The 118,264-nt window shown below is 40.8% G+C and overlaps 1 protein-coding gene and 1 long non-coding RNA gene across 5 annotated transcripts; both read left to right on the plus strand.

Moving 5' to 3' along the window:
- Positions 1-16,185: 16,185 nt before the first annotated feature.
- LOC120715997 lies at positions 16,186-17,446 on the plus strand. The gene is made up of 2 exons (XR_005691786.1): positions 16,186-16,881; positions 17,049-17,446. It is a non-coding gene; the product is annotated as an uncharacterized LOC120715997 (long non-coding RNA).
- A 27,155-nt stretch (positions 17,447-44,601) lies between these two features.
- On the plus strand, positions 44,602-104,204 carry klhdc8a (kelch domain containing 8A). 4 transcript variants are annotated; one of them, XM_040003164.1, is made up of 10 exons: positions 44,602-45,424; positions 50,749-50,799; positions 80,024-80,054; positions 80,150-80,348; positions 80,634-80,844; positions 84,866-85,030; positions 85,109-85,327; positions 97,821-97,922; positions 98,532-98,680; positions 101,985-104,204. In XM_040003164.1, the coding sequence occupies exons 1-10, from the start codon at positions 45,145-45,147 to the stop codon at positions 102,036-102,038; spliced, it is 1,461 nt and encodes a 486-aa protein (XP_039859098.1). In that variant the 5' UTR covers positions 44,602-45,144; the 3' UTR covers positions 102,039-104,204. The 4 variants fall into 4 exon arrangements, with proteins under 4 accessions (XP_039859098.1, XP_039859099.1, XP_039859102.1 ...); XM_040003165.1 differs by lacking the exon at positions 50,749-50,799; XM_040003166.1 differs by lacking the exons at positions 44,602-45,424; positions 50,749-50,799 and adding an exon at positions 66,997-69,835.
- Positions 104,205-118,264: the final 14,060 nt, after the last annotated feature.

Genomic DNA, 118,264 nt, shown 5'->3' on the forward strand with positions numbered 1-118,264 from the left:
ACACAAACCCCATAATTGTCCTTTTGTGCTGCATGATTTGCCTTAAACATAAACCAACAGCCCGATTTTTTTGTACTAACTTTTTTAGTTTGTTGATTGTAAGCTGGAGTAAAATCCTCAAGGTCCGCTTGCTATATTTTGCAAGTACAAATACAGCATCAAAGCATCAGGAAAATGAACTCTTTGGACTCTTCTCCCTTGTGTATCTCCTCAGCCTTCACCGCTAACTGGAGAAATGAAAAAATATCTTCAAGCGGAGGCTTTCGGTGTATTTACTCTTCCTCACAAATTAGCAAGATACTCCGCCACTTCAGTTGCCTTATTTTTCGACCGGGTGGGGGTGAGGGTGGCGGGAGGCTCCGTTTATTGGAACATTTGCTGCTAACGCTGGAGATGTGAGATTATTTTGTATATTTCACTGCACCAGGAGCTTCACTGGGGAGCTCACTTTGCAGAATATAACCTGGTTCACTGGCACAATTTAGGCTTCGGAGCAGTTTAGCTTAATGGTCTTTAAGTGTCAGAATTTAGTAAGGGTAATGAGAAATTTTCTTTAAAGAGCAGCCTCAGCAGCAGCCCTGCCAACAAAATATCAAATTGATGTCTATTTGAGATGCTGGAAACACCCCAGGGCCTTCAGTTTTAGTGGGCTGAAGGTTAAAGGAGATGCACAGCGAGATGGTCGCTTTTTCCCACCATCACCTTTAACGGACTCTTCCATAAGTCTCCACAACTGATTCAGTCGCTTCAGGCTGTCTGCTCTCTTACATGCGCCATTTTCCACACGTCCCCTGTTTTATACTTTTGTGTTATTGAGCTGTGTTTTCAAGCGTACAGAGGAAAACTTTTCTAATTGGCAGGCGGAGGAGGTGGGGGGGCTGTAAATAAGGTCAGGCATCCCACATATCTGATGCCAAATCACCATCATCAATGGGAGATAAATCAATCCCTCGCTGCTTTTTCCTCTTCATCCCGCCCCGCCTCCCATTCTCTCTCAAACTCCCTCTCTCCTTCGCGCACATAAGCACTCCCACCGAGGCCGATCGATACCGGAGCGGGTATTGAGCAGTGGCTGTGGTCCAAATGAGAGTTTGATTTCTCGTGGGGGGTGTTAGCCCCTGTAACCATGGTGTTGAGTCCCCATCGGGGACCTCTTCGCCAAACGCTCGTTGATGAAGTGCGTGTGAGAGCAGCGAGTGTGCGCTTTAAACACCTTTTGATTTAGCTGCGCTCGAGAACAATACTTTTCATTAGTGGCTGATAGCATTCATTAAGAGCAATTCAGCATGGCCGCTAATGAGCTGATCTGCTCTTGAACACTTCATCCTCCTTGAAAAACAATCAAGCGCGAGAGAAACTTGCCCTGACTGGAAAACCAGAGTTCATCACAGCTCCAAATCAGTGACGAATAGCCGGTTGATTCTTTGCTTGGGAAGCTCTAGCTTTGAGCTCCTGACTGCAAATCCACCCGTTGGAGCCTATTCATTTACTAATCTGGCGATACAGTTTGTCTAAACTGACACAAAGCCTGTGCCTTCAGTCCAGTACGCGGCCAGAGCAATTGCAGAATCCGTCCGTCAGCCGCTTCTTTGCCCGCGGGAGCCTCAGTTGTCTTTGACAGGAATTCGTTTGTAGCACCTTACAAATTCTTTCACCCCCGTCAGATTTCTTTGCCCTCTGTCTCCTAACAACACGCGGAGCAGCCTGTTTGTCTGAGGGTGAGCAATGCTATCTGCTTCTTTCTTATATTATTCATATCCCAGTGCCTTTGCAGCGGAAAAACAAGCAAGGCAGAGAGAGGAGAGAAAAGATGGAGAAGGGACCTTTGACAGAGCAGCTCTGATGAAGAGCGCGACATAGTGAGATACATAAACATGAGGTCAGAGAGTGCTGCGGCGAGAGACGGAGGAGGGAGGAAAAAAGCCGAGAGAACGAACGAGTACAAGGGAAAAGCAGCTGAGAGGCAGCGCACAGCTTCAGAAAGGTTGTCCGTCATTGACGGAAATCCACCAATCAATGCTTTGGCACAACACACACATTAACCTGTGATGAAGGGTGTGTGTGTGTGTGTGTGTGTGTGATGGAGGAGAGAGTGTGCTACTGGTTTGAAATGCAGAACACGTCAAGAGTCCTAGGGAGCTCCTTTTGCAGCAAAGCCTCATTAAAGAGACACTTGCCTTAAAGCAAGGATATACTGCCAGACCACCCACACACACACACACGCAGGCAGACTCACTCAGGCTAACAGAAAGGGACACACACGCAGGAGCAGCTCCGGACAAAATCGAACCCCAGTGCAGAGGTAAATGTAGACGGGTAAATGCGGCGCTCTAATCCCTTTCCACATTTCCTCTCCTTGTTCTCCATTTGAATAAAGTTTCATTTAACACCCCCCCCCACCCAACAATCTCACACTAATATTATATTCATGTATATTTGATTGTGTCAACTCTGTGGAGATTGGCTACGCTGTATCTTGTGTGCCTTTTTAAAAATGCATCGATGAATAAATAATGTCTGTATTCGCTGATTGAAAAAGCCATATTGCCAGGAAGCCATGATGAAATGATAATGTAATATCTGTCCCTGTGCCGAATAAAGTCAAGCCATCCCTGCACCCCCTCTTTTTTTCTTAATTCTCTCAGTAAATGAAACCTGAAGCTCTGCAACTGCACCTTACACTGCCTGATGACATTCTGCTGTATGGTTTGCACTGCTGCACTAAGTGTGTTTTAATAAAGACGAAGCTTCTTTCTGTACGTCTGAATGCTGTGTGCTTGTTTCCAGATATTAATAAAGAGAAGCCTGCCATTTGCAGTCCACCCCACCCCCACCCCTCTGAGCGTCTCCCCCTGCTAATTGACAGTGATAGCAGAGACTCGTCTCCTGGGCTGATGTTGGGAGCCTAATAAAGATGCATTACCCACCTCCCATCTTCACATCCTCCCCCACCTCCTCCTCCTCCTGCTATCCCCACGCAAGCTGATTAAACTGATAAACTGTGCCAAAAAAGAGCCAGAGATGGGGATGTAAATAATGAAACAGCAGCGAGTAAAAGGAAGAGTCAGTAGGGGAGGTGAGAGCAGAGACGAGCCAGAGAGAGCAACCCCATTAGGAGCAGCTCCATGTCTAATGAATAAAATGCAAAGTTTGATATTGCCTGCTTAATTTCACAAATTCTTAATTGGTATGACATTTCCAGTTAAAGGCTCTGGCCTCTCAGCGACCTCTGAGGTGTCAGACTGTAAATAAACCACACACACGCACAAACTCTCTCACGTAAACTCGACAGGCAGCCGCTGCTGCTTGTGGCTTTGATATTCTCTCATTAGCATAGCAACAGCAAGATGACCATCCGCAAGGGATACAGTAACCCAGGCAACCAGAGCTGGCCGGTCCAACTATGGGAACCAGAGGCACGAACAGAGCTCTCCTCCCAGTCCTCACAGTAATGCTTCAGTACTCACGGCTCTGAGCAAACGAATTTGCACCCTAAGGGTGTAGCAATGGTTTGCAGTTTTTACCATAAGTGAGAAATACATTAACGTGTACTCGTAGTCATTTTTTGTTTCCTGAATCACATGGGTGACTTTGGTGAATTTTGAATAACGTTAAGTGTCTGCAGCCTCTTCTCAAGGAAACAGAAAGTTATAAATTTGCATGTGATTAAAGAGGAAAAGGTGAAAAAACACAGCGCTGTGTAGATGCTCTTCACTTTTTTTTCAGTAATGAAACTCAGTAGCGCTTTTAATGCCAGCCAAAATGTATCCGACATCAACTGCCAGCCATCGAAAGTTTGCACATAACCCTTTGTCCTTAAAAGCCACAAAAATGTCTTATGCTAATGCAACCTTATCACCATATTGCACAATTCTGCAAAACCCTGAATTTCCATCAGCCTCCTTTCTCACGACCCGTGCCAATCTTTTTTTGAGTTCCTGTTTTCTCTTAAGCTTGCTGAGCCCCAAGTGACTAAGAGCACATGAAGACTGCGGTTATGGTTAATAAAACACAATTTTTAATTGTGGCATGGAGTGAATGATACTTCTTCACCACCCCGACACCTACAGTGTCTACCAAGGTACATGCTGGCATGAACTGTATGTAAAAGACAGAGCGCTGTGACATCACCTGTTAGACCGTGGTGTCCCAGAGGGTGGCAGATCTGACTGAGAAAGTGAGGGACACCGCATGCTCACAAGGTAAGTAATAAAGATTTTAACCATCACATGCAGCCAGGGCATCTTCAGTCACCCCTGACATTAATTCTCCAAGTCTCTGCAACACTACAGGACAAACCTTCTTCTTGAAGATATATATTTTTCTTGTTTTGATGATGGCAGTTGTATAGAGCACCGTCAAACACATCATTCCAAAAACCTTCCATGTGTTTAACTTGGATGAGAGCACATGGTGGCTTGTAAGAAACGGTTCTTCTGAAAGATACCAGTGACATCAGGCTAGAAATAACGCTTTCCTGTTTTAAAGGCTAAAACCCTTGTTAGAAGCTAAAACAATAAAATCACATTGAAACACATTAAAAACAATCATTCAGAACAACTTAATGGATGGCGTCCAGGCTTAATGGTTTGGGATGTTGATTTTTTGCAAGTCAACCCAAAAGATATCCTGGTATCTTAAAAAAACAACAACCCAAAAACCAAAACCCAATTCAACCCACAAATTTTGAGAATTTTAGTAGAGAGAAACCAAAGAGCAAAATGCTAACTCGTTTGTAATTTCAGGTCTAGTTCCTGCCACACTCTGTTGCTGCTTTATCAGGATTTGCTTATTGTATCTGTCTTTCTTACAGTTAGAAATGTTGCATTTAAATTACTTGACACATAAAAAAAACGTTACTCCCTTTAGGTTAGCTCCTCTTCTCAGACACTAGCTAAATGCTAAAGTATCACAACCACAACTTAGGGACAAAAATGCCATTCCGCTTCACTCCAGCCCCTGTGTATAGGACAGGTGTGCTTTAAAAATATAAGGATTAGAACATACATATATATTCATGTTAAAATATAGTAAAAAGTTGTCAGAAAAATAAATACTCAAATGAAGTATTGACACCTGAAAAATCTCCTTAAAGCACAGTAATAATGTATTTTTATTAAGCAGTTTTGTGGTAGTTGTGCGGTGTTTTTTGGCGACTAGGCTCGGCTAGCATTGTTTATGCTAGGCTAAGCTAAACTGGTTTCTTTCTGGCAGTAGCACCGAACATGAACACACTGACAGAAAATAGAAAGGCAGTCTGGTTTTACTCCTTGCACAAATATGAATGAGCCAACTATTCATTCAAAGTCCTCGGCAGTGCACAATTTTTTTTTTAAAGTGGCTTTTTTAAAAAAAAAATGTTTCTATTTGGGATGAGCTACTTCTCTCTAACAAACATTTGACTCATGTGCTATTTTTACTCTGTTCTCAGAAGACATTTCAGCCAAACAGCTCTTCACATTGAGTGAGACATTGTAACAAGCTCTCCACCCCTGTTCGTACCTTTCCCACCTCAATTGTAGACCGTGCTGCCAGGTGGAACTGTGTCAATCTCTCACTATCATTTGGCATGAAAACCTTGCAGAGTGTTTTTTTTAAATGCATATGGTGGAACCTGCACAGACGGATACCTCACGCTGGCAATTTCATTCCACCTGTCAGTGTCTATCCCTTATGCCTGACATGTACAGGCGCACAGTCACGCACACACATGTGGGAGAACAGCGGAGGTGGTAGCGCTGTAGTTAATTAGAATGTAACGTATCAAACTGCATTTTCTCAGTACCTCCGTGTGTGTGGGGGGGTTAATTGTGTGGGCAGAGTGACTAGCTGCATAGCTGTTTGTGTTAATTCAACACAGAAACACAGGCTATGTATGGGAGTATCTAATAATAGAGACATGGACAGATTGGAAAATCCTCTGCCCAGGAAGAAGAAAAGTGCTTTAACTACATCTCAGAGTAAGCAAAGAGGCAGCGGGGGGAGAGCAGGAGGAGGAGGAGGGAAAAGTTGAGAAAAACGAAGACGAGGGAGAAAAAGGGTTTGTTTTCCACTCTCTGTTCGTTCTTTGTGATCATGAAAAAGCAATGCTGTTCAGTTTCTGGATGCCGCTGTGGTGGTATACAAGACTTTTCAGCACCACATTTGCCTCCTTGCTCTTTGTGTGCAGACCCTTCGCAGGCCTCCCAAAGACACAACTCTTTAATGAGCATATTGATCAGTGTTTCTCACACCTTCATTTTCCCCACAGAGAAAGGAAGGAGGAGAAAAGGATACAAGGGGAGGGGGGAGGAGAAAGCGATGAAGAGACGAAAGCTTTAGAAAAGCTTTAGACTCACAAAGTGGGTTTTTTTTTCTAAAGACCGCAGGGGAGTCAGCTTTGTGCCTGTAAAATTCAATTTACCTTTTCACAGATGGGCTGTACTGCAGCTGGTATTGAGGTGCACAACTCGTAAACTGCTCTGAATGTGTGTGTGTGTGTGTATGCTCCTCGTATTGCATGTGCATTAGTGAATATCCATGTGTGTGTGTGTGTGTGTGCACATGTGCAGGTGTTTGTGTGTTCATGTGTGTGAGCAAAGCAGCAGTGTAAGCCACCCTGGTGTGAACCTGGGCTTTCTCTCGGAGCGCCGTCTCGCTCCGGTCGCTTCTCTGCATCACATTACTTCTCCACCTCCACCCACCCAGCAGCACAGAGAGAACGGGAGGGAAAGAAAAACATTACAAACAAAAACAAGACGAAAAAAAACATCAAAGACAGCCTGTGAGAGCAACTTAAATTGCTGGGATATGAGTTCTTTGTTGACTCGAGGGAGAACAGTCAATACTGTGCAGTTTGGGGGAGGTGGCTCTGTTGTTAACATCCATCCCTGTGTCTCCTGGGTGTGGGGCTGCACTTTAACAAACACTATGTAAGTGATAATAATATGCTATGTCAGCGGAACATCCGGTTCCACTTTGTATGCGACCCGAGTTCTTTCAAGTGACGCTCTGCAGTGACATTTCCTCACAAAATCAATTCCTCTCAGCCAGCCAGACAGCTTGCTTGGCTGCAGAAAACATCTGAAGATTACATGCTTGTTTGCACTGGTAACTCTGCTAGTAAAACTAGTGACAAGATAGGACAAGGAACACTTGTAGATAATGTTTTATTAGATATTGAGTGCATATGCTCTGTAGCGCTGATGTTACAGAGCATATGCACAACCCTAAAATGCTACAGAGCTGGTTAACTGACAATGTTGGAAAAGCCATAGAAAGTAATTTTTCACATTATCTACACAGAAAAAAACAAACATGCATGTTCAACTGCAGTGCTTATTTTTATTGTGTTTATGTGATGTTTGTATTTTGTGCCACATCTTTGTACACAGCAAATTCAAAAGTGTTAAATGTTTTGGTGTTAGTAGTCTTAGAGTTAATTTTACTCTAAGTAGAGTCACATTCTTTTAATGTAACTCTGAGGTGTAAAATGATAGTAGTTAAAATCGAGTGTTAAAAATGAGTGTTTCTCTGTCAAATCTGGAGGTGTTACAATGGAAACATTAACTCTTGACCTCTTAACTCTGAATTCCTACAGGGGCTATGACACTAATAGAGTAAATTCACAGAGCACCATAGGCTCCAATCGAAGCTGAAGTGAAGCTGTTTCAGAACATTTTGCTCTACATATTTGAGTTGTTTGCCATGCTTGGTAAGTCATTTTTTCAAAGATTGTTTCAATTATTATTATTAGCTTTTACTTCTGTGGCTCTTTGGAGTTGAGACAAAGCTGTGTGAAAGGCATTAGCCATGTTGCTCGCTGATAGCATAATATTCTGTTTTAGCTAGCTGAAAGGTATTGTCTGCGGGCAAATACCACAGCCTTGAAGCTTGCATGTGAATTTTCAGTCAAATTTTTGGTCAAATACACCTAAAACAATGTCTAGAATGTGAAATGTTGGTATAATGGTGCTACTTGAAGCCTGAAAACGATCTCCCATGAAAACAAAAACGAGCAAACAGCAGTAGCAGACGTCCTGACTGGGTTCTACGTTAGCATAGATCCCTCCAGAGTTTTGTGCACACGGTTTAGGTAAAAATTAAAAAGGTTGAGGTTTTACATTTAGTTCAGTATTACCTGTTGCCTGTGTCCTTGTCTTTTGGGAAAATACTTTACACAAGTAATGGCTCAAAGAGGATTCCTTTTTTTTTTACTGTGCTGCAATTGTTTACTGGATTATTTGTGCCATTAATTAGTGTCAACTAATTTTTATTCAATCTCCACATAGGATATGCTTGTGAAGATGGAATATGGGGGAGAGCAGAAGTGCGTTGAAGTTCCACAAAGTGATGAATGAAGGACAAGCATATTGTATTGAAGAAATAAGTGATGAGAACGCTGTTATTTGCATTTACCAGCTCACCTATGTCAGACCTTTTGATAAACAAAATTCTAATGAAAGTGAGAACATGTACACTGTTACATCTTTCAGAAAATGTTTTGAAATTGTGGTGCACAGTTCAGAATAAATGTTTTTCAAAAACCATTGCATCTTTTTAGTAAATGTTTATTTCCAAAAGAAATTTCTAGAAGTTCAGAACAGGAAAATTCCCACTTTTTAGAATGAATTAGAAGATAACTCTTACGTAGTTAAACTAAAATACTCTTTGAGAGTTAATATATAAACTCTTAACACCTAGTTAGCATTAGTAAGTGTTAAATGATCAACTCCAGACAGATTTGGTGTTTAACACTAAATCAAAGTTAATGTACCAACTCTCCAAAAAGAGTTAAATTAACACTCTCTGGTGTGGACCCATATAGACACTTTAATAGTGTTGAAATCAAATCTGACAGTGTTAATTTGGATATGCTGGATTTGCTGTGTACCGGCCAAAAACAGCCCTCTTTCTTCCAGTGTGGAATGTGTCTCCTTACCCACACCGGCAGCATGCAGGTCCACTGTTCTGAGTTTGCAAGGTCCACAGCTTTCCACAGGAATTGCATGTTGGCTTTTAGAGACGATGACGACGATGGCCATATGACAGACATACTTTAGCAATAACCATAATGTTGTTGCACTGGCCCACACAGCAATTATTACTGCCCTCTATTTAAGCCTGAACTTGCAGGGTAACTCCATTATTCTGTGTTATTTTGCTGTGTTCAGAAAAACAACCAGATAACGCGCAATGAAGAAGTTATCCACTATCTCCACCACCTTCCAGAGATTCTGGGAGGCACGCAAAACAGCATATGCCTAATGTGTGTGGATGAATAAGGTTTTCTTTACATGTCATGTGCAACTATCTCATCACGAGATTTAGATTTGGTTCTTTGTGAGTCATGTGAGTCACCAGACTCAATCAGCACCACTAATAGAAAAAAAAAAAGTAGAAATAAGACTCAATGATGCTGGTTATTACTAAAATTACTACAACAACTCTTTTCAATTAGCTTGTGAATGTTTGTTATATTGTCCAGGGGACAGGTATCATTCTGCACATCCACCTTTGATCTATGTGCTCTACTTTATTTCATCCTTCAATCAACTTCATCATTTTACAGTTGAGTATGAAGCTGCAGATGACGAGAATAAGAACTTCCAAATACGAGGCCCAAGTTCTTGGGCGCAAAAGGCTTCTATGCCCACTCCGGGTTGGGAATGGGTTGTTGGCTCAAGTGGAGGAGTTCAACAATCTTGGGCTGTGAGGAGATTGTGAGGATAAACGAAGGGAGGTGTTGGCTACAGTGAGGAATATAAAGGGTTCCTACCCTCACCACAAGCTGTGGGTAGTGACCAAAAAAATTACACTGCAGATACAAGTGGCAGAAATTAGCTTCCCCAGAAAAGGAGTTGGGGTTCACCCTTAGAGATAGGGTAAAGAACTCTACTCTATCAGAGTAGAGCTGCTGTTCTTCCACATCAGAAGAAGCGTGTTGAAGTTACTCAGGCATTTGTCCTAGATGCCTCTTGGACATGTCCCAGGTGAGGTGTTTCAGGCATGTTCAACTGGATTACTTGGGGATGTCCTGGTGTCCAGAAGGAGCTACAAGAGGGAAGCAGAGTCCTGGGCATCTCTCCTTACACTGCTGCCCCTTAAACCCAGAGTGGACAAACAGCAGAAAATGGATGGATGGGTGTCCACTACTGTAACAGAATGTATGTGACAGAAAAAAATAAGGAAAAGCATGAAATAAGTAACAAAATAACTGCTTGCATTGTATAAGTATTTGCATTACTTGTTACAACAATAAAGTAACATTATTCTAATGAGTTTCTTTGTAGAGATTTAGCCAAAAAAACATGACTGTAGTTTCTTTGTTTCTGAATGAAAACTGAAAACCTTTCAATAATTTCTTTTTTTTTGTCCAGTTTACTCAAAGAAAAAAAAAACATGGAGAAAACGGAATAAGTAAATTAAACTAAACAGGAAAAGTGCAGGAAAGAAGCAAGAGGAGAGAGTGGAGTAGAAGAAATGTGAGGACGTAGGTGTGAAGAAGATGAAGCAGCGATGAGAGAGAGAGCGAGAGAGAGAGCTTGTATGTGACTGTGATGGCTCTGTCAGGTTTTGTTAGCGTGATTGAACCTTCAGTGTAGCTCCTGGTTTATGTTTGTGTGTTCATGTGAGTCCATATCTGTGTGTTTACGTGCACCTGCCACACTCCACACTTCATACAGAGTTTTTAATGAGGAGGAAAATTCTCTCCTCGGCAACCCGAAGTCTCTGCAAAGTCAGGGATGAAAAGTGAGAGAGAAACGGTTGTCTTCATAGAACAATTACAGTGACACTCCCCCTCTTTCTCCAGTAGTAAAGACACTGTGCAGCTCTGCACCAGCCACAGCAAATGCTTTGACATTTCAGAAGCCCGAAAATGGAGCAACAAAAAAAGTAGCTTTTTTTGTCAACAGAGCAAACGTCAGAGTTGAAAGGGAGATACAAGAGCGGTGGGGAATTTATTCCCTCTTTGTCTGTCAGTCTGCGTCTCTGTCTGTAAGTCTACATGTCTGTCGCACACATATTATCTCTATTTGTATGCTTTGCTGTTGTATGCATGCAGTAACTCCCCATATTTATATTTATTGCCTAAGGTTTAACCATATTAAATAATTCACACATATTCAGGTAAACACATTTGAATAATGCATCTATGACAATCATTTTTATTGTATGTGAAGGTAAAAGCTTAACGTTATGTTTATGTATTTCAGTTTGGGTTGGGGTTTTTTTTACATCAGTGATGTACATATTATGCCCAACACCATGAGCCATGAACACAGCAGCAGAAGACACTCGTGGTGTCAGCAAAGAACAGGAAACTGAGGCTACAGCTCACACAGGCTCAATAAAGTGGAAAAAAGTGGCCTGTTCTGATTAGTGTTGATTTCTGCAGTAACACTTTATAATACGGCCCATGACTAAGTGCATAAATTGCAATGCGTTATATTTAAAATTATAATGTAATTATCTTTACAGATAAATACTTAAGTTAAATTTAATATATTTAATATTAAATAAAGATGTTAAAAGTCAAGTTTAAGCTACTTGATAATAAGGCCCTGAAAAGTACAGAACTTTTAGGATGTAAAATATGGAAATATTCTTTGTTTTCCTGTAAAAATTACTGTAATATTACTCAATACTTAACTGTACTTACAGTTTAATTATTCCTTTGTTTCCTGTAAAAACCTTGTTACCCTGTAATTCTGGTGTACCTATCTTTAAGTACTTGTAAGTATAATTACATTATAATTTCAAATAAAAAAACATTGAAATTCCATTTAATTAGAGGGTATTATGCCCTTAGTCATGGGTCATATTATAAAGTGTTACCCATTATTCAGATGATACGGTCAGAATTTGCTGTAAACAACATGAAACACAGCATTCTCATTCCTAACACGTAACATGGCAACAATTTGCCATGTCCCGAGGCATCTCATAGTAACGCGAAAGATAACCTTCCGTGTCCCTATGATACGCTTCGGATTGTGAAAGGAATCCAATAGAATAACGCTCTATGACACATACATATAGGGCCTTGAGGGTGGGCACGTTAACGGCATCCAGTGGACGGTCTGTGTATTCAACCCCACCTCTGGCGCCGGTGCCCACCTCTCAATTTTAAATCCATGTAGACACTGAGGGTTCTCGGGAGGGGCCGTGCTAACACCTGCTGCTCTCTGGCAGCGGCACCATGCTCTCCCGTGTTTTAAATGCACCTTAGAACAACACGCAGCAACACTACACGAGCGAGAGGAGGGCGGTTTGGGGTCTTCACACACCCATGTTCTCTGCTGGCCATCGGGGCGGGGGGGCTGGAAGGAGGTGTTGGCCGTCCGATTGGGATCTGGGATGCGGGGCCTCCCTGCTGCTGCGGAGCCTGGGGCGGTCTGCTTGCCTCCACCCCGGGGGAAAGGGTAACATCTCCTGGGTCTAGGTGCCGTTTCCCCCTCTGGGGGCGAGGGTACCTGGACCCGGGGTATAGAGTATGTTTGGGGAGTGTGATTGTGTGTACAGTGTCCATTTATGTCTATCCCTACATTGGGTGAGTGCTGAGTATTTGTATATGTGTGCATGAGGGTGGGAATGCATGTTTGTGTCTGTGTGTGCCTGTTTGTCTGTGTCTATATGTCAGGTCGGGTATTAGACTCCACCTCCCTGGGAACTCCCAGGCCCTCCAAAGGCCTATCTCCCCTCACCACACTCCCTGCCGGTAACTGATGCCCTCAGGGGTGCCTTGGTGGCTCTTGGTGTCCGGGGCTGGGCGCTCAGGTATGTACCAGCTCACCCACGGTGACTACTTGGCGGGGCCTAGCGCCTGTTGCTCGGTCAGGCCTCTTCTGGGGCGTAGGGGGCCCTCGGGCCTCCGGACTCTGGGCCTGCGGCTCGGTTCACTCTGGCACAGCTGGCTGCCGGCAGAGCCAGTGGCCACACCACTGCAGCCCCCTCTGGCTTCTGCTCCGTGGCTTCTGGGTGACCCCTCATCTGGGGCTCTCCTCAGCTCTCCCCAGGGGGGTGGCACGGATGCCCCTCCGGTGGTCCTCCTTGGGGTCTCGCACTCTGGGGCCTCTGGATGTCTGGGTCCTGGATCTCCTCCATGCCTGCTTCATAAACTACACCTCTATTGGCTGCTATTTCCAAGCACATTGTGCGCTGTCGGTCCTGCGTGCTACACAACAACATTCAATATTTAGTATTTACTGCTGTTTACACTTAGCTAGATTAACGTGATGGTGTTGTGTTCAGTATGTTGCTCTGGTTTTTTTGCCTGTTTTCTCTTCTTTTTCTCTCAACAGGTGATCCAGGAGATTTTTTTTCTCTCTCTTTCTCTTTTTAAGTGCCCTTTCTCACTGTTTCTCTTCCCTTCTGTTTTTCTTTTCCTTCATCTTTCTTTCTCCCTTTTCTATCCCTCAGTCATGTCTGTCCCATCTGTAACAACTGAAAATAAAATAAAATAAATAATAACAACAAAGGTCGATCAAATGGACCAATACGGCAAGGCCACGATGATCCATTTGGCAAAGTAAATCCATTGGGTATCCTTGTTGGTCCTCAGACAACAATTCTGACGGCTAAAGAACCAAATGGGACAGGCAAAAAAAAAAGAAAAAAGAATGACGCTCCAGGCGGTAACACACACTCCAGCCGTGTATTCCAGCCCTAACCATTCAAATAGTTCCAATGTTTCCAAAGGCGTAACATACAGACGGGTTGGGTGGCCGAAAGCATAACATACCAATGATTTGTCACATAGCGTCGGTACGTTACGTTCTGGGATGAGAACGGGTTGCATGAAAGTGTCGATCCATCCTGACTTGTATCAACTCTTTAGACTGGTGTTGTCGGTGTAATAATGTGGGGTTTTTTGTTGTTGGTACACTTGTTAGTTCCAGCTACGCATCATTTAAATGCCACGGCCGACCTGAGTATTGTTGCTGACCAGGTCCATTTGGTACACATACCATCTGATGGCTGCGTTCAGCAGGGTAATGGATCATTGTTTGTTTTCCATTTTCCAGTATTAGTTAACTCTCTTGTGGTTACCTTCTGAGATGACTTGCCTATCTCGTCCTCACTGTTTCCACCTCAGTGTACATCGAGTCCTGTCTCATCTCTGTCTTAGTTGGATTTCCTGCATTGTGTTTCTGACCTTTTTCTCGAATGCCTACCTCTCTGCACCTTTTTGTTGTATCACTCTTTTGGAATGTATTGAATGGCTTTTTAAATTAAGTTTACTTTTTGATCATTTATTGTGATTTTGCTCTACTTTTGTATGAAGTCCTGTATAAACCTCAGTATATCCCTTTTATATTTTACAGAATTGCTTTTAAAACATATCAAGTCAATCAGAAACTATGACTCACTATAGAGGAGAAAATGATCAATAAGAAATGGTCAATTATTCTCCCCCGTGTTCTTCTTTGGTATAGATGCTCTATCCTTATATAGGGCGACCATGGTTCAGGGGGTTGGGAAGTGGGGCTGAGTATCGTCACTGATTTCTAGAATCGTTTCGAATCCGATTCACAAGGTCCCGAATCGAATCTATTTGATTCGATTTGAATCGGGGAAATTTTGCCTCAGTCAGAAATATTATAATTCTGATCACGTATCAGTACATTTCCATATTTTTGTATCTATAAAAAAGAAAGCTGACACTTGCGAGACTTTATCAAAGGTGTAAGCACAACAGCAGATGCCTTTGTGTCAAAGTAGCTGAGGATAAAACACAGAAAAACATGAAGGTGATTTTCCTGGCCTGGGATTTTATAGCAGATAACCTTAAAAATATTCTGCAGTAGATCAAAAATGAAAGAAAGTCATTAATCAACATATGAATATTGCCTGATGCTGCTGAAGTGAAGCAGAGCAAAGTTACAGGGGTTTTATTACAGACACAACTAAGCGTTTTGCAATTTTGCATAATTTTAAAAAGTTTACATTTGTTCAGAAGCCTATTGAACAGCAGAAATGAGGCTTTCTTTTCAGAAGTAAGTAAAAGAAAAACACAGCGGCCAACAGCGCTGTAAACAAGGAAACTGTTCTTGAAGTACACTGAGAAAGAGAGAGAGAGAGAGAGAGAGCTGTGCATGAAGTGTGATTTTATCGTGGTGGAAGCAAAACAGCAAAACTAAGAGTGAACTCATGACGATGTTTACGTGAAGCGAAATGTGAAGCGTAGTTTGGATCTTCTTTTGCTGCTGGTTCAGTCAATATTGTTTAGAGAGAGATAAAACCTGCAGCTTCAGAATCAGCGCAAAAAGGGCGTAAACACAAAGCACGGACCCGCCCACGGATCAGAATCAGTGACCTGTCGGCTTTAAGCCCCGACCGTGTCCGTGCCATCGGGTGAGAAAGCCACATCTCACTGATTCTGATCCGCGGGTCCGCGCTTTGTGTTTACGTCTTTGTGCAGAAGCCGTGTTCCTGTTCTCATTTACTGTTTTAGCTGTTTGATGGTTGTTGAAATTTTGTGAGGTTTAATTTGAGATTCTGGGTTAATCGATTCAGGATTTTAATGAATCGATTTTACGTTATCCAAGCTAGAATCGATTTTAATTGATAAATCGATAATCAATACCCACCCCTATTGGGAAGCTCATCTTGTAACCGGAAGGTTGCCGGTTCGATCCCCTGCTCTGTCTGTCTTGGTCGTTGTGTCTTTGGGCAAGACACTTCACCTGCCGCCTACTGGTGACGGCCAGAGGGGCCGATGGCGCGATATGGCAGCCTCGCTTCTGTCAGTCTGCCCCAGGGCAGCTGTGGCTACAACTGTAGCTGCCTCCACCAGTGTGTGAATGTGAGAGTGAATGAATAGTGGAATTGTAAAGTGCTTTGAGGGCCTCGAAATGCGCTATATGAATGCAATCCATTATTATTATTATTACTTTGCAGGCCCAGCTGTTTCAGTGCTGATGTTGTGACACTTAGCACTCTCGGACCACTCGGGTGTAATAAAACAAAATGACCAAATAAATGATGCTGTACAAGTTACATAACTTAAATGGCATTAGTCACCAAAGAGAATAATGGCCACAGATGTGTATGCAGTAACTTCCTCCAATCAATGCATGAACCAAATAGATATGTTGTAGATCAATCAGCCTTTCCCACTGGGGTTCCTTTGTTTCAGACAACTGCTCTTTTACTTTCAGTCTTCTCACCTTCTCCAGTAATTTACTGACACCTTATTGTAACCCTGGAGAGTTACTAAGGGGTTTTAGTGTGTTATGAGTGATGTTAGTATTTTGAGTTCACTGTTAAGTTTTATTAAGTTAAATTATTTTGTTGAGAATTAATAAAATAGAAGATGTCTATAATGTCCTGATGGTCCTTGAAGTATACAGGGGGAAGTACCGCCTCCTGCCGTTCACTGCATAGCAGCTACGGATATCAGGAGAGAGGGAGAGGAAGAGGAAGAAAAGTCTGTTTTTTCCAAGTGGAAAGCGTGGTTGTTTTTATCCAGTCGGACTGTACGGTAGAAATAAGCTATCTAGAAATTGTTGTTAACCAGAAAGGAGTTTGTTACTACTCGGATTCTTCTGGGTGAGTTAATTTGTTGTGAACAAGAATATTGTGAGTTTAAGCCACTAACGATGACATGCTAGCGGCTATCGCGGCTATTGCTATTAGCCATGTGGCTGTACATGTGTGATTGTGAGGATTAAACTGTATGTTAGAGTTTGTTAGCTTCCTATGACGATGCATGTAAAGATTGTAAGTCATATGTATGCTGTAGATGTTGATATGTCCCTATATCAATCCTTAATTGCGTTCATTGTGAGGTGAATACAGTTTAAAGAAAATGGGGTTATGTTTCTTTGTAGTTGTGCTACAACGCTTCACCATCGCCATTTTGAAGCTCCAGGAGAGCCCATTTTATTGGTTACTTTGGTAAGAAGTTATCATTGTCTATGTTTTGGAATATTCTGTCGTTCTTTCTGTATACTGGAAAGGTAAAATGCAAATTTGTTAGTATGTATGAACGAAACATAAGAAAGGATATATGTATAAATGACTAAATATAGATTTTTGAATGTTATTCTGACTGTGTTATACAGGTCAGGTTTTTTTTCTTGGGAGTACAGTTCAGTGATGATCCAGTCCAAAGATGGCGAGCCACCCCTCCAGGACCCTTGAGATGATTGCTTTAAGAAGAGAACTAAATTCTTTGGACGAACTGTGAACTGTACAAACTCTACTTAAGTGGTAGGACAGATTTGCACGTCATTCCTCCTTTGCACATCCTGCAAAGAGAATCCTCATTGCTGGACTCACACTTAAGGGTGTCGGCTGACACGAGAGAGAGAGAGAGACTGAGTCAAATCCCCCGGGGTTGTGTGTGTTTTGTTTATTATTTTCCGTGACTTGGGCCCAATTTTTCCTTTCATGTACTGTTATTGTTTTCATTGTATGTATGTAAGATTCTTTAATTGTGAATACAAATTGATCAAACCAAGTTCTCAGAGCGTTTCATTAGTCATCCACTCTGCTCCAGTAGTCGAACCTCAGCTATTGGCCCAACACACAGGTAACCATTTAAATCTGTATCCCAAGTGTTGAAAGGGGTGTTACATTATATTGCCATCACACTGGGGAAATCAGTGATGGGTCCTGGCATGATCAAGGATTTTGTGTCTGTGTGCAGTAACCTTGCAACCTTACAGTGGTTAAAATAGTTGCTCTAAAGATGTGGACCAGGTCTGCAACCACTCGCAGTCAGTTGTTGTCAAAGTGACTTTTGTGCATCAAGATGAGTTGATTCCCTGCGATAAAGAGATGTGTCTAAGAAAAGATGCGTTGATCAGCACAGATTGATCTGATTGCAGTGTGTTTTTGCAACACTGGTGGACGTGGAGGGCGTTGCACGCTCAACCTCTGGCTAATCAGCTGCTCACTGCAACTACTTGCAGTCAGTCTCTACCAGCTAAAAAAGTTCAGTGCTATCACTGGGCAACCACGTATTTCTGTTAATTACAAGGAGGTTGATGTCCTAATGTGACTGGTTCATTAGTAGGAGCACTATTAGATATTTGTCTTAATGCCACCACCTCCTAATAATCATGGAACACTATGACATGATAACATAATACAACATGTACCACAGAAAAAATATCGTACAGAATAGTGATGTTGTTAGCTCTTCAGGTATCATCACCTCCTACAAATCTGAGTGATTTGTCAGTTAAACAGAACACAGAGCTAGTCCACGTATAAGTAGTCAGACACCGTAGGTGCAGCAATGCCCCCCCCCCCCCCAACACACACACACACACACACACACACACACACACACACACACACTTTAATTTAAAATCGCATCCTGATAGTAAATGCTGTAGCCAACAGGTCCATTTCTGAGTACAGATCAAGGACTGGATTGTGTTTTAGTAAAACTAAACTTTACACAAGCTGCTAGAGACAACTATGAAGCTTTAGGAGATCTCTGGAGCTGCTTATGACCAAATCTGTTCTCTTTTCCATTTGTCTTCTCTCACTTTCGAAATAACTAACAAATAGAGTTCATGAACTGCAGAGATATTTTTAACCCAAATATACGTGAATCTGCCACAAGTTGCACACAGAACTTACACACTGGGGTGCTACAAAATTCTTCCTCTAAATCACTTTAAGGCAACATGAGAATCACAAATGAGGACTGCATAGAGGATAATGAAGTAAATATTGGAGTTATGGACCCACAGCGCAGTCATTTGGCGTGTGGAGTGTTTGGCTTCAAAGTATTTGGGTATTTTATTCACCAACTGCCTTTAATGGACCTCCATAAGGAACCTGATGACGTCTGCTGCTTAACAGAATGTGGAACTGACAGTGCTCACTTATAGATGATATCTTTGTTCTTTTTTTATGACTGTCCTCACAAGAAAAACAGCAGGTTTGGGAACTTTTACAAATGTGAAAGAATCTGCAATATAGTGCAGGAATTTACAGTAGCAGGTGGTTGAATAACTGACACTGGTGAAAACATGAAGTACGGTGCAGTGAGAGGCTTTGGTTTTTGTTTTTTGGGTTGTTTTTTTTTTTAATGTTTACAGTTTTAATGGGGCAGAAGCAAAGAGTGAGGAAAAAGTTTTCCTCACTCTGGTTATTTATTTTGACCACACAGGTCGGTGGTCAAAAGTACAAAAGAAAAAGTCACTGGGAACTGAAAAGTAACTGAAAGATGGGTTGTTGTCTTCTGGACTCTAGACACGTTGATGTTCAGTTTGGTGAATTAGCAAAGGGGAGGCTGTGGCTGCCGTGTTGGCACAGTTGTCATTTTACACATCCATATTCCTAACTTCTAACCTTGGATAAGTTTGGAAAGGTAGGGTAGTTAAGGTAAGTTGTGTTTCCCTTCTACAGTCTTTTGTTTGTTGTTTGGCTGTGCCCACTCTGGTGTTTTCTACCTCTAAAGAGAAATAAACTATTCTGTATGGAACTGAAAACCTGAAGCTTGGAGCAGGGGAGTCACTTTTGTGTCACGCTTTAGTTTCCCCTAGGCTGTGAAACCAGCATGCACATGAATGAGTTTTTACTTTTATTTGATGGACAGTAAAGATTTTTTAGACAGGAAAGTGATGGAAGACACACAGCAAAGGCCCCTGGGTTTGAATCAAACCCAGGTTGCTATATTAAGCCTTGCAGCATATGATTGCCTCCTCAACCAGGTCAGCTAAATTTATGCCCGGAAACATTTTTTTTTTTAATCCAGTGGATTATAACTGCTGTTTATTTGGGTATTTTGACATGAGCATCTGAGAGAACTGACTCACATGTACGGCCAGCCTCAAGTGGCCATTAGAGGAACTGCAGATCATTAACGTTTCTGTGTTTTCTTCATCTTGTAGCCCTGCAATGTGGTAGTCAATGAACTCCATAGATGTGTTTCAGTCACCACTAACCTTAAAGAAAATATTCAGCACCTTAGCTGCTACATCCTCCAGTACCAGCCCAGCCGGTAGCTACCTATACCCTGGTTGGCGGTCGTTGGTTGGCAAAGGGCATGATGTTTTTCAATAAAAGCTGGAGCATCTTTCGAGAGAGCACTGTGCATGAACCAAGACACTGATGTAGGGCAAAGAAAGTGGAGCAGTTAGCTGTAAGATGCTTAAAGAACTGCCATACACTCATGTAACAGTTCTATGTAGCTTTTGCTATGACATGCAACATCTTTCACTTAAAGTAACCACATCTACTAACATATATCATCATCCTAGCAATAGATAAGCCAAGTAAGATGAATGCAGAAGTACAAAAACACATACAGTAGGTTGCAAAAGTGTTTGGGGCTTATAGAGAAATGAATTAAGGACCAATCAGGAGCCTTGAAGATAGGAAAGCATGCTACTTTGTCAGAAGGGCTACATTTGATTTGGCAAGTTTTTTGCAGCAGATACCCTTCCTGACACGACCACCAAGGGATTTACGTCTCCTCCTATGATCAAACTGGGGATCTTTTGCTTTTTACACTTTTGCACCTGACTAGACTCAAACAGAGAAAAGAAGAATAAATCAAAGCAAGTGCTGCTCGTTGTAAATTGGACTTGCAGTCCATTCACCTGTTCCTCAGGCGTATTAGGACCGGGGAGTAGAAAACTTCAGCAGCACTGACATTCTGATGGTGTTACTGGTGGAGCAGAGACACCCAATGGCAGCTTGGAGTACTGCGACTGCCTCAGACATCAGATCATCACTTTGACACAGATCCGCTGGGTTGAAGTTGAAGTTGTGGTGACTCAGGTAAACAAATACGAAAATAACCATGTCTCTTCTGTATTGATGTAATTAACTTGCTTTTATCCAGCCTCTGATCACCTGTACGTGTTTGTGTGTGTCTATCAAATCCCGAGGCTCTTTGACCGTTATCAGAATTTGGATTCCAGTCCCGCCGTCTCAGTTCTCCGCAGGCTTTGTCAGCCACTTGGGATTTGGAGCAGACAGTGTTGCTACGTAGATATCCAGACATCAGGACAGAGGGTGTTTCCCCTGGGAGATAAGGGAGCTTGATGGGTGACTGTATCACAGCATGGCAGGGGCCCGTTTCCAGCCGAGGATAAGACATTGGACTGCAAATCGTTCTTCATCTGTGAAGCTGAAGGTCAAAAACTAAAGTTGTCTGGAGTCATGGAGGGAGATTTAATCAAAACGTGACTGAAATGCACAAATTGAAGGCTGTTGGTGCGTACTGCTCCACACCCTCTTCTTTGACAAAACAAAGACACACTGATTGTATTTGTGTTCATGTTATATCTTAACATATATAGCACATACTGTATATATTTACATAGATATTTATTAGAATACCACCTCATTGAGGCGACTGTTGTGATTTGGCGCTATATAAAGAAAATTGAACTGAATTGAATTGAATTAGCACAGCATAAAATGACTTGGTGATTGCTTTTCTCATTTGCATGATGCAAAGTTTTGAATGTGAGGAGTAATATGAGCTTCATAAAGCAGAGAATTAATTGGAAAACGTTGCACTTAATTCCATCTATTTCCAGCAGGACCAGCATTGCCAGCTGGTGATCCAGACTAAAATACTTTAGCTGCAACTGAACACGATTTAGCCGACACTCCTGGTGCTTAGACAAAGTCAGGGTGTCATCAGAGTCAGGATCTCCTGTCTCCTGTTGCTTTCAGAATTCATAAAATTGGTGAACACTTTTTATCTAGCACAATTACCAAACTTGAACTTTATAAGCCTCTATAACCAAATACAGTCGACATAAATAATGATGCAGGACACTTCTTGGAAGAACTGAACATAACTTATTAACACACAGAATAGAGCTGAACTGTTTGGTGATTAGACTCCGATAACCAATCATGGCAGAACAGAATCTCAACAGTGACGGGATTTGGGATGGAACCCCTGGGAGACTAGAGGCTGGTGCTGGTGCTGATGAAGATGGAGGCTTGGATGGAGCTCCAAGTGACCAGGGTGTAGCAGAGATGTTGAGGAGGGGGGTTGCATGAATGCGAGTCTGAAAGGCAGAATGAGAGAAGACCAGTGAGATTTAAAGTACACAGGATTGAGGCTGATTGGCTCAAAGAAGATAAGCAAGATGATGATTGGAGCAGAGCAATGATGTCAGCACTGAGGTCGACAGCGTGGGAAAGTGGAAGTGATTGCAAGGAACAGACTAACAGCTGAACAACCAGGAAAGGGGGCTGAGGAGTTATAGATCCTCCTTATTGAACTTAGTCAGAAGCTTCATTATACTAGTGCTGTTTAACAGGGCATTGAACACTAAGCTAAAATGGGGAAGCAGGAAACTAACCTACTAAAGACTAGCATTTTAGGGCTCTATTTAAATCTGCACACAGCTTTAAGAAGCTTCTGCAATGGTGTCACATTCAGAACTGAAAATAATAGCAGTTTTGCATTGAAAATGGCATTCATTGTTCCGCTTTGTTGCAAGCCCAAACTCTGATTCTTTAAAGACACATTCTTTTTTGAATACACGTACATGTGTGCAGAAATCCGATCGTGATTGCCTTTTCTAAACACCAAAACCTCCCTAAGCCCTCAGCCCGGGGACAAAGCTGATATTTGGATTTTATTGTGCTGATTCTCTCAGCTCTGTGCCTACTAGATTTATTGGGATGTTTCACCACTCGTTACACTGTGGATTCACACTTCCAAGGACATAAAAAGACAGAGTTGGTAATGATACATCCCTTGTATTGCAGCAAGCTGACAAGAAGGAGATTTCACCCTCTTTCCAGTTCTGATGCAATGCCTTATTCATTACAAGCCTATTGCAGCTGTCAGATGGTCTCTCATTCCTTTTTATTTCTTAGTCCCCTCAGGGTAATGTACATCTGATATCAAGTTAAATTAATTTTTTTTTCTCATAGGCCGACTTTTTGGCGTGTTGTGGCGATGCCTTTTATGCGTTAAAATGGTAAAGCTCCCTCTGGAAGTAGGTGGGTGCCGATAGAAACTACTCCCCAGCGTTTCCCTCATGCCTGGTGTTGACTTTGGCTCGTTTTTCACTCTTTCATCCTCCCTCTCTGGTACATGGCGTGTCCCCCATTCTTCCACCCTCATCTCTGTTTGTTCTGATAACGAGCATCGAGGCGCACACGGCCTGCCCACAGAGAGAGCGGTGGAGAGAGTGGAGCTGAGAGAGAACGCTCTGTTTTTCATAGGAGACTCCTTGTGTTCCACTTTTGCCGTAATGGCCTATTTGTGTACGGCAATCTCACTCCAACACCTCGCCTCTGATGCCTGGTTTATTTTAAACAATGCAGCGTATGTTTCCCCAGACGTAATTATGCAGGCATGTGGGCTTGCGTATGTGCATTTGTCTTAATGCCTTCATGTGCATGTTTGTGTGTCTTTTTCCAACTATGTGGGAGGCCCACTCCCGCGCCTCTCATCTGTCAGCTCAGCAGGGTTGCTATGGAAACGACAGAGGGCCGACAAAAGTAATGATGATGCTCCGATTTGTTGCGAGGTGACCTTGAAAAAGCAGCCTCGTATGCAGGTGAGACACACCAGAGGCTTTATTTAAAAAAGGGTGAAGTTATGGCTCTGAGCCACCCCCACCCATTTCTGCAACGCTCTGTGACAAGAATCTCTCACGGTCGTCCTTTCAGCCGTTTTACATCTCTGAACTTGTTGAATCTCTCAATGGCCCATCTAGGGTTAGGGGTATGGTTTTTAATTTAACAAACTGTAAACCAAAACCCATCCCTAACACTTGACAGGTTTCTGTTGAATGAACGGGTGAGCCATCTATCCATCAATCCACCCATCGGTTTGGATGGAGGGCAGCAGGTGGCAGCATCACTTGTACCCCAATGCTTCCTTTTGAATGAACACGTGATCCATCCATCCATCCAGCCATCCATTTGAATGGAGGGCAGCAAGTGGCAGCATCACTTTATTTTGAAAGTAATATCTTCAATATTTACTTAGCATGTAGCCAAATCCTAAACCTAGCCCATGACAGGTTGCTGATCAGTGGCCAAGAACAATGAATCAGAGTTTCTTGCTCACTTGTTTTCATCCAACCATTCATCCATTTGGATGTAGGCCTGCATTACTTGTACCCCAACCATAACTGTAGATGGTTGCCAGGAGTCTGGTGTTAAAAAGCTGCTGCAATGAGGCAAACCTTCTGTTTCAGATGCTTCTTCAAATATTCAGAGTTTTACACACGAGAGCTGCAGATCACCAAAGCGCTGGTGTTGACGCTCAGCTTTTAATCAGACGCTGATGGAGTGGCATGGAAGCCAGGTGGAGACTCTTTCTAGGAAATTAGTGCCATTAACTGATCAAGTAAAGTAGCCAAAATGCACTGCAGTAGCATCTGTATTCCCTAATGGAGAGAAACTGCTAATAACTGTGCGTGCGTGTAGGTGTGCTCAAGTTGGGTGTCTGGAAAACAGCAAGAGTAACAAATGCTCATCTGTGTGCAGTCAGGTCGGTGCTCATGCATGTGTGTGCCGGCTGGGGAAATGAAAAATTGAGGTCACAGGAGGTGCAGACCTACTTTGAGAGATTCCGGTTTGTTTGTTAGTGTCAAGCAACCGCCATTTAACGCTGATCCCACCTCCTCATTGTCTGGTTCACATTGACCTCTATCACCTCCTTGTGTACGTGTGTTTGTGCGTGCGTGCGTGCACTCATTATGACCACACCAATCAACCAAGGACCCACTATTGATTGCGCTGCTCTCTGTTCACCTTTCCACTTGTTTACTTGTTTTAGTGATTAGCCTGACCCTCAACAAGCTAAAGCTTATCACGGCTACTTTCCAATGGAAATGGGGAGGAAGAAGCACTCTGGGTAGGAAGGTCGGGGGAGTCGTGAATAGAGAGAGGGGGTGAGTGAAGGAGAAGGTGAGGAAATGAGGAGCTGAGGGAAGGAGGCGTGAAATCCCATGATGGGCTCTGCTCAGCATCCTGAGGATTACAGCAGCATCCACCAGTGCAGGGTAAGGCAGCATTCCTGATCTACACAACGGATATTTCAAAATGAAATATCCAGCAGTGGAAAGAAAACAGAAGTTCTTTTTATAAGATGATTATGGCACGAAAGTAAACAAAGGTTATGTTGGATTTATTTCACAACAGAGATCAAATGAAAAAATATATAAGAGTGAAAAATGGTACCAAAATGATAGAAAACAGCATAATCATTGGATATTTTATGCTGGGTTTAGACATCCCATTACTTTTGTCTGTTGTGATAGTCACTGTGTCTTGCCTTTTCATGATTTAGAGACATGACAAATTCTCTGATCAGTCATATTTGCAGCTTTTTCAAGACAAGGGTGAGCACGATTTAGCGATTTTGACAAAAAGACATTTAACAGTCAGTGCGTATTTCATATATAATTAATATTCATTTTGCTCCCTCAGTTATATGAAGCCGAGCAGTCAGTAAAGTGACCTGTCCTCACATCGGTCAACTTCACAGAAGGGTGTTAAGTAGAATTCCCTCCAAAAATCGAACATTTGAGTTTTTCTGTCGAGATATGTTGAGGCATTGGTTGGTTTTAAATTAAAAGTTGTGAACATGGATGCCCTCATTCTTATTGTAAAACCTAAAAGTCTCAAAATGATTTCTTCCATCAAGAAGCCAATATTGAAGCACTTTTATATCCAACTAAAGAAATCTGCTAGTTAAAACCTCACTCTAGATGTTTAACATCTGTTTTGCGAAAAACTGCCATTTTTAATGTAATTTGGATTCTCACAGCTTGTGTAGTAAAATCCAATAAAACAGTGTCAAATTCTGTCATGAGAAACACAAACATTAACAGTGGATTAAAAAAAATCTTAGAAAGTCTGTCAATTTTGCCATGTTGCGGACATAAGAACACATTATACCAGTTTTTGTTTTGTTTTTTTGCTTTATTGTTGATTAACGATGCAAATGAACACTGATATAAAATTTTGCCAGCCTTTAAGTTGTAATGGTATTGGGTTGAACCTACTCATTGTTGTCTACAGAGACAACCAGAAAGGTCGATAAACCCCGGGTGATGCCAATCTTTAATGCATTCTGCTCTCAACAATTTAAAGCCTCTGAGCAATAAATTAGGATACATCTTCTCTGTAGAATCCTTTTTGTTTCCACACTTCCACATCAAAGCAGTCTGAATGCTTAAGTAGAGTAGGAAAGCTACCATCCATCCATTTACAATTTTAACTCAACAGTGCATGAACACAACAGAGTTGAAAGACTGACTTCAAATTTCTTAAAGGGGACAATCTGAGACGCACTTCAAAACACAGTCAAGGTTAGCTGTTGTTAAAACTCTAACCACCTTCTATAGCTTCAGTCACTTCTGTTTTTGCATCAAGTTTGAAAGAATGAAGCCGCCATGGCAGCATGGGTGTTATACTGACAGCTTCTTCTCCTGATTTACAGGTCATGGCTAATGTCGTATTCAGACACATCCACCAGAACAAAACAAATAATTAAAACATTATGGTAGGCAATATGCACTGACTCGATGCCCCTAAAGAAAACCTCTAAAAAGAAATAGTCCAGTCATAGCTTAGCGCCAAACTACCTTCATTTGGAACTTTAACCAGCATTTCTTTCAGTTACATGACAACCTTTTTCGTGGTGTTTCTATAGGTTTAGATGAATTAATCATTGTCCTGCTCAGTAATTGATTCATGAAGGTTTACACTCCATTGACATGGCTGATTCTGTTGTGGTACACTTCTGCTTTTGAACACATGCCATTGATTATGTATTGGTTTGTCAGGTATGTCACTGGGTCTGGGGCGTGGCTGTGGAGGTAGAGCAGGTCATCTGCTAAACAGGAAGGTTGGTGGTTCAATCATTGGTGTGCCAAAAATCCTTCAGCGAGATAGTAACCCCAAGCTGCTCTCCAAAGCATCTGTTCATCCCGATTATGGACGTGTGTGAATGATAGATGGCATGCCATTTCTTGTTTTTTCATTTAATGTATTTTTTTGTATCCATGACCCTATAATAATAATAATAATAATGGATTGGATTTATATAGCGCTTTTCAAGGCACCCAAAGCGCTTTACAATGCCACTATTCATTCACTCTCACATTCATACACTGGTGAAGGCAAACTACAGTTGTAGCCACAGCTGCCCTGGGGCAGACTGACAGAAGCGAGGCTGCCATATTGCGCCATCGGCCCCTCTGGCCAACACCAGTAGGCGGTAGGTGAAGTGTCTATGTATCTTTGTTGATCAACAAATGTATTGGCAAGCAGTCCACCTCATTACAACTACTCTAACATTGCAAACTAACAAGAGAAAAGATAATCCTTTATTAGCTCCACAGGGGAGGAGATTTCAAAAGAAATACAAAAAAGTACCAAGCAAGGTCATCAGTTGTTTCACTCATGCCTTTATAGATACATGTAGCCTGGCTAAAGTAAGTTAAAGTAGGATTTGGGAAGTGGGGGATCTCAAGATCATATATAATGTTAAAAAAAGGGCAAAGGACTCACTCAGAAATAAATCCAGCAGACTTTTCTAAACAAACTATAATCCTCTGGCTTATGTCAGAGCTCTGCTCTGAGATTCACTGATATTTGTGGACCGAATCAACTGAATTCAACAAGATATAAGCACATGTTACATGACTTATTCAGCTAATTTCTAATCTAACACTCAGTGAGTGAATGTAATCAGCATCCAATATCTAATTTGAAGGTAAAATAAACATTTCCAGTTCAGAAGATTTCACTTTCCACGAAGTTCTTACCTTTGAAAATAATATCTCATCTTCCTCTCCTGTAATCTCTACATCTTTCTCCATCTCCAATGGTATCACACTCTAACAGCTTTTGTGTCTCTGAGAAACACAGCAGCTGTACATTTAGCTGCTAAGACACAAACCACAGTAACTCTTTGTGTTTGGTGATATTTGATGAGCTGATTGAAAAGTTGCATTTGAACTTACGGCCCACGTCTCTGTTTTACACTGTTTATGCTTGCTCCTCTTTAGTATTGCTAGCTCAATGAATGCAACACATGAACCATGAATGGATCAAGAAATGAGAAGACAAAAATAAATGAGTTGAGCATGTGAGTGAGGTATGGGATGTAATTTTTTTATTTCAGATGAGGTATCTCCATGCTATCGCTAGAAGTGATGTCAGGTTGCAGCTCATGGAGGATTTACTCACGCCCTATTATGGAATAATCTGTCAGTCAGTTTTAAATACTCATTAACTGAAGGTTACAATCACTTTAACCCATTCAGACGTCTCTTCTTCCTCATGTTAAGCAGATTAATTGTTTTTTTTTTCCTAATTATAAAGATCATGGTTAAATCTGAGAAGGGCCCGCATTTGGTTAGCTTCCTCATGGCCTCAGTTGGTTTTTGCTCAATCATCTGGCTGTTTTAACAAAGGCTAGCTTGCAGTCTTTGATGTGTCTCAGGGATAAGGTGTTTCAAAAGAATGTTAGTAATCAAATGAAAGGACCAGGGCAGTTTTATATTGACATTTATGTTACAATCATGCTAGGAAAAATGTAGCTTGAAGACCATGGCACAACCAAAATCATTGGAACCTCATACAACATGCAGTCACTGTCTTAGAAACAGTTGTTTCAAAGACAGTTGGAGAAATGTGGAGATTTTTATTTTGCATACCCAAGAGGACACAGAAGAACAATGTCAAACTCAAGGCGAGTATTTATTGCTGAGATGTCCAGGAATATTAGGGAATGCAAATATCAAGAGAAGACTAGGAATACATGTCCAGGAATCACAGGGAAAACAGAACTAGGGAACAGAAGACTGACACAATATATCTGCATATGAGTTGATGAGAGAGAAGAAACGGTTGGGGGACTACACGCAGCTAAAAACAATCTAGATAAGGAGCAGGGGGAAGTCAAGATACAGAACAAACAAACAAAATATAACAGGAAATACGAAGGAATAAACAAGATTGGCTTAACCCGGGGAGGACAGAGGTCGGCAAAGACGAGAGATAAACACAGAGACGAGACTGAAGGAATAAAATGAAAATGCAAAGGGAACTAATGAGATAAAACCTCAAAGTCATCAGAAAACTACGGACTGGATAAGAATCAATACAGAAGGAAATCTGACAAACAAAACTAGAAAATAAATCATAACAAAATAAACAAAGTTTCTGTACTTTTAAATTAAAGCAACAACTCCCACCAATAGAAAACTAAGGACTAACTCAATACAAAAGATACCTAAAAAGCAAAGCACAAGTGGCAAACTTTCAGTTCAGTTCATTTTTATTTCAAACATTTCAAACATGTGCCTTCACAATCATTACAAAATATCTTTCCATTATTTGTTTGAAAAGGAGAAGGCAGAAGTATATACTTATTTGTCCCTACCCCCTCAGTCAACTTAAATATATACAAGGGCCACTGAAGAGGTAACAAAGAATATTAGCAGGACTATATTACTAAGGAAAAACTCCATGACAGAAATGAAGGACTGCCTGGAGATCCTTTATAGTTGTGTTCAAAGCAACTTTGGTGCATCTACACAGAGGTAAAAAGGCAATAGGACAGATTCAGTCTGCTATCAGACTATGATTAATGGGGTCAGGTTGGCAATTAAATGCAATCTGCTAGTGATAATGCAACAATCAACTGTGGCAACGTAGTGAAAATTGCAAACATGTTGCCATCTGTTGTTTGTTACACAGAAATTCATATTAAGTATTTACGTTCACAATTCAACCAGAATCTCATGACTCTGAAACAGATACATGTTGTTTCATGCAGTTATGAATTCCTCCACAATAGTGATGTAGTTGCTGCATGTCAGCAATTTAATTGCAAAATGACATTGGCGCTTGGCAGCCAACTTGCAAACCTTCACCAGTCTGTCTGAGAGAGATTACAGTCAGTGCAAGTCAGACCGTAACTGTGTGGGGGACAGGTTACCTCCAAATAGCTTAGACAACTTCTGCAATCGCCTTGCACGATTGTTCCATGCTCAACTTCTGGGTAATCAGTTAGACCTTAACTATTTGCAGTTGTTTGCTGAATGCAAAAAAATACAATGCCTACACCTGATGACCAGTGATCTTTTTCTTTACTGCAAGGTCACTGTCACTGCCTATTTTTGTTCTAGTAACTGAGCCGTGAAGCAAAGCTTCTTGCACTACCCTGTCAATAAACGTGGATCATAATCAGGCAAGAAATTACTTTATCCTCAGGTTAGTATTAGAGCATGTTGAAGGATTTCTACTCTGCCAACCTACCCCTAGTTTTATTAAATGCATATGCGGAAGAACGGAGAGCGTAGCAGAACAAATTCATACTGAAACAACAGAAATACAGTCTGACAGCATAATCCTGACTCAAGTTCCACTCAATAGAACTTGTCACAGCAGGAAAGGCTCAGGTGTAATGGATCACCTTAACAGTGACTGGCTTCCATTAAGTGTCCCATTAATCTGTGTCAGTCACCGAGCATGCACAATATACAACAGAAGACTGGAAAGGGCTCATCTAACTGGAATGCTGCCTTCAATATTGACATCAGTAATGATGGCTGTGCCTTTAATGCCACCTCATGTGAAACTATTTGATGTGAAAAAGGTCTATTATACTTCAGGCTATGGGACAACTGTGTTTATTTTTTGTTGGTATTCAATACAACGAATCATTTATTCTTATTTAATTTCACCGTTTTTCAGAAATGTTACAAAAGGTCTGATCTTGGTAGAATTGAGACAAAGCACCTAACTTTCAGCATACTTCACTTCAGAGCTCTTGCCACAAAAACATGTCAGTTAAAAAAATGTTTTCAGGCTAGAAAATGTTGACAAGCTGTACACCGTGTCCAGTCTGCAGAGCACTCACTGATACTTCACTGTTCACTTTCTATTTTGCGATTTACTTGTGATTCATCGCTTCTTGTGGGCAGATAGGGGACCTAAAATTTGAATTGGGCAACCACAGTGAATTTATAGCATCTCATTCAGCTGCAGTGAGGCACTCTTCTCTGCTGGAGGACCTCTTTCAGAAGCGGGCCAATATATTTTACATAATTATCCTGTCTTTCCCAGCATTAGCAGAGAATGTGATTACACCATGCATATTAAATGAAACCATGAAATGTAGAATATTGACTACCACTGTCAATTTCTAGGAAACAGAGACCAGGACACAACAAGAGATGCTAAGCAATCATCAGCACAACACATCATCAAGCTATTTCAGTGTGGAGTGTACTTACAGATGGCTGCAGGGCTGATTAGGATGCTTGATGAAGCATCTTGGTTATTTTACGGTACCCTTGATCATTTCTGCATGCTGGGAACGTATGTGAGCTTTTCAGAGATACTTCTGATTGACACTGGTATACACGCCAAGTGAGATTATTGCTGTGTATTATCTGCTGAATGGATTCAACTGTCCATTTAGGACAAGATTTCTTTTTTAAATAAGTAAAATACCTGTTTTTAGGCCACTTGGGTCACATCCAGTATCGATAAGAAGACATGTGGCCGTTCAGCTTTTAAATACACAACTATGACTATGACTCTATGTTACCACCAAAGTCTAAAGACCCAGAAAATATGAAAACGCTTGGCTTTGGTCTTGAAGGTCTTGAGTAATCAGCCCCCATCTTATCTTAAAGACCTGATAGTACCATATCACTTTAAGAGAGCACTTCACTCTCAGACTGCTGGTTTACGTCTTTACTGCTGCTGGTTCTCAGGGTATGTAAAATAAGAATGGGAGGCGGAGGCTTCAGCTTTCAGGTCCCTCTTCTATGGAACCAGCTCCCAGTTTGGATTTTGGAGACAAACTCTCGCTAAACTTAACACTTCTTTTTGATATGGTTGGCTCAGGTGACACTAAGTCCTCCCTTAGTTATGCTGCAATATAAAATAAAATTGAATTGAATTTCATAATGACAATAGACAATAACACCAGAGCCCCCAATAGAGAGGCGTGAATTACATAACCTGTGTAACTGTAGTGTCAAATTACAGTAAAGTTACATATATACATAATACAATACTTGCTAGAAAATGCATATCCTATAAGATATAGATAGATGTGTTACAGCAGTATGATAAGGAATAAAAATAGTACAATCCAGAATAAACGATATAGCCATTACATAACAGATCGTTCCACTGTTGCTATTTTGTTGCTGTTCTATATTTAGTGGATAAGGTGGTACACAGAAGCTTCTGGGTTTGAATCCAGCAGCTGGCCGGGCTTTTCTCTGGAGAGTTGGGGTGTTCTCCCCACACTCGCAAGTGTTTTCTCTATGGCATGCTAAATCGTTCTGGTGCACAGCCAACAAAGTTATAGTGACTATTAGCTTTTAAGCTTCTAAACAATTTCTTTTCCCATTAGATCTACACCAAGTGGCTCAAAAAATATAATGCTTACTGTGAAGAAGTGGAAGAACAAACAGTGCCTTTCATATTTTACGTTGTCTGTGTTCTGATGTACGTCCCTCTTCTGTAACATCCCTTTCTGTTGTAAGTCATCCGCTACATTCATGTGGTCACCACATGATTCACAGGATTGATATATTGTGTAACCATATGATTAAGAGCTACTACTAATAGGAAATGCAAAAGGGAGGAAGTAAGCGCTCAGCTCACTCTACATCCAAGAGAATACATGTGTGCTGCTGAGCTGGATGTGCTACGATACAACCAAGCCAGTCATAACCGAGTGAATGTTGGTCTCTGCATTTGCTGTAGCTCACTGGTTCTGACCAGTTCAGGATGAAGCCCATTTTGTTTTACTATTACCCAGTTATGATGTACTCTGAACACATGATCATGATGGTTTTTGATCAACAAAGTTAGCAGCGAACTGTTGTGCAGAGTGGAACGTTTTTCTGCTAAGGATGTGTATGCATCACTCAGGGATTTCTATAAAGATAAAAAAAAAAAAAAACACGACTTATCGCCTTGTAAGCACAACTGACATGAATGACAGCTTGGCTCAGTGTCCACTGGATCTGTAAGTAAGTATATGTGAGCTAACAAAATTTCCACAAGTGGCCACAAAAATTGGTTGCAGCGTTTAGTATTTGAACATACACTACAAACTATGTGTTCACATGTAATTCTACAGTTGCTGTCAGGGTCTCATGCTGCTTTGTAAGGAATCTTTCCACGCAAAGTCAGGACTAAGTGTCTACAATCAGGCAGCTGCTGTGTAATGGAGGACGTCAGATCCCAGGCTGCTGTCTATCAGTCCTCACAGGGAAAGGCAAAAGAGTCTCAACTGTCAAATTACTTTTTCAAGTCAGATTGGAACAAAAGCGGTTTGACTCAAACTTGAAGGTCATAACTGAGGAATTTATTCATTGTTTCATCTCTTCCTGGGCCAGAGCAATTACTCCTGTATATTCTAATCTCGCTTTGCATCCATGTACACTTCTGGCAAACTTCAAAGGGTTTCTTTGAAAAACACCCTTCCTCTTCCTCCCCAACCACCTCCATAACAAATTACCATACAAAAGTCTCCCAGCACATGATGCTACACTACACTGACTCTCTTCACAGACAGAGCTCCGCTGGATGATTGAAGTCGAGCTCCCCTGAATTTCCTCAGCTCGCTTCCGTGATCAAAGTGGATGAAGGCAGGCGGTTAGCAAGACGGCCCCAGAAGTGAAGCTCTGCCTGGGGCTCACTCTGGTCTTTGCATGGAGAAACACTCCTCTGCCTCGTACCCTCTGCTCTGCAGAATAAGCATTGTCTAGCTCATGCAGGCCTTAGGATTCTCCACTTACTTTTACTAGTTGGAGTTTTTGAGCACAGCCAAACTTTTATTAGCATTTTAATCTTATGTGGTGTATGTTTCTATAAATTTAATAAATGTCAATGAATAATGTAGGAAGTAGTAGTCGTAAGAGTTCAACTGTGATCCCATCTGAAACATAAAATATAACTGTAATGTCTTTTAGCATTTTATAGCCTGATAAAGGCTTCTGCAACTTTTTACATCATTTTAGCTTTTTATTTAAAGCAGTGCAAGACCTTTACAAACTTTTCTTTCTTACACTCCTCTCCGCTAGACTCCAACTAAGCGATGTAGCTGCATTACTGTAAAAGCCATGCAAAAAGCCTGTTACCTTTTGGAACCGGGCTGTCGGGAATTAAGTCATAATATTCAGTGCTGGCGTTGTACAATAAGGCCTGGCTTGCTTTTGGTGTTAGTTTCTCACACAGGGTTTGGATAGAGTTAACCCAAAGTCTCTGAGCCAACCAGTCGTCTTCTTCTACACCAATATGACCTGGTGTTGTATATGTGTGTATCATCATGTTGAATTAGAAGAGAGACTTTCCCAAAACTTCTGTATGTATGTGGAAAAGATATATATAAATCTTATAAAGTTTGTATCTGTCTTGTGTGAAACTTGTATGAAAAGCATACAAGAGTGAAAACAGATATAAGATCCCTTGAAAATTTATATAAATGAAACTTGTATGTTTTGGATACTTCCTAAAACAATATATGAAAGTAATGAGAAAGTGGCCACTTTCATGAGTAAATCATGTAAGCCTTATATGAGTCACTATATGAAGTAGGCCACATATGCAAGTCCTTTATAAGTATTTACTATTTCTTTTCCATATGGGTATGTTCGCTGTGGACCAGTCTTCATCTGACCAACTTTACACAAACACGGTCAAGGGCCAACATCTATATGGCATACACAAATATTTTATATAAATGCCACATCTATATATAATTGTACATTTGGCAGTTCAATTGAGCACTGAATGCAATGTCAGATTAGAATGGTGTGTAAAATACAACAAATGATAGCATAATGATGGTAGTGTCGGTTTGTATTAGGGGTGGGTTTTGATTATCGATTTATCGATCAAAATCGATTCTAGCTGGGATAACGTGATATCGATTCATTAAAATCCTGAATAGATTTTTAAATATAAATTTATTTTTGCCCAAAACGCCAGAATCTCAGGTTAAACCTCACAAAATTTCAACAACCACCAAACAGCTAAAACAGTAAATAAGAGCAGGAACACTGATCCTGCACAAAGACGTAAACACAAAGCGCGGACCCGCCGACGCATCAGAATTACTGAGATGTGGCCTTTCTCACCCGACAGCACGGAAGCCGACAGCTCGCTGATTCTGAAGCTGCAGGTTTTATCTCTCTCCAAACAATATTGATTGAACCAGCAGCAAAAGAAGATCCAAACTACGCTTCACATAAACATCGTCATGAATTCCCTCTGACTTTCGCTGTTTTGCTTCCACCACGATAAAATCACACTTCATGCAGAGCTCGCTGTCTCTCTCTCTCTCTCTCAGTGTACTTCAAGAACAGTCTCCCATCTAAAAATCTGTTTTCTGCATTATTCCCTTACTTATTATGCACAAGTCTACCGTTGTTTACAGCGCTGTCGGCCGCTGTTTTTTTCCCTTTTACTTACTTCCGAAAAGAAAGCCTCATTTCTGCCGTTCAATACGGAACAAATGAAAACTTTTTAAAATCATGCAGAATTGCAAAACACTTAGCTGTGTCTCTAATAAAACTTTGCTCTGCTTCACCTCAGCAGCATCAGGTAATGTTCATATGCTGATTAATGGTTTTCTTTCGTTTTTGATGTACTGCAGAATATTTTTATAAAATCCCAGGCCAGGAAAATCATCTTAATGTTTTTCTGTGTTTTATCTTCAGCTACTTTGACACAAAGGCATCTGCTGTGATGCTCACACCTTTGATAAAGTCTCACAAGTGTCAGCTTTCTTTTTATAGATACAAAAATATGGAAATGTACTGATGCATGATCTGAATTATAATATTTCTGACTGTCTGAGGCAAAATTTCCCCGATTAAAATCGAATGGAATGGAATCGTGGATCGAATCGATTCGGGACCCTGTGAATCGGAATCAAATTGATTCTAGAAATCAGTGACGATACCCTAACCCTAGTTTGTATGGTCCCTATCTCTCAAACAAAGCGGGGGGGGGGGGGGGGTGCTAGTATTGCAAAATACACCTGTTAACTTACTCTCATAAGCATTACTCTGTACACGTCTGTACTGATAAGCCTTTGTAAGTATGAAAACAGAAAGCACTTTTGCCCTCTTCAAAGTTATGCTACAGTAATCAACAACATCTTGTACCTCATGTGTTTGATCTAGTCAGTTTTAGAAATGTCGACCTGACAGATGATAAAACTGGTGCTAAGCAGCCAGTGGTCTGCACTCTTGTTGCAGCATCAGCCTAATTATCCAGACTCCATCAGTTGGTTTTGCACACTCTGCATGCCAACATGTGTTTCTATTCAGGAGTGTTCACAGCAATATTATGGTACCTACATCATATTGTAAAGCTCACAGCACACATTTTCTCTCACTTCCAGGTCTCTGTTTCTTTTTCTGTTCGGTTTTCTGACAGAGTAGCCTACATTCAAAATTCCAAATAATCCATATTTTATGCCACTGGTCCTTACTGGACAGTCTGAGCCTGAGCTTTTGGCACATGAACTCTTTCTGAATTCATTACTAAGATGTTTTCATTTTGTTAAAAATTTCTTTTAAAATGATTTTTAATGATTCAACAGGTGGTATAACAATGTATTACCAGCAGGGTGTGCTTAACCACTGTGAAAATTAACAAATGGGATTTCTGGTGAAACACTGTGCTGTGGATCAGTGACTTTGGTATTGTGTGTTTATTTGAACCAGTGATGAAATCATATTCTCTTGTAGTTTGATGGTTGCATCAGTGTGAAGTTCAGCATCTCCGCATCACTTGCTAGGCAAATATATAAAGCACCAAATTAAAGAAACAAAACAAAACAAAAACAATATGAATGATAAGAAACACACGTTTGGGTATAAAATAACACAGAAAAGCTTATAATCTACATCTTTAATTCATTATTTTGACATGTTAACATGCTGTGGTAGGTTCTAGACCAGGGGTGTGGAACTCCAGGCCTAAAGGGCCAGTGTCCTGCACCCTGGGTCAACACATCTGAATCAAATGATTAGCTTGACTTTTGGCTTCTGGAGAACTTCAAGACATGTTGAGGAGGTAATTTAGCCATTTGAATCAGCTGTGCTGGATCAAGGACACATCTAAAACCTGCAGGACACCGGCCCTCGAATGTGTTCCAGACATATACACCAATAAGGTATAACATTATGACCACCTGCCCTTGTTGAGATCAAAACAGCCCTGACCCAATGAACCACTTACTTCACTCCATCCCTGAAGGTGTGCTGTGGTATCTGGCACCAAGCTGTTCAGAGGAGTGTGTTGCCCAAAGTGTGTGTTGACCTTCTCTAATCAACCCCCATCTACAGCCCTGCTTGTTAGATCTTCACTGAGTTCCTTGGACTTTCCTATTATTCTGAGCATTGGTCAATCCAAGGAGTGATACCAGATGTAGTCGGTCATGGTCACCAAGTGAAACAGGCCTTTGTGCTGTCAAGTTAAAAGAGACTGTAGAACTTTGAGCAGCAATTATTTAAACAACTTAGGTGAGTGGTTTGATATATTTGAGCTTGTATGTATACTTTTTCTGTACAATCATTCCACTCTGGATAAAGGAACAGAAATCACTTAGCCCAAAATTATTATGATATTCATTGCCATGATGAATGCATATACATTTCTGACCACAGTTTTCTCCTGTCCAGGTGAACCCATCAGTTTGCTCATGGGAAGAGATTTAATCCAGTAATAGGATGAAACTGGAAAATTGTGATGCAGACGGGCACTGACAGTAACGGACAAATGGATCATTTTGCTGACTGAGGCTTCATCTTCTGAGCAGTAAGTTGAGCACTACACTGCGCAGTAGAGATTCTGCTACAAAACAGAGTTTTCTTTTATAAGTACACAATTGTTTTTCACAGTCTGAAAAAAAAAGCAATTTAGCCCCCCAATTACTGCTCCTGCTGACCTGGTATGAAACAAACCCCGCAGCAACATTATAACTCATACATGTGCCAAATACTATAAGCTGCAAGTTTTGCCAAGTAAAAACTGCTGGCTGTAGACAGTTTGACTCCCAGTTGAATTATAGATGTAGCAGCGGATTCCTTTCCCCAAGACCAGTGTTCTGCTCCAATGGAAACATCAGTGATGGGGAGTGACATGTCGACAAGCCAATTATGTGACTGGCCAGCTGTCATCAGCAACAGCATCTCCAAAGTCATCTCTGTCTCACTCACTGAGGCTTCAGAGAGCCTGAAAATGCAGCGCACTGACAGAGGACCACACAAATCCAAGGCTCTTAGATAATAATAATGCAGTTGAAAAGGCATGGTAAATGAGCTGCAAACTACACAGCCGCAACTGTGTGTGTGTGTGTATGTATGCATAGTGTGTGTGTGTGTGTGTGTGTGTGTGTGTGTGTGTGTGTGTGTGTGTGTGTGTGTGTGTGTGTGTGTGTCCAGACCTAAAAGAAAGAAAATGATGGTGCTGTATTCAGGCTAGGTCCCTGGAGGACAGGCAGCAGTGCTGACAGCGAATTGGTACCCATCTTCAATGCTGAATTTCTGGGGCATGGTCTTTCTGTCTGCCTTTTTAAAAAAAAAAAAAAGGTGGAGGGGGAGGAAAAAAAGGCGAAGGAGATAAAATAAGGGGTGCTTCATTTTCAAGAGGCACTGACAGTAACGAAAGCCGGACTGTCCATCTTTCTGTCACAGCCTGACGGACAGAATGTAGATTGTAGACTGATGAATGAAGATAACTGTGGCCTTCACTGCCCAGAGAGCAGCAACTAAAGAAATACTGTAACACAAAAAGAGTTGGAAGAGTCGTACCTTTTAAGTTAATTATCAACGCATGGGCAGTTTGTCTGAAACGATCATATCCCAGCTGATTATGCCACACATACTACAAGCATGCTGCCTGTTGCCTTTTTAGAGCACAGTATTTAAAACAGTGGTCACACATAGATATAAAAAGTGCAAACACAAGTTTTAATTACATTTATTAATAACTATTAATAACAGACTAATATGCACATCAAGTTGCAACCCTGTAACGCTGCAACTACAAAACCACAAACCAAACAGTAATCACCAGTCTCACACGCTTCTGTAGTCACGTGTGGGCAGACAGACGAGGCATCATGTCATCATCATCTCGTGGGAGTTTTCATTTAGCCCTCCAAGTTTTAAGTCATCATTAGTGAATCATTAGTGATACATGATTAGTGAATACCACTAACCCTAAACCTAAAATCTGTTTTGGTGCTTCCCAAAATATAGGGTGACTTTTAGTGCTACCACCTACAGTATGATGACTTAGACCAGAAGCTCTGCCTCTGGTCACATGAAAGGCTTTTATAACATCTGTCAACTGTTGGACATATTTGTAGTAAAATGGTTATGGCAGGTGAGGAAACAATATGAGCTAACATATAGTGTCAGATATAAGTTGTAAATGCAGTAAATGCACAGTTTCAATCGTCCTCTGGGATTAACATCAGCAGAAAAACTGCACACCAGGAGCTTCATGGCAGCTGTGAAGTGCTGTGTGTGCAGCCCAGTGTTTAAGTACATACAGGAAATCTGCTAAAGGTACAGAGGCTAAAGGATTACTGTTTAATTGTGTTATAGGGTTAGTGCTCACCTATTAGAGCACTTCGCTCTCTCACTGCAGGCCTACTTGTTGTTCCTAGAGTATTTAAAAGTAGAATGGGAGGCAGAGCCTTCAGTTTTCAGGCCCCTCTTCTGTGGAACCAGCTTCCAGTTTGGATTCGGGAGACAGACACTATCTCTACTTTCAAGACTAGGCTTAAAACTTTCCTTTTTGCTAAAGCATATAGTTAGGGCTGGACCAGGTGACCCTGAATCCTCCCTTAGTTATGCTGCAATAGGTGTAGGCTGCTGGGGGATTCCCATGATGCATTGAGTTTTTCCTTTTCAGTCACCTTTCTCACTCAACATGTGTTAATAGACCTCTCTGCTGAATCACACTTGTTATTCCACAGCATGTCTTTATCCTGTCTTCCTTCTCTCACCCCAACCGGTCGCAGCAGATGGCCCCGCCCCTCCCTGAGCCTGGCTCTGGGGTTATATGATTGTTGGGGTTTTTTTTTCTCTATATGTATTATTGTAGGGTCTACCTTACAATATAAAGCGCCTTGAGGCGACTCTTGTTGTGATTTGGCGCTGTATAAATAAAATTGAATTGAATCAAATTGAATTGAATTATAGCCTAGAAACATTCAAACACCATGTGAGAAGATTATGTATAAAAGCCAGAACCAGAGCTGCTTCTGCTCGGTGTGGTTTGTAAAGAACAAGCAGCAGTAAAAATTTTTATGTTTTTGCACTGAATAAGCCACTGCATAGAGCACATGATGTCAAACAAAGAACAACATGTTTTGAAGGACAAACGAGGTTGTTTGAAAAGGTTTCAGAATCCTTTTTAAATGCTGTGGTGGATGTGGCTCTATCTTAAAATCAGACAGAAAAGCTGTTTCATATAAACTATGACGTTTTTGGTCTTTATCTTATCTTTTTCCCTCCTTCCTTCCTTGGCTCCTTTTTGTTTGTACCATCTTTGTCTGTCAGTGCTAACCTTTGCACCACTGTGGCTCACACAAGACAAAATACATTAAAAGCTATTTATTTTCATTACAGACTCATTTCTTTGAACTTGGACGACCAGAAATGTGTCCATTTATCTCCCTTTTACCACTTGGGAATGCATACACACTTTTTAGCTTTCAAAAAAGGTATACTGCCATCACATAATTAGTTTGACTTCTAGCAGTGTAGACAGTAACCTTTCGTTCCTCTGGCTGTTGTGAATGCATGCTGTGTACTTATCGTGTTTTAGATAAAACTGCTTGCTAACAGCACATTTCAAACTTTTTCTCCATATTCTGATCGTGCTCTTGCTGTTGTTTAGAGTTTCAGCCCATGAAAGCTATGCAGCTGCCTTTAAGAGGCCACCAGGTGGAGGAGCAGCAAGCAGTGATGGTTTTTGTAATCAGTTTTAAGTCTCCTGTCTACTTGAAATGTCTTTCACAGTGTGGACCAATTTCAAATCCGCAGCTTGTACTGGACAGTGCAGCTGATGCTGTGAGGAGTCCCCCTGACAGGCCCCGTGAGGCCACTCTGTACTAAGGGCTACTGCTCATTGTCATATAAATGAAACTGCTGGCTGCTCACCTATCTTTTGATCCATTGTGGTCTTGGTTCATTTGCTCACGCAGCTGGGCATGACTCAAAGGGACTAAGCAGGTTTCTGTGTCACATGGATATGAATAAAACAAACATAAATTAAAACAGGAGCATGAAAAAAGGAAAAGCAAGAAATAGAAGGAAAAGTTAGAAACAGAGATTTTTTTATTAGACATTAGGCTGTACCACAGCATAAATAAAGCATTAACAATAGCGCTCTTCCATGAAAGTATTTTTAGTGAGCCCACATGTACACAGCCTCCATATTGTTTTGGTGAAGCTGCTGATCATAATGCATCAGGACAGGAGGTCTGTTCACAAAGGATAACACTGCTGCATGCTCACTGCTTTTTACAAATGTTTTCTAGTTACATGTCTGCAATTTTTAGTGATAACATAATTTTTGAAGACACTATATTAATTATAGAAAAAACAGGAAGTTCAAACATTCGTAATTCATCTCATGTTAAATTTGATTTCCTGTAACATACCTTAAAAAGGTATATTGTTGAAAATCACAAAAAGTGGCTCATGTCTACAGGGAAAAGAGTTTGGTCAGGGCTACTGTACATATTTGTACAACAGATAAAAACAAACAACTTTAATATTTTATTTTCCTGGGAGCATCAGCAGGTATGTGTGCGCTGGCTCCAACTGTACAAACACACTCTCACAGAACAGACTGTATAAAAGATGCATGTAGCATCCTGGTCCAGAGAGTGAAGCCACAAAACCTTAAACTTTCATTCTGTGTGATGACCAGTGTTGGTCAAGTTACTTGAAAAAAGTAATTAGTTACTAATTACTGATTAACTCTCAAAGAAAGTAATCCCAATACTTTACTGATTTCACTGACTTCAGTCTGACTGAAGAAGTCACTTGGATGAGTGACAAACGTTTCTCCCACAAAACGCTACGTCCAGATGAACAGAATCAACTTTTGGAGAATTAGTTACTTACTTTATTACTTTTTAAAAACATGATACACAACCTGAATACATAATAAAGCAACAGACCTTTCAGCCCAATTCTATTTTTCTGCATAATCCATCATATGAAATTGTTTTTATTAGTTTGAATCTTTTAACTTTATGCACATTGCATTAAGTAAAAATGTAATTTTATGCAACATTCTCTGACTTGAATAAATTGTTGAACATTGTTAAACTTATTTTCTGCATATTCCAGATTATAAACTAAAATTATGTTTTATGTTTACACTCACTCTTTCAAATAGATGCAAGTAAAATACAGCAAAAAATAAATAAAATCAAAGATTTAGCAGCACTAAGTCCTGTCTCTTAAATCTATTGTCACCTGTTTAGCAGGAGTGGGGCGGGTGGAGGTTTGCCCGGTGCCACAGCGGTCATGTCAGTGGGAGGATCCGGGGTCTTCTCTGTGAATGTCACATTCCCGTGGCAGCGTGCTCGGAGCTCGCTCAGATTTGAAGTTTAATTTTTCGCTGTAGAAAAAAGTTTTCTTCCCACACAGAGTGAACAGCAGACGCTGATGTTTTTGTCACTTTTTACAGAGTCAAACTCAAAGTAATGTCAGTACTTCCAAGCTTTAAATGCTGCACGGTCGTACTCTGTCCTGCACACCATATTATCCATTGTTGATCTGCACACGTCTGGTACCACAGACGTCGCACAAACAAAATTATGGTTTAGTAACACAGTAACGCAGCACGCTTACGGGAAAGTAACAGTAATCTAATCACTTGTTTTGCAATAGTAATACCTCATTTTACTCGTTACTTGAAAAAAGTAATCGGATTACACCAGCAACACATGACTTCTTCATTTTATAAAAGACCTGCGGGTGTACAGAAATTTATGAGAACATGACCCTCGACACCCTGGATAGTTAATCTGAAGAAACACTTGTCTTACGGATTTCAGTCAGTAGTTTTAAGTCTTATTAAGCACAGTATGATGTTCTTTTATATAAGATCTTGTTTATAGTCAAGGAGAAGGCTAAATCAGGGTATGGTGACTGGAGAGTCACCGTTTTTAATTTAAAACAATTACAAACTCATTTTTGCACTCTCTCAGATTCCTCCATCATCTGATGAAAAGGTTTTGTCTGTAGCTCTAAGTGAAATCTGTGGATAGCTAACTGATGCTGACCAACCCCTGCACCACATCCTGGACATCCAGCTAAACACGTCACCTGTAATATCCATTTGACCAAGATGCAAGATGGCAACAGTGAAAACTCTCAGCTCAAGGCTTCTCAACAGGGCTTCACTAGTTCCTGTGACACTAGAGTAAAAATAGGATGGTAACCTGCTTGTGACTAGGAAAAATTGGTGGTTGCCTGGTGACTGCTTTCATTTTTTTCACTAATTACAAGCATTTACAGAGACCAAATGTTGAGCATGCAACACTGTCAACCCTCTGGTGGGAGGCAACCATAGACAGTATTAAATTCTCCGGATGTGCTGTCCCCATCTTAGTAGCAGATAACACAGATGAGCAGTGGATCTAACTGTGAAACTGCATATTTATTGACTAATGACTTGTGATTGGCAAGTCATCAGCCAAAGAGCATGTGGTTTCATGCCACAGACAATTCTCAGACAATTCTTGAAACATAATATGACCAAGATTTAAGCATTTATTTATTTATTTTTTATTCAACTTGACCCAAAACAAATTACGGAGCCCATAAATTCATCAGGAAAGTGTTTTTATAGAGATAGAGACAGAAACTGTTTTTTCTATTCGACTACAGGAAAAAAAAAGCTTTTGCAACCACAGTGTTTGTCACAGCATCAGGTCTTTGACTGCACTGTTTGTAAAAAGGAATTTATATTTCAGATCTCTGAGGTTCTGGCTGGACTCTGAATGTAAGCAGTTAACGTGAATGTCTGTGTAACAGATTTGTGATTTTGGTATATTTATCAGTTAATTACTGTAATATCACAAACAGATTTAATGTAACTGCCAACTTGATCCCATTCAATCACAAACTGATTGCAGACCGAAAGGCGACTGAGTCATTCGCATTGCTGTTCTTTCGCCATCTCGATGCAGCAAGGTTACTTTGAAGTTGCCAACTGATTCAAACAGTTGCAGACCTCAACCTCCCATATGCTGTGCATGCTTTGTATTCTGGGATGCAGCAAGGTACTATATACATGAAAAGATCTGTTGGGCTAGCAAAAAGCCATGAAATGAACTTAAACTCTCCATGTTCTCTGATAGTTCAGAACACAACACCTTTTTCCTGTTTTCACTTTTACTCCTCCTGCCCCAGACACATCTGTCCCAAAAACCAGACTGAATTTCTAATGTAGTTTTAAGTGATGCATTTTGGTTTGCTTGGATTTCTCGCTGTGAAAAGAAACCAAATCACAGTAAAAACCGAATCAGACCAGACTAAACGAACTATAGGTGTGAAAACGCCTCAAGTACTGAAACTAACTCAGTATGAGCTAAGTATAGTGTGATAAATGTCAATACATTTGGCGCAATAAGATATTGTGACCCAACCTACAATCTTGTGTTGCATTTCTTTTATTATAACATCAATAGCAGCACAAAAGTGTAGCGCGTTGCTTCTAAGCCTATCTGAGTTGAGCAGAAGCTCAGCACACCTAAACAGAATGCAGCCATCATTCATTATTTTGATTCCAGCTCTGCATTTCCTGCTTTGATGTAAAATATCATAAGAAAAAAGATCAGCTAATGTTAGTCCGTCTGTGCAGGGCTATGTCTGCTCTAGAAAATAAGATCTAAGTATGCTTTAAGGAGATCAAATAGATATCAGTGAAACTGGAAACTGCATTTCCTAATTTCTAACAGCGCCACGTCCATAAAGTATTCAGACCATCTCCTCATCTCAGCTAATCTTCTGCTCCTGTCTATAAGAGATGCAATGTCTTTCTCTTCCACTTCAAACACTTCAAGTGTGTCAGTGGGCTCTCCTGTACCAAATATAGGTTAACACACATGCCCCCCCCCCTTTCGGATTATACCGTCACACGGAATGAATATGAACTTGTGCGATGAAAACTGGAGATGAATGCTTCATCTCTGACCCACATAATGGCGATATATCAGGCTGGGTAAACGGATCTGAGCCGTGTTACCGCCTGCTCCTCCGCTGTGAGCTCCCGGTGCGGTGGGAGCTTTTAGCGGCGCGCCTCGTCTCTCATCTTCCTCCGCCTGGACCTGACTCTCCTCTTCCATCCTCTCTTCCTCTTTCCATCTCGGTACCAGAGGGAGGAGAGGAGGGAAAAACTGAGGCGACACACGCCGGGAAAAGGGGCGACGGAAACGGGAAAAGTAAGTAGCTCCGGAGGGGGAAATGAATGGAAGCGTTATCGCTCTCCCTGATAGACGTGACTCCCGGCTCAGTTGGGAAGTAATGCTGGTACTTTAGCTAGCGCCGTTTCAGGACTCGTTCCATTATTCAGGCGACACGATGGAAACCTCGAGAAAGTTACCTGCTCTTAACTTCAGCTAGTGGCTGTGACTTGGGTATAAGTAGGCTAGCGCCTCCATAGTGTCCGGTAGGCTAACATAAAAACTATTTTAAGAGAACCTCACACATTCATTGTCCCTTGAGAGTAACTGTTGTGTTAACTGAGGTGCTTTTATGTCTTATACCAAACTTATTACTTCTTCCAAACCCTGACTTTACACATTGAAATATAGTTTCTTGTACATCCTTAAGCTAAAAAACAGCACTTGTCTAATGGTTGTTCAGAGATTTTAAGAAAGGGGAGATATTGGTGATATAGCACTAAAGAATAGCACAGAGTAACAGTGAATGAGAGTCCAATATTATTTAAAAAGTTATGTAGTGAAGCCATGGGCAGCAGAGTGGAAACCTGTGCTGTAAGGTGCACATTCATAAAACAATATACCCCAAGTCGCCAAGTTATTGGATAAACTTGGTTAGAACTGATGCAGGCTAAAGAAGAAGCGGTGGTTCAGAGGTGGTGGTGCCTGGTTTCTTTAGCATTTATGAACAGCCTGTTTACTTGTTGTCAAATGGGGCCAGTGTAAAAATATGTGGTACAAGCAGTCTGTGGGCTACTGTTGCTTGTGCTGCTGTTGGGCCATCAGCCAGTCGGAGAGAAGAGCAAAGTTATAACCTACAAAGGGGTGAAGAGAAACAAAGTGTTAAAAACAATGAAAAGTGTCCAGTGCAGTCACAGTGTGTTCGAACTGTATTTTTTTAAATCTTTGATGTGTTGTTTTGTGTGCTTCTCCCATTCCTGGTGAACTCTGCTGTTCCCTTCCCTGTTGTGGCCCACTTGTCAACCAGTCAGCGTTCGACAGCTGCACAGCATCATCCATGTTTAGCAAAGTGCAAAAATCAGAAAGTCCTTACTGTCCATGTATTTAGGAATACAATGAAATTTGAACTTCTGCTCCTATTTGCTGCAGTAAAATAAATAAACACATGTAAACATAACAAACAGTTTTCATATTACACATAATAATATGCATAATGCATGAAGTAGCATCAAGTACAAGATAAACATGCTAGATAAAAAATGGGAGTTATTTGGGGATTTTGAAGAACTGTACAGGAGCAGGTTTGCATCATTTGAAAACCCCTCTCCATAGACAAATACCTACTCAGACAGAGTTGCCATACACACACAGGCCTGCCAAGCTAAAGGTTATGAGGGTATGGACTGGGGATTCTTATAGATGACTATAACTAGTGGATGAAATGTTACTATACTAGTAGTGCACTTCTCTAATTAGTTTTAACCTAAAGCTGTACACTCAAACCTCCATCAAGGTATGGTCAATGTTGAGGTATTATTAGGTTCCCATAAAGTTGTAACTGACTTGGACTGTTTACCTGTTTTTTCAAAGTTCACTAGTTCTCTTTCCCCAAACTTTTTCCACAGTCTGTGAAATAATGATTGATGATGATGGATCCATTGTTACAGTCCTCATGACAGTGATGACAGTGAATATAACGACCTTCCAGGCCTTATCTCAAAAGGTCACTTACTCAATATTCACCACGCTTGTCTGTCTTCAGTCTGTCTAGGTTCAGGCTCAGCACAGATGTAAAGGAGGAAGAATGACATTTCTTTCTCTTCCCTTCTCCCCCAGGGAGATTGTCACTCTTCTATTTTACTCTTTGCTCCAAAGTTGGAAATTCTCAGCTCAGCTTACACTTACATAAATGTCGAAAAACCCCAGGAGAAACATTGGTCCCTTTGCTCAGTGTTAACTACTGTTTCAAGTCTAACAACTACCATGTCAATTGGTAGAAGACAATTTATTTAAAGAGTGATCACCCCTTGGTGGCCATTGAAGAGGCTGCAAGTTTAGGCTTGGTCACGCAGGTCACATGGGCCCAGAGACTAGCTGACGAACCCTGCCAACCCAGACACTAGGGAAAAATGTGTGTTCCTCGACTGGTTGGGAAGTAGTTGCTGGAGGTTACTGGTTGCTGCCAGGTAAAATCTGTTGCAAGAAAGGTGCTGCACCAAAGACCGTCTTGTAATTGCTTTGGTTGCGAGCAGATTACAGTGGTTGCCGATAGTTTGCGTAGAAGATGCCAACTTGTCTGCAAACACTCAAAAACTAACCACAGAGGTGTAGTGAATCTTGTATTGTGTATTGTATTGCAAACCTGAAACAGAGACTGTTCCTCGTCAAAGTACAAATGTGCTTTACTAAAGAAATCAGCACATTTCAACTTACAACTTTAAGTTTGAAGGGAAGCATTCTCAGTTTCCGGTTTGCGCAACCACTCCAGTCAATGACCAAAGCAATTGCAAGGTGGTTTTTGTTGCAGGACCTTATACCTTTTCGTGACCAATTTCAGCTATCAACTGCCAGCAACATCCTGCAACCACTTGCCAACCAGTTGCCCTTCACTTAGCTACAGCTTATTAAAGGTTAGGCCATTATTTTGTTACAATACCATTTTCAATCCCACAGTAAGACTTTGACCCCATCCTGTAACAAGAGAAACTATAGTAAAGAGATAATTTCTTCCAAAATTAACATAATTTTCAACTAATTCTTCCAATTATAAGTTAGATTTTAAAAAATAAGAAAGAAAATAGAACATTTCATTACACATCCTTAAGGTAAAATATATTTTATAATCTACTAATAAACTAAGAGTATACCAAACAACACAATACATTTATTTATTTATTGTAGAAGAACCCCAAAAGGTTGATTCTGTTCATCTGGATGTAGCGTTTCTAGCGGGAGAAACGTCTTGTCACTCATCCAAGTGACTTCTTCAGTCTCAGCTGACTGCTGGTTTCATCAACCTTATAAACAGTTTGGGGAAACCTGATTTCCCCATGGACATGATCAGTGATCTTTGATCAGTGTTTGTTAGTCAGTGGTCATGACAACCCATTGTTCATTCAGGGGGCTGGTTTTAGTCATTGTGCAAATGTACTGTTTATAAGGTTGGGGAAACCTGCAGTCAGCTGAGACTGAAGAAGTCACTTGGATGAGTGACGAAACGTTTCTCCCACTGAAAACGCTGCGTCCAGATGAACAGAATCAACCTTTTGGGATTAACTCACCTGGATGAGCATGTATTAAGATTAGGGATGGGTACCGGTGTCCGGTGCCATCATGGCACCGGTTCTGACATAAACGGTAGTAACCAGACCGAAAAGCAGCGCACATTTCGGTGCTTTATTTCGGTGCTTTTTTTCCTGAGCTGTGATACACTTCTAGCCAATAATTTTACGTTTCCGAGGGTAGTAGGCGGAGCCAGGTACGTACGTTCTGTTAGAGCAGAGCTACAGATTAAAAATGCCCAAGGCGAAGCGGTCAAAAGTCTGGCTGTACTTCACAGCAAAATATGCAAACTCAGCAGCCTGCAACAAGTGCTTTAAGCTGATACTGTGATACTGTCAAAGGAGGTAACTCCTCAAATCTGATGAAACACCTGGCGACGCATAGCGTTTTTTTTTAAAAGCCGAGAAATGCGCCGTATTTGATAGCTTGCTGCGAGACCTCACACCGAGCGCATCTACTGTGCGTGGGTTGCCTGTTATCTGACCCGGAGTTAGCAACATCCCCCAAAAAACCCCGAAGAGGAGAGTCCTGGCCCCTAGCCCTGCCAGTGTAGCAGAAATGATGACGGATGATGATGCAGCAGCAACAGCCGTTCTTCTCTGCGTGAGTAGCTTAATGTTGTTAGTGTGTAATTTACGTTAAGTAGGCTAACCACGTTATTACATTAATGCATGTAAAGTGAACTAGTAAACCTCATCATAGCTACATGCGGCTGTCTTCTTGTTTGATGGCAGATACTCCCTTCACCCTGGCCAAAAAGGCTAAAATGACCAAAGAAAAAGTGGAAAACAGTTAAACATGAGAGGTTTTTGGACAAAGTTTGTGTTTTTTCCATTGATTAAGCACTGCTTCCAGCCAAGAGTGATACCATATATGCCCCATAGCTGCAGAAAAGGCTAACATTGTTATCTTTTTACAAAAACCAGCTGAACATGAGAGGTTTTTGGACCAATTTTGTGTTCTCCATTCTTTAAGCACCGGTTTGAGCACCGTTTAAGCACCGGCACCGTTTCAAAAGTACCGATTTGGCACCGGTATCGGATAAAACCTAAACGATACCCATCCCTAATTAAGATACTGTCGAAGAAGAACATTATGGAAAAACTTGACTAAAATTGAGTTTTAGTTACACTAAAATAAACAAGTTTACTGCATTCTAAAACTGAAAATTTAAGGTTTATCATCTTATTAACATCTGCCTGCAACCTTTTTCTTATCCACCTGTCATGCTTCTCCCTGAATCTGCAGCCTTTTACTTCCTCAGCTCTGCTCTTCAGGCCTGAAACCCATCTGATTTCTGCTCTGCATTTTACTCTTTATTTGCTCAGCTTCTCCACACTCAGCTATGTTTTCCTTGCTGCTCCACAGAGCCAGAACCACACCACACCGCAGATTAAAGACACATGTACTTCGTGTGTCTTTAATCTGCTCTGTCACGGCTCAATGTTCCATCTGTGACCTGCAGTCCACTAGCTACTACGTTAGTGATAACTGATGACTAATTTTGCTATCGGATAATTGCTAATAGTTAAAAAACTAACTTAAATGTGTGCATCAGCCAGGTTAACATTTCTGATTACTGTTTAATACTTCAATGTTGTTGAAACCGGAGCTTTACTGACCTCTTTAAATTAATGCTACTGTGTTGTTCAGTGTTATGAATATTAACTACTCTGTGCCTGTCTGTGTGCAGCAGTGCTGTAAAGTTATGTGTCAGCTGGAGGAGGCAAAGATGGCACTGTTAGCATCAATATTGTTGCAAATGAAAATAGTAATTTGATATTAATTTTAGCATTGATTCACATTTGAGCATAGATTTTTTTTGACAACTCATCTGTAAGTGTCTATTGTAGCCAGCCAGGGACCAGTGAACTTAATCAATGGAAAGCCCATCACATGCCCAAATGGCCTGCAAATGGTCAGTCCACTTGCCTAACATGCTATTTTAATGGTCCCATGGTCCCTACTAAACAGACAAACGAGTTTGAGTTGGTGCAATCTTTGAACAGGTCATGAAATCTGAGGATTGTATAAGACAGTGAGGTGCAGAGTTTTAAAGTGCCAACTTCTTGACTTCACAGGTGAGGCTGAGAGATTACCCATAGCTTCCTCTGTGGGATTCCAAACTGAAGGTAGTGCCATTAGTTTTCTTCTAGTTGGAAGGCCTCACCTCCAACACCTCTGCTTTTCTTTCACTACACCTTCTCTTCCTGCTCGCATCTTTTCCTGTCTACACATGCATTGATTGGTTCCTTGTGTGCGCACACCCACATGCTCAGACACACACATAAATAGCATTTCAGCCAATTGTTGTGCATAGCTCGCAGTGGTGCATTATGTTAAATCAATGCCTGCCTCGCTGTAACACCAGCACACCCATTATTCGTAAGACAAACTAAGGACAGAGCTCCTTGCTATTGATGTTAGCAAGAAATTTACAACTGATAATACTGTGTGTGCACACATGTGTGCGTCAGTGTGTGTGTGTCAGTCAGTGAGTGCTGTTGGGATGATGAGCCATCATCCCAACAGCCTGACAAGGCAAATGGCACTTAAAAATATCAGTCTGGCAGTAGGTCTCCAAAGTCACAGTTTTGTTTGACAGCTGGTAGCACATGCTTTGGGTGATATGGTTGTGTTACAAAACACACAGTAAACATGTATGTCTATGCAGAGTGAACTATTTTACATTGTTCACCAGCTGTATGAAGAAACTCACCAAATGAACAACAGATAATAGCATTTTGCCTAAAATCAATGTAACAGTGAATAGTCACATTAGTTTAGTTTGTATGCACTTCAGCACAGAGTCAGTCTTTTTTGTCATTTTTGCTGTGAAGTAAACAAAAATTTATTTGCAGGTAACATTTCTTTAACTTGATAGTAACAGTAAGGACACTGTACACTGTAAAAAAAAATCCTACAAAAACAGTAATATTCTGGCAGCTGGGGCGCCAAAATAATACCAGAAAATAACAGAAAATAACTTTCCCATGAAAATACGGTTATTTTCAGTAATGACAATACAGTTTGTTGCCCTAATTTTACATGGGATTTTGCCTTTTTCAAGTGCTTTTAAACATTAAATTAGGAACATTTTAACGTGATTAAACAATGAAATTACCTATAAACAAGGTCAATGAATGCAGCAATATGAATAATAATACTTAAATGTACAGAAATATACAGTTAACAGTTGGTTTAAATAATAGTGGATTGCATTTATATAGCGCTTTTCAAGACCCTCAAAGCGCTTTACAATACCACTATTCATTCACTCTCACATTCACACACTGGTGGAGGCAGCTACAGCTGTAGCCACAGCTGCCCTGGGACAGACTGACAGAGGCGAGGCTGCCATATCGCGCCATCGGCCCCTCTGGCCATCACCAGTAGGTGGTAGGTGAAGTGTCTTGCCCAAGGACACAACGACCGAGAGTGTCTGAGCCGGGGCTCGAACCGGCAACCTTCTGATTACAAGGCGAACTCCCAACTTTTGAGCCACGATCACCCTAAATAACATTATTTGATGTAAAAAAAGTTCATAAGAATCATTTTATATATTTTTCCATAGCATTACATTTGAATTTAACAGTTCAATCTTTCAAATAACGGACAAATATTTGTGAAATTATGATACATTTGTGAATGTATTTTAACAATCTAAATATGCATATGTACACACAAATATATTTAAAAAACAAGAAAATTATGTTTTATTACATTTACAGTGATTTTACGTTAATTTACATTTGAAATGTAAAATCACTGTCTATTTATGTAAATTTAATGATATTCTAGAAAAACACTACAAAACTGTAAAATGCACAATAAAATACTTTTATATTACAATTTTTTACAGTGTAGTCCTGTAGTGCCTTGAATGCCTCACAAACTGTGTCTGGGAGAAACATTTTCATGTCGCGTTCACTCATCTTGTGAATGATTTTCTGAAATATAAAGTGAAACTGCAGGATTCTTTCACATCTCTTTAGTAAATCAGAAAATAAGCAGGGGAAAAACTGCAGGGCTGCACATGTTTTAACAAAAGGTTCTTATCTTAACTAAACAGTCGAAGCATCGGGAGCAGGATTAGCAAACACTAGGTAATGAACTGTGTGTGTGTGTGTGTTTGCACAAAAGTCCCCAGGTTAGATCTTGCCTGCTGATGACACAAATTGGTTGCTTTTTTGAGTTTTTGTTTTTTTCTTTTTGTAATATTGGCCTGTAGCCTCGTTCTGCTCTGTAATGTATGCAGTTTACTGAAACCAGAGTGTAGCCTGGCTTACATGACTCTGTTTTTCTGCTGCAGCCTCACATGCACCTGCGCTGCTTCTGTTTTTGGCTCATTGTTGCTGTCCTCATTATCTGTGCCCGAGTACATTTCAGGCCGAACTGTATACCCGTCAGCCAGTATACAAGTCAGTATATCTGATTACTGTACTCTCAGCACTGTCTTCATACTGAGTAGCATGGCAGCTGAGTTAGCTGTGATATGGAAACAAGTAGTGGCTCCACCTATGGTAGTTGTCTAGTTTGTTGAATACATGGCTGGAAACAGTATTGTATTCACTTAAAATAATGTCTTGGGGTCACAGTTGAGTCTATATTTCCCACAGTTAGGCTCTGTTGGTGGTTTTAGTTGTGGTGCATGTCCATGTGTGGAGTGTGTGTGCCCAAAAAGAGGTCAAGGTTTTTTCTTTGTAGAGAAATAATTTTGCTTGCCAAAGGCATTTTAACCAGCACCAAAGAAAACTCACAAGCAGCAAAGTGATAACATTTTAGAATGAAAAAAACAAACAAAAATCAAGCGGTGTGTGGATGTGTTTAATTACATCATTCAACAAGCAGCACATACTTGGTGTGTTGGTCTTCTTAGAGGCCAGCTCTTCTTTATCCCACAGCTGGTGGATCAGCAAGCACAGATGTAGTGATCTGGTTTTGACAGGGTCCCACTTTTACACTGATAGTGACCTGAGTGCTTCATTAGAAACACTAGAGCCCAGCTTCTCCCAGCAGTATATTACAAGGTGGCCAACACGCACTCATGTCAAACTCCATGTTTCAGCACCAGCGTAACATCGTAAATGTTGAACTGAAGACTAATAGTCTCTCTAGTTTCACACCGTTTTCCAGGCTTCTTTTTTTCACTGCTAAATCCTGATTTTATAACAAAAAGAGGTTCACTGACAAAATCACCAGCCACACTTTAAAGTCTTGGTGATTCTGTGATTTCAGCAGTATTCACATGTTGAATCTTCACTCAGAGACACAGTGTGAAGTCCTATCAGGATAAAACTTCTTGTTAGCGGCTGTACTGACGATTTGTAGTCAACAGTTCTTTAGGTTTCTACATCGGTCATGAACTGTCTGAGTAACAGTTTAAAATGGAGCGTTTCAGACAGAGGCTGAACGAAGGTCCTGCAGCAATGTACAGTATAAAGACACAAGTGTGTTCAAAACTCTAAAATGTAACTTTTCTAGTTATAAATACATTTTCACAGCTGTTTATTCAACTGACAAAGATGCTTTTTTATCATTACCAAAGTTGTACCACAGCTTCCTGTGTTTGATGAGGTGCAGTTTGTGTATAATCTATTCAGTAATAGTCACAAATAGCAGAATGATGCAAATTTCTGTCTATTTACTCAACACAGACTCATTGCTGTTGGATTGTAATTCTGAGTGTTTCGGTGGTGACTGAGCATGTTAGTAAGCCAGAAATAACCCAGGAAGTACACAGCGTACTTTATTTAATGAATTATGAAGTAAAATAATAGATATTTAGATTACTTACAGAGCAATCAACAGTTGTGGACTGCAGCTGACGCCAGTAGTTCTGTGTAAGCTTGGTGTGCTCAGCTTGTGTTACTGCTTTCAAAAATTGATATTTATTCAACCACAGCAGAGGTAGTTACTTTACCACAGGTAACTTGTTAGAGTACTTTGTAGTGTAGTTTGTTCAGAGTCTTTTACCCTGTGGTGTGAAACCCATACTGTCGGCGTGACAGCTCATTGAGAAAGGATATAGTACTCTAAATGCAACACTTTGTACAGTGCCACACCCAACACACCTGATAAAGCGGTTACACACATAGTCTCACGTTATTTTTGTGTTGCTCACTTCTTTTCCGAGCGTTTCAGTGGAGGGTGTTGCACTTAGTCGGTGGCTGATAAATCTTTTGCCGCTCAGCAGGTCCGTAATTACATCTGACCTGGTTCAGCCACAGCAACACGAAGTGGAAGAAATTTGAATTTCTTCAGGTCAGGTCAGAGACTTACTTTGGTGAGTAAAAATGGTCTGCTTGAACTCACAGTACACAGCTTGCTAAATTACTGTGTGCAGCACTGGAGCTAGTGATCGTCAGGGACCTGTAATGTTAGTCTAAGTCTTCTTCTGCCTAACAAGGTGAATGTTGCTGTACCACAGCAGGTGAGCAGCATGTTACTGCGCATCGGTCTGTGGGACAGGGGGAAAAAACATGCCAGCCTGCTTGCTGGGTTAAAATTTTCAAGTACACTAACCTTACCTCCTGCTGATTTTATATCCATACGCCCAGAGGAGGGGTGTTACACAGTCCTGCACCCTTAAACGCATCTCCTACACCTAAACCGTTTCACTCTTTATAGAAGTGCAGCCTGAAAAAAAAAATGCCCTCAATATGCACAAATGCGCTCACTCTGAAAGTCACCCACTTAAATCTTTAAAGGCTAGAAGTGCAGCTAACACACGCGCACGGACACACACATACACACACACATATTAAACCATGCTGCAGTAAAGCAACCGTTAGGGAGTTAATTCCAATTCTGCTGACAGTAGATAGGTTTTACCATTCTCTCTCACTATCACATAGTAATTACTTATAAGGCCACAGGGATTATGATGTCCCCAACTCCCCTCTGTAATAGAGCTCTTGCTCCATATAACCCTTTAGCTTTGCTTCCCAGTGTCTATCATCCCCCTAATTAAGCTGTCCCTCCCTCTCATTATCGCTGTATGTAATATCCTCCAACCATTAACTTAGCCCACTTCACCCACTCCTCACCATTACTAACCCCTCCCCCCTCTCGCTTCTCCTTCAGCTTTCCTGTCTTGTTTTTGTGCTTCTCGCTCTTGCTCTTTTCTTCACTCAAGCCTTCACACCACTGCCACACTGCATCAGCTTGGTCTAATTCTACTCCTACACAGCAGTGAAAGGAAGCAGAACCACAATGCCCTGAATATACCCGTGTTTGAGTTCGGGGAGTGGGGGTTCGGGGTGGGGGGTACGCCTTCACTGACACAATACAGTACAGAGATAACTCAATATGCATTGGTCTTACGTAATCAGCCATGTTTTTCGGTGCAGGCACATCATGTCCAAGCATACATCGTGCTTCGTTTTCTCAGCTCTGATCATGTTTGCTGTTTCCTAAGTGCCTGCGTCTATTTCCGTCTTGTCTCCATGGCTCCTGTCGCAGCCACATACAAAATGCAGTTGCATCTTCAGATGAGCTGATCCACAGCTTCAGCGTACTCCAACTCTCAGCTGAAAACACATTGAGACGTTTGTGCATCTGAGCATCAAGGCACGACTGTGTGTGATGAACGTCCCCTGGGATCTGTGTCCTGTTCTTTGTTGACTCCATAGTCCGCTGTTTCCTTATTGGTGGCTTTTGAACAGTTCCTTATTGTATTTGAGTCTTGATAGCTCGGTTAAAAACAAACATCTTTATTAGTTGACCTATGAAGATAATGAAAAGTATTCTTTTCTAAGGACTGTGTAGCTCTATCTCTGTAACTGGAAAAAAACACCCTAAAAATGGAAAAAGCAGGAAATGTGTACCGATTTCTAGGGTTGTGTTTGTTTTCATTTGTTTTTTTTTTTTGTTTTCATTTGTTTTATGTACATTTTAATTATCCCTTCATTCTTTTCATTTGCTCTCTACTTTGCTTTGGCTGACATTTTCCTTGTCTGAATTTCTACTTCACTGCAACTTACTGGTATTCAGGAGTCTTTCACCCTCAATCATTTCATAAGCAGTTTCTTTCTTTCACAGTTTTTAGACTGCATGACTCAGGGCATTATCATTCCCAACGCGTAACATACCGACGATTTGTCACACCCGAGGCGTCTCATAGTAACGCAAAAGGTATCCGTCCACATCCTTATAAAGCGCCCTGGGTTCTCACTATACTCCAATATAGCAGAGGCTCAAGCCGTCCATTCCAACACAAACACATAAAAGTATCACTGATAAATCAACAATAAAATAGCTTCATGTTACATGTTCATGTTACGTTACAAAGTGTATTCCAAGCTGATTCAGGATCTGAAAGTGAACAGATTAAGGTAATAGTGCTTTGTTATTATTATTATTTTTATTTTTCATGTATAGATTCATTCCCACCTAGAGCAGGTCGATATGACCAAAAATATTTTTTTTCAAATATAATTTGAAAATTTGCGATAACGATATAACTGACGATATAATTGACACTAGACAAAATACTTTACAACTCCACAACTTTATTAGTGCAAAAAAAACCATCAATGTATTTTCACTTAACCCTTTTGAGCCGGTCGGAGCGGACACGCTCCATTTTGCGTAACTATTTTTAAATCCCGGTAGCACTGCAACCACATAAGCTAGCGCAATAATTTTTTTTGCATATGAAACCGGAGGAGTTGTACTTACATCTGATGCCATCAGCTTGTCCTAGGTCACGGTTTCCTTCCACATATAGCTTTGCAAAAACTGCATAAAAAGCGCTTGCAGCAACAAAAACATAATATTCCAGAAACACGCTTTGCCGATCCGATCAGCTGTTTGTAACACTTCCTACGTCCATCAGCGTGAACTGTCGCATGTCTGCCATGAGCTGCCCGAAACCGGAAGTGACGTCATTTTGCGGAAATGTAGTTTTTTACGATCGGGGCCTTATGAGCCTATACTTGTGTTTTTAAAAGTTATGTTTGAGTTTATGACTTGCTGTGTCGTTTCTGGGATGCTTAGGACTCATATTGCACTGCTGGAAATAGTTTATTTTGATGCATATGCTGTTATTTTGCAAATTTGCATTGTAATATTTATTTTCGTTTTTCCTGCAGTATGTGAAAATTGGTGTATTTCAAAAATAAAACTATGAAGACACTTAAAATAAATTTCCTGTGGTGGGAAACTAGTTTGTGCAACTTTTTTGTATTTACAGTTTTGAGGGATAAGCCTCTTAAATTTCTCTAACTAGAAATATATGTTAAAAAAACAAAAACGATTTTCAATTTTTTTGTAGTTTATTGCACTTTTTTGCAATTTATGTAATTACTATGCACCTAATGCAGATATATTATTAAAGTTTGGGCTATAATGGTTGTATTGATGTATAGCAACTTGAAATGCTCCCAAAAATGGCTCCACAGCATGTAAAAATATAATATAAGCTCTGGCGGACTTGGTTCTATGGTAGGTCTTAAAGGGTTAAACAAGCAGCTGATTTTTATGTGCATTAAAGTTATATAAAAATTTAACAGTGCAAATGCAAATTCCTCGCTGACAGTTTAACCAAAAGGCATTTCCAGTGGAAATTGGCCGACATATCCTCAGCATAACCATGTATAATATCCACAAAACTTACAAAGAGGTTATACACACACAATACGGTAATATTATGTTGAAGCACAGTACGTATCACTCCACGAGGCGCCTGCCTACGACAGCTGTAATGCTCCGACAATCCATCAAGCGGTGCGGGTTTGTAGCTTAGCAAAGTCATACTAAAACATTTGACAGATTTTCGAGCGCTGTGTACATAAAATCGTTTCGAGGTCAGTAAACACAACCAGAATTCATACAAAAGGCGCACGGGATTATAAGCACGTGCGCATTCGCTGTCAAAATAAAAGACGTGCACCAGATAAGAAGTTGCAACGCGCGTTTGCGTACACATAAAAGGCACTGTTTTTGTCCGCTAGAGTGGGATTTTCACGGCATATTCTGCACCACATCTCTGTGCGTTCATCATTTTTTTTGAAGCCAGCTCACCTCCTGCAACCACTTCTCCGAGAATACGCACTTCTTTTGCGGTTCGGACTCCTTCTGACATTTCTTTGGAGGTGGAGAAGCACCAAAGTAACTGCTTAAAGGAGCTTCTTCGACATCTTTAAGAGTTCTAAACAAATGTCTGTCCTCCTCCAGAAAATCTTATATACACAAACGCGCGTTGCAACTTCTTATCTTGTGCGCGTTTTTTATTTTGACAGCGAATGCGCACCTGCGGACCACTTATGTGCACCCCTGATTATAAGGGGCACTGCCGATTTTCAGAAAAATCAAAGGATTGATTTTAAGTGTGCCGCATTTTCCAAAAAACACGGTAATAACGACGGCCCGCTAGCATGCTCTACCAAAAATAATGCTTTGCTGTGTATCTGACGGACGAAAGCTAAACCAGTTCCAGCAGCAGTTGCAGCATTTTTACAAACCGATTCTGGTTCATCCGTTTCATTCAACGATCCGCTTTCACCCTTCTCATTCTCTGTCGCCGCCATGCATGTATGAAAACGTGCGAAAATGTGCGTATGAAAACGAGTATGTGTAGTGCGCTCATGCACGTTTTACCCATATTCTATCGCAATATTTCATTTTCTTATCGTTGCGCAACATTATACCGATATTCGATATCCGTGAACGATATGATATGGCCCAGCCCTATTCCCGCCTACTCTCATTCCCAATGTGTAAAATAGTGACGATTTGTCACAATCGTAGCTATTTTACGCGTTGGGATGAGAACCTGTTGCATCACTAGGTGCTTAATTTTATATACCTGTAGCAATGAGACTGGAAACTGGAGACTATGTTCACAGTTTTGAACCAGCCACTGTCAGTCCAACAGTCCGTTTTGTTTTAAATTGAACAAAAAGTGAGGGTAAAATATGCTAATAAGCACGGTTTCCAGTCTGTAATGTGTCAGTTTAAGTGATGGTATTGGTGTTGGTAAAGAGCTAGCAAACACAGTCAGCTAGCTAAGTTAGCTCAACCTTTTGTCCAACACAGGAATGTCCTTTTTCTGTGATACTAGATCTACATGACGCTACATTTGCTAGTCATACATGATGCTCTGTGTCAGAGCAGTGTCCAGATGGTTGTGTGCAGCTCTGACTGTTGCTCAACACAGCTTAACAGAAAATCCACCACCTTTTGGTGACCAGCACCTAGCCAAATTCTTAAGGAAGCAGACCACAAAATAAGAAGAAATGACTCATGGAATCCTGTGACTATACTGGCTATAACCAGCTGTTATACTATACTGGAAAATGCTGTGAATGGCTGCATCCTGATATAAGAGCATCTTGTCATGTTGTCGACCACACATAAGGATTTACTTCAGCTTTGACACTAAGGATTAGTTTTGTCGTTAAACAGGTTAAATTGGCAGGCAACCTGACGTTAGGTGACTTATCCCTTCATCACAATGGAGCAGCTTTTTCCTGCTTGATAGGTGGTCAGTGTGTTTGGGTTTTAATGGACCGGTGGAGTGTTGTGAAAGCCAGAGCAGGAGAAAGAAAAAGGTGCTCTATTTTCTCCCCCTTAAAAGCGGCAGTGTTCTCACTTTTACTGCATCTGCCAGCTGAGCACACAGACACGCCCAAACACACTCAAATAAATGACACATAAAAACCATAAGGACAGCCAGAGGGAGGGAAACACAGCGATCTGTTTGCCTTTTAAATACAGATAAGAGAGACGCCAACTGCTCCCCAACAGCCTCGGCCAACAATCAGCCACAACTGATTTAGTCTCTGCTCGCTCATTACAGGACCTGGACCCTGTGCTGGCAGATTTAGGCTTCCAGTTGACTTCATGGGTGCGAGCACAGACACAGGAACAGCTGCGCTGGAGCATTTTGTAATTTCAGTCTTGTGTAAAATATGTAAATGCTAATATAGCATAGCATGATGGCAAGCAGCAGCATAGTTTAAAGAAGCTCTGGTGACAGCAGCAAGATAATTACACCTCATTGTGATTTCCTACCACAAAGTCTCTGTCTGCTGAAAGCATTTTAATAATGATAGCTCATGGTGTGTTTGTTTGCATACAGCGGAGATAAGATTAGTGAAGAGAGCAGCCTTTGCATCTCTGGAGGCTGAGGGATGTAGTCTCTCCTCCTCCTGGCCTATTGATCTAGAGGTCAGCTCAGATTCACACAATAGAGTGCAACCCATAAGCCATCAGACATGTTCATTTTTCCCTGCTTTGTGCAGAAGCACATTTGCCTGTTATTGTCTGGAGCACTAAATCAGATGGAGCTGGGCAGCCAGGAATGCCAGAGCCCTATCTAATCTTCAGGCTGATCAGTGGCAGGGTTTCGGCTGGGAACAACAAGGTGATTCAGCCGGCTGCGAGGAGATGAGCTGTGGATCTGTCAGCCGGAGAGGCTGAATATAGTAAGACTGGAATTTGCCACGTTCTCTTGAGAAGAGCTATTGCACCTCAAGCTATTACAGCTAAGAGGCTGTGTAAATGTCAGATAGAGTATACTGTGGCTGGCTTGAAGTAAAGCAGACAAAGGCCCTGCTGTCCGGAAACTCCTATCCAAAGGAAGTTCCTCTTTAACTTTCTTTAACTAACTCCTTCCAAAGTGTGCACCTCTCTTCAATATGGCAGTTTTACATGGCTCTCCCCAAACATTACCTGTCAGTGTGTTTCACACTTTGTGTTAGCGTTTTCTTCATGTGAAGTCTGAGCTTCTTTAGCTTTCTCTGTCAGTGTCAGTTCAGCTATGGCAGCTCTTACTGCCAGTCCTTCTAATCATCCCACAAGGAGCCACAAACATAAAACCCATTATCAGCTTCTGAAACCAGATCCTCAGAATATTACTTAAAGTGCTAAAAGAGGCTTTTAGGTAGTGTGCTGCTCAAGTTTAGCAGTTGAATATGGAACAGCACTGGTTTTATTAAAATGTCACAGTGAGAACTGTGTGTTGCTGTGCAGGGCTGTTCGATATAAGGATATATATCGGATGACAATATAAAAACATCTATCGTTTCATTTTACGCTATCGTTTGTTTTGTGGTGTCGCAAAATAAACTGTTTACGGCAATATTTTTTCATCGTTTTGATGGTCACTGTAGTGGTTATATTAATTTCTTAAATTTCTCTCTTTCTCTTATATTTAATATAACCACACTACAGATGGACAAGCGCCTGTTTTTATGGGTTGTAGTTTGCAACAATGACCGTAAAACCATCGCGTGTCCACTTGTTTATTTTCCACATAAACCTTTCACAATAAAGCTCAAGATCCTGTTGAGACTTTTCAAAATAAACTGAATTACGTGAAAGAGTATTCAGAGTGTTTACGGATGAGAAGCAAAAAAGAGCCGCCAGGTGCTAAAAAATAAACCTTAGACTCAAACGTTAGAACAGGCTTTTCCCCGCAGCACGCCGTGTAATAAATACAAAGAAAACGGCGGCCGTTACAACTTATGTCTAAAAATGTATCGTTTCATGCATCGGTTAAAACACTCGACTCCAGGTACACAACGCCCAGCTGGAAACACTTCACGCAAGTCGAGCTGCCCGAGATTCACAGAACTTTCAGAAAATGTAAAATTTTTGTGATTTATATCGTTATCAGGACGATAGATGTCTTATATCGGGATATGAGATTTTGGTCATATCGCACAGCCCTACTGCTGCGTTTAAATGTTCAGTTTCATCCAGTGAGCACACAGAGTGCTTTTGAGTTAGACGATAGGTGTAAGAAGACAGGAAGGATGTCACCAGCTGCATTATGAATGGATAGAAAGAGTTTGATTTGATTTGATTTGATATACCTTTATTAGTCCCACAGGGGAAATTTCAGGTTAACCCTCTCAGGCTCAAATTAAACTTTTTGTTGCTAATGCACAGTCCTGGAGTGGTACTTCTGAGTAAAAAAACCTCATAAAATATGTATGTGGGGTAATCAGGTTGTTAGTTTTTAACTGTTGCAAATCTGCAACGCCTGCCTTGAGAGGGTTAAGGCTGCCGACCTATTGCACGCAATGGCGGCGCCATCTTACCCTCCGACCATACATACATTACACAAAAACATCACGTCACATGTTGTTAACCATTATCAGGTACACTTCTTGCTTTTCAAACCCAATCACAGGTTAGTTATCCATCCTGTCACAGTTTATGCTGCTTGCTTTGTAAAGGCAGCAGAGACTAACTACAATTTTAGTTGAACTCTTTATTATTCAGAATTTGTATATGAGATATTTGACTTTTACTTACTGATACAACTATTTTAGTGAAATTTTAAGGAAGGTGCTATTCATTTGTACAATGCAAGAAAAGAAGGAATCTTATGTATAAACTACAGTAGCAAATGATTTATGCACAGATTATTCTTTAGGTGTGGCGAATAGTGCTTTCAACTGATACTCAAAATTCAATTGTAAAGTTGAATATTTTAAAAACTGTTCAGCTGTAATCAGCTGGATTCCCACCAGAAAAGTTGTAGTAGCCAGCACTGCTGTGAGGCTAAACCTGTATCCACCTGTGCAGCTCTTACTGCATGTAGAGAGGGAGAGTGGTTAATGATTAGCCTAGCATAATCAAGGAACAGTGAATGAATATTAGCTGGATATTGAAATTAAACATTGAATGTATTTATTTATTTTTAGTCTTTGTCAAGAAGTGTGTGAGAGCACAACCCTTATGTACATGAAGCCTTTTCTGATGAGTTAATGGTATCAATCGCAAGGCTTATTTAATACAGCACAATGTTTTTGATGGTCCCATTAGGGTCAAAAAGGAGGCTAAAGCAGGCTGTGCTTTGGGGTGACTCTATCTACTTGCTTGCATTTGAGTGTGCAGTGTCTGTGGGTTTGTCAGACCTTGTCTGTTGATATCCAGTTTCAAAACACCAAGATGGATATGGCAAAATGCTCAGCTGTATTTACATCTTGGATACTGTGTATATCTGCAGACTCAATCAGCACTACAGGAAATAAGCACTGCCATTCTAGCCAGTGTGTGCCAACCTGGGCCATGACGACTGTCTCCCTTTTGTAGGCATTGGACTTAAAATTAAAGTATGGTTGAGGAAGTATTTGGATCTTAATGATTCTACTCATTAGTTTGGGACTATGTCTTTGTACATACATAGCAGAATAAATATGAAAGAACAGAAAAGTGAAGGAGAAAGATGTCCCAAAGCTCTGTGATCATTTACGCAATCATTTAATGGAGTCCGATTCACGGTGATGTTGCTCTCGTAACATATTTTACCGTTTCGGTTGTCAGACGATGGACAAAAAATGGAAGTTTGATTGTTACTTATACCTGGCATGTTGATCAGCAGGCATACCAAGCTGCTGAGCTAAATGTGAAATAATAGTCATGACAACATCAGGTAAAAGAAACAGAGAGCAGCTGTGATGCTGACACTCACAGTGAGGGACAACAGTTTGAAGCTTAAAGCAATAAACTCATGGTATTTAAGTACAGTCAAAAAACATCTGTTACCAGGACATAAAGTGGAAGTTTGAAGTACTGAAGAGAACAACCACTACTTTCAACATGAACCTGTCATCTATAAAGAAGAAGGTGAATTACAAGAAACAGGTTGCAGCTCCTGCATGAGCCACTCAGGTTTGTGAAGGAGCTCCGACAGGTTCCGAGTGTACTCTCGACTTAGCAATGAGCAATTCAATAAACATTCTGCTGGTGAGAGTTGGACTGGGATTTGTCGGGATCGGTCAAATTTCTGAGAGGCAATTTCTCCAAAGAAATGTTCAGCAATTTGTCTGAGGTGGGTAATTTATGTAAAAATAAAATGTGAAAAGCGAACACTCCTGTTAAGTCTGTTTAGCATAAAGCAATGCATTTAGCATTAGGCGACTGAGAAGCTATTCATGAATTGAAATTGTTTACCAAGACTTTCTGGCTCTGTTTTAATAGCAGTTACACTTGTTTGTGATTTTATTTTTTTAATAGACCTAAATAAAATAGCCCATATAAAAACACTACTAAATGACTGTGGTTAGTAGGAGTCAGTTTCATTGATACTATTAAGGTAATAATACTGGTGACTCCAGGTATAACAAAGTAACAATTTTCTAAGCTTTTAAACTTGAACTTGAATGATGTTGTTAGTCTGGTGACTCCTTCAACATGATTGGCTCCAGTTACGGGGTGGGCATCTCCACTGTGATATACATTGTGCCAGATGTCACCAAGGCGATATAGGAAAGCCTGGCTGTCATGGTCCCCGTGCCTCGCTGGCTGACTCTGTGATAGGCAACATGTTTTGTTTGTTTGTTTTGCTCTCTCTCTCTCTTTCTCCTCTGCCGGGGCGGTGCTCATTACGGGCTCCCGCCCCTGGCCCACGCACCTGTGCTCACCGGCACACCTGCAGCCAATCCCAGCTGATTGGAGCACTATTTATGATGGCGGACTTGTGTCATTCTTCGCTGGATCGTTGAGCCATCAGCGTCAGTCTCTCTGAATCTGGTAAATCTGAATCTGAATCTGTGAGTTTGAGATAGTTTCTAACCTGGATGACTTTCTGTGTGTGTGTGTGTGTGTGTGTGTGTGTGTGTGTGTGTGTGTGTGTGTGTGTGTGTGTGTGTGTGTGTGTAGATCTGCCCTGGACCCGAGAGAGCGTGTGTGTTTTTGGAATCTGCCGAGGAGAGGAGTTTGTATAAGATTAATCCCTGTTTCCCCTGGACCCTGGAGCCCCGGATCCCTTTCCCTGCCACACTGTATATATATTTGCACCTGGTGTCTCACTGTAAATAAACGCACTTTCTTTTGCCAAGGATTTCTGGTCTGCGCCTGAGTCCGTTTCAAACATTGTGACACTGGTGGACGAATGTCTTCCTGTGCCAAAAGCTCCTGATTGAAAGGAGATTGCTCTGGGCTTTGAGAGAAGTGGAATCTCCCCAACTGTGATGGGGCAATAGATATGAAACATGCAGTGATCCAAGCACCACATAACCCAGGTTTCCCAGTATTTTAATTACAAGGCAATATACTCGATAGTGCTTCTGGCTGTTATGAATTCAAGCTACCTTTTCCTGGTGGTGGAATTTGGAACCACTGAATGATGCTGAATGTCTGGGGCCTTCTTGACATGTCTTTTTATTATAGCTGAAAAAAGTGTGTTCATTATAACATTGTAACATTTATATTATTTCAAATATCAACTAAAGTATTTAAGTGTCATTTGAGTTCACAAACCTAAACTACACATACTAGCCTACGATACAACAAGCTATATCTCTGTTTAAACAAAACCCGCCCAATTTACTGGAAAATGTTTCATCAGTACTGCTGTCCCTATAAGCATGTGAACTGGTGTCATTAAGTTCACAGTATGTAGGAGTGCTCCCCAAAAGCGTGCTTGCACTCAACGCTGCACTAAAGAGGGCTGGGTATCGTCACTGATTTCTAGAATCGATTCTATTCCGATTCACAAGGTCCTGAATCGATTCGATCCATGATTCGATTCGATTTGATTCGATTCAATTCGATTTTAATCTGGGAAATTTTGCCTCAGACAGTCAGAAATATTATAATTCAGATCAGTACATTTACATATTTTTGTATCTATAAAAAGGAAGCTGACATATTCCAGACTTTATCAAAGGTGTGAGCATCACAGCAGACGCCTTTGTGTCAAAGTAGCTGAAGATAAAACACAGAAAAACGTGAAGGTGATTTTCCTGGCCTGGGATTTTATAAAAATATTCTGCAGTAGATCAAAAATGAAAGAAAACCATTAATCAACTTATGAACATTACCTCTGAAGTTACAGCGGTTTTATTAGAGACACAGCTAAGCGTTTTGCATTTTGCATAATTTTAAGAAGTTTAAATTTTTTCAGAAGCCTGTTGAATGGCAGAAATGAGGTTTTCTTTTCAGAAGTAAGTAAAAGGAAAAAAAAAAAAAGCGGCCGACAGCGCTGCAAACAACGCTAGACTTGTGCGTAACAAGCAAGCAAATAATGCAGAAAACTGATTTCAGGGATAGACGGGAAACTGTTCTTGAAGTACAGAGAGAGAGAGAGCTGTGCATGAAGTGTGATTTTATTGTGGTGGATGCAAAACAGCAAAAGTCAGAGGGAGTCCATGACGATGTTTATGTGAAGCTTAGTTTGGATCTTCTTTTGCTGCTGGTTCGGTCAATATTGTTTGAAGAGAGATAAAACTAACAGCTTTAGAATCAGTGCAAAAAGGGCGTAAACACAAAGCGCGGACCCGCTGAAACATCAGAATCAGCGAGCTGTCGGCTTTCAGCCCCAACCGTGTCCGTGCCGTCGGGTGAGAAAGGCGACATCTCACTGATTCTGATCCGCGGGTCCGTGCTTTGTGTTTACGTCTTTGTGCAGAAGCCGTGTTCCTGCTCTCATTTACTGTCTTAGCTGTTTGGTGGTTGTCAAAAATTTGTGACGTTTCACTTGAGATTCTGGAATTTTGGGCAAAAAATACATTTATATAAAAAATCGATTCAGGATTTTAATGAATCGATATCACGTTATCCAAGCCAGAATCGATTTTAATCGATGAATCGATTATTAAAACCCACCCCTAGCACTAAACTGTTATTGTGTGGCCCGAGTTATATAGAAGAATGGGTTTCAGAGCATAGCCACACTATTTCCCTGTTCTCAGTCTCACTGTGAGTGCAGTCCTCGTATTCACCGGAGCTAACAAGAGAGATGAAATGAAATAATATTAATTGAGTTGACTGACAGCAAATTAAGGCACTATAAGTGTAATGAAAGTATTAGACTTAACATTAGCATGAGGGCATTCCAGAGGGCAGCGACTGAATCCACCCTTTTCAGCTGCATCATCTCACTTGAGTCCAGTTTGTGCATCCTTCAAAAAGTATTGAGCGGATAGAAGAAAAAGCTGTTTGTGCAACGGGTGAAATACTTATAAACTACTGACTATTTGCTGTTAGCTTCCTCCATGTTAAGTTAGCTCCCCTGCTAATAGCTGGTACTCTCCTGAGAAGGTGTCTTTTTTCTTTGTCTTTTCTTCTCTGAACTCAAACATGCATATCAATAGAGGATTTTACCAGATAAGGCTTGTTTGAGCTAAACCCTGATTGATTCAGACTGTGCTGGGAGAGCTGTTGGCCAATAAACAATGCCTTTCTTAAATGCCTATGTGCACCCACAGAGAGAGAGGGAGGGTACACACGGGGTCAGTTGTAGAGCAAAATATACACACCATGTGTTTGATCTCACCTCTAAATAATGAAAAATAGGTTACTCCACTGAAAAACAACCTGGTGTAGGAGGTTACTGAAGCCTTTTCCCAGATTTTAGCCCAACCTCTAAGACAGACTTGAAAGGAGGATTAAAGCAGAAATCACATGATGTGTTTTTTCAGAACATTCAAAGATTGCTGCTGCATTTCACTTGTAATGTTGTTGGTGCAGTAGCCAAGATGACAGTCTCTTTCATTCTAAATGTACAACCCGTTTGTAATCTGCAGGACCATGATGGTGATGAATATAGATTTTTTAGTCTATTTGCGGGATTTCTCCCAAGCAGATTATCCTGTAAAAACAAGCTGAAGCAAACATATTGATGCAGATCAGGCACAGGAGCTGCTTGATGTTGGCATTTGTTTTGGCATCCAGTTGGCTTTTTCACATACATTTTCACATACATTTAACATGGTACTCCAGTAATTCAGCATGGCATTTATGTAATGTCAGGATCCACAAGATCCCTGACTTTTAAACACCAGATTGTTGCATCCTGTATTTCCTTCAATGCATTTCTTTTATTAGACCCTTTCTCCCTGGTAAACACAAACTCCCCAACACCAGTTTCTAATCTAATTTGCATGTCACACCCACATACATTTAGCTGTGAATGTACTGTATGTGATTGCGCATGCCGTGCCACATTACATCGTGCGATCACGTCAGATTCAATTGTTCAGGCATCGTGTAACTATTTTCATTGGTTACTGTGGTAACAACCTAGATAGTATGTGTGCATGCTAACTGCTGTGATTTCCCAGCACAGCATGAAACAACATGCCGCTGTCTATAGTGATAATGTGTCCTGTCAGTCTGTCCTAGCGGCACCTTGTCACGGTGAAGGAGTGTCTCTGTGACAGACGTGTTTAGGCAGTTGTTTTTCTGAGCTTATTGGATTCTGGATGCCAGCGTATCCATGGGTGTGTTTACAACCATTAGGTTCAGTTAAAATGTGTGGTTTGATTCTTGGGTGAAAGACATATAGTCGAACACGGGATTTTTTGATAACACGGATAAGAGATAAGGGAACTGCTTCTTTGGTACCAAGCTGATGACGAAGTTCTGAAAGTGTGGCAGCGCTTGTTTGTTTTTTTAACGGTACCACAGGTGCTGGAGATACGGACAATGGCAGCAACATGTGGAGAGTCAGAGGTAAGCTAACAAAGCTTCAATTAGCGGCTAACATTAATGTAGCTGTCCTTGACCATATGAAACAGGCTGATCACTCTTTTGATCAACTTGTCATTTGTTTTGATGTCAAATGACAGCTTACAGAAGCAACCCTCTCTCTTAGAGAATGCTTTGTTCATCAAGTGACCAAGCTGGAGTATTTAAATGATCTGATGTGGATTGTATCAGCTGGTGCCTGTGGTGGTGATTGAAAGGTTAAGCCTTTTACATGCAAATTTCAGGTTGGCAGCAAGTGTCACACCAAATCAGGTGAATGAGAAGTGAGACCGTCAAAGCTTGAAACTCATGTGGTTAGTTTAGCCTAAGAAAAAGACCAAGCACTAATATGTGTATGTGTGAAAGACTTTGTGTGTGGTCACCTGTATATGAACATAGACAGCTAGATCAGAAATCACCAACACCGTCCACCAAGACAGTACAAATATGTGGGCTGCAAACAAGCAGAGTGCGAATAATCGACAAACACAGACAGAGCTTGTTGCTTAATCTGGCAAACATCATACAGACTAAGGGTATTTTGTTGTCCCACTCAGACGAAGAGGGCAGCCAAAAAGAACTGATATGTTCTGATACACGAGCAAAAACTTCAGTCAGACACTGAGATGAAATTTTTATCCTACCTGTTTCCCGTCAGTGTGTGAGGGCAGCGTGGATGAATCCTGACAGCTGAGATGGAGCACAGGATTCATCCAAAGGAGGGCTGCTTTACTACGAGTAAGTACACCATATAAATGTGAAGCCCGTGTCAAATGTGTAAAAGAACTTTGAACATTATTTTCCATCCTGACAAATACAACATTTATGTAGTTACTTCTGCTGTTCCACTGTCACTTTTCCTGCTTGTTGGATGCTGCTGCAAATATGTAGTCTAAAGAAGCTGACACACTACTCACCATAAGTAGTAAGAGGAAATCAGTCCGTCTAATGCAAAATCCTAAAAAAAACTTTACTGATGCCTGAAACGTGTCATTGTAAGATTTAGACCCAGATGTTTCACATCTGCCTAAGTCATACTAATAGGTGTAATTTGACAGATAAGACAGTTTTTAAAAATGTTACGTAACAAATATGTGAGAGGAATAAAAAATTGAACTGAACCTTTAACATCTGCAGCAGTCAAATGCAGTACACATATTAATGCAGTAGTTACAGTAACCCAAAAACATAAAAGTAAAATTCCCCTAGGAAACATTTGCTGCTCAGTAGGCACTTTCATCTTTGAAACTTGACTGCTTTATTGCTACTTCTACAACTGACTACCTCCTCCATCACTAAGAGTTGTGCTTGTAACATATTTAAACCTTATTTTTTGACATTCATTCATATACACTGTTCTTTCACTCCTTCTGTCAGTTCTGCATGAACTACTGTCTTTACTGTGGAGATTCATGAGAAGTGAATATTAAAAGCTTTAAAGGAAAATGGTTTGTGAAGTGTAAGCTCTGAACAGTCTGCTTAAATGTTAAAATGAGAGTGTTACATAAGTAAGTAAGTAGGTACACTTCTATAAACTCCCAATGACTGTCCTGATGTATTGGCCCTAAAATAGCTGAAAACTGTGAGAGTTTAGAGAGAGAGAGTGATGGAGAGAGATACAGGAAGTAACTGCTTGGTAGGGTCAGTGGTCAACTGTTACTATAGATACATATAGATACATACATATCTACTTGGCTAACACCCAAGGTTATTACAGTTAACTGAAACCAAGCTGAAAACTAGAATTAAGAGTGATAAAACATTTTAATTAACTTCTACTAAAGTGTTTTAGGTAGAATTTAGATTTTAGTAAGTTTTTTTATTTAGTTTTGAGAATAATGAAAACAGCAAATCCTGTACTTTCATCTCACCTTACTCCTAGAATCTTCATGGGTCGCAGCAACCCTCTACACCAGCGGTCCCCAGCCTTTTTTGCGCCACGTACCGGTTTAATATCAGACAATATTTTCACAGACCAGCCTTTAGGGTGTTGCAGATAAATCCAACAAAATAAAATGATACGACCAAGACAAAAACTGTGCTATTTTGTAAATATAATAATAAAGGCGAATTCACTGTGTAATTGTGTAACTTTATTAGCAGTGACCTCCGGAAATGCGCCAACAACATTGAGCATAACATCCTCCTCTCTGCCCCTTAATGCTCTCTGGTTGCTATGGTAACACGTAAATATTTATTTCAAAATAAGACACACAACTGCAACACGGAAAAAGACAGAGCTAATGATGAAAACCCTGAAAACAATACATTTCACACCCGAGCCTCAACTCTCGCGGCGCGGTGCCAAACGACTCATGGACCGGTACCGGTCTGTGGCCGGGGGGTTGGGGACCGCTGCCCTACACATCCCTTCCTTTATTACATATGTGAATCTTCTCTGTTGTCTTCCAAATTAGATTGCTATTCAGAGATGTAAGGGATCACATTAGTGTTGCACACCCCTGACAGTGGATAGCCTCCTGCTAAATCACCTTCTACATCAGACTTGGGCATTTTACAGCCCCATCTGGCCCCTTGACCCTTCCTGTCCAGCCTGCATTCAGTCACTCACATGAGAACGTTCCTCTCTCCCACCTCACTATAACAAGAAGAATTGAGGACATTGCGGGAAACTTCAGCTGCACCAAAGTGGTCAATGTTTTTTTTCTTAGTTTTGGATGAGAGCTGTCACTGAGCTGTGACACTGCTCAGCTACTTATGTTTGTATGTGTTTTGTATGTGACTTCAGAATTATGGGGGAAATCACAGCCATGCCATGCATGTTTGGACAACTTGGAACTCACATGGGACAAGCTTGCAGGTGTGACAACAGATGGTTGTCCAAATGGGGAAAAATATTAACTTTTGAAGAAAATGTAGGATATAGTTATAAAATGGGTCTTGAACAGAAACTGGTATTCTTGCATTGTATTATACATCCGAAAGTGTGTAAGTCAGTGCAAAAAGTTAACCATATTGTCAGACCTTAGTTTTTCTGTTGATGTGACTGGTCTAATGAATCAACTAAACTGCAGTGCACGAGCCTTTTTGTGCTTGAAATGTACAGCTTGGTGAAGGTGAAGGAAGCCACACATTCAACCTTCTGACCACCTCCACAGGTTCTCATCCATCCTAGACACTCTGCACGGGGAATTTACAAGGCAATTTCAAGACATACTATACTGTGTTACCTTTCAGAGGAAGTTCATTTCTGCCACTTGTATTCCAGCAACTCCAAGCTGCCACTCTTGAATCAGAGGTGCTGATTCTCACTCCAGCCATTTCATTGCACTGAAGCACCGCAGCAATTTCCTAATGTTGTAAACCTGCTCAACATTTGGCAATAAACCCCTTTCTGATTCTGATTCTGATTCTGATTCAAACTCAGCTGCAGTCTACCCCAGTGCAGGCTGGAGGTCAACATTTGATGAAGCTAACAGAACCACATCATCTGCAAATATCCTGAGACCACCAAAACGGACACCAGCTGTCCATAAAAGTTAAAACAACATCTGCCAAAAAGGGAAGCCCTGGATACTGAATGAATCTAACTTACTGCAATACAAACCAAGCTCTTGCTACAGTTTTACAGTGAAAAGAATAGCCTTCATGAACAGGCCTGATACCCCATATCCTGTGAATACCCCTCACAGGATAACTTTAACCCACAGGACATGAATGCTCTCTCCAAGTCTACAAAACACATGTGAACATGTTTGGGCTGGGTCCCACATAGCCTTGGTTGTCCTCAAGAGAATAAAGAGCTCGCCCCAGTGTTCAATAACCGGACATAATTAAATCAATGATTTACATAATCTTTTAAAGCAAAAATGAAATAAATAAATAATGTGAAAATAAATGTGTAAGTAAAGTGAGTAGAGTCCCTGAGGAAAAGTAATGCTGGATTTCTTCCTTGCAAGTTTGATTAAGAAGGGATTAACTCGCATGGCGGCACAGTTGGATCCAGTTTAGTCATCTCAAGTATTCTAATTTGTTGTATCAAATGTTATTAGCAGTTGGATCCATGCCTTGGCTTCAGGTTAGCTTTTGCAATCTCAGTATTTGCATATTCATTTTTCTGAGGTCTATGAGCAGAACGACCAGCGGAGAGACTTCAGATGTTTCTCCTTCGTGATAACCTGTTTGCCACAAATTATGTTCATTGTCATTCAAACTTGGATGGATGGTTGATAAGGCAATAATGACTCGTAAGACACAATTTTTCATTAAAATGCATTTCAGTATGTTTCATTTAACGAATGAAGGTTTCACTAGTTTTACATTCAGATTAGAGTCCCTGCACAGTGACAGCAAAGGGATAGTAGGAAGGCAACCTAATTAAAAGTTTCAAGTTGGAGGCATGCTGATTGTAAATGACTTCAGATGATGCTGGTAGGCTTACTGTTGATCTCAAGCTGTTCAAGCAGTTAATTGAAAAACAAAAAAACAAAAACGATATGGCAAACCAAATTGGTTACAGATTGCAATTAATGCACTCTGTGAGCTGGGCTGGATGAAAACTACCCAGCCTTGTTAGCAAATCCCCTCGCCCCCCCACTGGGGTCAGACTATAGGAACGCAACCGCTTTTATTTGTTTTTCATCCGTTTTCATAAGCTATTATTAACAGCAAACCAAGCGATAAGCAATCACAGGCAAACGACGTTAAAAAAACAAACCCCAAAAAACAAAAGCAGCACCTCTTGAGAAAAGCCTAACTGTTGCTATGGCAACATATCCCTGCACAATAAAATGTGGGAGATTTTATTTTGAAGGATGGTCCTCTGTATTTTCACCCTTCGTCCTTTATCGTCTCTGTTTGTGAGGTGATCAAAGGTGTGACAGATAAAGCTTGCCAGTAAAATGGACAGAGAGGCGGAGAGTGTACCTTTCCAAGGTGAGGGGGCATGTTTTTAAAAGGAGATGTAAAGCTTTAAAGGATAAACTGCTTAGAGAGTGTGTTTAATCACAGCTGGATAATTTAACAGTTGCCTTTGTGTGACCTCAAAACACCTGAGTTTGGGAGCAATAACCATCTGTGGTCTGTGAGACAGAGTGCATTTAAGGTGATGTACTCTGTGATGTAGTCAAAATTAGCCTTGCAGTGCATCGTGGGCTTATTCTGGAAAGCTTCCTCCCACGTCTGTCACAGACTTCCTCCCCCTTTCCTCGCTGGAAACTGTGTGTAGGCAGGAGAAGTGGGTTACACGCAGGAAAGAGAAAGCTCCTGAGGGATGACATAGGAAAAAACAACAGCAGGGCCTGGCTTCACAACGACAAGGAAGGAAAGTTAAACATGAGAGATGATGACTCACTTCAGTCCAGACTACAGCTGCTGCTCATCTGAGGATACCTGTAAGAGGTGGATATTTAAATTCACAGTTACACATGAGCAAAGTGATGCAGGGAAAGGTGTGTGACTTGTAGTCAGTTATCCCCGTTCTGCAAAAGTCTGTCACGGGAAGCAAGGTATTTTGTGTCATTGGCTTGTACAATATATGACAAGATGACTCAAGCAAGCAATTAATATTTTTTACTATGTAAGAAGATAAGAACAGGTGGATGGTTCTTTTTAATAAATACAACTTAAGATGAAAAGGGTGGAAAAGGGTAGTGGGCACTCTGGGTTAGGAACAAGTGGAGGAGTTTAAGTATCTTGGAGTCTTGTTCACGAGTGACAGGAGGTTGGTAGACGGATTGGCGCTGTGGCTGCAGTGAAGTGGATGCTGTACCACCTATGGTCACAAGCTGTGTGTAGTGACCAAAAGAACGAGATCATGGATACAAGAGGCGGAAATGGGCTTTCTCCGAAGGCTGGCTTTTCCCTTAGATAGGGTGAGGAGTTCAGCTATCCAGGAGAGGCTCAGAGTATAGCTGCTGTTCCTTCATATCAAAAGGAGCCAGTTGAGGATTCAGGCATCTGACAAGGATTTCTCCTGGTCATAGCCAGCCCAATCCACCAAGTACTGAACCACCCGGCCCCGGCGACAAGAGTCCAGAATTCCACGGACAGTTTAACCCCAATTGATGATTCTGGATGTGTGGGGGCTGGAGACCGTAGTGCCAGCGGGGACGTAATGTGTTGTTTAAGCTGTGACAAGTGGAAAACAGGGTGGACCTTCATAAAAAATGTAACCGATAAATGACCCGACTGATTCTGGCTGCGATCTCGTATGGGCCAATAAACATTAGATTGAGCTTCTTGGATTCGGTATGTCTATTCAGGTGTCTTGTGGAGAGCCAGACCCGGTCCTGTGGTTGAAATGAATGGTCCAGGAGATGTTGACAGCGATGTTGTTTGGTATATTGAGCACTGAAAGTATATAACAGGGCCAAAGAGACAATTAGGTGGAGATGAAGCATCACAAAAGCGTCCCAATTGTTGGTTGGCCCATATTGCCTATTCTGAGGGTGGTAGCCAGATGTGAGACTGGAAGAGGCCTTCCAGAACCTGGCGGTGAATTGGGGCCCCATATCGGAGATGATGTCCTTGGGGAACCCATGTAGCCAGACGACATGTTCTAGAAAGAGTTTGACCGTCCATTTCGTAGAAGGGGGGGCGGATAACGCGACCAGATGTACCGCCTTGTAGAATCAATCCACAAGGGTAAGGGTAGTGTTGAGATTGTTAACAGACAGATAGAAGTGACAAAATCATTAACGTGGGACCACGGATGTCTGGGAACAGGGAGGCGCTGAAGGTCACCAGCAGAATGTTGGGTGGAGGATCTGACCCGGGCACAGATGTCACAAGCAGAAACGAACTCACGGATGGCCCAACCCATAGAGATCCACCAGAAGGCATATCAAAGAAGTTGGAGGGTCGTGTTGGGTTCCAGATGGCCCAAAAGCAGGGAGGAGTGTGCTCAGACCATGCCCTCCTGACGACACTTGGAGGGAATGTAAAGCCAACCTGCAGAGGTGTGTGGAGGTGCTGGTTCGGCAGACAGGGCAGCACAAATGGATTCCACCAGGGGCCAGCGAAAGGGTGCTGAAAACCAATGGGGGCGCGTAGGAATAGTTCCTGGTCCAATGTGTGTCACGGTTTGCGGGGCAAGCCGTGTTGTGTTAGTGCAGGAGTTAGTGCAGGAGACCCAAAATGCAGGCAAAGGCTGATGGTATGAGTGGCGAGGACAGAACTAAACATAGACCTAAACTGGGAAAACTAGTAACAAACAAAACCTGAAACCAAAACTCACAGAATGACACACAGAGAAAAACACAAGGGGGCTACACAAGGAATGATGAGCGAAGATGACACGGAGAATGAAGAGCAGAGAGACGTGGAGATTCACCGTTCCAGGGAGGAGCTCGATGGGCATGTTGTAGGAGTGATGTGGGGGTAGATTAGAGGGTCCCTTTTTACACCCAACCTCAGAGAGATTGTGGTAGAAAAATCAATGGACTCCGGAAGCGGGAGTTCTGTGGAATCCATTTTGCTGTAGACACTGAGTACCCCAGCCCAGGATCTGACTCCTCCTGGTGGTCCCTGATGGACTTGCGAATCGGCTGGGTCTGGAACTGGATAGGGTAGGACTGGAGAAGGTGGCTGTCTACTGAAGTGGCCAGAATGAAATGGTCAACCAGGCGTGAAGCGGCTGAGCTGTACCTCTCTGGAACTGGAAGAGTTCTAGAGAAGTACGAGGTCGTGACATAACTGGTTGGTCTATCTTCAAAGCTCATCAAGAGTCTTGGAAGCCTCATGTCCTGCCATCTTATCTCAGATGTCATCGGTCAAACTCTCCATAAATATTGAAAGGAGAGCAGCATTGCCCCAGTTTAACGTAGTGGCTAGAATATGGAACTCTGAGAAAAAGTGACACATGGATTGCTTACCCTGACGTAAATGATATAGTTGCGACTCCACCTCCACTTCACTACAAGGGGGATCGAAGGTCTTCTTTAACTCCTCCGCAAACAGGGCATAATCATTGCAGGCTGGGGACTTGGCATTGTAAAGGGCCGCTGCCCATTCCTGGGCACAGGCAGACAAGAGGGAAGTTAGGCTAACTCCTGGTGCACTGATCATGGCTTTGGAAGCGGTGGAACCAGGATGGAAGAATGAACAAAGCTGGATAACACTTATGGCACCTGAGGCGCGCGCTGGCTGACAGTGGCAAGGGTTCTAGAGCTCCTGACATGAGGGAACCAATGTCTGAGCGGAGAACAGGTGGGTCAGTCTCCCTTTTAAACGCAAACCCCGTGGTGACCTGACCACTACCTGACAATCTTTCAGTTTTTGACAGTTTCTCTGAGCATTCAGTGGTCTGACCTTAGGATGAATTTGTTGGGACATCGGCTCCAGGGCAGACTGGCAACTATTTGGAATGTTGTTTTCCTCAGATAATAATCCTTTTCACTATACAATCATGGACTTCAGATAGTTTGGTAATGGCCCTGTAACCCTTCCTAGAGTAATGAGCAGCAGCAGATGCTTCTCATTGTTAGTCCACAGCATTCAGGCCTGTGTGAGCACAGTGCCAAGAAGGAAAGACATCAGCAAACTATTATAACTTGTGCTTTTATATAGGCTCTCAGAGGTCATCATTAATTAATCAAGTTAAGTTGATTATCAACACCTTGTTATAGTGCATATGGAAAGTATTTACAGCTTGTTCCACATTGTGTCATGTTAAGCCTTGTTGCAAAATGGATTAAATTAATTTTTCAACTCAAAATTCTATTCACAATAGCCTATGATGAGCATATTATCAGCAAAGTGTGCTTTATAGGTATTTATCATAACGTGTTTGGAAGCACTTGGAAGTGTCAGTGAAAACAGCAAAACCTTAAAAAGCATTAATAGGTTAAAAAAATAAAGTTAAATGAAGGTTACAATCTTCCTATTTGAATATTGACCACAACATTAAACAGAGGGATTCCCATAATTGACAAAACTATACATTATGTATCTCCAAAAAGTTGATTCTGTTCATCTGGACGTAGCGTTTTGTGGGAGAAACGTTTCGTCACTCATCCAAGTGACTTCTTCAGTCTCAGCTGACTGCAGGTTTCCCCAATCTTATAAACAGTACATTTGCATAATGACTGAAACCAGCCATATATACATATACATTATGTAGTCCAGCTGGCAGGGCAGTGGCATACCGCCTATATCCATTAGAATCCATCTAAGGTGAACCAAACTCTTCCACCTACTGCTGGTTCCATCTCAGTGGAAAGGATAATTGAAAGGCAAAAAGTACACTGAAACAAAAACAGTCGGGTGCCAAACACATTAAAGTGACTCCAGGTCACAAATTCTGCTTCCCATCAACAGACTTTGTTTAGTGCATGGGTGTCAAACTCCAGTCCTTGAGAGTCGGTGTCCTGAAACTTGTACGTGAGTCCCTGCTGCAACACAGCTGAATAAAATTATTAGGTCATTAGCAAGATTCAGCCATTTGATTCATGTTACAGCAGCTCATGAGTGAATGAACATGGTGCAATAAAAGTACATTCTTCAAACACTTACATTTATTTAAATGTACTTGAGCAGGGTTAGGGGTTGCCACCTCAGCATGCAGTCAAGTTCTGTAGAGACTTGGAATTGACCTACTTTTATTCAGGTGTCTTGCAGCAGGGACACATGGAAAAGTTTCAGGACACCGGCCCTCAAGGACTTGAGTTTGACATCCCTGCTCTAAACTATGTCAGTTATTACGGCTTCAGACATTAATGCAGGGTTTGCTATGTGTGTGCGCTTAGTCTTACAAGAGTTTCATGTGTGATGCAGGTGATGCATGGCTATTTAAATTCTTCCTTTTAAGGCTGTGGCCCCATCTCCTCTCCTGCTGCAACTTTACTCCTCCCTGTGAAGGTGCTTGGTCTACATGATAGCACGACTGTTTTGTTCTTCCTGATCTAATTATCTTAATTTGATTTTTGCACATATGTCACATGCAATACATTTGCCAATTTATCCATGGACTTCTGTGCACAAGTGATCCATTTTTCCTCACATCATAATTAAAGTTTAATAAATCTTTGTAAATCTTTATTCAGTTGGCAGTGTGACTTCGTTCTTTGTTGCAGCCTAAGTATAACACAGTGCACACAAACCGAGGCGCAGAAGGAAGAATAAATCTATGAAAAATGTCAAAATTCTATTGCAAGAAATACCCCTGAATGAATTTAACTCATAACATTTGCTTAAATTGTGTGTCTTGACTTTAACTTCTTGTCACTAATCTGATGTAAACAACAATCTTTTTCTTTTTCCATTCACTAAACTTTGTTTTATCAAATAAAAAAACTTTATGGTGTCGTTGTGACATCATATGACATCATAGGTTGTCATTTAAAAAAAATATTAAGTGTGTTGTACATCTTTGTCAATGCCCTTTCATATGATATATTACAAGATCAGATGCTTAGCCAACAGAGGTATTCATGTCCCCCAAGGTCTTGTGTATTGCTGTGAAGTTTGATGACGGTCCATAACGAACTGTGGGTAATATAAAGTTTTACTGATTTTCACAGTTGGTGTGACCTTGAACCTGACCCGTTTTTTAGCAAAATTAAATAAACTCAAGCTGTTATTGGCATCTATTTTCTCAAAGAATTTAAAAATTTCATCTTGAAAACTGTGGACGACTGCACTGCTGACACTATCAGAGACAGAGAGACAAACAAACTGAATCGATTACATACGCTCCCACCCGGGTGAGAAAAATGAAAACATGATAAGTACAGTTCATCAGTGACAACAGATCTGACTCTGATTGCATGAAAGCCTTAACTTATTTTAGATAGCGTCTAACATGTTAGACGCTAAAATTAACATGTTGTTGTAAACATTCATTCTGGTAACTCAACTGAAAGCTACATGTACACTACCATTAAACACTGCCACTGATTCCCATCTTTATGCTGTGCTATGTTGCATTACTAAAACCATTTTTGCCTGATGCTGTCTCCGCTCCAGGGCCCAGTGTGAGGTGGAAGACCATCCAGAGGTGAGGAAACACACCTTTCATCTTCTCAGCGTTCCCTGAATAATCCTGCCCTTAACTCTTCTCTGGATCTGGGCCTCCGCCTACCTGCTCCCCAGCTCCCCAGAGAGTCTCCGACGGGGTGCCGATGTCATGGCGGTGCCCAGTGCCCAAGAGTTTCACTGGCAGAGCCTGGCTCGACTGCCCAGCGGCCGTGTCTATCACACTCTGTCTGAAGTGGGGGGGCAGATGTACATGCTGGGGGGCTGTGACGCTGCAGGAAGGCCATGTCCATCCCTGGAGCTCTACTCCCCAGAGGTAAACAATGTGGACAGCGGAGCTGATAGTTTACTGTTTTCTGAGCAGGAATTAATAAACATAAAAATCTTTCAGTCCGTTAAAGACACAAATACACTTTTTTAAGCTAGAAATGAAACAGATATGAATTTATAAGAAACACGCAAGCATTGAATCTGTTTGATGTGTATGTACCCTGAACTAAAGGAGCCATGGACTTTATCTGAACACAGAACTCTAATTTAAAAAGTTAAATACAACCCAGTTCTTTGACAGCTGACGTGTCTTCCTCCTTGCAATTTTCAGGGGGACCGGTGGATAAGCTTGCCCCCTATGCCCACTCCTCGTGCTGGGGCAGCTGTGGCAGTTATGGGAAAGCAGATCCTGGTGGTGGGAGGGGTGGGAGAGGACCAGAGCCCTCTGAAGGTGGTGGAGATGTATAACACAGAGGAGGGGAGGTGGAGGAAGAGAAGTGCTCTACGGGAGGCACTGATGGGTGTATCCATTACAGTGAAAGGTATGGATTATACATAAACTGTATGCACCACATACTGCGTCTGTTTCTGTTTCTATAGCAAGTTTCTATTATGCATTTTAAGCAAAATTACTTTGTAATGGTTACTGAAAATAATTAGAATATTCCTCCTTAATTGCCCCCTTACAAACAACTATTCATAGTTATGGTAGACTTGCAACATGCTAGCTTTTACTCCAGAGTTTGCACTTGGCCTCAGTTTCATATACTTTTAAGAGATTTTGACTTCTGTAAAGGTCTTTGGCTTTGCTTGTTTGTCATTTTGTGTTGTAGTAACCAACATGTTCTTCTGTGTATTCTGTTTAATGGTGACTGGTAAACATCTCATAGCTACGTTGTGACTACATACTGGCAGTAGAGGTTGTATTATTGATCAGGACTGATTGTGAAATGAAATGAAATCAGCAGTTTCGAGGGAAAAACAACAAACAATTTAAAAAAATCAAGATTCATACGTCGGGATTGTACTGTTATATCTCTTTGTGAGAATATATACAGTCCATGGGAATTGTTGATATTGTAGAACTGTAATAACACAATGATGCCATTTGAATACTAAACCATCCCACTCAGAAAATCTGTAAGTGTTGTTGATTTCAGCTGCAGAGCAGACATGTGAAGAATACCACCAAACACCATCCTGGAGTTAAATGTGTTCTGAACACAGAATTCAGAACACATTTAACACATTTAAATTTCCTCCAAGCTGCCAGGCCACACTGCGTTCTTGGAAAAATTTAGTTGTAACTTTTGCTGCACAAAGAGTCAAACCAAATACTGAAAGTAAAAACGTACATTATATTTTTGATTAGTTGCTGTTTTTCAAAGTGGCCACTGTTAGCTTTGATGACAGTTTAGCCCTAGCTGGCCTTATGTTTACCAGTTTCATCAGGTTATCACCTAATAGTTTTCAGTTAACAGGTAAGCTATCTTACGGATCTACCATTAGACAGATAAGCTAACAGTAACTCCTGGAAGCTTTGGCTTCTTAATGTCTCTGTGTTCATGTGTTGTGTTCTGCTTAGGTAGTGTTATTGTACAGCAAATAGCCCTTCACTGGTGACACATCTGGTGATTTATTCAGCATTCCAGGCAGCAATGTGGTTTAACATTACAATAACCAAAACTCATCACCAAAATACTCTCAGGGCCATTTGGACAGGTAGGATAGTGATGAACAGCAGCTTTAGCTCACCTGGCTGCCACAAACAAGTGTTCGAAACCCTAACAACACATTTCAGAATGAGTTTAATGAGTCCAGAGTGAAGGAAAAGCAACCAGTAAGTGCTCAGCATATGTAGAAAACTTGGAGACTGTTGGAAAGGCTCCACATGATGACCTCATGAGACTGAAGAGTGTGCAAAGATGTTTTCAAAGCAAAAGTCGGCTGCTTTGAAGAATCTGAAATATAATATAAAAGAGCTTTTAGGTTTGTTTACTCTTCTCTCTGCTTTCACTGTTCTGTATTCTCTTTTGATCTTCTTAGTATATCCCTACACTGTAAAAGAAATAAAGAAAAAAACAAGTAGTGAGCATTCACAGTGAAGTAGGGAACATTAATAAGATCTGTTACAGACATAGACATACTCCTCATCCTTAGTTGGGGTATATAAGTGTGTGTGTGTGCCAAAGAGCCATTTAAAACCTTTTCTGACAGCTTGTATATAAACATACATTAATAGGTCAAATTGCTGATGGACCTCATTGATCAGCGGGCTGCTCATTTGTCTTGCTTTCAGCTGTGTTTGTTTAAGACATTCGTGATAAGCTGGAGGGTTTCAGCCCAGCTAATCCCTGGGGACATGAGACTGTTCCTTCAGAGTGTACACAGAGGGAGACAGATAACCATTCACACTCACATTGACACCTCCAGAAACTCTGCAGACTACTCCAATCTGACTCCGGTAGCACGTGGGTACAGTTTTATTACCCACAGGCTGGACACCACAGTAATTAGAACTTTTGCTTAACAGCAAAGCCGGCTGGGGCTTCACAGTTTGCATGAGTTCTCTGCGGGTACTCTGGCTTCCTCGCACATGCATGCCCAAAGATATGCACGTTAGGTTAACTGGCAATTTTAAGTCGACTGCAGGTCTGAATGAACATCATCAGTGTTTGGATGATGGATGTCCAGAGGCTCAGCTCAGGACAAATACGCTCTCCCTGAAACATACAATGAAACACAAACCCGTGAGAAACATCACTCACATGTGGCTGTCTGATCACAGCTGTTTCACAGAAAATATGAATGCATTAGCATGTGGGCAAAAAATTAATCATGTTAAATGAAACAAAGAAAGATACAGTTATATTTTTGAAACAATGGCTAAAATAACCACTCAACGTTCCATTTAAGACAAACTTAACCCAATTTTAGCCTTTGTAATGTGCACTGGTCATCATCAGCCAATCAAGGAAACATATCAAAGTTGCTAAGTGCATGAATGGGAATCAGTCACAGTTTGGTGAAGTTATCTTTTGAATAGGTTTTGGCTGGAGGTGATTGTTTTATGGCTGTATTGGGTTATATATGGTCTAAACTGATGTCTAATGTAGGCCGTTATTTATAGCGTTATTCAGACTAAACAACCCAGTTTTCAATGAGTAATTTGGGGTAAATAAAGGACAGAAAAACTATTTCCATCAATGTGTGGTGCTTGCTTGGTATTATTTCTGGTGTTGAGTGAGTCACACATATGCCAGGTCCATATGTATGATTGCCACCCTGAGCTCAGTTAAACGATAGCTATCTGTCACCTTGTTAATCTCCCAATTGTCACGTTATCTATTGTCATCAGTGGAGAATAACTTTAGTCAAAATTAAAACCATACATTTTCTGTGCCCATGTGTAGTTCAAACACTGAAATTTCATAGGAAATAAAAGAGTTATGGCTAATTTTATGTGCCTAAAAATGAGAGCAATAAAAACAAACAAGATGCATCCATCAAGAATTAACTGTGCAAAGTGTGAAGAAGATAATCAGAGTAGCTGCTCTCCACTGTGAACTTCAGATCAACACTTGGGTGCACTTTAATTTTTACCAAAAAGTCGGCTCTGTTTTGCTGTCTGAAGTCATTGGAGCGATATTTGGGGGCTCTGATTTATTCCTACATTTTGCAGCTAGTATGAGCGGTCTTCTCAGGGAGCTTCTCTATGACTCCGGTGCATCTGTCAGTGTCCGAGGGAACGCAGATAGATGCTGTATACACATAGACTTATTGGCTGTGTATGGGCTCCATTGTGCTCCCTCTATCTCCCTGACCACTTTTCGATCCTCTGCCCTTTGCTCGCACTTTCATCCCCCAGCTCATCCCGAGCAGCTGAAAAAGAGACAGATCATCTGACAAAATAATCAATAATAGCAAATTAAAACAAATCTGGTATTTCTGAATGGAGCGTCAGCCACCACATTGACTAAATGATGCCATTTTTATTGACGTTTGTGGGATCGTTATTTTCTGGATATTTAATAATGAACTTGTGGTAATGAGACATTCTTTTCCCCAAATGAATATAAAGTGCTTTTGCAAACTTTCTTCCCCTCTTGTCACTAATGCAGATGCATTGAGGTTAGAATCTGAAGTCAAGTGGCTTTGTAAAGAAACACTTGACTAAAGTAAACACACAATAAAAATGCAGATTGCTTCCCTGCGGCTCTTTTCCTCTTCATTTTGACGATTAATGCTGCTTTTCTCACGCTTCGACACTCGCCTTCGCTTTCGATTCTTATGCTTGGGGTGTCATGCCAAAGTGCCAGACGTGGACTCTTGCATTTTTATTCTACTGCTGTACTTTCTGTCCTTCGTCTGTCAGATTTTCTTGCCTTGTCACAAGCTAACTTCCCATCCGTGTCTGCCTGTGGATGAGCAGATTTTTTAGCACTTCATGAAGTGCCCACAAGTTGTTTCCATCAGCTAGGATGCGGTGGAGAAGTGTAGCTCCACTTTTGTAATCATCGTGATATAATGTCTGAAATGTCCTGTCTCTGTGCATGTGTCTAGATGGCCGTGCTCTGGCTCTTGGGGGAATGTGTGCAGACCTGCTTCCCCGTAGTATCCTGCAGCAGTATGACCTTCGAAAGGACGTGTGGGCGCTACTTCCTTCCATGCCGACCCCACGCTACGATGCTAACACACATCTGCTTGGCAATAAACTCTATGTGGCAGGTACTAACACACGAGCACAGCTATTATGTCTGCACTTTATTTGTCACTCTAGTAGACAACTTTTTTTTTACCCTTAAGGTGGCCGTCAGTGTAAGCGACCGTTAAAGGCCTTTGAGGTGTACGACACAGAGATGCGATCTTGGACTACGCTACCCATGATGCCATGCAAACGTTCCTATGGGGGTGTGATATGGGACCCAGCTGGCAGGCTGTGCCTGTTAGGAGGACTGCGGCAGGGCGGGGGACACCAAAGCTCCAAGTTCACCAAGAACGTCAATATTTTTGACACCAACCAAGGTACAGCGCTTAATGATTTTAACCTGTATGCTAGTTTTTAATTTGTTTTTCACATGTAGTAAAAGTAGAAAGAATTCTTGCCATATGCATATCAGGATTCATTGCATATCAGGACAGATAATCGTATTAGAACTGCACATCCAGAACACACCAGCTCAAGTTTGAATCTTTCACTAAACTTAAGCGGGGCTCAACTTCAGAGCTGAACAGAGAGCAAAACATGAAACAGATCTGAGGCGTTCAAAGGCAAGTATGCGTCATACTCTTTTACATGCAGCTCTGTATCCAAAACTTATCAGGTTGTGAAAGAATAATTCAACATTCTGCAAATTATACATATTTGCTTTCCTTCTGAGAGCCTGATGAAAAGTTCAGTGTTGAAATAGCAATTCCAATCTGTCCTCAAGTCCCTTCATTGCCTCCGTTATCATTTCCCTTATGTGTGCATAGAATGGATAAAAGAATTTTCTAACCTAAAAACATTTGACAGCTAAATGTGTGAAATCTCACGTTTGATTGAACCTAATGTCAAAATGACTATGACTGGGGGAAATATTTCTTAACGAACAACATTATATCAGAAATCTGTTAACTCCAGCTTGACAGCAAGACTCCTGCATGCAGTCACTGTGTCAAGCTAATGTTTGCCAAGAAATACTTCCAGCATGCTACTTCCTATAGTCATGTTTAAACCAATATGTTGTCATCCCAGAGCATCATTTACTACTGTTCTGTCAGCTGCATCTGGCGTCTCAGACAGACACACACACACACACACAAACACACACACACACACACACACACACACACACACACACACACACACAGTACGATTGGGCGATATGCACTATAGTCCAGTCATCCTGCTATTTTGACTGACTGATAGAATTGCCACCAGGGCTCCAGAGGTTAATGTACGCCCACCAGGGTAGTGCTATCAACCCTCCATACTGCACACAATTGGGCTCAAAAGCTAAAAGACTCAGTAGTGTGCAGGTGAAGGAGCAACACACAAAAAAATGAATGATTTAGCTTAACTGTAATTAGTTAGCATAAGTGGATGGATCTCAGCTGAACAGTTGAAACAGTGTTAAGTCACACATTTTCGGTCTTTACCCGTTTAGCTCACACCTGCAGTTCTACTAACTCGTCCAGTCTTTTTGTGTGTGTTTAAAGTATCTCCTGTTTATCTGCTCCACTCTTTATTGTCCTCCCCACATACACCAGAGATTTTCGCTGTCAAAGACACTCAGCAGGAAAAAGTGAAGAAGAAATAAACAAGATCATCACATAATGCTGTAATTTAAATATCCTCCTTTTTTCTATCACTTGATGATAGAAAATGTTCACATCATTCTATTATTTAATGACACACACACTCGTTTTCATGTCTTAGTGAGGGCAAAGAATTGACAAAACGCTTTCCTCAGCTCTATAGCCTAACCCTAACCACCAGAAATGAATGCCTAACCCTAACCCTAACCTATTTGTAACCTAACCCTAAAACCATATTTTAGGCCTCAAAAATGCCTTCAAATTCATGAGAACTGGCATTTGATCCCCACAGTGACTGTTGGGCCCCCTAAGTATAGTGCCATTCCAATTTCTGGTTCTAAAAAAGACCCAAACACACACGCACACACACGCACACACAGACTTACATCAATTTCAAGTCACGTAAAAGTCCAGGCAGGAGCGTGAAATAACACATTTTTCCTTCATAAACTTTTATTGCACTCAAACTATTTGAATTTCAGCACCATGGACAGCTCTAAAACACAACTGTTTGTAATGGTGAACCTACACAAATTCGGCTGCATGCACATGCAGGATATAGATCATATGTACACACACACACACACACACACACACACACACACACACACACACACACACACACAAGACTACTCCATGTAATCTGCAAATCCATTTAGGTTTTGATTAGCTTTTGTTAGCTTAACAAATTGTTGTTGTTCTATTAAAACACAAAGTATAGAAATAAAGTTCTGTCAATCAGGCATTTTTGCTTTGTTTTATCCTTTTATCCCAATGCTATAATTTATTCCGTCAGTCACTCTGACTGCCAAACTGTCACCAGACTTATATATATCACACACAAAAGTAACATCAGTCTGTGAATGTCAGCGACCTGAGGAGAGTATCTGCTGGACTTTTGAACAGAGCCTCTTGGAAAATATGAACGTATCATAATTCATATTTTTGACCACACTCGTCTCCATTTACATGACCCTGCGTGCACTCTCATCTTCACACTGTCATTTCTTGCATTCTGTGATTATTAATTGCTTGTGTTTTTAAACATGAAGGCATAAAACAATGATTTCATTGCACTGCTAATGTACTTATATAAAATGTGAAATCGAAATTTAAACGCATGCAGTAATGCCTGCATGCTCTGGTTCAAAAATACTGCGCTGTGAAAGGGACACTTCAAATCCAACAACGAGTACATGTCCAGCTAATAGATCCAACCTGCAGTATTTATTTATTTAGTTATAGGTGGAAAAACTCCACAGCTGATCCTTTTATATACAGTTTCTATATAATTTCTTTGGATTTTTTCTTAACTCTCCTTTCGTGCTCTGCACATCTCTCATAAGTCGCTGCAGTGATTTTAATGCCCAAACCAACTTTTACAGACAGGTAAGAGAGTGCAGACCGTCATTAGCATTACAGCGGATTCCTTTGTCACGCGTTAGATGATCGCTCAAACATCTCTCCCCACAGAAGGACAACGACCTCCAGACCAAATAACCCTCTCTGTGCCAGCCGTGATTTTAACACATGTAAGCGGTATTCCAGGAATCACTGACAGAAAGTTACATCGTTTTCAATGTATGTTCACAAACTTTTTATACAAACTTTAAATGAGGGATTGTTGCTTTTCTTATTATACTGCTTGTTGTTCAGCTGCCGCTCTTCATTGGCACTGGAATTATTGGCACCTCTTAATGATCAAATAGCCTTCTACAGACAAGCAGCAAGACCCGTCTCTGCCTGTCTGTGAAACTTTCTTAGTGAATGCCATTGATGTGTTTTGTCCGTTAATAAAATTAATCACAAAAGATTTTCGATTTTTACATTATTGTTTTTAAAAGTATACAGTCCAGAATATGTACTAAAACTGTGGTAATACATCTGCAAACTTTGTGACATCATTTTGAATTTCTAACAGAGTGTAACTTAAAAATATATAGAAGTAATTTTTACTTGGTCCAATGATCTGACAAACCAGAACATGCCTGGTTAGTTTATTTAGGTCACTCAGTCAGAGAAACCTTTTTTAGCGCACAGCTGAAAAGAATATCATTCTTTTTCTTTTATCCTGTGGTAACTGTGAGAGCATGTAATCTCCTCCTTGAAAGAAATTGACGGTTTCACCTGAAACAACAAAAACTGAATATCAGGAAAACCATAAATTTATAGAATTCACATAGTAGTATGGATGGCATTTTTTGGTAGTCTTCTAATGTCCCGTTTTCACAAAGGCACCATGAGGTTGTTTCTATTTGCTCAATCAAACTCTGCCCAAAAAGCTGTCCTACGCTGGTTGAATACACTTTAATTTGTATGGTTGGTTAAAACAGAGCTTGAAAAAAACATTCCCCTCTAAGATACAAGAACGGGACTGAAAATCCTTTACAAAGCAGCCAGTGTCCAAAGAAACACCTTCATAAAGCCTGTCTCAGAATTAATTAACCTCTGCACATCTATGTATTTAATTTTCTTTTAAATTGCATCTATTTATTAGATTATATTGAAATGGATGAATGAAGAACTGTTTACTGGAAATAGTTTTGATGATCTGCAAATGATGATGCCCAAATTGACTGTGAAGTTTTATCCATTTATTTTACATTTTCAAAACTTGAATCAAAGTTTTTATATTTTAATCGGTGAAGAGGTTTACAACAAAACCTAGCAAAAGAATATGAAATTCAATTCAGTTTTATTTATATCGCTCCAAATCGAAACAGTGGCCTTAATGCGCTTTTAGGTAAAGACTCTAGAATTATACTGAGTAAATCATCTATAGCTAACTTTTCTAGTCTGCAACTGAGTGAAACGACGTATTTAAAGTGGAAAGTAGATAAGAGGACAGACTCCCAGTGGCTGACTGCTAGCTGACAACTAACAGTCAGGCGGTATCTGTCTATTAAAGTAATTCATTACACTACTCACTTTACATTATTTCCACATTACTCCATAACATGCTCTGCAATGCACTCTCATATAATAAAGAGTTAATAATATAAACCCAATGCTACAGTCCCAAACGCTAACACAAATCCCTATCCTAATGAGGACACATAGGATATTTTATAGTGTCTACAGAAAACCATTGAAAGCCGTTGAAGGCAGAACACACAGACTTTGAAGGTTCCGGCTCCTAGGCTCAATTTAGTATTCGCTCAGCTTTAACATTCTTCTGGGATCTTTGTTAGCTTTGTGTTATCATGCTGTTTGTCCTCCCTGCACACAAACTGAAATCAGCTGATTGCAGCTAATTTCTGGAGGACCTCTGTGTCACAATTAAAATAATGGTAGCTGTAATGTAATTCAGTTACTTCGATACAGTAACTTGTTACATTACTGCATTACTGAAAAATGTAATGCATTCAAACATTACCTTCCATCCATCCTTCTACTCTCATTTCCTGTCTTTATTTTACTTTTCAAAAAAGAAAAGAAATGCTAATTCCTACAGAGCACAATGAAGACTGGAGGACTGAGCACCGCTTGACTTCAGCTTGATACGTGAGGGATGTTTTCATAGCACTCAGAGGTTTCATCAAGTCTTTTACCCAAAAATAAAAATCATTATCTCGTTTTTGCAATTGCGTCCCTCTTCAATTAGACCCTGCTCTCTTACAAAGCAGTGATTAACATCAACCTCACCGTGCAGATAGCTGGTTTCTTTCCTTGCTTAATTCTGTGCACACTCCATGTCCCTAAACACAGTGACATGACTTATCCCTCTATCCAGCAAAGGCACCCCAGAGTAACAGGTGAACAAATTGAGAAGAGACCGGAAGGAGAAAAGGGAGAAGAAAAATCAATAAGTCATTTTAGACAGCTGGAAAAGTGGTCACACTTTGGGATCGCTCGAATGAAAGCCAAATAAAGCAGAACATGGGCGTGATAATGTTAATGTATGATAATGGGGAGAAAGTTTGCCTTATGTGTGACAGATAGAAGAGGAAAGATGAAAATAAAATAACTTCCAACACACACAAACGCTTGATACTGATCCAGGCAGACGTGCGTGCACGCACACACACACACACACACGAACACACACACACACACATAGCCATACCCCGTTTCTCCAATCTAATTTTGGTGGAGATGAGATGGGAGATGAGCTGCTGAGGGAGGGTTGGGGATGAGAAGCACTTTAAATTACAAGATCCAGAAACAGATTGCTTTATCATCCATCTGCAGCAGTATCTCTCCACACATACACACACACACCATGCAATCTGCTGTCACACAGTGATATTGTATTACTGTTCCATTTCATATTGCCAGTATTAAGACACACGCCTGTTAGCGAATGTCGCAATGTGGGCAAGATGCAACAAGTACAAAGGAAATGCAAAGAACGAAGCTGTGGCAAGAAAATTGCCTGAAAATGACACATTTTGGTTTTAGAAAAAATATTTAAGGTGTCAGTTCACCCAAATTCCACCCATGCATTCTCTTCCGCTTATCCTTTTCAGTCGCGGGTGTGGCTGGAGCCTATCCCAGCTGTCTTGGGGCGAGAGGGAGGGTACACCCTGGACAGGTCACCAGTCTGACACATAGACGACCATTCGCACTCAGAAATATTTTTCCCACTTTCTTCAAGTGGTAACTCCTGATATGGACAGTTTATTTTTCGAAGTTTAGGTTTTTTCATGTTTTTTTGTTTAGTTTCCAAAGTAGTTGATTTCAGTGTTGTGCACCACACAAAGAAAATTCCGTTCATCTCACTTTAACAGTGTTGTTAAGGGTAAAGGCCCAGGCTCATGTCTTAGAAACTGGACAAAAAGCTGTTTAAATATTTTGCAAGGGTCCTGGAGCTACTGGAGCAATTTCTCATGGAATTCAACTTGAAAAATATCCTCTAACTTAAGTTTATGTAGCATTCTTACAATCCCTGCTTGTGAGGTGATACTTGGCTGCAGAGCTGCTGGTGTTTGAACTTCAGCAGAGATGTGCTGAGGTGAGGTGCAGCTGATGATGGCGAGCTATCGGAGATTGTTTAACAGCAGCTCTGTGAAACAGAATTGTTCAAATAAATGATTTGTGCAAAGATACGCTAAACTAAAGGTGACAAACTCTGAGACTAACTCTTGAGGATGATTGGTTAAACATCCATTCCAAGATGCAATTAAAAATATCCAGATACCTTACAGAAACAAGACAATTTCCCAAAGAATTCCAGTCACCCTCCTGTCATCAGCTGCTAATACAAACCTGGACCCCATTTTGCCTTTAGGGCTCTCTTGCTGTGAGGCAACAGTCTTAACCACTGTGCAACCCAGTGAGGCTAACATGTTTTTTAAAACCTATTAATAAGCAAAACATTTTTACAGTATGTAACAGAATGATGAGCAATGATGACGTTCTTTATACTATAGATGGACCCCAACGTTACAATCTAGAACTGCAGCAGGTTGTGGTAGCGCTTCTCCTGCTGTGTATTCCCATTGAGCTCCAGCGTTGGTCCCCTATTAGCAGTGGCTCTCCAAAGGAAAAGAATGACTTCAGTCCAACACAAGGAACATTAACAGTACCAACTTGAATCTCATGTCTCCCTACTTTGGACGATGTAGAACTAGCTGGTTAGCAGCGACTGAGCTTTCAAAACAGTTTGTTGCCCGGTGGTAAATCAGTAGTGTTGTTGTGCTGGATGACTCGAGTCATCTTTCTTGTTTTTTTGCTTAATATGACTTTGGTGAAATCCCGAGAGATTTAACTTTAGAGAAAGAGAGTGAGTGAAAATAAAAGAGAGAGATGAGTGGCGGTGGTTAAGCAAGCTAGAAAGTGAACAGAGAGAGAGAGAGTGATGTTAACAAAAACAAAGTGATGAAATTGGAGAACAGAAAAAGAGATGCAGTCAGCCGAGATTTAATGTGATTGTTATGTTTTTATAATCCTGCTTGTAAACACAGTTGTCACTACGTCAGTTTACTAATTTGTCTAATCTTTACGGATCTTCACTGCAGTAGAAATGCAGACATACGAGAACCTGAAGGGAAAAAGTTACTTTGGGTGGAAAAACAACATCTGTGGGCTTCTCAGCCTGCATATGAACCATCCAATCAGCTTTTCAGCTTCAGCTTTATTTATATCACATCAGTTGACAACAACTTTGTAAGGTGCCTGTTCACTTGGCAATGGTGGGGAGGAAGAACTCTCATTTAAAAGGAACTGAACCAAGGTCAGGGAGGCTCAGCCATCTGCCATGGGTCAGTTAGAACGGTGAGGAGAGACGATGGAAGGAGACAGAAAAGAGGACATAAAAAAACTGAGATTAATATTTCTAGTAGTAGTAGGTGTGGCCTACACCTTTTTCTATGTTTGTTTGATTCCTACTGTCACTTATAAAATGTTATTAAATAATACAGTTTATATAACAACGCTAAAACATTCTGAATGTCTTTGAATTCAATTAAATTAAAGTTTGCATACTAATTGCAATTTATATTCTGACTACACTCTAGCCTTGTGTGTATAGTATTTTGTATTGGATTTTATTTTATTTTTTGTTTAGTTTAGTTATTTATTTTCATTTATTTGTGTGTGGGGAACTCATAAAGTAAAAATGTCATTGCTAAGCACCACTGCTGTGCCGCATACATGACAATAAACCTCTTGATTCTTCCTAAATTAACCAAATAATAAGTCGAGATTTGTGCTTGAGTCTTCACCAATGGTAAAAGTTTAAATCTTCAGTAAGCACAAAAGCTGTGAGCTACAGATAAACCTCAGCTGGTGTTTCAGTGTGATTGAAAATTTCAAATTCAGTTGCTTTTCTGTTACAAACCTTCAGCTGGAATAATGAATTCTGCTGCTTTTACTGCATCTAACAAAGCAGCACTTTCCTTTGTTCTGCTAAAGCTCGTACAGCTCAGGCAACATGAACAATAACCACAAATGATGCAGTCCCCCCGAGACCTACTTATAACAAACGAACTCCCATGTTGTGACTGTGATTTATGTCCCGCTTGAGATAATTTAAAAAAACAGAAGGGACTAAAACATAACAAAGCAGATGGAATGAAGCAGAAATGAGAATAGAGCAAAAGTGGACTGGCTTCTTAGACCAGCTTGTAATTATTAGAAATGACAGAACATCATAGTGAGATACATTCTGTCCAAAAGGATCATCTGTGCGGTCAGCAGTCTGTAAGATTTCAAACGTGACATACCCAAGCTATCAAAGAGCGAGAACCAATCACCATCCCTTTCTAGTTTTAATCATGAGGGACAATTACAGAGGAGAGCCACAGACGAAATTACCACCACACAGACTACAAAGCCCAGTCTTCAGAGAATCGCTTCATCTCCTTCATTCCATTGTCTCGCTCTCTCTCTATCTGAAATCCTCTCTCTGTGTTTTCTCTCTCGTTCTCGCCTCTTTATTCTCCTCTGCAGTCTCCCACCAGAGGAGAATAATGCATGCTGGTGTTTTCCCCGCATCCTACAAAGAAAATCTTGGCGTGAAGACTTGTGTAATCCCTCCAAAGCAAATAGGAACGAGGCCTGCAGTTGCAGCTCAGTCTCAAAGGATTGAACCACAAGTCTGTAGAAGGATGTGTTGACACAGCTGTAATTTAAAGACAAAAACCCAGCCTGCAACACTGTAAGCACTCTTTGAAAATCAGCTATTACTGTCTGAATTCTTTCTAGATTGATGCCTGTTTTTATGAATACAAATATAGAAGAAAACATCAAAGACGAGGTTATAGAACTGCCCTTTTGTAATGAAGTCTTTAACAGACGATGTAGTGCAGTGACGAGAGATATTTTTATTCAACCGCTAAAAATAAAAAGCAGACACAGGAAATGCACTGTGCTCTGAAGTGGCTCGTTTTCTTTTCATTTGGCCATTAATTGAAATTAGCCCAAGTTTTGTAAAGACGATTTACATATCACTACATGAGATTGTTTTGCTGTCATACAGCACCTTTGTTATATAATATTTCAAAATACATCCTACAAAAATGACCCAGTATTACTAGACTAAATTACCATCAATTACCAAAATAACTAATCTTCTTAAGGTTTAGTTTAATCAAAAGACTCTGTTGCTGCAGCTTAAATGTCGATGATTCAGAGCATACATCCAGAATCTTTCACAATGCAAAAATCAAGCAGTTTTTAGATATTGCTTTGGACAATTTCTGGTGAATCAGGTCAGGATATTTTCCACAACTGTCCTTTCTCACATGCAGCAAACAGCAGGAAATAATCTGCTTCAGATGTCTTTGCACTGGTAGGGTTGGTACAATACTAGAATATCAAACCCAGTACCAACCCTTAGACTACTTGATGCCATTTTGACACCACAGGGGAAGAATGTTATTTTCTTAATACAAAGATAAAAATAGTACTAGTCTGGATGTTATATGGCATTTTTCTACTTTCGTGGAGGACTCAAAGCACTTTTTACACCATGCCTCGTTCACCCATTCATACAAGCACTTTTTTTTTATGCCTAAGTGTTGTCGATCTAACGTTCACACTTCAATGATCGAAGAGCAACTTTGGGTTAGTTTCTTGCCTGAGGATTCTCTGGCATGCTGCCACAGAGCAGCCAGGAATCAAACCACCAACTTTCCAATCACTGGATGACCTGCTCGACCTCCTGAATACAGCCAAACCACCAATAACAACAATGTCAGTCACAGGACTGTACTTAAGTTGTCTGACATAGTGCCAAAAAATACAGTAAGATAAGTACAGCCCAAAAGAATAAAATAAAATAACAACAAATTGAAAACAATATTGTGAGGTTGTCAGAGGTTGTCCCGCGCTCGTCACGTCTCATTGCTGATCAAATAGAGTTGGTAAGGCTGTCGTTAGTGGCTGGGAGAGTTTTTCCTGCCTCAGTCACACTGTAGACACATATAACTGTATTATCCTGTTTAATGAACACCGTCTATTAATCGTACTACTTTAATAATAATAGATTGCTAGTGTGACTGTCAGTAATTGCTGGCTACTGTTTATGTGTTTGTACGTCAGCTGGAGGAGGCAGAGGCGCCACTCTTGATATCAATACTGTTGCAAATAAGTATTTAATCCAGTAGCTGTTTTTAGTCGTGATTAGTACCTGAGTATCAATGGTTTCAGCAAGAAAGCTCAGTCAGACTATTGAAATTTGCACTGACTTTGTACTGTAGAGCTGGAACACTAAAGCTCCATTAACATCTGATCCAAGTCTGTTGGACATTAGTGTAATGAAATGACTCACATACAGCCTTAAAGCTGTGATTGTGTGTGAACATTTTTTAACAAGCAATTTGATAATAAGCGACATAAAGAAGCTAAAGCTTGTCTGCTTATTATGCATCACATTATTCAACATTACAACCATGTTTTGGTGGTCTAACCTGATTCCTGACTATAAATAACTTCTGGGATTTTTTTGAATTGCACAGATGATGTTCAACACCAAGACAGGATTTTTTTGCTATGGAGAAAACAGAACAGAGTGGACGGCCAGCTGTGATCTCTGCTCTGTTCCCTTTAGTTTAACTTAACCAGGCTGGAAAGAGAAGCACGGCTCTTCATTACACACTGCTGCAACACACAGCAAGACTCACCATCTGGCTTCTTATCTCGTTTTCATTCTCTACCTCTGTTTGTCGCTCTCGACCTTGTCTCTACCTCTTAAAAAGATTGAGTAGGAAGAAAGGGAGAGAGAGAGAAAGGAGAAAGAAAAATGGTAGGAACAAGGCAATGCGGAAGAGAAGGTAAAGAAGGAGAATGGGGAAAAAACAAGTGCAAAGAAAAAGCAGAGAGAGAAGAAAGGTGAGATAGACAAAGATAAAGTGTAAGACATTCCTTTTCTCTCCTGTTCTGTCTCTATCTTTTTAATTCTCCCTCGCTTTCCTTCACTCCCTAATGAAGTTATCTGTCTTCCTCTGTCACGGTTTTCTCCTGTCTGGGTTTTCTTCAGATAAACAAAGCTTGGCAGCAACAAAGCCTGAAAGTAAAATGAGAAGTTTTTGCAGAATCTGTTGGGGAAAGAGAAACATTGTTTTCATGGCTGAATTTCCATTTCCTGTTACTATCAACTACACATTTTATCATCGTGAGTGCCGCAGATGTCACTTCCCCATGACAACCACATCAGACAGCACTGAAGAAAACACTGTCCGTCTTAAGTTTTGGTGGTTAAGGAGATTAAATTATAAAGTCTTTCCCACCTGTGACCTGTCTGATGATTTTAATGTTGTTACCAATATTTTAGGATTAAAGCTGCCAATAGCTGTTTGATGGTGGATAAGAATTAGCGCTCAATTAACCCTGCACCTGCGTTCAATTCCCAGCAGTGAGGCTTCAGTTTTGAATGCAGTGGTGTTATTGACACACACAAAAAATGTGTCCAAAATGCTGACTTTAAGTCATTTGATTACATGTAATTTTGTTACATAAGTAATAGGTGTTGGATTTAAAAAGGATCTGGTTAAATGGTCTGAATGGTTAGTATACATTCAGATCATACCAACCACAATTATAAATATATGTGTAGATGGTAAATGGACTGATTCTTATATAGCGCTTTTCTACTCACTGCATGCCATATCACTGTTTTCAGTGCCTTCCGACTAACATTCATACTCCAATGGAAGCATTGGAGAGCAACTTGGGGTTAGTTTCTTGCCCAAGGATATTTGGCATACAGGCAGGGAGCTAGGGATGTACCCACCAATGTTCCAATCAGCAGATGACCTGCTCCACCAACCTCCTGAGCTACAGCCCGATAAGGCCTCCTAGATGCACTGAGGACTGAAACAGAACAAAGTCTCCCAGCAACTTGAAAGCTTGGCAACATACCTTACCAGCTCTGCAGTGAAATATGATGATATGACGGCTATGACAATGTTTCCGGCTGCGTCAGCCCAAATGATAATTTTTTTTTTTTTTTACTTTTTCAGTGTCCTAACACACATTCAACTAGACTCCCTCCCAACATTATTTTGACCCTCCTTTTCTCCGTTCCTGTACTTTGAATTCGTTATAACCTTTTTCTGTCCTTGTTGCCTGTGTGTGTGCGATCCTTGTCCTGGCTGCAGCTGCCTTGTGGGTGACCTGTTTGGGTAGGTCATCCTCTGAAAACTCAGCAGCATCCTATCTCGCTGAAGGTGGACTACGGTGCCACCAGACTTCACCTCATCTACTTTATGAGCTTGTGCACACACACAAACATGCTCACCCCAGCTGTCGCTTGTTATCCTTTCCCTTTTTTCAGGCACCTGGCTGAAGTCAGAGGAGACAGTGGCGATGAAAACAAAGAGAGCTGACTTTGCTGCTGCCTTCCTGCGTGGACGGATGGTGGTCGCAGGAGGACTTGGTAAGAGAGATGAACTGCAAACTAATTTCTGCTGATCAGCTTGATTGAAAAACCTACACACAAGGACTTGATGATTTGTAATCACTTTTTACTGCCTGAACACTTTGGATTGCTGGGCTTTAGATAGTCTGAATAAATTATCAGTGGCAGTTTTGTTAACTAAGCAAAATCCTGAAACTTCTCTGTAAACATGAGCTTCCCCTGAGAAATCTCCTGCACACCAGCAAGTATAACAAGGCCTCACAAGCAAGTTCAAACATTTGATACATTTTACTGTAACAATCAAGAGAAGATTATTATCTCCATTTGCAGTAAAGTATACTGTAATTTATACTGGCATGGCTCTCTTGTAGGACCTCCATGCCCTTCCACATGCATACATGAAAAGCCAAATACCAGGACAGCAGTAAGAAGATCCCAACACAGTACAGAGCAGCCATCAGTGACACAGATAAGACATTCAGTCAGAAACAGAATGAAAGGACATGTTGGGATAGACGTGGGTTGCAGACTAAATACATTTTAGTCTTAGCTTTGTAAACTGGATGTATAGAGGACTAGAATAAAGCATAGAGATTATTAGCTGAGCTGTTCTTCTCCATTCTTTAGGTCATGAGCCTTCAGCACTAGACACTGTGGAGGCCTTTCATGCTCAGAAGAAGAAGTGGGAAAGGTTGGCTCCAATGAACTTCCCCAGATGTTCCGCTTCTTCTATCGTCATCAGAGACCGCCTCCTGGTAGTGGGAGGAGTCAACCAGGTACACATGGACTTAGTGGGAGGGTTATGTATAGTCTGTAGAGTAAACCAGAGAATAGTTGCATTACCTCACCGCTGAACAATCAGGACAGCTGTTGGTATCCATAGTGACAGATGCTGTCTCTCATAAGCAACCCACAGTTCACCTGTTTATTTGTTTCTAAACCTCAGCAAGCAGCTGTGATTTCATGCCGAGCGGCACTCTGTGGTGAAGGACTAGTGAGGAGTAATACGTTCTGAAAAGGACCTTAACAGTCTGACTACCTGCTCACTGCACATCTGTCCCATTGAGATAGAGCCTCTGCTGATCTGAGCCTGCTTTACACAAAATAGCTGTAAGTGGGCTGAAAATAACATCCCCGCTCACACTGGTATTATTAGCAGATTCCCTATCCAGTTAAAAAGATCTTTATTTGCATTTCCATGCATTCTTCTTCTTGTCAAAACTTGGTGACTACATTACCCACAATGCAGCCATATTTTTTTTGCTTTTCCTGCTCCAGTGGCATCACCTGAGGACATTTGTCAGACTTCACGCAGCTCCCTCTGGGACCTCAAATGACTTTTTACAAAGTTTTTCCACACATGCAGTAGTACTCCTTGTTACCTGTAAACAGACTTTGATGTGTAAAAGCTCTGGAGTTTCCCTTCGAGCGCACTTTATAAAAAGCCTTTTTTGAAGTAATGTGAACAGAAAAACAAGCAGATCTCTGTTGTGTGTCAGGTTCTGAATTCAAATCCACAAACAGCAGCAAAAGCTCCCCTGGCAGGAACTCCACTGCTTAAATAGTGAAAGCAGAATTATACTATTTAATATCAGGTTCATAGTGAACGAGCTCACTGCCTTAGAGGCCTAGAGACCAGCCAAATAAAATCCCTCATCTGATTGCTTTGGTTGTTATAAGACTGCAGTGTTAACTTGTAGTTTGCATGAAAGATGCAGACCGGACTCACCTTTTACTCTTCAAGCTGTATTGGAACTTGAAGATGTTTGACACACGACGGAAACAGAGCATGTAGAACTTCACTGTAAAAGTAACATAGCAAAACCAACATTTTTCACTGCAGATCATTTATCTGGGTTTCAGGAGCTGGGCTGCCCTCCAAACACTCTACTTCAAATGATGCATCTATTAATTAACGTCCATTTATTTTTGTTTCACTGCTCCATCCTCCCTCCCCCTCTTCTCCGATGTCACCATCTCAGAGGTATTGGAGGATTTGTCATCCACATTTGGGGTTGGGATCCTCGGTAGTGAAAAGGTTGACCCACCTCTAGGCCTGTGTGACCGGGGCCTAACTCTGTATTTAACAAGGAAAAGGTTTCGTTTTCAAACACCACAAATCTATTAAGCGCAGCATGCATTTAAATGTAGTTTTAATTTAGCGGTGTTATTTTACATCACATACTCCACTAGTATTTATTTGACTTTTAAATAATCTGTCTGAGAATATATGTAGACTCCAAATCATTCAACCTCTGTTAATATGAGTAAGAAAACAGTATTAGCTGATAATAAGCAAATGTACACTGCACATTAATGGGAACCATTTGTCAGTGGAGCAGATTGTGAGATTCAGTATTCAGCATTTTTCCAATTATTTCCAATTAAACAGCAGTGCAGTGTTTTTCCTGCGTAGAGAAAGACCTAAAAGATGTTTTAGCAGAACAAAAAACACCAACAGTTTTTTTAATAACCAGTTTTTTTAATCGTACTCTTGATGTATTCAAGTATAAAAGACAGCGAGACACATAGAACTGTTAAATAAAGTAATACACTCACTGATCGACGCAAAATGACTGACTTGCATGTGCAGTCACGCTCCCGCCAGCCCCATCGGAAGGCTGAGTCCGATCTGGAAAAAGGCCAGAGTATTACTTCTAACTATTTACCTTTAAAATAAGTCCATCTCTTGCTTTGTCACCAGTCTGTGGTCCTGAGCAGTAACCTGCTCTGTAAAAGCAGCTCCAATTCACGAGTGATAGCCTGTCAACACTGAAGTGGGCCGTGCTACCAGCAGGCTAGGAGGAGCGGACATGTCCGCTGAAGGTAGTAAGTTTATTTCAGGTGAGGGAGGAGGAGGGTCAGGTAGCAGTCAATAACAAATTTATAGTCAACACAGTCGTATCTATTTTTATGCCCAGTTTCCAGGTTACGCTTGGAAAAGGTTAAACTCAGAATGGCATGGTAGTTACAGACATTGATCAGTTTTGACCATTTGATTAAATCCTGGATGGAGGAGATAGGATCTGGAAAGAGTACATTTAATAAACATAGCATCACTAAATGGAAAAAGGGGCACATTATGTCAGTGAAGGCAGGCTGACAACAGCAGAGCCACATCATCAGCACTTTCATACCTGCAGTCCAAGCTGCACCATCTGCTGGCAAGAACGAGCGACGCTTCAGTAGCAGCACATACACAAAGTTCAAGCCAGCATCATATATGCTTTCAACTGTTTCAACAGTCCGTGTATCACCACATCTGATGAGGAGCTTCAGTCAAAGTCAAAAAGACTTTATTTATCCCCAAGGGGCAATGTAAAGTCCATGTGAAGTCCATGTAAAGTCCTGTCCTCTTCTACGTACTGAAGGTTTAGATTTAAATGTATGCTTCCAATTCAGTTAATAGATGAAGAGATTGACAATGAAACAACACAACAGCACAAGTGCTTCATACACAGTCACAGAAATAAGCAATAAATACTCCTTAGACTGGCTGACGCAACTCACTAAAACAGCAGCACATATCTTAGCTAGTTTTTGTTTATTTTTCGTCATTTTTAGTGTTTTGTTTTTAGCTACTAGCACTAAAAACTGAGGGTTTTATTGCTGTGTTGAAATTTTGGACCAGTCTAGAGATTAATTCATTCACACATTTCCAGACGCTGTCAGTCATTGATGACAGATTTGAGTGGCTTAAGAAAGTCAGCCTGTACATAGAAAAATGGAGCACTGTGTAAAACTGTTGGAGAGGTTTTGTGTATAAAATGTCTCTTTCCCAGTTTTGTAAGTGCAAGCTGAGCCTTAGCTAAACATTGTTTCTGTTTAGCTACCAATTACCTGAAAGTGCAAATGGTTCATCCACGTGACAGACAATATTGGACATTTTAGAAATTGTGACACATCCAAAAAGATCATATTACATTAAAATGCTGTACATATTTACTAAGAATGGGAAGAAAAGTAAATTATTACATTGAAGTCAGGGACCAAATGTGTATTTTAATTTATTTCATATATCTGGATTTAGTTTCTATGGAGACATCTCTTCAGCCTTTGACGGTCAGTCTTTTCTTTCAGGTTCCCAGCTCGGCACACGAGATCCTCTACATTAAAGAAGAAGAGTATCTGTAGCCTGTAGTGACTGACGCCCAGATGATCGCAGATGATCGCAGATGATCGCAGATGAGCCGTGATTCCACTTCCTCCTTCCCGAACACCCGTTGTGACTGTAGTGCAATATTTAAGAACCATCACAAACGCTGAGAAATGAGTGCAAGTCTGGCTGCCTGATGTAATGTATCGGATAAGACTGCCCCCTGCTGGGCGTAACTGGCACTGAGCCCCACATGTCAGCACACAGATGCACAATGGAGGAGCTGGCTCTTTCTTTTTACCGAGCTGATCCTTGATACCTTTATGTATGCAACACTTCTACATTGTACACTGTAGTGCATACTTGAGGAAGGAACTATTTTGTAGCTATCGTGTCTATTCCTGTGGACAGAAGATACGTGGAAGATGTATTTATATTGCATATATAGCGGTTTCATATCTGCATTCATTTGATTTACGTGTAGCTTGCCGACTATTGAGCAAGGGTAGATTTCAATTTAGCTAAATGACACAACTGCAATCCTTATCTCTAATTTAATATGATCTAGAAACAGTTGAGTGTTTGGTTAATAAAATATTCAGTAACAACATTTGCACTGAATCAGTCAACACTGAGTGGGAGCTTTGCCTTCAATTATTTCTAGTGTAATGTGTTGTAGTAATTACACTCAGAATGCTGTAATAAAACTCCTCTGTGCTGTAATAGTGCACATTTGTGGCCAAATGTAACACTTTGCATCCATGAAATGAGACTTGTGTTAAATAACCGTGTTTTTTGTGGTTAAACTAGTTACTGAATTGCTGTTATAAGCAAAGGAAGGAATCCTGTGGGACTTACAGGATGATTGTAGACGTTTTATTCCTGCAGCAATACACTTTTTCTGCGTTTTATAATGTTGTGTAGTGCAGTAATATTGTAGTCGTCTCACTCAGGTTATGTTCTAGGTTGACTTTTGTTTGTCTGTTCTTGTAGCTAACAACAAAATCATCTCTTTGGTTTATGTTCTGTGACAGATGATTAATCTGTGGAGTTTTTATATTAATTGTGATGACAGTTCAGCCTTTGCAAAATGTTATCTCAGTCTGCACCGTGATCATGATCAGTCATCGTTCCTACATCCGATCATGCCACACTATAGTGTAAACATGTCATATTGTTATATTCAGTGAAATAAAAGTTTGTATTACACTTTTTTCCCCACAAGATGGCAGTGGTGACACATCATTCTGAGCCTACACAACACATTACAGCTGCATCACAGGCGGTCCATTTGTTCATAGAGACACGTTAATAGCCTGTTGACATTTAAAAAAATATTTAATTGCTGTTAAGAAATCTATTTCACTTTTGTTCAGTTAAAATGACCAGAAACACTGTTGATAACGTGGACGTGCATATGTTTGCTGCACAGCCACAGTGCAGATATCCTTAACCCCCATTGAAATGCCTTGAAATTCATTGTGTTTTGGTGGAGCTGCGTTTTTATTATTATTATTATTATTGTATGATGATTCCAATTACTGTTGAGCCTCTTTGAATATTTCCATGTGTTTGTGTGAAAAGTAATAAAATAGGTAATTGTGATTATGTAACTAAAATAATGAAATACAGTTATATATTATATTGTTTACTATATTTAATAAGACTCAGGTCAAGTTTTTTGCACCACTGGACTAACAATGACAGCAGCAGTCTGATACGGTGATTCATGGTGAAGAAGATCTTTAGCATATGAAGTGTAAGGTGTCGACCCTAGCTTTATCCCCGACCAATCAGAGGATGTCATTTTAGTTGATTGCCAATATTTCTCCCAAGTCTTGGCAATCAGGGAACAAAGGAAATAATCAGTCTAATTAAAAACTCACAGACAAACAAGATTAAGTCTGGTTGAGTCTGTTTTGCCTGTCTTCAAATACAGTTAGGCTTTAGATTTAGAACTCAGGTTAAAGTAAAAGGTAAACCTTATATCTTGACTGTTTTCACAAGAAAAACAGTCAAAACAGTCAAAAAACAGTCAAAACAGTCAAAAAAATGTGAGCTTTGCTCACTGACTGGGACAGGTGGGAGGGGACAGCAGGGAGACCAGGTGCCTGGAAACCACCTGCAGTGATCCTAATCCATCTGGTAGACAGTATGGCCAGCAGAAGGTTGTTACCAGGGACAGCGACTTTAGGTCAGTGCCCCTCAGCAGCTCAAAGGAGGGTGCTGAAGGGCGTCAAGGACCTAGCCTAGGTCCCATGGGGAAACCGAGGCCACGGCCCGCCTCTGGCTGGGACTGCAGGAACTGCAGGATGGCATCCGCTGTAGTCTCTTGGGGGTCCAATTGTGGACCGCGCACCTGAATATAACAATCCTGAGCGAGGGAGTAGGCAGCCCTGGTGGATCTGCACGGGGCTCCTGCAGCTTTAGCATATGGGCTGGCAGCCCTGGGTATGGAATTTCACCCTCTCAGGGGCTAGGCAGCTGCCAGAGCCCTGTGGGGAAGGGATAGGACAGAGATCCGCTCGCCTGGGACAAATATGTCCTTCCGAACTGGGAGCGCCCACAATGTCCCGGCCAAAAGCAACAGAACGCCGAAACAGAGAATATGTGGAGCCAGAGGGGGGGCCACTGGATAGATAGGGTCCTACAGCCATCCTGCTGATCCACCATTGCCTGTGAGACACCCACTTTTCCCATCTTTGCCCTAGGCATGTCAGGGAAGTGGAGACCAAAGTCAGCATCCTCCTCCTGATATCCACCCTACTGTCTCCTGCCCAAGGACAGGGGCAAGGTAGGAGCCGCTGGAGGCTGGCCTGGCCTCCCAGCAGAGGGAAACTGCAGGTGGATGCCCTGGGTCATGAGCACGACGCGAGATACACCCCCAGAGCAGACCAAGCCACCCTGTGCTGCCCGGCAGAGAGGGAATGGCCAGAGGAAAGCCAAGCCTCAGCTGCACATGCCTCCCCGTTTCTGGTGCATGCAGATGCTATGTCTGTAAAAGGTCTCCACCTTTGAGGTCCCCAGGGCCCTATGCTGGAACCTTAGAAGCCACCTGGTGTGTGGAAGACCTGGGCAGGCCACTTGTTATCTCTTGTGCAACACCGTGGCTGCCTCGAGCCTGTTGCAGGAGTTGGGCTGTCCCTGGGCCAAACATGACTGCAGAGTCGACAGACAGTCTCATCAGAAAGTCCTGGTCGTCCAGCTGGAGCTGGGACTGAGAGCCAAAGATGGCACCGCAGCACCCACAAAGAGGCCAAGGCGCTACCTGTAGCGATAGCAGGCTCCTTCGTGAGGGAAGCCAGGTGAGTGGAGGCGGCTGCAGATTGCCTATATCACTGCTGACAGGTTTTTAGAGACGATGCTTTTTCAGGTAAGGCCTTGTATATTCCAGCAAGACAATCCTAAACTGCATACTGCATCTGTTACAACAGTATGGCTTTGTAGGTAAAAGAGTCGAGCTTCTGCCTGTAGTTCACGCTTTTCACCAACTGAAAACATTTGGAGCCTCATGAAAAGAAAAATATGACAAACAAGACGCAGAAGTGTTAAACTGTAGCCTGGATCAAAACATAAATGGGATAATTTCCTTCTACCAAAAGTCCAGAACTCAGATCTGATTTCATTTTTCAGATGTTAAAAAATCTGAAAAATGAAATCACAACCCTGTGTTTGTCCCTCTGTCAGCAATGACGCATACATTTCATTTCCATTTTCATGAAGCAGCTGTTGGTTTATAGCATTTATCCCATGAAGGACACAATTTTTTTTATTGTAGCCATTACCTTCAAATGCTCACACATCATTTGGTTGAGTTGAATTTGTGTTAAAAACAATATGATTTCATAATAGAAGCTTGAGTGAGGGTGAGTAACTATTAAGGATGCAGACTAATAGTTCCAAAGAGTCACTGTACTGATTTACACTGTTAAACATGTTGTAGACAGCTCTTTAACAAATGATATATTGCTTATAGTTTAGGTATGCAGTATAAAGACACACTGTTTAGCCACACTATTAAAGCACACCCTTGCTTTATATACATGTCAGCAGCTCAGACCCATAGGGGCATGGAAAAAGATTTGATAGGTATCCGGTGTTATTCGACACCATGACTTTGTGGAACCTTTTGTTTGTTTAGGTTTGGGGCCGGGCCTCTGTGAATCAGACATGTTCCTATTCATCCAGCAGATGCAAAGTCACAGCAGAATATTACAAGTCTGAATGTCAGCATAGTGCCTTAGCTTCTTTGTTGTGCGTCCAAGATGTTCTTGAGCCTTCGTACACTGTCATGAGCAGTATTGTCCTGCTTGGGGAGACCACTCCTGCTGGGGGTGTCCTTACCATGTTTTTGTTCTGTAACATATGATTTGGGTATTACATGTGGTTTTCCAATAGAATATCATAAAATAACAGTAAATAGGACTTTTATATTCTATTTGAGAACTCAAAGGATATTCTTTCTATACTTTTTGTACATGAGTATTTTTTATGTAACATTCACATTGCAACAGATGCATCTGAGACCAATATGGGGTTAGTATCTTGAATGGAGACCCAGGAGCACCCAGGAATTGGATCACCAACCTTCCAATCAGTAGATGACTTGCTCCACCTCCTAAGCTACAGCTACTCAGCAGTTTACACCATGAAGCCAAAGCTACTTCCTACTATCGGTTCACCTGGTCTCCTTGGGATTTACTGGAACTATGTCATGAATTTAATATCTAATACTTTAATAATAAAAGGTAGTTTGAACACCCTAACATGAATGCTGCTTTAATGTTCCCATCCTTTTTAGCCAATGAAATGGAGCAAACAGCTGAAATCCATACTTCTACCAGTCCTCCACCATGGCCTACCACCACACTGGTGCTCGTTTCACAGGACTTTGCAGTGGGTGGAATCAGGCTCAGGCCTGGGAATGCACTTACACTTCTAATGAATGTACATGTTACTCTGTACAACTGTGTAACTCACTAGTGTGCTTTTAATAGTCAGACAACAGCAGCGCTCTATACAATAATCTGTATCTGATTCTGGCCAATACGTTATTTATAGTAAAAACAATACAAATCACCAGATTTACCCTTTCAAGACTGGACACACACACACACACACACGCACACACACGTTCTCTCTGTCAAGCCAAGTTTTTGCTGAGCATCTATCTATTCATTGATCAAACAGGATGTTGTGGTGGCAGGCTACCAATGAAAATTTGTTGTTTTACAAAAAAGTGATTTAAAGTTTAACTACATTTGTGTGTGAATGTGTGGATGATTGTGTGTAGTGTAAAGCACTTTGGGGTCCTTAGGACCAAGTAAAGCGCTATACAAATACAGACCATTTACCATTTACATTTCCGTTTTCTTTAACACACTGTTAAATTAATATAACACTAAAACAGACAGGCTGTGTCTAACTACTGTCTGACGAATTTCTTGCATAATTTTTTTTAAATTTAACAATAATCAGACCTCACAGAATGATCACTCAGCACTGCAGTTGCACTTAGAGGTTAATAAAGTCAGTCGGCTTTTTGCACTCACGAGTATTGCATTTTAAAAAGTGGCACATTAGAGTTATTAAAAAATGTATCAGACCGCTGCTTAATATAAGGTTTAGTGCAGAGCATTGATAAGTACTAAAATAGTTTGCTATGTTTCTATAATGGCTAATCCACCAATAAGCACAAGCTTCCTTACACAAGGAAACAAAATTATATTTTTAATGGTAAAATTTAATTATTGTTGTTAACCAAGAATCTTACAATTACAGTTATTTTATTTCAAATTACAGAAATTTTACCTTTAGTGGTTCAATGTCATGCTTCATTGCTGTGTTTTAAATTCTATCACTCCATCAGTCAGGGTCACAGGCTGACTGATGGAGCCCATCAGGCTGATGGAGCCCATCGGTTTTTACATTTTGAAAATCTACTGATGCAGCAAAGGAAAGTGACACTTTTTTTTATTTTAGAGAGGCGTATTAAAATATTCCAGATCGTGATTAAAGAAAGTGATATTTTTTCTTTTCTGACACAACAAGTTGTTGAACGAATGTGTCTCATTGAAGTGACACTAGTGAAATACATGTAACCTTTGTGTTTGGTGCCCAACAAAAAGTAGAAAATCAGCTATTTTCTATTAGAATTCAGTTTTGATTCAGCATGTGAGAGTTGAAAATCAGAGCTTAGGCTTCGTTTGTTTCCTTTTACAAAATGCTCTGATGACTTATAGACATTTCTTCCTGTTTAAATCCCTTCACTTCACCAAGAGCTTGCTCACAGGGCATCATTTGAATGTTAAGGTTTTCTCTGTATTATTACCTTACAATGTAAAACAGCTTGAGGCAACTGTTCTTTTGATTTGGCACTATATAAATAAAACAGAATTGAACTATAGGAGACTTCAGAAGGCATTATCACAGGCATTTTAACACAGCAACAATCTGAAAAATAATTTCATACTATAAACAAACCAATTCAAGTTGGATCCATACAGAAGGCAGTTATTCTTGTAGGACTGACAGTTCAGACTGTGGTACTGGGAAATGTTTCTTAATGGTAAATTTGGTTTTCTGTTAAATTGATTCCTTAATTCCTTTCCTATTAACCTCCTGAAGGTTCCTGAAATTGATACTGAACTCTTATCGCTTATAGTGGAGTTGACACTGCAATGGTCTGGTGCTGCTCAGGCAGGCAGAGAGAATGGAAACTTCTTAAGAGGATTCTGGAGCTAAGAGGATTCATTCTTAGATTTAGTTCACATGATGCAGTACATTGAGTTTATACAGTGAATCTAAAGATGTTTTCTAAAGAATGGCAGACAGTATATTTATGTGATTACAGTGAAGATGTGTAGGCCAACACATTGAGTCATGTTCGGTGACTCTGCCTTGGTATTTGAAGAGAAACTGACAAAGAATCATGTGACAACAGTTATTCAACACCTGGGGCCCTTGGTTTTCTGGTTTTCTCTTAGCTCATCAATTCTTTTTAGGTTTTGAGAAGTGATTAAAATTCATGTTCTGTATTATTTTATAGTTTTCTTTGGGGTGTTATTTTGTACCTTTGTGCTTGTGAGTTTTGTTATTTTCTGATGCGTGTTACTGCCTTCTTTTCATTTTTCCTGTAGTTCTTAGTTTAGCTGTAGATGACTTTATTCATTTATCTCTCAGTCAATCAAAGACACGTACTGAGATATGGTTAATTTGGTAGAATGGAGGATAAACTTTTCTTAAACCATACCCTGTAGTTTTGGTACCAAACCTTACTACACTGTGACGGGAACCTGAAGAGAGGACCCAAAGGCACCTCTGCCTAAGCCCCAATACAGGAAACCACAGCACGTGTTTAGATGTGCTATATCCATGTTCTCAGGAAAGCAACTGAAACTGTAAGGCAGACCTACACATTATCTGGCAAGTGTTTAAATGCTGTGTAAGAACCGTGTAAATATATAACTTAGAGCTATACTATGAATAAGATGGTCAAAGGAGCTTGCAAAGAACTGAAGAAGCTTCTCGGATGAGAGGTGAAACGTCTTCAAGTAACTTAAAGAAGTCCAGACGCTTTGCAAGCTCCTTTGACTACGATGACCTGGATAACTGAGAACCTTCACAGACATATGAATAAGATGCCTTTGTGTAATGTGTAAGTGTAAAATGAATGGTGCATGGTTGTCAACTGTGAAAACTTTGTATGAATGAATAAGATCTAGGCTCACATTTTAAACAGCCACGCAGACACTATCTTTATAATCTCAGTATCAGATTCAATTAGCAACACATTTGAGCCAATCGTCTTTGACAAACTGATCCCAGTGGTATGTTAGACAGTTGGCTGTGATAGTGTCTGATTCTTTTCTTCCAGCTCTGTTGATCCTTCATACCCTGTACTCTAAAAAGTTTCAGATATCAGTATAATTAAATAATTCATTCTGCAAATGCCTACTCATGGTATAGACAGGTCACGATAACTAAAAAAGTCAAAAAGTCTTAAAAGGTGTTAGTTTACTTGATCTTGGAAGCATGATGCAGAGATAGACCGAGGATTACGGTAAAACTTTGATTCTCCGGTAATAAATGTTTTGATTTTTACACAGGTCTCCCAATAACTGTATATAAAATCTGATGGGTGACACCTTTTGCACTTTGCACCTTTCATACATAAAAACACACCACTGATTCAGTGACTAGTTAGAATGTAACAATTTTAATCGCAAAGGTATTCTGTAAACTGTAGCGATGGAGCGCACACATGGAACAGTGGGACCCTGTTTATTAACTGACGGGTATGTGTAACTACGTCAGCTATGAACATTCTTTGCTTCAGGTTACAACCTGAGAACAAACCTGAATAGATGTTGTCTCTAGTGAAATAAGAAAAGCCACACCGCTGTTTGCCAGTGAAGAATAAAGAGCTAACAGAATGAAGTTGTGTTGGTCTGGACATACAGTATAGTATGTGGTGCCTCTGGCGGTTAATGATCCTCCAGCCTACTTCCAAACCAGGAAGTGAGGTGAGAAGGGAAGACAAAACAGCACTGGGCCCCAGCAACGTCTCGGCAAAGTGGCTGCCCTTGGCAACACCAAGGCGGTCTGTGCCAGTTTTAGCCCACTTCTGTCCCTGGGCTTCTTTGAGCCCAGAAGAATGTCAGGGGGGAGATTTGGAAAGCTTCCCTCAGTTCAGGATGAATGGCTGTCCCCCGCACTCTCTCCCATCCCCTTCAACCTTCCTCCTCTACTCTGAAGGGAGAAGCAGAAAACTGTGGCAGGCTTCAGTTGGAGTGCTGCCTTCTTCTCCTCACTACATCCAATGGTGAGGGCTCTATCACTACCATCATCCAATCATTTCATTCCATCAAAGTATTTCTCCTGAAGGACACAGTCACTACTTGTGACTCATTTTTAGGTTTTCATCATTATCCCTCTTTGTAATAGTAACACTGCACTCAGAAAGTTCATTTCTGGCATCTGGAGTAAAACTAGATGCCCTAAAAGATGACAGAACATGTGAGAAATGCACATATTTAGGTTATCATCACACAAATCCGGATTAGTTATAAAACAGATCTCTTATATTTGTAAAATAAATATTGTCAATATATTTTGCCCAAGTAATCTTGGTACGCAGACCGGAACAACCAGGAATTTAAACACCAACCTTCCACCTAATAGATGAGCTATGCTACCTCCTGAGTTACAGCCAACCCAAGTAAGACCCATCCTTCCATTGATTTTCTTTTGCTTATCTGGGTCTAGGTCTCAGCGGCAGCAGCCTAAGAACAGATTCCCAGACGTCCTATAGTCGCTTAGTTGTTCTGTCCCTTTTTGGTCACTACCCGAGTGTAACTACAGGGGTCCAACAAAGAATGGCCACGCATCATACTGATGTCTTCGGAAATTTATTTCTCTCTCTCTCTCTCACTCTTATTGTCTTCAGACACCGTGAAAACTGAAGAAACACAAAGTTTACAACATAAATGTTTTGAGCTTATCAGTCTCTCATATCAGTGTCCATAAACAGTCTTGTGCAAGCAGAACAGAGAAAATGCACAATAATGGATATCACAAAAATGTCCTCTCATTACCACTGTAGAACACGTATGCAACATTATACAAACAATATACATGAAACCATACCGTGTGCGCCTCTTGGACCACATGCAGAATAACATTAACGCTGAGGCTGTAGATGCATCTGTAGCCACGTATCCATGCTAGCTCCACAATGCCGTGATTGTGCTCTCAACCAAACTCTGGTCATGTGACAATTACAAACTTTACCTCATACAAACTTTACAGCACTTTACATATTTAACAAACCCATATTTTGTAATCACATATTTTAGACATGTTTTTTAATTAATGTTACACTTTTATCATCTTACTCTTATAAATAAATGAACTAAATTAAGCATGAATCTATCACAGAAACACAAAATAACCAACTTTATTTTAACTGTCTCAGGGACAGTTACACCGAGTCTATGACCATAGGTGAGGGTAGGGACGTAGATCGACCAGAAAATCGAGAGCTTCGCTTTTGTGATCAGCTCTCTTTTCACCATGACAGACCAATATAGTCCCCGAATCACTGCAGATGCCAACCCAAACTGTCTGTCAATCTTCCCACCCTTCTCCCCTTACTCATGGACAAGAACCTGAGATGTTTAAACTCCTCCTGTAGGGGCAGCAGATTTTGAGGTGCTAATTCTCATTCCCACAGCTTCACAGTCAGCTGCAAACCTCTCCAGTGCGTGTTGGAAGCCACCACCTGATGAAACGAACAAAATCAAATCATCTGCAAAAGGAGATGTGATTCTGAAGCCACCACTTTGTGGTTTTTAATAAACATGGGCAGGTTTTGGAAATGTGAGATGTTCTAAGATCTTCTGCTTAAAGGGAGATGGATGCCATCTGTCCTTATAACATCTAGTTTTTCCCATAAAATATTCCAGTTATCTGTCAAGCCCATTATTGGACACTCGGAAAGACAGCAGTTTAAGGAGAACATGTAGCTAAGTGTGTCACTATTGGTCCAGCTGGGGAGGAGACCAGCTTTAAGTCTATAAAGTCACAACTCTTAGACACAATTCTCACTTTGGATATAAACAGAAGGATGGAGAGTGTGCTGAGCAGTAAAATAAATATATGATTTTTTTTTTTACTGCTCTGTGTGCTTGTGGTGATGAAGTTACCAAATTAGCGATCATTTGGAGAAATATTGACTTATATTTGCAGCAAGAGTTTTGCAATTTATGGTTATATTTTTTGTATTCTTTATGGATCTCTGTCACCTGTTCTACTAATAAAGTCTCTGACTGGAGTAGGCAGTACTCAGTTAATCCATTTTGTGTAGAAGAAGAGTCAAAAGGCATGTCAAATAACCCCTTTCATGCATATGCACACAGAGCCTGGAGCAGAAATAATGAGTTAGGAAAGTCTATAATGACTGTTATAATAAGTAATAAATCAGTAATAAATCAGTGTCTCCAACTGGGGTTTTAGGGTTTGTCGGGGAAATTAATGCAAAGAAAGCCTGGCTATGCTGAACTGGCTTCATGGTATATCGTACCAGGTTCATCTTTGAACCTTCCTCTGGATAAGGACTGATGTTTAGCTATGTGATCCTGTTCATCACATGAGAGAAAACTTATCAACACAATGATAAAACTGAAAAAGGTATGGCTCACTGAAACATCACACACACATTTAATGGGATCAACAAAGCTGTTGTCATTCAGCTGAATGTAAAGGCTTGATTTGACTTTTCTTGGATTAATTTGGGATCAAAGTGTAAAGGGAAAGCGTGTGTCTTGATGTATGATCACCAACTCTTGTAGTAAATGAGTTCCGAACATTCAAATGATTGATCCAGCAGAGAAGTGCAGGATGAAACAAGTGTTAAAAGAAGCAGTGCAATGATTAAAAAGTTAGACAGACAAAATCTGAACAACAACAAGACTTGCTATAAGTAGAAGAACAGACAGTAACAAACAGCCATACCCATTAACTGTCTTGTCCTGTGAACATGTGTGGACTTATGGGTGTGTAAAGAGTAACCTCCTGCAGGCAGCACTTGGTTCACTCATTAAAGAAAACAGAAATCACATCATGGAGAGACAGAAAACTGGAAATCGCTGACAAAAATAGTTCATGTCAGGTCAGAAGATCTGTGGAACGCAAGTCCTTTCTCTTCTTAAACGACCATGCCAGTTTTTTCATCGCATTGCAGAGAGACTGATTTGTTTGGCAGTTTTTATGTTTAGCATTTATTAATTCAACAAAATGACATAACAGCAGTTGATGAAAGGCTGGAGGACAGCATTAGTCATTGTCATGTTTGTACCTGCTCCGGATGATTATTCCTGTTTTAAAATTTTGTTTTGAGGGGGATTTTTACATTCCTAATAACATTACACTGACTGACACATGCGCTTGCTAACCAAGAAGCTTGCTAACCTAGCTAACTATCACTTGCTAGCTGATAAGGTGATGTATGGTTTGCAGGACCAGAATACCAAATGGCAAACTAAGCACTGGAAATGACACAGTGGAAATTAATAAAGATTTCACTGCTGATAAAAGACAGGATGTAGCGTTATACCGGATGGCAAATGCATCTGTTTGGTTTTTTGTACAGTGTGTTGTAAGAGGGTTACAGCTTCCATGTTCGTTCTCTTTACACTGTTGGAAATTAAAGCTCAGTTTTCACACTTAATGTGTGTCATAGTTAAAGTGCCAAAGTACAAAACATGTGTAGCTAAGGTCTGTATTCTAATAGCAGTAGATGTATAAAGTTATGCGAGGGTAATGACAATTAACATAACCTCATTCAGCTTTGACTTCACTGCTCTCATGCCCACTACCATCTTCTGAGAAACACACACACACACACACACACACACACACACACACACACACACACACACATATACCCACAACAGGGACTTTTCTGTACTGCGCAAATAAAGTTGTTTCCATAAATTATGCAACAGAGCTGCTGCAATTTATTGCTGCAGTATAGAAATGTTTACATGGTCGTGGTGACTGAAGAGGATCTGCAGAAACAGACAATACAAAAAATAGACACAAAGCCATCAACTGGTGGCCAGACTTGTACAAACATAACAAGCAATAACACTTACCAGCTAAAGATGGTGGTTTTTATTAAATAGCATGAAATGTTTTCATTCAGCTCAAATAACAGTGCTAATGACAGAAACTGACTGTAAGCACAGATTTATTAAAATAGTCTATGTTCACCTTTCTCTGCTGCCACTGCTTCAAATTGGAGTGATTCTTCTTTTAATCTATGTCGTGCATGTCGTGTACTGTTATTCCTCTCTGTACCCGAGGCACTATTTCAGCCTAATAACTACCAATCAATGTGTCTCTGCTGCTTTGCCAGAGCAATCACTTTGACTGAGCTAATGTTGAAAAAGCACAGAGAGGAATGACTGTTCCAAACAAGCAGCAAGTCTCATTTTAGTAAAGTGTGCCAATTTTAGACTGGATCATGTCTAAATTGTGTGTATCTATGTTTGTGTTTGAGCAGAATTTGATCTTCGAAATCTAATCACGATGCGTGTGTGTGCATGTGGAGTAAGCAGTGAATAAGCATTTTCTGCAGAGCCATCCTTAGCATCTCTGTATCATTATGGGTGCAGCTGTTTCTGCTGTATCCCATTAACTGTGTATGAATCACTACTGATGGTCAAGGACTCTTTAGTACCTATTATCATTCAGCTTTTAAGCAGGGACAGATACATTTCAGTGCAACAGAGATGGTGATGATACAGCAGTATGAAGACATGGACTTATCTTAACTTCAATAATTTCTTCGTCCAAACCATCAACGTGTCTTTTAGACCCCATTCCTACAAAACTGCTCAAAGAAGTCCTGCCATTAATTAATTCTTCAATCTTAAATATGATCAACCTATCTCTAATGATCGGCTATGTACCACAGGCCTTCAAGCTGGCTGTAGTTAAACCTTTACTCAAAAAGCATCTCTAGACTCAGCAGTCTTAGCTAATTATAGGCCAATCTCCAACCTTCCTTTCATATCAAAAATCCTTGAAAGAGTAGTTGTCAAACAGCTAACAGATCATCTGCAGAGGAATGGTTTATTTGAAGAGTTTCAGTCAGGTTTCAGAGCTCATCACAGCACAGAAACAGCTTTAGTGAAGGTTACAAATGATCTTCTTATGGCCTCTGACAGTGGACTCATCTCTGTGCTTGTCCTGCTAGACCTTAGTGCAGCGTTCGATACTGTCGACCATAATATCCTATTAGAGCGATTAGAACATGCTGTAGGTATTACAGGTACTGCACTGCAGTGGTTTGTATCATATCTATCTAATAGACTCCAGTTTGTGCATGTAAATGGAGAGTCCTCTTCACACACTGAGGTTAATTATGGAGTTCCACAGGGTTCAGTGCTAGGACCAATTCTGTTTACATTATACATGCTTCCCTTAGGCAGCATCATTAGAAGACATAGCATACATTTACACTGCTATGCTGATGACACCCAGCTCTATCTGTGCATGAAGCCAGATAACACACACCAGTTAGTTAAACTGCAGGAATGTCTTAAAGACATAAAGACCTGGATGGCCACTAACTTTCTGCTTCTTAATTCAGATCAAACTGAGGTTATTGTACTCGGCCCTGAAAAGCTTAGAAATATGGTATCTAACCAGATTCTTACTCTGGATGGCATTACCTTGGCCTCCAGTAACACTGTGAGGAACCTTGGAGTCATTTTTGACCAGGACATGTCCTTCAATGCACATATTAAACAAATATGTAAGACTGCTTTCTTCCATTTGCGCAACATCTCTAAAATTAGAAATATCCTGTCTCAGAGTGACGCTGAAAAACTAGTTCATGCATTTATTACTTCCAGGCTGGACTACTGTAATTCATTATTATCAGGAAGTCCTAAAAACTCACTGAAAAGCCTTCAGCTAATCCAAAATGCTGCAGCAAGAGTGCTGACAGGGACTAGAAAGAGAGAGCAGATTTCTCCTGTTCTGGCTTCCCTTCATTGGCTTCCTGTTAAATCCAGAATTGAATTCAAAATCCTGCTCCTCACATACAAGGTCTTAAATAATCAGGCCCCATCTTATCTTAATGACCTTGTAGTACCATATCACCCTATTAGAGCGCTTCGCTCTCGCTCTGCAGGCCTACTTGTTGTTCCTAGAGTATTTAAAAGTAGAATGGGAGGCAGAGCCTTCAGTTTTCAGGCCCCTCTTCTGTGGAACCAGCTTCCAGTTTGGATTCAGGAGACAGACACTATCTCTACTTTTAAGATTAGGCTTCAAACTTTCCTTTTTGCTAAAGCATATAGTTAGGGCTGGACCAGGTGACCCTGAATCTTCCCTTAGTTATGCTGCAATAGACATAGGCTGCCGGGGATTCCCATGATGCATTGAGTTTTTCCTTTCCAGTCACCTTTCTCACTCACTATGTGTTAATAGTCTCTCTGCATTGAATCATATCTGTTATTAACCTCTGTCTCTCTTCCACAGCATGTCTTTTATCCTGTCTTCCTTCTCTCACCCCAACCGGTCGCAGCAGATGGCCCCACCCCTCCCTGAGCCTGGTTCTGTCGGAGGTTTCTTCCTGTTAAAAGGGAGTTTTTCCTTCCCACTGTTGCCAAAGTGCTTGCTCATAGGGGGTCATATGATTGTTGGGTTTTTCTCTGAAGCGCCTTGAGGCGACTTTTGTTGTGATTTGGCGCTATATAAATAAAATTGAATTGAATTGAATTATCTATCTATCTATCTATCTATCTGTGTGTGTATATATATATATATATATATATATATATATATATATATATATATATATATATATATATATATATATATATACATACATACATACATATATATATATATGTATATATATATATATATATATATATATATATATATATATATATATATATATATATAATTTTTTTTCCTATGACAAACACTGAGCATCAGCCTCAGTAAAACTGCGCTAGGTTAATATAACAGAAACAAGAACTGGGACATTTGTTGTCTTATCTGTTTTCTGATGATTCTGAGGAGGAAAAAAAAGGAGCATTTTTGTGAAACCGTGACCAGAAGCATACAAAATGTCCTGTATGTCAAAAGAGTTCTTTGACATTTTAATTTTCCTGTTTTCATCACCAGATTGTGGACAATGGCGATGGTGTATAATATTGGTAATCAAGGGAAATGATCGTGAAGGACCTTCCAGTTTTATGAAATCTACTGAGTAACTGCAGTATTTTCATGGACTGGCCTTCCCTTAAAAAAAATCCAACCTCCTCAGGATGGCAGTGTACATCGCTCCGAAACCAGTGAGCATTAATGGTGCCTACACAGAAGTGCAGGTTACCCGTGGAATCTGCATTAATGTGCTTCTCTAAAATAAACTGTATTCTCCATGGAATTCATGTAAACTGAAACTAATGCCTTTAAGTTTAAGTTAATTTCAGATAAAAACATAAATGCTGGAAAAACTCAGTAACAACAACAGAGGAGTGGGTCCACCTACAACGCAGATTGCAACACATGCACCAGTCATAGCAGAGACATCAAAAAATGTCAGTGTGTATGTTGCATGTACACATTAAAGCACTAGCAATGAATAGATGAAAAATGCAGAAAATAGTAATATGAATTGTGCTTAAATGCAATTTCTGCAGCTGCCTTATTTACACTGGCACAATATTGTGGTGCAAACTGT

The sequence above is a fragment of the Simochromis diagramma genome, unplaced genomic scaffold, assembly GCF_900408965.1.
Source record: "Simochromis diagramma unplaced genomic scaffold, fSimDia1.1 OVJJ01000646.1, whole genome shotgun sequence".
NCBI classification, from domain to species: Eukaryota; Metazoa; Chordata; class Actinopteri; order Cichliformes; family Cichlidae; genus Simochromis; species Simochromis diagramma.

Excerpts from the sequence above, each read along its gene's own strand:
- klhdc8a (XM_040003164.1), top strand. The coding sequence starts at position 45,145 with ATGAAAACTGGAGATGAATGCTTCATCTCTGACCCACATAATGGCGAT. Across the intron at positions 50,800-80,023 it reads TGTGGGATTCCAAACTGAAG|GGCCCAGTGTGAGGTGGAAG; the intron begins GTAGTGCCATTA and ends TCTCCGCTCCAG. Across the intron at positions 97,923-98,531 it reads GGTGGTCGCAGGAGGACTTG|GTCATGAGCCTTCAGCACTA; the intron begins GTAAGAGAGATG and ends TCCATTCTTTAG.